The sequence below is a fragment of the Monodelphis domestica genome, chromosome 4 (assembly GCF_027887165.1).
Source record: "Monodelphis domestica isolate mMonDom1 chromosome 4, mMonDom1.pri, whole genome shotgun sequence".
NCBI classification, from domain to species: domain Eukaryota; kingdom Metazoa; phylum Chordata; class Mammalia; order Didelphimorphia; family Didelphidae; genus Monodelphis; species Monodelphis domestica.
The window spans coordinates 389,860,672-390,001,319 of NC_077230.1; the positions used below are offsets into that span (position 1 = coordinate 389,860,672).

The 140,648-nt window shown below is 48.4% G+C and overlaps 2 protein-coding genes and 2 long non-coding RNA genes across 5 annotated transcripts in view; 2 read left to right on the forward strand and 2 right to left on the reverse strand.

Annotated features, from left to right (window-relative positions):
* Nucleotides 1-39,451: 39,451 nt before the first annotated feature.
* Nucleotides 39,452-99,587, forward strand: IFFO2 (intermediate filament family orphan 2). Of its 2 annotated transcripts, XM_056795692.1 has the most exons (9): nt 39,452-40,413; nt 84,058-84,118; nt 84,709-84,804; nt 86,441-86,581; nt 90,413-90,555; nt 95,027-95,147; nt 96,407-96,499; nt 98,114-98,244; nt 99,165-99,587. In XM_056795692.1, the coding sequence occupies exons 1-9, from the start codon at nt 39,737-39,739 to the stop codon at nt 99,268-99,270; spliced, it is 1,569 nt and encodes a 522-aa protein (XP_056651670.1). In that variant the 5' UTR covers nt 39,452-39,736; the 3' UTR covers nt 99,271-99,587. The 2 variants fall into 2 exon arrangements, 1 of the variants encoding a protein (XP_056651670.1); XR_008911552.1 differs by lacking the exons at nt 39,452-40,413; nt 86,441-86,581; nt 90,413-90,555; ... (2 more) ...; nt 98,114-98,244; nt 99,165-99,587 and adding an exon at nt 71,556-76,760 and having other exon boundaries at nt 84,709-84,785.
* Nucleotides 63,720-67,304, reverse strand: LOC130453892 (uncharacterized). Its single transcript, XR_008911553.1, has 3 exons — nt 67,118-67,304; nt 65,868-65,980; nt 63,720-65,128 (listed from the first exon to the last, which is right to left on the reverse strand). It is a non-coding gene; the product is annotated as an uncharacterized LOC130453892 (long non-coding RNA).
* LOC130453893 (uncharacterized) lies at nt 87,434-90,504 on the reverse strand. The gene is made up of 2 exons (XR_008911554.1): nt 90,256-90,504; nt 87,434-87,568 (listed from the first exon to the last, which is right to left on the reverse strand). It is a non-coding gene; the product is annotated as an uncharacterized LOC130453893 (long non-coding RNA).
* Nucleotides 99,588-110,248: 10,661 nt separating the features above from the next.
* Nucleotides 110,249-140,648, forward strand: part of ALDH4A1 (aldehyde dehydrogenase 4 family member A1) — a 32,870-nt gene continuing 2,470 nt past the window's right edge. Inside the window, exons 1-14 of the mRNA XM_007506101.3 lie at nt 110,249-110,405; nt 118,433-118,526; nt 123,291-123,383; nt 124,289-124,336; nt 124,661-124,816; nt 129,141-129,290; nt 129,386-129,460; nt 131,524-131,711; nt 134,105-134,178; nt 136,355-136,551; nt 137,325-137,372; nt 138,049-138,201; nt 139,111-139,232; nt 139,723-139,841. Of these exons, the coding sequence (XP_007506163.2) occupies nt 110,347-110,405; nt 118,433-118,526; nt 123,291-123,383; nt 124,289-124,336; nt 124,661-124,816; nt 129,141-129,290; nt 129,386-129,460; nt 131,524-131,711; nt 134,105-134,178; nt 136,355-136,551; nt 137,325-137,372; nt 138,049-138,201; nt 139,111-139,232; nt 139,723-139,841 (1,576 nt within the window). The 5' untranslated portion in view covers nt 110,249-110,346. The remainder of the gene's footprint in view (nt 110,406-118,432; nt 118,527-123,290; nt 123,384-124,288; nt 124,337-124,660; nt 124,817-129,140; nt 129,291-129,385; nt 129,461-131,523; nt 131,712-134,104; nt 134,179-136,354; nt 136,552-137,324; nt 137,373-138,048; nt 138,202-139,110; nt 139,233-139,722; nt 139,842-140,648) is intronic.

Below are 140,648 nucleotides of genomic sequence, written 5' to 3' on the forward strand. Positions count from 1 at the left end.
GAGAGGGAGAGAGAGAGAGAGAGAGAGGGAGAGGGAGAGGGAGAGAGAGAGAGAGAGAGAGAGAGGGAGAGGGAGAGAGAGAGAGAGAGAGAGAGAGAGAGAGAGAGAGAGAGGGAGAGGGAGAGGGAGAGGGAGGGGGGGAGAGGGAGAGGGAGAGGGAGGGGGGGAGAGGGATAGATAGATGGATGGATGGATGGATAGATAGATGGGTAGGTAGATACATACATACATACTTAGACACACAGATAGATAGATAGATAGATAGATAGATAGATAGATAGATAGATAGATAGATAGATAGATAGATGGATGGATGGATAGATAGATATTTAGATGGATGAAAAGATATTTAGATGGATGGATGAATAGATAGATAGAAAGAAAGAATAATAGACTAATAAAATTATGGAATCATAGAATTTCAGAATCATAAGATTTTAGAATCATGGAATCTATTTTGCAGATAGCCCCTAAAATCTCATAAATCTATGCCATTGGTTAGAAGGAGGGAACAGTTGTGTGAGTGTAGATCCCTCAATTTACCCTATCTACATTCCTGAAAAAAAAATAGTTGAAATATGGACGCCCCAAATAGAGCCACCATCAGTAGAGAGAATTAATTCATAATTCATTGGGCAAAAGCTGGACAAATAACAGTACAGGTCTGATGTCTGACTCATATATTAGTTGTAGGACTCTGGGTCAGTCCTTAATCTTTCTGAGCTTCAGTTTCCTCAATGTAAAATGAAAGGGCTGGACTCGATGGTCTCTAAGGTCCTTTAATATTCTAAAATCTTAGATTTGCTTACAGTTTTCAATATATCTTCCTAAAAACAACCCCAAGAAATAGATTCCATGGTATTATTATCCCCTATTTTTCACAGATGAGGAAACTGAGTCTTAAGGAGATTTAGTGACTTACCATGGCTAATAAGAGGCAGAGCAGGAACCTTAACTCAGATCCTCTAGAGAGAGGTAGATGGCATTGCATATAAAGCAATATGACCTGAGTTCAAATTCAGATTCAGATATTTAGCTATCTGACCATAGGCAAATCATTTACTTTCTACTTGCTTTAGTTTCCTCAGCTGAGGAATGGGGGGAATAGCCCTATCTCTCAGGGTTGTTGTGAGGCTCAAATAAAATAATAGTTGTAAAGTGCATAGCAAAGCGCCTGGCACACATGGGCACTTAATAAAACCTTCCTTATTCTGGCTTCAAGCTTTCCACCAAACCTTGGTTTTATCTCTAAGGTTCCATGATTCTAAGTTTCTATGATTCTAAAATTCCATAATTCTAAGATTCCATGGTTCTGAGTTTACATGACTATGAAATGCTATGTTTCTGGGATTTTAAGAGTCCTTAGTTCCATTAATCGATGATTCTTTAAATGTGTGGATAAAGGGGTATTCTTGAAGTCAGGAAGACCTGAGTTCCAGTCCTGTCATTGACTCCCTACTTGTGTGACCTTTGATAAGTGACTTACCGTTTTGGTTCTTCATATAACTTTCTTCTTCTCCCCCTCTGTACCTTGACTGTAAACCTTTACCTTCTGTCTTATTATCAATTCTAAGAAGGGCAAGTGCTAGGTAATTGGAGTTAAGTGGCTTGCCCAAGGTCACACAGCTAGAAAGTATCTGAGGCCACATTTGAACCCAGGAGCTTCTGTCTACAGTTATGGCTGTCTATATACTGAGCTACCTAGTTACCCAACCCCATATAATTGTCTAAGACTATAAGTTCCATATGAGTTGTTCATGGAGGAAGTTTCCACACTAGAAATTCCCTACCCAAATGAAATCCTAGCTCTGGACTAAAAAAAAAAAAATCTTACTTTACATTTAATTTTTAATTTTTTTTCTCAATTACATGTAAACAAAAATGTTTAACATTAGTTTTTTTTTAATTTTGAGTTCCAAATTCTCTCTCTTCCCCTCCTCCTCATGAAGAAGGCAATTATAAAATGTTCTATATTATATATGTCATGCAAAAAAATTTCCACATTACCCATGTTTAAAAGAAAACACAGGGGGCAGCTGGGTAGCTCAGTGGATTGAGAGCCAGTCCTAGAGAAGGGAGGTCCTAGGTTCAAATCTGACCTCAGACACTTCCCAGCTGGGTGACCCTGGGCAAGTCACTTGACCCCCATTGCCTAGCCCTTACCACTCTTCTGCCTTGGAGCCAATACACAGCATTGATTTCAAGACCGAAGGTAAGGGTTTAAAAAAAAAAGAAAAAAAATTAAAAAGACAAAAAAGAAAACACAGACAAAAAACATTCAAGAATAATAAAGAATGTATAAAAAGTATGCTTCCCCCAAACTGGAAAACGAGGGGATGCCCATCAATTGGGGAATGGCTGAACAAACTGTGGTATATGTTGGTGATGGAGTACTATTGTGCTCAAAGGAATAATAAAGTGGAGAAGTTCCATGGAGACTGGAACAACCTCCAGGAAGTGATGCAGAGCGAGAGGAGCAGAACCAGGAGAACATTGTACACAGAGACTAATACACTGTGGTATAATCGAATGTAATGGACGTCTCCATTAGTGGCGGTGTAATGTCCCTGAAAAACTTGCAGGGATCCAGGAGAAAAAAACACCATTCATAAGCAAAGGATAAACTATGGGAGTGGAAACACCGAGAAAAAGCAACTGCCTGAATACAGAGGTTGAGGGGACATGACAGAGGATAGACTCTAAATGAACACTCTAATGCAAATACTATCAACAAAGCAATGGGTTCAAATCAAGAAAACATCTAATGCCCAGTGGACTTACGCGTCGGCTATGGGGGGTGGAGGGGAGGAAAAGAAAATGATCTATGTCTTTAACGAATAATGCTTGGAAATGATCAAATAAAATATATTTTAAAAAAATAAAAATAAAAAGTATGCTTCCATCTACCTTCAGACTCCATCATAAGTTCTTTGAAATTGTCTTGACTCGTATTACTGAGAATGGCGAAATCATTCCAGGTAATCACCATTCAATATTGTTGTTACTGTGTAGAATCTTCTAGTTTTAATCACTTCACTTTGCATCAGTTCATGTAAGTCTTCCCAGGTTTTTCTGAAACCGTCTCCCTCATCATTTCTAATAGCACATACTATTCCATCACAATTGTATACCACAACCTGTTCGGTCATTCCCCAACTGATGGGCGTCCCTTCAATTTCCAGATTTTTGCCTCTACAAAAAGAGCTGCTATATTGCTGTACATATAGTTCTTTTGCCTTTTCCTTTGGTCTCTTGGAGATATAGACCTAGTGGTGTTATTGTTAAGCCAAAGAGTATGTACAGTTTTAGCGCCCTTTGGGGTATAGTTCCAAATTGCTCTTCAGAATGGTTGGACCAATTCACAATTCCAACAATAGTGCATCAGTATCCCTATTTTTCCATATCTCCCCCCAACATTCCTCATTTCCCTTTTCTTTCGTATTAGCCAGTCTGACAGGTAGGAGGTGGCACCTCATAGTAGTTTTAATTCACCTTTCTCTAATTAATAGTGAATTAGAATATTTTTTCATATGATCCTGGGCAAGTCACTTAACTTCAATTGCCTCACCTTGTAAAGATTAGAATTTAGGGGAAGCTGAGGCAAGATAGAAATTAGTTTCTCTCTGCAAGGAGTATTATATTTTTATGAGATTTATTGAAGATTAAAATATAAAGAAAACACAAGTAAGAAAAACACGTGTCTAGGCCCAGAGCGCCTATTCACGACCACTCACATCTTGCCTGCTAGATGGAGAGCCGCGTGTGCTCCAAAGCGGAAGTAAAAAGAGGAAAAAAAGAGCCCCCATCTACGGCAGAGAGCCCTTAAATAATATTTTGCTCTCATCCCAGGTGAGAATTCAGTGAGATTACAAAGCATTCTGGGGGAGTGGAGCACGGACTTCTGGGGATTGCAGTCTTGGATTCGAGTCTATTTTTACAACCTTTAAAACTCTTCTATTTTGGAAACAACACACAGTATTGATTCTAAGATGGAAGGTGAGAATTTTTAAAAAATAAATAAATTCCTTATCTGGGAAGGAAACTATAGGCTTCACCAGACTGCCAAAGGAGTTCAGAACACAAAAATTTAAATGAAAAAAAATTCAATACTTCTAGGAATAATATTCTTGAATTATTTTTATATTGTATTATTTTTATAAACAAAGGACATTAGAAAAGAATGCAAAAAACGGGCTAAAGGGCTAATTTGGGGCATGCTGGAGAGGTTATGAGGATAGGTTGATATATGAAGAGAGATGGGACAGAGGCCAAAGGGAAAGGTGATAAAAGAAAGGAGCGGAACATCTTGGGTTGAGGAAATATTCAGAATTTGAAGATTATTTTCTAGAACCATTTCTAGAATTTTCTAGAATTATTTCCTATTTTCTGAGATTTAAGATCAATTTAACAATATCTATTTATTTTATATATATATATAGCTATAGCAATGTCCCAGACTCTTTGGGGGCCACAAACAGGAGTCAATTACCATTCTTTTTATTAAAAAAAAATTTTTTTTAAACCCTTACCTTGAATAATATGTATATATGTCAGATCTTTGGGGAAGGAAAGACTTTAAAACCAAGCAGGAGCTAGAAAAAAATCACAAAATGTAAAATCAATCATTTTGACTATATCAAATTAAAAAGGTTTTGTACAAACAAAACGAATGCATCCAAAATTAGAAGGGAAGCAACAAATTGGGAAACAATCTTCATAACAAAAACCTCTGACAAAGGCCTAATTACTCAAATTTATGAAGAACTAAACCAGTTGTACAAAAAATCAAGCCATTCTCCAATTGTTAAATGGGCAAGGGACATGAATAGGCAATTTTCAGTTAAAGAAATCAAAACTATCAACAAGCATATGAAAAAGTGTTCTAAATCTCTTTAAATCAAAGAGATGCAAATCAAAACAACTCTGAGGTATCACCTCACACCTAGCAGACTGGCTAACATGACAGCAAAGGAAAGTAATGAATGTTGGAGGAGATGTGGCAAAATAGGGACATTAATTAATTAATTGCTGGTGGAGTTGTGAACTGATCCAACCATTCTGGAGGGAAATTTGGAACTATGCCCAAAGGGCACTAAAAGACTGTCTGCCCTTTGATCCAGCCATAGCACTGCTGGGTCTGTACCCCAAAGAGATAATAAGGAAAAAGACTTGTACAAGAATATTCATAGCTGCGCTCTTTGTGGTGGCAAAAAATTGGAAAATGAGGGGATGCCCTTCAATTGGGGAATGGCTGAACAAATTGTGGTATATGTAGGTGATGGAATACTATTGTGCTAAAAGGAATAATGAACTGGAGGAATTCCATGGGAACTGGAACGACCTCCAGGAAGTGATGCAGAGTGAGAGGAGCAGAGCCAGGAGAACATTGTACACAGAGACTGTACACTGTGGTACAATCAAAAATAATGAACTTCTCTACTAGCAACAATGCAATGATCCAGGACAACCCGGAGGGATATAGGAGAAAAAACACTATCCACATTCAGAGGAAAAACTGTGGGAGTAGAAACACAGAAGAAAAACAACTGCTTGATCACATGGGTCGATGGGGATATGATTGGGGATGTAGACTCTAAATGAACATCCTAGTGCAAACATCAACAACATGGAAATAGGTTCTGATCAAGGACACAAGTAATACCCAATGAAATTGCCCAACGGCTGGGGGGGGGGGGGGAGGGGGTGAAGGGGAGGGAGAGAAATAATGTGATTATTGTAACCAAGGAATAATGTTCTAAATTGACCAAATAAATTCAAATAAAAAAAAATAAAATAAAACCCTTACCTTCCTTGGGTTCAATTACTATTCTTATCAAATTGGAGAGATAAAGCCCCTGGAAAAACCTAAGTTGTGTCCAGTGAGTCATGCAGATAAGCTGGCTGCAGGATTCCAGAGAAGATAATGATTTCTGTGGGCTGGAGGGTAATCAGAGAAGACTTCCTGGAGGAGGTGGACCTTGAGCAAGATCTAAAGATATGCAAGTTCTAGGTTAGTAGATAGAGGTAGGAGGGCATTCTAGGAAGGTAGAATGGCTCATCAGCATGAAGCATAACAGAGAGAAGACTGGTTTGGGAAGTAAAACTCAACAATTTTGGCCATTTGTCTAAGTCCTAAAAGTTTCCCTATTGTGCCCCATGTGTCCTACTTTTTGAACTGTGGTTCTTAGGATCATAGATCCGGAGCTCGGAGGAATTGTAGAGGCATTGGAGTCCCACTCACTTATTTTACAGATAAGGAAACTGAGTCATAGAGAGTTTAAGGGATTTGCCCAGGTCACACAGCTAATAAGATTCTGAGTCAGGCGTCTAGTCTTCCTGATTCCAGTTCCTGCCCTCTATTCATGCTGCCTCTCTTTGGGTAGTTATGGCAACCCCGACTGTCACTTCTGGAAGTTTCCCCAAAACCTTCGCTTCTACATTTTGAGCTGCATCTTCAGAGGCATCTGATGGGTTGCCTCAAAGTTTCCCTTTGGCAGTGACACAGACTGACCCATTTCCTCCACTTCACAGAACCCGGCATTAACTCTTCCAGTAAAGCCGATGGCTGCGGATGGCAAAGGATCATGGTCCAGCAGGAATTTCCCTTCCGTTTCCTGATGGCGGGGATCCAATGAGATCTTCTCCTTATCTTCATCCTGAGGGCGAAGTAGGTCACTAAAGTCATACACACACACATACACACCCCCATGGGCTGGATTCGGGATAGAGAGAAGCTTTGGGCCCCTTTGGGTCTTAACAGTGATTTCTGGAACCCAGGAAATGGAGAGAAAAACGACCCAACAACCTCGAGTCAAGTCAAAAAGCATTTATGAAGCTCTTTTGTCAGGCGCTGTGCTAAGCCCTGGAGCTACAAAAAAGGGCAAAAATATTTCTTGTCTCTGAGAAGCTCCTAGACCAACGAGGACCTGTACTGGTCAACTGGGGGGTGGTCTTAGAGAGAAGGTACTTAAGTCTAGGAGGATGAGGAGAGGTTTCTTTTAAAAAAAATAACAAATTCTTCCCTTCTGTCTTAGAATCAATACTAAGTATTAGGTCCAAGTCAAAAGAGGTGTCAGGGCTAGGTTATGTGACTTGCCCAGGGTCACACAGCTAGGAAGTGACTGAGACCAGATGTGAACCCAGGAACTCCTGACTGTAGCCCTCTGTGGCTCTCTGTCCATGGAGTCACCTCGCTGTCCCTGGGAGAGACTTCTTGCAGCTGTGACTTGAAGGAAGTCAAGGAAGCTAAGAAGTGGAGATGAGGAGGGAGAGTTCCAGGCACCGGAGAAAGGCAGTGAAAATGCCTAATCAGGACATGGAATGTTCTGTGAGAAATCCAGGAGGCCAGTGTCAGTGGATCTTGGAGTATGTCAAGGGGAGTAAGGTGTGAGAAGCCAGGAAATGTAGAAAGTAGTCAGGTTATAAAAGCTTTAAAAGCCAATCAGAGAGGGGCAGCAGCTAGGTGGTACAGGGGAAAGAGCACCAGTCTTGGAGTTGGGAGGTCCTGGGTTCAAATTTGACTTTGGATACCTTCTAGCTTCATGATCCTGGGCAAATCACTTAACCCGGTACCCTTGCCTAGCCCTATCACTCTTTTGCCTTGGAATCAATACACAGTACTGAGCCTAAGACCAAAGGTAAAGATTTTTTTTTAAAGAGAAGAAAAAAATGTTAAGAAGCCTCATATATTTTATATAAATTTTATACATATACAATTTATATAAATTATTTTATATAATGTTATGTATTTATATACATTCTATATAAAGTATTTTATATAATTTTGTATATTTATATAAATTATATATAAATTATTTTCTATGATTTATATAGTTATATATATTTTATATAAGCTGTTTTATATAAATTTTATATTTATAGTTTTATATAAATTTTATATATTTATATACATTTCTATAAACTATGCTATATAAATTTTATATATTTACATTCAATATAAACTATTTTGTATAATTTTTATATATTTATATACATTCAATATAAACTATTTTGTATAATTTTAATATATTTATATACATTTTATATAAACTATATAAAGTTTATGTATATATTAAAAATAAACTTATATAAATTTTACATATTTATATATTATATATAAGCTATTTTATATAAGTTATTAATGGACACAAAGTAATCATATAGTAGTAGTCTCTCGGTAACCGAGGATGACAATTGTCTTTGTGTGTTTTCATCTATGATAGATGAGTGTGCACAAAGACACACTTGTGCATGAAGATTTAAGTGGAAAAGTCGATGCACAGAGACAGTCCCACTCTCTCGGCGTTGGAAGCCTGGGTCCAGTGGCACGAAAAGTCGTTACACCTGGAGACTTCCTCAGCTGCATTGGATGGCCGTGTTGTCTTTTGTGCTCCAACATGCCCTAAGCACTCCACAGTGCCTTGCTGCGTCGCCATCTCAGCCGTTGAACCTTCTTATTGGTTTCTTTCGTCTGTTCAGCCGAAGCAGTCTTCACATGCTGGGTGAGCAAGGCCCTGGTTCACCAGGGGTCGATGACTCGATGGCTACTCTCACAAGGTTTAGCCGGCCTGTCGAAGCCGTTCCCCGGGGTGTGGCCGCTGCCACATGCTAGCAGCTACTGGGAGCCACAAGTGAGAGCTGGGTGTCAGGTGGGGGTCAGAGGCCAGAGAGCTGCCCTAGAAGGGCACGACAAGCCCTCCATACCAGAGATACTACTCCTCCCTGAACACCCCATATACCCCACAAAGTAATCATAAATAAATGTAAAAAGGCAGAAGTATTGAATGCATAATTTCTTTTTAAAATATTTAAATGAATATTTTTGTTTTTGTCATCACCTATATTATTATTATTTTTTTTTTTAAGAACCCTTACCTTCCATCTTGGAGTGAATACTGTGAATTGGCTCCAGGGCAGAAGAGTGGTAAGGGCTAGGCAATGGGGGTCAAGTGACTTGCCCAGGGTCACACAGCTGGGAAGTATCTGAGGCCAAATTTGAACCGAGGACCTCCCATCTCTAGGCCTGGCTCTCAATCCACTGAGCCACCCAGCTGCCCCCTATCACCTATATTTCTTATTTATTCTTCCCTCTCCCTATACTCCCAGAGAGCTATTCCTTATAATCAAAAATAAAAACTGAAGAAGAAAGACAAAAAAAATCCTGGAAAATTAAGCAACACATAAAAAGAGTCTGACACTATTTTTAATATTCCACAGTTCTGACATTTTAAAATATTCATGGATCCCTACTTCTGCAAAGGTACCTTCTTATATCTCTTCTTTGTCAAGTTTGATCATTACAATTTCTCAGGATTTAGTTTTGATTGTTTCATTGTTCTTTTCATTTACATTATTGTAGTTATTGTATATATTATTTTCCTGGTTCTACTTTTTATAATTTGCATCAGTTCATATAAGATTATCCTTCCACAAGTTTATATATTCTTCACTTTTGTCATTTCTTATTGCACCAATAATATTCCATCACATTCATGCACCACCATTTATTTAGCTATTCCTCAATGGACAGCTGCTTTGTTTCTTGCTCTTTTCTGTATATAGAGTTTGCTGTATATAGAGTATTTCTTTTTGTCTTTATTTTCTTTGGAATATAGGCCTTGCAGTGGAAGTTCTGGGCCAAAAGGTATAGGCATATTAGTCATTTTCTTAGCATAATTTCAAATTATTTTATAGAAAGGCTGTATCAATTCATAGCCCAACCAGCTGTACTTATACTTTGTTATGCCTGTTTTCCTCCAGCACCTCCAACATTGATTATCCCCATCTTTTTAAACACATTTTCAAGACCATAATGAAATAAATAATAATAAGTGTAAGGAACATGGTAAAATATATAGACCAAAATGAAGATTGAAGTTATGACATTCTGAATAGTGTATGGATCAAGTAATAAATTATGGAAAAATAATTACAAAAGAAAATTATAACAAAAAGGCAACATTTATGGGTTGCAACTAAAGCAACAGTCATAGGAAAAAGTATTATCTAAAAACATATTAACAAAAGAGAAAAAATCAATCAAAACGAGCATACAGTTTTTAAACATAAAAAATCAATAAATAACTGCCTGAAAACAAGCATAAAATAAGAAATCTTGAAAACTAAAATATGGCAAAAATGATAAACCAAATTAAGAGCTAAGCGAATAAAAATCAATAAAACATTGGATAACTTGGTGAAAAAGAGAAGAGAATCAAATTACTTAGAACAGATGTTGCGAATTTATAATAAATATAGAGGAAATAAAAGGAATCATCAGAAACTTCAGAGTATAACAGTATTCTAACAAATAAAAATGTAAAATATCCAAACTAACAAATTAGAGCAGCTAAACAATTCAGATTCTAGAAGGGAAATCAAGTAGACTATAAATTAGCTATCAAAAGCTGAGTTTGGAGGGTAGGTAGGGAACTTATTCAGATAGATTTACAAGTGAATTTTATCAAAAATTTAAATATAATTAGTGCCTATGTTAAAAAATAGTTGAACAAGAAATATATCATACCAAACTCTTTTCTGAGACAAATATGATCTTGATATTCAAACCAGGAAGTGCTAAAACAGAAAAAGAGAATTATAAATCATTTTAATGAATGAAAATCAATGTAAACATTTGAAATAAAACCTTGTCAAAAATAGCAATATATCTAAAGAACAATTGACTAATTAAATTGCCTATTTCCTGAATATACAAGGGTATTTTAACATTAGAAACAGTGACCATAATTAGCCAAATAACTAAACAACATGATTATTAAATTAAATACAGAAGAAACCTTCAGCAAAAATGCAGCACTCATTTCCTGAACCCCCTGGTTACTAGTTCCTCCCCTAGAAATTACCGTGTGTTTATTTTGTATGTAATGAAATTTATGCCAGTCATCTCTCCTGATAGAATATAAGCTCCTTGAAGATAGGGGCTATTTTATTTTTGCCTTTCCATCTGTAGCACAGTGATGGGCACTCAATAGTGACTGGTTGCTTAAATATTAAAATTTTTTGATGTATTCTTTTTTTTATTCAGATATTTTCTTTTCCCAATTACATGTCACAATAATTTTCAACATACATTTTCCAAAATTATAAGATCCAAACTGTCTCCCTCCCCCTACTTGGAGATGGTAAGCAATTTGATCTAAGCCATACATGTATTATGCAAAACACACTTCCATATTGATCATTGTTGTAAGGTTGCTTAAATATTAAGTTATTAATTACTATTAATTAATAATATCAATTTATTGAATATTTCGATTGCTTAACTTTTTAAAAAAGAATGCCCTAAAATCATAGATATGGTAGGAATCTTCTTTAGTATGACCAGATAGATGGCTGTATCGAAGATAAAGAATTAGCATTATATACAGCAATATTGACACACACAAGCAAGTACAGAGGGAAAGGAAGGATGACCCTTTCCCCATTATTATTAGACATAGTTCCAAAGATGTAGGCTATAGCAATAAGACAACAGGTAGAATTCTCCAATGGACAAATGGTCAAAGAAGATGAACGAGCAATTTTCAGATGAAGAAATCAAAGCTATCAGTAATCATATGAAAAAATGTTCTAAATCCCTCTTGATTAATGAAATGCAAATGAAAACAACACTGAGGTACTACCTCACACCTTTCAGATTGACCAATATGACAGTAATGGAAAGTGATAAATGCTGGAGAAGACGTGGCAAAATTGGGGCACTAATATGTTGTCAGTGGAGTTATGAACTAATTCGAACATTCTGGAGAGCAATTTGGAACTATGCTCAAAGGGCTATGAAACTGTGTATATCCTTTGATCCTATAATACCGCTGCTGGGTCTGTACCCCAAAGAGATCATTGAAAAGGGGAAAGGACCTACTTATACAAAAATATTTATAGCTGGTCTTTTTGTGGTGGCGAAAAATGGGAAATTGAGGGGATGTCCATCAATTAGGGAGTAGCTAAAGAAATTGTAGTATATGCTGGTGATGGAATACTTTTGTGCTATAAGAAATGATAAACAGGATGATTTCAGAAAAAGCTGGAAAGATCTGATGCAGAGAGAAATAAATGGAACCAGGAGAACCTTGTATGCAGTAAGCAATATTGTGGAATGATCAACTGAAAATTTGGCTACTCTCAGCAATGCAGTGATCTGCAACAATTCTGAAGGATATACGATGGGGAATGTGATCCACCTCCAGAGAAAGAATTGTTGGAATCACAGCATACCATCTTTCACATCAGTTTTGGTTTTGTCCAACAATGACCAATATGGGAGTGTGCTTTGCATGAAAATACACGTATGACCCAGATCAAATTGCTTACCATCTCCAAGTAGGGGGAGGGAGATGGTTTCGATCTTATAATTTTGGAAAATGTATGTTGAAAATTATTATGACATGTAATTGGGAACATCAAATATCTTTGAATTAAAAACAACAACAACAAAAAAGACAAGAGGCAGAAATGAAAGGAGTAAAACCTCAGTAAGAAAAGGCAAAATTATCCCTGTTTGTAGAAGACTGGATGATTTACTTGAGAAAAATCTCAGAGAATCAGTGAAGTAACTAATGGATAAATTTAATAATTTTAATGAAGTAGTAGTATATGAAATAAATTCATTAAACAATTAGCATTTCTACACAGTGATAACAAAACCCAGAATAAAACAATAGAGAAATTCCACTAAAAATAACTTGCAAGAATGCACACAATATTTGCAGGTTAACTCACCAGCTCATATTAAAACAAATTTAATTGGGGAATGGCTGAATAAATTGTGGTATGTGTTGGTGATGGGATACTATTGTGCTAAAAGGAATAATAAAGTGGAGGAATTCCATGGAGACTGGAACAACCTCCAGGAAGTGATGCAGAGCGAGAGGAGCAGAACCAGGAGAACATTGTACACAGAGACTAATACACTGTGGTACAGTCGAACGTAATGGACTTCTCCATTAGTGGCGGTGTAATGTCCCTGAACAACTTGCAGGGATCCAGGAGAAAAACAGGATCCACAAGCAGCGGACAAACTGTGGGAGTAAAAACACCCAAGGAAAAGCAACTGCTTGACTACAGCGGTTGAGGGGATATGACTGAGGAGAGACTCTAAATGAAACTCTAATGCAAATATTAACAACATGGCAATGGGTTCGAATCAAGAATACATGTGATACTCAGTGGGATCACACGTCGGCTATGGGGGGTGGGGGGGAAGAAAAGAAAATAATCTTTGTCTCTAATGAATAATGCTTAGAAATGATCAAATAAAATATTATTAAAAAAAAAAACAAATTCAAAACTCTCTTTCCAGAAATAAAGATAGAATGAAATAATCAGGAAAACATTCATTGTTCATAATCAAGACAAAATTAATTTAGAAATTTAGTACTTTAGCAATCAAATCATTGAGTTAGTTTATATAATTAGACCTAATGATAACAAATTCATTTAGAGAAATAAAATTTCATTTGGAGGAAACTCCAGGGGAAACGATGAATGAATAGAATATAACCTCGTTAGACCCCAATCTATATTATAAAGCAGTATTCATTGGAAGTATTTGGTACTCACGTAAGGAAGGGCGAAGAGAGAAGAAACAAGCATTTCTTAAGGGTTCACTATGTGCCATTCACTGCACTGTTGTTCATCCTTTGTTTTTGAAGATGACGAATGACATCACAGGGTGATGTCTTGACTTGTGCATGAAATGGTTTGAAGTGAGGCAGAATTGCAGTCTCCAGCCCAGCCACACTCTCTTCCTGAGTCATCCAAGTTCAGTGGCAAAACAAAAGTCAAGACACCCCGCAAGGACCCAGGATACCGCCGATGACCTTGGGGTCTTTGATGTCTGGCCAAACTTGAAGCACTCCACAGTGCTTGCTCCAACCACCTTTTCCACCAGAACAAAATGGCAACACTGTGTTACATATTCTCTCCAGTAGTTCAGATTTTTAACTTGCCCGTGCCTTCTCATTCTGTGCGACGCTGGTTCATGCCCTCTTGCAAGTTCATCTCTGGGAAATCAGTGAATGTACTAAGACCCTGACCTATTTTCTTTTTTTCTTTTTTTTTAAAATATATTTTATTTGATCATTTCCAAGCATTATTCGTTAAAGACATAGATCATTTTCTTTTCCTCCCCCCCCACCCCCCATAGCCGACGCGTAAATCCACTGGGCATTAGATGTTTTCTTGATTTGAACTCATTGCTTTGTTGATAGTATTTGCATTAGAGTGTTCATTTAGAGCCTGACCTATTTTCTTAGGATGTGGTGAAGATCCGGAAGGAGAATGGCAACTCTCTAAGGCCTGTGGATGCAGAGACGGTACTTATCTGCATGGGTAGAGTGTTTCTTCAGCTGAAGATTTCATATAACGATGAAATCACATTCTCATTGTCAAACCACCAATGGAACACATATGCTGCTTCTTGGTTATTCATTGGGATCTGCCTATCTTTTATTTGGCTCAGATAGTCACACAACGGCATCCTTTACTCTTGTTCTTCAGTGCAAATCTTTTTGGTACTGCTCAAAAATGAGAAAAAATGGAGATCTAATTGGTGGATCTAATTAGATAAGTGACACTCAGAAACACAGTAGCTTAGTGTTTGGAAATCACAAGAATGCAGACTACCATTTCAGAAAAGACTCTTATTTGACATTATTTGGGGGAAACTACAAAAGAATTTGTCAGAAAATCAGTTTAAGCAAGTTTCTTATGCCACTTATCCCAACTGACAAACAATCTTCAAATAAAAGATCACATCATAAGGAATTAGAGGACAATGGAAAGAAATGCCTTTTTGTACAACTCTTACAGTAAGAGTTCGTTATCAAAAATAAAAGACAATTTTGACTATATAAAACTTAAGTGCTTTGGTACAAATTAAATTAATGTCTCTAGAAAAAGGAGAAAAACTATCAATTGGGAGAAAAAGAAAACTTTTCCATCAGCTATCTCCTCTAAAAGTCTGTCTCCAAAGCATACATGCAATTTACATACATACATAAGACCAAAAGCCATTCCCCACTAGGTAAGGGGCCAAAGAATATAATACATCTCTCAAAGACTCATGTACTATTAACAACCATGCAAACTATTGCCCTAAATCTCTAACAATGTATACTATACCAGTGGAAACAACTCTGCCATTTCACCTTCATTTCAATGAATTAAATTAAATTATTTACATTTTAAAAATTAACTTTTTAATTTTTTTTTAAATTTTAAATTTAAATTTAAATTTTTTAAATTTTAAAAATTTAACTTTAAGTAATTGAAAATATTTAATGGTGGTGAGACTGTAGGAAGATAGGAACACGAACACATTTTGGGTGAATCTGTGAATTGATCCTACCACATTGAAGTTACATGATAAAAGGGACTGAACTTTTATCCAAAGAGCCCACTGCTGGATATGTCCCACAAAGAGATAAGAACCGAGAGAAATATCCCATATATTAAAAAATATTCAATAGAAAAATGGCCTGGGAGACAGGAAGACGTGAATTCAAGTTCAACTTGTATCATATCCTGCCTCTGTTTTCTAGCTGAATTGATTTTGTTCATGATGAAACTTTTAAATTTTATATAATTGAAATGGAAATTTATTGAAATTGAATTATGGAAGTGAAATATGACGGCCCCCACCCCTCTTTAATTAAAAATTATTCCCCCTAGGCCCATTCATTGAGGAATGACTGAACAAGCTATGGCATATGAAAGTGATGGAATACTATTGTGCTGTAAGAAATGATGAAGGCGATGATTTCAGAAAAACCTGAGAAGACTTAGATGAGCTGATGCAAAATGAAGTGAGCAGAATCAGAAGAAGAATCCACACAATAACAGCAATATCATAAAGAGGATCAACTGTGTAGGTCTTAGGAACTCTGATTAATACAAAGATCCACCCTAACTCCAAAGGACTCAGAATTAAAAATGCCCTCCCTCTCCAGGGAGAGAATTAGGGCTCTCTGGGTGCAGACTGAAGCATAGTTTTATATATGTTTATCTCCTTGCCTTTTTTTGAACACGGCTAATGCAGAAATATATTTTGCCTGGCTTCATACATATGAATATCGTATTTCTTGTCTTCTCAATGGGAAGGGGAGGTGGTAGAGGATAGGAGAGAATGTGAAAAATCAAATTAAAAAAATATATTGTCCCTCTAGCCATAGTTATGGAAGAGCCCTCGTGCTCCTGTCCTCTGCCACATAGTTGAGTGACTCTTAGAAAGTCACTCCATCTGTCAGTGTCCCAGCTAACTAAGATGCTAAGTTACAGAGACAATGAAGAACTTCAAATGGTGGTGCAATTCCCTGCCCCAATTAAATTAAATTCTGGCCAGAAAAAAAGAAAAAATGACAAATTGAAGGATTTCGGAGACTTGGATGACGTGGTATGTAGTGGAGTAAGTAGATTCAGGAGAATAATATTCATGATGACTACAAGAATGCAAATGAAAAGAATGATAAAACAAAGCCAGATGCGTTATGATTATAATGACCAATATTTGTCCCTAAAGAAGAAATGAGGAAATGCACCACCCTCCTTTCAATGGAGAGGTGGGAGACTCTTCCTATGGAATGTTGCTGGTTTATTAGACATGGTCACAGTGTTGGCTGCCTTTGCTTGCCTATTTTTCTTTGTTGTGAAGGAAGATTCACGATGGGGAGGAGCAGAGACACAGTATATCTTGAAATAACTGTGATTATAAAAATAAAAGACATCATCTAATCTTTTTTAAAAGAAGAAATTCAAACTGTTAACAACCACATGAAAAAAATGTTCCAATCATTATTTTAAAATATGTTGGAGCAAGGATGTGGCTCAATGAATAGAGAACCAGGCTTAGAGATGGGAGATCCTGGGTTCAAATCTGGCCTCAGACACTCCCTAGGTGTGTGACACGGAGCAAGTTGTTTAGCCCCTATTGCCTAGCCCTTGCTCGTGTGAGAATTAAAATTAACATATAATAAATCAAGTGTTATATTTATAAGATTTATGAATAACAACTTGGAATATAAAGCTAGAATAAAAACCTGCCTAACTTGACCGTTCTCTTGAGAAAGAAGAAGAGAGAGAGTGAGGAGTTTCAGAAAACTAATCACGTAACCACGCAAACGTGAGGACACAAGGAAAGGGATTCTGGGAGGTGAAAAAGAATTCTGCAGAGTAGTCCTGGGCTTCAAGATTTTCCAACTACACACTCTTCTTTTCTTTTTTTTTTTAAACCCTTACCTTCCGTCTTGGAGTCAATACTGTGTATCGGCTCCAAGGCAGAAGAGTGTTAAGGGCTAGGCAATGGGGGTCAAGTGACTTGCCCAGGATCACACAGCTAGGAAGTGTCTGAGGTCAGATTTGAACCTAGGACCTCCCATCTCTAGGCCTGGCTCTCAATCCACTGAGCCACCCGGCTGCCCCCCACACTCTTCTATCTTAAAGTTATTACTAAGGGGCAGCCGGGTGGCTCAGTGGATTGAGTGTCAAGCCTAGAGATGGGAGGTCCTGGGTTCAAATCTGGACTCAGATACTTCCCAGCTGTGTGACCCTGGGCAAGTCACTTAACCCCCATTGCCTAGCCCTTAACACTCTTCTGCCTTGGAACCGATACACAGTATTGACTCCAAGACGGAAGGTAAGGGTTTAAAATAAATAAATAAATGAGTAAATAAATAAATAAAATTAAGTTATTATTAAGACAGAAAGTAAGGGTTTAAAAAAAGGTTCCAAATCATTTTAAGAAAAATGCAAATTCCGCAGTTTTACTTTCTAGCCATCAAATTAGAAAGATGATGAGATGGAAATAGCCTAAATGGTAAGGATTATTGGGAGATAGACGTATTAATATAGCATTGATAGAACTGTGAATTGGTTCAACTATTATGGAAAACAATTTGAAACGGCTGAGAACAGCCATCACATTATTCATGCTCTTTGAGTTAGTGTTATCACTGGCAGGGACTTAGTCCAAAGAGGTTGAGGGCAGAGCAAAAGGCCTCAAACATGCCAAAATAGTTATAGGAGCACTTTTTGTTTTAGTAAAAAGTTGGGAAAAAATAGGTGCCCCTCGTTTGGAGAATAGTTGGATGAATTGTGAAATAGGAATACGTTGGCATCTCATTGCATTATAAGAAACAACGAATACAAAGATTTCAAAGAAAGCTAAAATAGTTCATATAAACTGATGCAAAATAAATTGGGCCAAAAGAAATTTTTTTTCAAAATTTGTTATTGTTCAGTCGTTTCAGTCATGCCTGGGGGTTTTCTTGGCAAAGATACTGGGGTGGTTGGTCATTTTCTTCTCCAGCTCATTTTACAGACAAAGAAATGGAGGCAAACGAGGTTAAGTGACTTGTCCAAGGTCACACAGCTAGAACCTATCCGAGGCTGGATTTGAACTCAGGTCTTCCTGACTCCAGGCCACAAAATAAATGGAACAAAAAGAATGATGACTTTCATCTTGTAAATGACACCACCTCTAAAAGCCAACTAGACTCAGATGAATCGTCTGGAACAATTGTGGTCCTGGAGAGCAGATGATGAAATATGATTTGTTCCCTTTGGTAGAGAGGGAAGACCTGTGCTACACTCAGTGTTTTGTTGACTGATTTTGTTTAACTGGTTCCTGTTGGCATGGAGGTGGCAGCTGCAGCAGTTAAAGAACAGAGCCTGAAATCTTCAAATCCAACCTCAGACACATGCTAGCTTATAGGACTCTGGGCAAGTCACGTAATCTTCTTTTTTTTTTGCCTCAGTTTCCCCATCTGTTAAAATGGAGATGATCATAGCACCAGTCTCCTAAGGTTGTTGTGAGGCTCAGATGAGATAATCATTACAAAGCACTTAGCACAGGGCTTGGCACATACGTAGCTCCATTTAAATATGAGCTATGACTATCAGGAAGGAGAGTTCAGTGTGGCGGAGGGCATGGATCGTGAAAAGCGATAAAGCAAAGCAAAAACTCCCAGAAGGCACCTTGGCACCAGGGGGTCGAGGACTGGGGAGGGAAGGGCTGGGAGGAGGACAGGAAGGAAGGGGGCAGGGACTTCCTCTCCGGCAGATATTGACTAGAAATCACAGCAGTAGGAGTGGCGGCTCAGCCTGGTGGACTGGTGCTTCCAGTGGCTCCACACATCCCCCCACGACTGAGCACCGCCTCCCTGCCTCAGTTTCCTTATTTGTAAAATGGGGATCAAATGAGAGTTTTGTGAACCCACTTAAAGTTCTGTACAAGGGCTAGCAATTGGTCTGACTAGAAGGGAGAAGAAACAGAGTTGGGAGCAGGATAGCCCAGACAGGAAGAGAAAGGCCCAGAACTAGGGGGCCTCTGTGTGCGTGGAAGTCAAAGGATGGGGGAATTGGTTCTACTGGTGGAGTAAGAGAGAGGGAAACAAACACGACCCAGAAGCTTTGAGCCCCCATCCCGGGGAAGATGAGCAGGAAAGAGGGAACCTGGGGGCGGGGCAGACTTCAAGTCAGGGTGTGGGGGAGGCGGGGAATGGGAGGTCCCAGAGGAGTGAGCGGAGTCCAGCATCCAATTACGCACCTCAGGCCTTTGTGTCTCCAAGTAGGGAATAATAGCGCCCACACCGGGATGAGTGAGTCACTGTTTGTTAAGTGCTTTGAGATCCTCTAATAACAAGTGGAAGGGGGGGAAGCGGTTATTACTGCTAATAAAATACCAATAATAATCATGATGATGAGCGCAGGTTTACGAGCCCTGCGCCCCAAGGTTTCTGCTCATCTTTTAAAGGTGTCCCTAAAATAGTAATTAGCATCGCATCAGGCTGAGTGGGTGGCTAGGACAGCTGGGTTCTGTTTGGGGAGCCTCCTCGCAGCGCCTCACTTTCCTGGCTCTGGGATCCAAAGCCCAGGCAAGCAGGAGAGGGACGGGGTCTCCTCGTTCACAATGTTCGTCCTTTCATCTAGTTCATGATTTCGGCCAAGACAATGACCTCTCTGGGCCTCGATGGCAATGTCTGTAAAATGGGGACAACGGATTCCAACGCCGTCCCCTGCCCTAGACTCCGGGACGCTCCCAGATCCTGCCCTGTCCCTTTGCCTTTCTTAACCCAGATTATCTCCTGGGATAGGGAAGAAGTCCTGTGACTCGATATTCACTTAGGTTTTCCCTAAATGTTATTTACCCACAACATGCCCATTACCAAAGACTGTAATGACAAGGTTGGAATATGTGGTGTGCGCCGATGTGGTGATAGGATGTGCTTTAAACCTTTGCCCACAGGTACCCCCCCACTCCTCCTCCTTCACGTCCTGGCCGGAGGGCTGCTGCCATGGCTGGGATTGCTTCCGGGCCCTTGGTCTTAACTTTGGCCCTCTCTACAGAGTCCCATTTCCTAGGTCTCTGCAGTGATTAGAGCATCCCTGAGGCCCTTGCTGCCCCGGGGCCATCTGGCCACCACCCAGGGCTAGGAGCTGGGGCAAAGATGGCCTTGTGGAGGAGGGAAGAGGGTGGAATCAACTGGGGTTGTGGTGGCCTGGCTCCCCAGATTGGCCCCTGTATCCCCGGAATGACCAGCAAAGCCTCCAGTTCTAGAACCAGATCTCCCCCAACCCCTCCTCCAAACCCGGCCCAGAAAAGAAAATCAAATCAAAATCCTAGTTGGGGCCTCCATCATTTCTGAGAAGGATGGGGTGATTTCAATTTATTTTAACCCTTTTCTTCCTTCTTAGGATCAATACTAAGAATTGCTTTCAACCAGAAGAGCAATAAGGGTTAAGTGACTTACCCAGGGTCACCTAGCTGGGAAGTGTCTGAGGCCAGATTTGAACCCAGGACCTCCCATCTCTGGGCCTGGTTCTCCATCCATTGAGCCACCCAGCTGCCCCATCTTTGCTCATTTTTGAGGGGTACATGTTCACACTTAAAATAGCTGGGTAGCTCAGTGCATGGAGAGTCAGGCCCAGAGAAGGAAGGTCCTGGGTTCCAATCTGGCCTCAGACACTTCCCAGCTGGGTGACCCTGGGCAAGTCACTTGACCCCCATGGCTTAGCCCTGACTACTCTTCTGCCCTGAAACCAATGCACAGTATTGACTCAAAGACAGAAGGTGATAAGGGTTTTTTAAGAAAAATAAAATAAAAGCTCTTTATTAACGTTTTATTTTTCCCAATTCCATGTAAAAACAATCTTTGGCATTCACTTTTCATCATTTTGAGTTCCTAGGAAATGCTTATTTTATTAATTTCTAGACTTAAGAAAGTGAGTGAGATGCATGCTATGGTCTGGCCAACTATATGGTTGCTCCACCTTTGGCCAGGCTGTTCCCCATGCCTGAAATGCCCTTCCTCCTCCTCCTGCTGCCTAGAATTCCTGCTTTCCTTCAAAGCTCGGCTCATGTGCTACTTTTCATTAAGGCTTCTGGTGGAGCCTTTCATAGTCACTCCTAGGCACTCGTGTCTCCTCCCCATTACCTGCTATGTTTAGACACATCTCTGTCTAACGGCCCATGCGGCCTTTCTGGAATACATTGAAAGCTCTTTCAGTATAGGGTTTGCTGCTGCTGCTTCTTTCTTTCTCTCTTTTTTTTTATGCTTTGTTTCCCCAGTGCATAGCACAAAGCTATCACTTAACAAAAGCTTATAGGTTGCTGACTGATTGATTGAGCCTAAAAAGCCTTCACTAGACTCTACCATTTCCTCAAGCCATCATTCTCTGTTTTCTCCCTTTCACAGCCAAACTCCCAGAAACTCCCGTCTACACTTATTACCTCCACTTCCTTACATTCTACCCCTTGGCCATCTGACTCCAGATTCCACCATTATGCTGAAACTTCTCTCTCTCTCCCTCTCCTTCTCTCTCTTTCTCTTCCTCTCTGTCTCTGTCTGTCTTTGTCTGTCTGTCTGTCTGTCTGTCTCCTTGCCTTCTGTCTTAGAAATAATACTGTGTGTTGATCCTAAAGCAGAAGAGTGGTAAGGGCCTGGCAATTGAGGTTAAATGACTTGCCCAGAACTTATGATAACAAATGCTCTCCACATCCAGAGAAAGAACTGTGGGAGCAGAAACACAGAAGGAAAACAACTGCTTGATCACATGGTTCCATGGGGATATGATAGGGGATGTAGACTAAACGATCACCCTGGTGCAATTATCAATAATATGGAAGTAGGTCTTGATCAATGACACATGTATAACCCAGTAGAATTGCCCATTGGCTACAGAAGGGGAGTGGGAAGAGGGGAGGGAAAGAACATGAATCATGGAACCATGGGAAAATATTCTAAATTAATTAATTAAATAAAAATTTCAAATTTACTTGCCCAGAGTCACACAATTAAGAAGTATCTGATTGAATTGTTTGCCAGCTCTGGAAGGGAGTAAGGGAGGGGTGAGGGGGAAGAAGAGAGACAGTTTAGATTATATAATTTTGGAAAACAAATGTGGAAATTTGTTATTAAAATTTTTTTAATTATAAATATCTGAAGCCAGATTTTCTGAGGCCAAATTTGAACCCCAAACTTCCCATCTCATGGTTTGACTCTATCCACTGAGTTACCTAATTATCCCAAGAATTACCATTTTATTTTTTTTACTCTTACCTTCTGTCTTAGAGTAGTAAAAATTAAAATGAGATCTCAATAATAAAAATGTTCTATTTTAAGGGATTTATTAATGCTTATTAGAAATCAAGGAATAAAAAGGATACAAAATAAAGCCCATGGCTGATTAGTCCATTTCAAAATCCCCACATTGAGCTTACCACCGCCACCATGCTGGCTGCAAGCCCAAGAAAAAGACCCAAGAGGACCGCCCACTCACTAATATCCTCTGTCTGCAGGAAGTATGGAATGACAGGAAGTCAGTGAGCTTTCAGGAAATGTAGTTTTTTAGGGTAACAGATTTTCAGTTACACAGAGTCAATGCTGTATATTGGTTCTAAGGCAGAAGAGCAGTAAGGGCTGGACAATGGGGGTTAAGTGACTTGTAAGTTAACTCTTAATGATTAAAATTCATTAACAGCATTTTTTAAATCCTTAGAATTCCCTGCTTTGGGTACAGTTTGGTCACCCTTTCTTCTGAGGTAATCTCTCCTCCCTGAATTTTTTTGTGACTCCTCCGGTTCTTCACCTTCCGGTCTGACCACTTGTCAGTCTCCCTTGATGGATCACCCTCCATGTCCTGACCCCTCTCTGAACCTTGGGATCCTGTCCAGGGTTCTCATCTCCTCTCTTTCAGGCATTTTCTTTCTGGTGATCTCCTTTCCTTCCACCAATTCAATTACTTTATCTATGCAGATGTCTCACAAATCTCATTTCTTTTCTGAACCCTGAGCCCCATCACCAGCTATCATTAGGTCAATATAGGCAAACTAGAGCTTACTCTCTTTCCCCTTAAACCCAGCCCTCTGAATTTTCCTGTTCTGCCAAGGGAACCATGCTCCTTCCGGTTACCCAGGTTTGCTCTACCATCCTTGAGACTTTACTCTCCCTTATTCCACATCTCCAATCAGTTGCCAACTCTCTCTCCTCTCTTGCGTCTGTCCTGTTCTCGCCCTTCACCCAGCCACCGCCCTCATTCAGGGCCTCACCGCCATAACCTGGACTATTGTATACTCTCATCGTCGGCCTTCCTTTCCCCAGGTTCTCCCTTCTCCATGCTGATTGATCCAAATTGGATTCTCCATCCAAATTGATATGCCTAAAATGTGGGCCTAAGTGAAAATCCTACAGATCTGAGGGACAGTTGGTGGTTCAGTGGATGGAGAGCCAAGCCTAGAGATCAGATCTGACCTCAGATACTTCCTAGCTGTGTCATTCTGGGCAAATCACTTGATCTCAATTGCTAATCCCTTACCACTCTTTTATCAATATATAGTATTGATTCTTTTTTTTTTTAAACCCTTACCTTCCATCTTAGAATCAATACTGTGTACTGGTTCTAGGGCAGAAGAGTGGTAAGGGCTAGGCAATGAGGGTTAAGTGACTTGTCCAGGGTCACACAGCTAGGAAGTATCTGAGGTCTTACTTGAACCCAGGACCTCCTGTCTCTAGGTTTGGATCTCAATCTACTGAGCTCCCCAGCTGCTCTCAGAGTATTAATTCTAAAAGAGAGGGTAAAAACTAAAAAGATAAAACAAACAAAAAAACACAACCCTTGTTCCAAGAAAATATAGCACGCACAATGACCACATTCCAATAAACTGGCTCAGCTATCTTACTATCAATTCTAAGACAGGAATATTGATAAAGCTAAGCAATCAGAGTTAAGAGACTTGCCTAGAGTCAAATGGCTAGTATGGGTCTGGGGTCAGATTTGAACTCGTCTTCTCTGACACCAGGTTCAGCACTCTATCCATTGTGTTACTGAGTTGCCTCCATAATAGGTGTTTATATGAATGATTGTTGTTTTTTAGTTGTTCAACTCTGACTTTCAAGAGTCAATTTCTGAATTCTATAGCTTATATATTCATTTTATATCTTATCACATCCCCCCCCCCCACCTAATTGTAAGTTTCTTTGGGGCAGAATGAGTGTCTTCTCATTAATCTATGAACTCCTTGAGAGCAGAGACTGTCTTCTAGTTTTCTTTTTATTCTCATCACTTTGCACAGAGCTACGCACATAGTAGGTGCTTAACAAATGCTAGTTGATTGACTCATATGCTGAAAGGGTTATAGAAAAGATTGTCAGAAAGAGGTTATGGGATGATGAAATGATTGGATCAAAAGATTATAGAGTGAAAAGGACACCTAAGAGATTCCAAGCCAATACCCTAATTTTACAGATTAGAAAACTGAGGCACAGATTGTGTTACATGATTTGTCCAGGAAGGTCATACAGGTAATTAGTGGCATAGTTGGTATTCAAAGTCAAATTTCCTGATTCTTATTTCTGAGCCCTGATCCTTATCCCAGGGAAACTCAATCTGCTTTCTTCCACCCCCACCCCCCCAGACTTCCCCATTTGACTCAATTCCCTTTTTATAATTAAAAAAAAAAAAGGCTCCGCATTGGAAGACATCTCAGAGTTTAACTCATATTTGAAGAAGAATTCCTTCTCTTGGTTATTTAACCTTTTCTCAAGGGCCTCTAATGAGAGGGATCTCACTAGTCACTCTGGCAGCCCATGCCACTTTGGAACCACTTTGATCATTGGGAAGATTTCCCTTACCTTGAGCTGAACTCTACTTTCCTCCAGATTTCCCCCTCTGGTTCCTATTTTTGACCTTTGAGCCAAGAGGATCAGAATTCATCCTTTTCCTACATAATACACCTTGAGATATTTGTACACAGCTGCCACAGCCCTCCTAAATCTTCTCCCTTCCATGGATGCTCTTATGGCATGCTCTAGACCAGTAATGGTGAACCTTTTAGAGACTGAGTACCTAAACTGCAACGCTCATCCTTCATATGGTCCCTCCCTTACCCCAGACAGGGGAGGGAGGAAGCATTCCCATTGGGCTGCTGGGCAGAGGGGCAAGTGATGTAAGAAATGTCAGAAACGGAAAAGAGGGGTAGGGAAGCAGCCCCATTTGGCAAGTGTCATAGGTTCACCAACACCACTCTAGAGTCTTCTCCCATCATCATCTTCGTTATTTTCCTATGGGTGATAGCATCTCTGCAGGTTAATAATGTCTAACATTTATCTAGCACTTATGGGTTGCAGAGCACTTTACAAATGAGAATTTGATCCTCCCAACAGTCCTATGAGGGAGGTGCTACTATTAACTTCATCTCACAGATGAAGAAACTCTTTGTCCCGACTCACTCAACAACTCAAGAGCTTGAGGCAAAATTCAAACTCAAGACTCTCCAACTCCAGTACTCATGGGATATCTCCTCCTGACTTCCTCTGCTTCCTTTGAGTCCCAGCTAAAATCCTACCTTCAGAGCTAATCAATTGTACAAAAAAAAAAAATCAAGCCATTTCCCAATTGATAATGGGCAAGGGACAGGAATAGGCAGTTTTCAGATGAAGAAATCAAAACTATCAATAAGCACATGAAAAAGTGGTCTAAATCTCTCATAATTAGAAAAATGCATATCAAAACAATGCTGAGGGGGGAAGCTGGGTAGCTCAGTGGATTGAGAGCCAGGCCTAGAGACGGGAGGTCCTAGGTTCAAATCTGGCCTCAGACACTTCCCAGCTGTGTGACCCTGGGCAAGTCACTTGACCCCCATTGCCTAGCCCTGACCACTCTTCTGCCTTGGAGCCAATACATAGTATTGACTCCAAGATGGAAGGTAAGGGTTTAAAAAACAAACAAACAATGCTGAGGTACCACCTCACACTGAGGAGATTGGGTAAAGTGACAGTAAAGGAAAATAATAATTGTTGAAGGGGATGTGGCAAAATTGGGACACTAATACACTGCTGGCAGAGCTGTAAATTGATCCTACCTTTCTGGAGGGCAATTTGGAACTATGCCCAAAGGGCACTAAAAGACTGCCTGCCCTTTGATCCAGCCATAGCACTGCTGGGTTTGTACCCCAAAGAGATCATAAGGAAAAAGACTTGTACAAAAATATTCATAGCTGTGCTCTTTGTGATGGCAAAAAACTGGAAAATGAGGGGGTGCCCTTCAATTGGGGAATGGCTGAACAAATTGTGGTATATGTGGTGATGGAATACTATTGTTCCCAAAGGAATAATGAATGAACTGGAGGGATTCCATGTGAACTCGAATGACTTCCAGGAACTGATGCAGAGTGAGAGGAGCAGAACCAGTAGAACATTGTACTCAGAGACTGATACATCATGGCACAATTGAAGGTAATGGACTTCTTTGCTAGCAGCAGTGCAATAATCCAGGACGATTCTGAGGGATTTATGGGAAAGAATGTTGTCCACATCCAGAGGAAGAACTGTGGGAGCGGAAACACAGAAGAAAAACATATGATTGATCACGTGGTTTGATAGGGATATGATTAGGGATGTAGACTCTAAATGATCACTCTAGCACAAATATTAATGATATGGAAATAGATTTTGAACAATGATACATGTTAAACCTGGTGGAATTTTTCATTGGTTCTGGGAGGGGGGAGCGAAGAAGGGAGGGAAAGAACATGAATCATGTAACCATGGAAAAATATTCTAAATTAATTAATCGATAAAAAATTTAAAATTTTTTAAAAATAAAATAAAATAAAATCCTACCTTTGGTGGAAAGTCTTTCCCAATGCCCCTTAAGGTTAGTTCCTTTCCTCTGTTGGTCATCTCCAATTTATATTTTACTGGGCTTGTTTATATATTATTTGTTTGCATGTTTTCTCCCCCCCCCCCCTTAGATTGTGAGCTCCTCCAGGGCAAGGACTGTCTTTTGTCTTTTTTTGTATCCCCAACACTTAGCACAGTTCTTGTTTATTGACCAACTGACTGGTAGGGTCAAAAAATTAGAACTGGAAGGGGACTTTAGAAGCCACCAAATCCAACTTCCCTCAATTTTACAGATGAGGAACCTGAGGTCCAATGAGTTGAAGTGATTTATCTAAATACTTACAATGAGTAATGTCTAAGGATGTGGTTTGAGTCCAGGTTTTCCTGATTCAAAGACCAGGCTACTATCCCCTATGCCATGCTTGCTAAGCTTATCAAAGTCCTTTTTAAATGTGGTACCAGGGGCAGCAAGGTGGCTCAGTGGCTAGAGAGCCAGCCTGGAGAGAGGAGGTCCTGGGTTCAAATCAGACCTCAAACACTTCCTAGGTGTATGACCCTGAGCAAGTCATTTAACCCTAAATGTCTAACCCTTGCAGCATTTCTGAGAATTATAGAACTGATACTAAGACAAAAGGTAAAGGTGAAAAAAGTAGTGCCCAGAACAAGGTGGGGGTAGAAAAGAAGGATCTGTCCACAGAGCACTGATTCATCCCTCCTCACAGCAGCGTCCTGGTGACCAATATTCAGATCACAGGAGGTGAGTGTCCATCTACACTGACATGCCCTGGGCCACCAGGAAGATTTCCTAACTCCAAAGGTGAGTCAAGTTGATTTAAGCCTTTGCTGACAGATGGAGAAGATGACAATGACCCAGTTGGGCTTCGCCAAGCCCTACGGATCCTCCTAGTCTACTGCCAGAGGACCAGCCAAGGGGAGGGAAGCGGTTCCAGGTAGAGCATGGAGTTCCGTAACTCATATGGGAGGGAGGAGGCATCTCACACTCTTCTGACAATCAGTGCACGTCCCCTGAGCAAAGTCAGAACTCCCATAAGACCTTGAATTGTGTGATCTAGAATCTCAGCCTTGGGGGTCTCATCCACTATTATGCTGAGTGGAGGAATCATAGTGTTTAGGATTTAGGATAGACGCGGAAGGGACCTTTGAGATCACCTAGGCAGCAGCCTCGTGGGCATAGTGGGCAGAGCACTGTAGCCAGTGAGCAGTTTTGGACATGCAGAATTTGAAATGTCTATGGGAAATCCAATCTGAAACGCCCCATAGACAATCGCTGATACTGGGACTGGATGTATAGATCTGAGTGTCCTTTGCATACAGATAAGAATTAAACCCCTGGGAGAGGAGATCCCTGAGAAAATAAGTATGCAAAGGCGAGAAGAGGGTGCAGGATGGAACCCTGAGCTACCGCCACAATTAGGGAGCAAAACATGCATGATGATTCCGATTGAGAAAGCCTGGCTAGACAAATGGTGGGTGGAGGAGAACCAAGGGAAATTGTTCTTTTGTGTCCAACCCTTCGTGACCTGCTTTGGGGTTTTCTTGGTAAAGATACTACTAGAGTGGTTTGCCCTTTTCTTCTCCAGCTCATTTTACAAATGGGGAAACTGAGTCAAAGTAAAGCATCTGGCCCAAAGTCAAAGGGGTAGCAAGTATCTGGGATTGAATTTGAACTCGGGTTTTCTTGCCTCCAGGCCCAGCTGCTCAACCAAGTGAAAGGAGTGTCACAAAAACTTAAGGAGAGAATATCCAGGAAGAGAGACTGGTCAGAAGTGTTAAATGCCACAGAGAGGTCAAGCAGGATGAGGACTGATAAAAAGCCATCAGATTTGGCGATTAAGAGATTATTGGTAACTTTGCAGAGGTTTCATGAGGAGGTCAGAATTGAGGTTGGAAAGACAAGTGAGTAGGAGGAGAGGGAGTGGAGGCCATGAATGTAAACAGCTTTTCCCAGGAGTTTGCCTGTGAAAGGGAAGGAAAGTTGTAGGATGATACTTTGAGGGACTGATAGGATCAAGTAAGTGTGTTTTTTTAAAGGTTGGGAGAGAACTGATCATGTTTGTAGATAGCAGAGAAGGAACCTGTGACAGGAAGAGATTGAAGATAAAAAATTTTTTTAATCTTTACCTTCTGACTTTTTTTTTTTAATTATAAAAGGGGAATTGGGTCAGATAGGGAACTTCTGGGAGGAAAAAAAGCAGGAAAGAGCCCCAAGATTGAATTTCCCTGGGATAAGGATCAGGGCTCAGAAATGAGAATCAGGAAGATCTGACTTTGAATACCAACTATGCCACTATTATCTTCTTTGTCATGATAGCTTTAAGACTGAGGACCAGGCAAACAGGGTTAAGTGACTTGCTCAGGGTCACACAATTAGGAAGTATCTGAGGCCCAATTTGAACCCAAGTTTTCTTGATTTTCAGCCTGGCACTCTATCTACTGTGCTACCTAGCTGCCCCTGGAGACATTGAAAATTAGAAGAAGGGAGATGATTGTGGGGGGCAATTGGCTAGAGAAAACAGAAGGGGATGGGATCAAGGAGAAGGAGCACCGCTGGCTGGTTGGGGATAAGTCTCTGAGACGTACAAGCTATGCAGTTCTGGGCAAGCCTCAACTCCCTCACGTATAAAGAGAAGGGGTTGGGCCAAATTGAGGCCATTTTTGCTTTGCCACATTAGCCTTTGTCAGGCGGAATCAAGGCACAGTGTTTGAATTGGCCAGGCAATCAAGACTCGTGTATCCGCAGATTCCGTAAGAACCGAAGTTTATCAAGTTCTTTTCAAGTTCAAGGTCTGACACGCATTGAGGTTAGTGTATACGTGTAACAGGCAGGCTTGTTTATTTTGCAAATACTGTAGTTATTAGGCTATGGATGCGAGGGAAGTAAACTTGATAGTAATGTCATTTACAAATTGTCTCTTATCTGGAAGAATTGATCTAAAATTTCAAGGAGACCCTAATGAAATGTATAGTATCCCACCATGCTGAGGTACACAAGCCAGGAATGGCAACTGGTGCAATGGTTTTATTTTGAAATAAATATTTTCATCCTATGGACTCTAACATCTTTGGGGATGAAAAAAAATGCCCTATATCAGCTGACAGCTTGGCCCTTTGAAGTACTTTTGAGTTCTCATTCTTCTAGTAATAAGAACTATTAGATCTAGACTAAGTGTTCCGTGGAACTCTCCATGTGTTCTTAAGCCTTTTGGGCATTTTATATCCCAAGAGTCCCATTTTGACATCCTAGGCTCTAAGGTCCCTTTTAGCTTCAATATTCTGCATGCTAAGCTTCCCTTCTAACTTTGTCATTCTCTGTTATAAGATCCCTTCCAGCTTGGACATTCTCTGCTCTTTTTTTTTAAACTTTTATTTAATTAATCAATTTAGAACATTATTCTTTGGTTATAAGAATCATATTCTTTCCCTCCCCTCCCTCCTCCCCCTCCTGTAACTGACTTACAATTCCACTGGGATTTACATGTGTCAAAAACTTTTTTCATGTTGTTGATGTTTACACTAGGATGATCATTTGAAGTCTACATTCCCAATTATATCCCCATCAGCCCATGAAATCAAGGACATTCTCTGTTCTAAGAGCCCTCCTAGTTCTGATCTTCCCTATGTTCTAAGCCCTTCCAGCTCTGACAGTCTGGGTTCTAAGGTCTCCCCCAGCTCTGACATTCTCTGTTCTAAGGTCTCTCCCAGCTCTGACATTCTCTGTTCTAAGGTCTCTCCCAGCTCTGACATTCTCTGTTCTAAGGTCTCTCCCAGCTCTGACATTCTCTGTTCTAAGGTCTCTCCCAGCTCTGACATTCTCTGTTCTAAGGTCTCTCCCAGCTCTGACATTCTCTGTTCCAAGGTCTCTCCCAGCTCTGACATTCTCTGTTCTAAGGTCTCTTCTAGTTCTGACATTCTCTGTTCTAAACTCTCTCCCAGCTCTGACATTCTCTGTTCTAAGATCTCTCCCAGCTCTGACATTCTCTGTTCTGAGGTCTCTCCCAGCTCTGACATTGTCTGTTCTAAGCTCTCTCCCAGCTCTGACATTCTCTGTTCTAAGGTCTCTCCCAGCTCTGACAGTCTCTGTTCTAAGAGCCCTCTTAGTTCAGATATTCTCTGTTCTAAGGTCTCTTCTAGTTCTGACATTCTCTGTTCTAAGGTCTCTCCCAGCTCTGACAGTCTCTGTTCTAAGAGCCCTCTTAGTTCAGATATTCTCTATGTTCTAAGCCCTTCCAGCTCTGACATTCTCTGTTCTAAGGTCTCTCCCAGCTCTGACATTCTCTGTTCTAAGGTCTCTCCCAGCTCTGACATTCTCTGTTCTAAGGTCTCTCCCAGCTCTGACAGTCTCTGTTCTAAGAGCCCTCTTAGTTCAGATATTCTCTATGTTCTAAGCCCTTCCAGCTCTGACATTCTCTGTTCTAAGGTCTCTCCCAGCTCTGACATTCTCTGTTCTAAGCTCTCTCCCAGCTCTGACATTCTCTGTTCTAAGATCTCTCCCAGCTCTGACATTCTCTGTTCTAAGGTCTCTCCCAGCTCTGACATCCTCTGTTCTAAGGTCTGTCCCAGCTCTGACATTCTCTGTTCTAAGGTCTCTCCCAGCTCTGACATTCTCTGTTCTAAGGTCTCTCCCAGCTCTGACATTCTCTGTTCTAAGAGCCCTCTTAGTTCAGATATTCTCTATGTTCTAAGCCCTTCCAGCTCTGACATTCTAGGTTCTAAGGTTTCTCCAAGCCCTAACATTCTGAGTTCTAAAGTCCTTCCTGACTTTAGTATTCTGCATGCTAAGCCTCCCACACAGCTCTGATATTCTGTGTTCTAAGACCCTTTCCAGTTCTGACGTTCTATGTTCTATAGTCCCTCCTAGCTCTGACACTGTTCTAAGGACCGTTCCTGGTCTGATATCCTATATTGCCACATTCTTCCCGGCTCTGCCATCCTGTGTTCTAAGGTTCCTCCCAGTTCTGACATCACAGATTGTGAAGTTCCTCCCATCTCTTATGTTCTCTGATCTCTTTATGAAACCTCAGGTGGCTTCTGCTGACTTAGTCATTTTAAAAGTTGTGTCAGTGACAATTCAGGGCTTGTCACCATCATGAGGAATGGAGATCATCTCAGGCAGATTCCTGCTTTTCACTCTGCTGAAAGGGACAATCCTCTAGATAGGAAATCCCCTTGACTCATGCACTCAATGGGGTTCCCTCCCAGGAGGCCATCCTCCCCTAGACTATTGGAAACACTGCCCCTGGGAGGGAGGTGAAATTCCTTACCTGGTTTTTGTCTGCCTTTTGCAGGCTCATGGCTAAGCTATTTGTAAATAGCAGAGAGGTGAAGTCAATCTTGCTTTGTACCTGAGAGATGGGCTAATGGCCTGGGGAAGAGTGTCTAGATGTGGGCAAGGAGGAAGAAGAATGCTCTTTGGAGCGTGAGCCCTAGCTGGAGCAGGGTACTCCTCCTACAAATCTCCCTGATCTTCTGCTACATTTATGCTTCCTCCATGGATGAAATGTGCCCACTCAATGTGGCTTGGTCATTCCTTCATGCCTCTGTTTAGGGCTTCTTCTCTCCTCTGCCATGGAGAGGTAAAAAATGGGCATGACTGTGTCCTTGTGTCTCTCTTAGACTAAACTCCCAGAAGAGAGGAATGGGCTTCTGGGTAAAGGGATTATTGGGCATGGATTATAGTAATGAGGAGTCTTGGCTCTCAGGCAGTTCTAGGCCAAGGGAAAGGAGAAGGGAGCTGGAGTCAAGAGAACTCATCAAAAATCCAGCTCTGGCTTGCTCTTAGGGGTGTTCGTGTTTGACCGTGGAGAAGTCATGCCCCTTCTCTATGCCTCGTTGTTCTCATCCGTAAAATTGCAGGAGCCAGACTTGCTGCTCTCCCTGGAATCAGGAATCTTTTGGTATTTATGTTATAGACAGCTTTGATTCCTCGCTCAGTTTGGGATCATTTCCTGAAATTCTACACTCACCGTCACAAAATCTCAGAGCTGGAAGGGGCCCAAGAGACCATCTAATCTGATCCTGTGCCAGTCCATTGCAGCTGTTTGGGGGCTTAGAGGCTTTTATAGAGGAGGCAGCCTGCTTAGTGGTACTGTCTTTTTTTAAAAATTAATTTACTAAAATCAGGCAGATTCATTTATTCATCAAATGTTTACTAAGTATCTACCAAGTGCATGGTGAGAGACAGAATCGTATAGACCATAAAGAATCTGTGTTGGGGGGCAGCTGGGTAGCTCAGTGGATTGAGAGCCAGGCCCAGAGACAGGAGGTCCTGGGTTCAAATGTGATCTCAGATACTTCCTAGCTGGGTGATCCTGAGCCAGTCATTTAACCTCCACTGCCTAGCCCTTACTGCTCTTCTGCTTTGGAACTGATATATAGTATTGATTTTAAGACAGAAGGTAAGTATTAAAAAAAAAAAGAATTCATCTTGGAGTCAAAATGACATATGTTTGAGTCTTACCTCTTTCATATATTGAAGGTGAGAGCCTGGGTAAATCACCTGAGTGCCCCAAGCATCTCTCTAAAATGAAACCACACTTAACAGATATCCCTTCCACATTGCAGGGGTTAGAGGTGTGGCTCTTCCACAGTCTGAAACATTGGCTTAAAAATTTATGACCCTCCCTTTGTACTAGGGAAGGAGTCTGAATTTTTTCTTTTTCTTTTATGGAGTGTTTACAGTACCTTCTATGCATTTGTGAATTCATAAACTTTTAAAGATATCTCTACATTTTGAGGCTTTGTGTGTTGTCTGCTGACTTCCACATTTCTTTCACAAACTTTAACTCTTTACTAACTTTAAAAAAGAAATTGTGTATGTAGTATTAAAAATAAAATATGCTGATTTTATACAATTTTATACATATATTTTATGCATTTCTGAGTTTTAAAGCTTTTTCTATGTTGTCTGTTGGCCTTTGTGTGTCATCTGAGGCTTTCATAAAACTCCCCCCCCCCCCAATGTCCACTTAAACTGTCTGCCCTTTGATCCAGTCATAGCACTGCTGGGTTTATACCACAAAGACATAATAGGGAAAAAGGCTTGTACAAAAATATTCTTTGGGGTGGCAAAAAATTGGAAAATGAGGGGATGCCCTCCAATTGGGGAATGGCTGAACAAATTGTGGTTTCTGTTGGTGATGGAATACTATTGTGCTCAAAGGAATAATAAAGTAGAGGAATTCCATGTGAACTGGAACAACCTCCAGGAACTGATGCAGAGTGAGAGAAGCAGAACCAGGAGAACATTGTACACAGAGACTGATACACTGTGGTACAATTGAATGTAATGGACTTCTCTAATAGCAGCAATGCAGTGATCCAGGACAATTCTGAGGGACTTGTGAGAAAGAACACTATCCATGTCCAGAGGAAGAACTGTGGGAGTAGAAACACAGAAGAAAAACAACTGCTTGATCACATGGTTGATGGGGCTATGACTGGGAAAGTAGACTCTAAATGATTACCCTAGTGCAAATATTAATAATGTAAATGGGTCTTGAAATGATACATGTTAAACCCAGTGGAATTGCGCATCATATACAGGAAGGGGGTGGGGGCAGGGAGGGAAAGAACATGAGTCTTGTAACCATGGAAAAATATTCTAAATCATCTCTAATTAAAGGAAGGAAGAGAAGGGAAGGAAGGAGGAACAAAGGAACAAAGAAATAAAGGAAGGAAGGAGGGAGGGAAGGAAGAGAAGGGAAGGAAGGAGGGAGGGAAGGAAGAGAAGGGAAGGAAGGAGGAAGAAAGGAACAAAGAAAGAAAGGAAGGAGGGAAGAAAGGAGGGTGGGAGGGAGAAAGAAAGGAAGGAACAAAAGAAGGGAGGGAGGGAAGGAAGGAGAAAGAAAAGAAAGAAGGAAGGAAAGAGAAGGGAAGGAAGGAAGAAGGAAAAAGGAAGAAGGGAAGGGTAAGGAGGGAAGGGAGGAAAGGGAGAAAGGGGAGAGAGAGGGGGTGGAGAAGGGAGAGAGAGAGAGAGAGAGAGAGAGAGAGAGAGAGAGAGAGATGGACTAGTTACATTGAAATCTTCCAAGGAAGGGACCATGAAGCCATAGATCCCCCCCCTGTTTTTAAGTATTTCCCTCCCAACAACCAATATTTCATGATAGGTGAGAAAACTGCCTCAGCAGGTGTATGAGTGGCCAGCCCTAGGTGGGTCAGTCACACAGCCAGTCAGCATCTCTCCCAGGTCTCCTGCGACCACATCCCCCATTCAGTCGCTTGCCACTGGATTTGTGGGGAGAATGGGCCACGCCCCGCCCAGGTTTCCGGGGAACACACGCCTATGAAAAGGAATGGGGAACCCACCCAGGATAATTGTTTAAGCAAGCTGGCTGACAGTAATCACTCAGGCTTTTTTCCTGGGGCTGCCTTGAGAGCACGAGGCCATCCAATGTGTTCCTTGCTGAGTGGAGTGAAGCCATTCTCTTGCCAAACTCTTTTTTGGGAGAGGGTGGAGGTAAGAAGGCAGGGAGTGAAGCATCTGCCCCTGCCTGGTACTCGGAAGATTACTTTTTAAGTCCAATTCTGAGAGGGCTTTGAAATAGGGCCCATCGCCCCTGGGCTGTCTTGTTGGGTTCTCCTTCCTTCCTCTCAGGCACCACTTAGTGAGTTGAATTGAGCTGAATCTGGACCTCTGTAACAGAATATTGCTGAAGCCTGGGGGGGGGGGGTCTGGGGGGAGGCAGCTGGCCAGCCTAGTGTGAATAGGTTCAAATGCTTGCTGGCTGGCCCAAGGCCGACTTTAGGAGTGGGTGAAACCAGGATTATTTACGTTCATTTTGCAGATGAGGGGCCGGTGCTCCAGAGATGGGGAGGCTTCCTCAGGGGGACACAGTCGGAAAGTGTACCTGAGTTCCTGTACATGATTCTTTCAGAAGAATACAGTGTCCACAAGACCACAGTTGAAAGTTTCTTGGTGGTCTTAGAACAGTTTTTTCAGTTGTTTCATATGTGTGTCTCTTGACTCTCCAATAAAATTGTAAATCCTTTTAGTGAGAGAAGACAATGTTTTCTCCTCAGTATAACTAAGGGCTCCTATGTGAGGATCTATATAGGACCAGCTCTACTATTCCATGATCCAAGTCTTGTCTTAGCTGAGAACATTCTGGTTCTGACATTCTGTGTTCTCAGACTCCTTCTTGCATCCCTCCCAACTCTGATATTCTGTGTCCTTTCACGTCTGCCATTCTAAGTTCTAAGGCTTTTCCCAACTCTGATATTCTCTGTTCTATGGCCCATTCTGGCTCTAACATCGTGTGTTCTGTTGTTCTTTCAGCTCTGCTATTCTAAGTTCTTTAGGGTCCCTTCCAGCTCTGATACTCCATGTTCTATGGCCCATTCTAATTCTGACATGCTTTATTGTCCTTTCCAGATCGTACATTCTAAGTTTTAAGGATTTTTCTAACTCTGACATTTTATATTATTTTTTAGTTGATATTCTATTTTTTCTTCTCTTCCTTTTTTTATTATTTTGACATTTTATATTATTTTAGTTGATATTCTATTTTTTTCTTCTCTTCCTTTTTTATTATTTTATTATTTTGACATTTTATATTATTTTTAGTTGATATTCTATTTTTTTCTTCTCTTCCTTTTTTATTATTTTATTATTTTGACATTTTATATTATTTTTAGTTGATATTCTATTTTTTTCTTCTCTTCCTTTTTTATTATTTTTTTATTTTGACATTTTATATTATAAGGGTCCTCCTAGCACTGAAATTCGGTGTTGTTAGGACTTTCAGCTCTAATAGGCACAGTAAACTCCTCCTTCTAGCTTTCCAGGTTCTCCAAAATTTGGCTCTATGCTCTTTTTCTATCCTTTTCTCTCCACCATGAACTTTCATTTCCAGCAAATTCTTCTCTAGACTGTGCTGCTGACTGCACTTAGAAAAAGAGAAGAAAGAATCCTGGGGCCTTAAGGAGGGTGTGGTGACAGGTGGACTTGAGCTGGGGAGGAAGGCTTAGAGAACTCAAGGCCAGATGGTCTTATGAAAAGGGGAGGGAGAAGTCAGTCATCTGTTGAGAGTCGGAGAGGTGGGGGTAGGGTGGGGTGGGTCTAGGACCCTGAGGAATTGGAAAAAGGTTGAGTAGAACTGCCTATGTGAGGAATGTGATAGGAAATTAGCAAGAGCCTTGCCTTGTCTCCTCCCCTTCATCACCCCTGAATTAGGTCTCAATTTCTCCATCCAAACACAGAGGGGATCTAATGTTGGGTTCTGAGTTCTTCTCTAGTCCCTACATTCCACATTCTAAGGTTCCTTCCTGTTTTGACATCCTATATTAAAACATTCTTTTAAAAAAAGATTTATTCATTTATTTTCAAATATTTTTCCATGGTTGTATGATTCATGTTCTCTCCCTCCCCTTTTCAGTCTCCCCTCCTGGAAATGACAAGCTATATTCTAACATTCTGCTTCCTAAAATCCCTCCACTTCCAGCAATCCCAGCCTTGGATTTTTTTCCTGCTCTGATATTCTATAAGCTCCCATTTTTAGGGTTGGAGCCCCTTCTGGTCTAAGGTTCCCTCCAATTCTAACCTTCTGCCTTCTAAAGTCTTTCCACTTCCAGCAATCCCAGCCTTGGATTTTTTTCCTGCTCTGATATTCTATAAGCTCCCATTTTTAGGGTTGGAGCCCCTTCTGGTCTAAGGTTTCCTCCAATTCTAACCTTCTGCCTTCTAAAGTCTTTCCACTTCCAGCAATCCCAGCCTTGGATTTTTTTTCCTGCTCTGATATCCTATAAACTCCTATTTCCGGGGTCCGAGCCCCTTCTGTTCCAGGGCTCTCTCCTCTTCTGGCATTCTATATTTTAACATTCTTCCTTCTAAAGTCCTTCCACCTCCTGCAATTTCTTTCTGCTCTGACATTCTATAGTCCCATTTCTAGGGTGGGAGCCCCTTCGAACTCTGACCATCGTCTCTTCAGCCACAAGATCCTCCACCCCGAGGCTCCTGGCAGCTCTGACAGCCGATGTTCTCCCGTCCTAGGTTTTGAAGACTCCCTTCCAGCTCCAACCCTCTATGGGCCTAGGGATTTAGTAAATGTTTATTGAATCGAACTGAATCAATGTTAAGCAACAGCCGGCTGAGGAGCTCCATCCACTCTCTCTTCGTGGGCCGGTATGTGTGCCAGGGCTGGCTGATTATTTAAGTCTTCAGCCCGAGCAGAGACGTGTTTCAGACACTGCCAGCCCCTGTCACCCCACGGGGAGGGGTGTTTGATTGAAGCCGCTGGATCCGAGGCCAGGCCCGCACTCTGCCCCCACTCCCGGGCCCCCGCCAGAGTTGGGCACTGGAAGGCAGGCTCTGCAAGGCTCCTGGCAGGCAACCGAGGCACCCGCTATCTTGGGCAGGCATCTCTGAGCCAGGTGGAGGGAGTGTCTGGGCTGTGCGCAGCCGGGGGTGGGACAGCACGAGCGGGCTTTTTAAGCCAAAAGGGAATGTGTGCGTGCGTGTGCATGCGTGTGCGTGTGTGCGCATGTAAGGGGGAGGAGGGACAGTGCAGATGGCCTTATTCTGCTTGCAGAAGAACAGTTGGGGGTGGGGGGGAAGCAGTGGCCTTGGCAGCTTGGTCAGAGAGGCATTGCAGAAGCAGGGCTGGTGGAAACTGTGTGAGGCTGCCGCAAGGCTCTGCACCCAGTAAGGCGCTTAATAAATAGCTGAAGAGTGAATGAATGAAAACACGTGCTAGACTTCCTGGGCAGAAACCTCGGCAGCAACAAGATTTTTTTCTCTCTTTTGCTTGGAGGAAGTGAGAGCTTTCCAATAGACCTAGGGACCCTGGGGAGAATTAAGTAGATCATCCGGTGATTTTTAGGTGGGCGGTCCCTTTAAGAGAGCCAAGCGGGCTGCCCCTGCGGCCGCCTAGGCGGGCCGGGTCCAAGACGCAGCCCGGCGGTCTGTGTCCCTGGGCAGAAAAACTGGAAGCCGGAGACTGGCCGGGAGAGCGGGCTGGAGGCGGAGCAAGGCCGGCGGGTGGGCGGGACTGACTCTGCGGACCGCCGCGGGAAGGGAGGGGTAGTGGGCGGAGCCATGTCCTGCGGGGTCCGTCATGGGGCGTGGCTTCGGGGCATTATTTAAACTAAAGGCGTGGCTTCTGGTCCTTGGGGCCGAGGAGCCGTGATCTAGGGCCGCGAGTGGGCGGGCGGAACAAGGAGCCCGAGAGAGCCGCAGCGGGAGGCGGAGAACGGGGCGGGGCATATATGAGAAGGGCGGGGCCTGAGTCTGCAGAGGGCGGGGCTCGCTGCGGGAGGGGGCGGGGCCTAGCTAAACCCCTTCCCGTGCGGCCGCGGCGGCGCCTCCACAGTGTCGGTGACAGCCCCAGGAGTGGCCCCCGCCCGAGCCGCAGTTCCTCTCCCTGCCCCCCTCGCATCAGCGGCGGTCGCAGCCCCGGGTATCCGGCCTCCGTCTTCGCTCGGCCACAGCTGGGGCCCGAGCATCTCGGCGCGCGCAGCCCCGCCTGGCCCTGGACCCGGCGTCCCCGCTAGCCCGGCCCCGCCGGGAACCCGCCGCAGAGCTGGAGCCGCACTTGGAACCGGCCCTGGAGCCGCGCCGCGGGGTCCCCGAGCCCCGCAGCCGTCGCATGATGAACTCGCTGCTGTTCGGCGAGATGGCGCTGGCCTTCGGCTGTCCCCCCGGCGGCGGCGGCGGCCCAGGCGGCGGCGGCCCGGGCGGCGGGGGTGGCGCGGGGCCCGGGCCATCGCCTGTGACCGCGGCGCTGCGGGACGACCTGGGCTCTAACATCCATCTCCTGAAGGGGCTCAATGTGCGCTTCCGCTGCTTCCTGGCCAAGGTGCACGAGCTGGAGCGGCGCAACCGGCTGCTGGAGAAGCAGCTGGAGCAGCAGCAGAGCGAGCGCGAGCGCCGGCTGCGCTACAAGACCTTCTCCCGCGAGCAGGCGGTGCAGACGGGCCCGGAGCTTACCCTCGCTCTGGCTCGGGCCGCCGGTTCTCTGCAGCCCCCCCAGCCCCCACCGCCGCTGCAGCCCCCGCCGCTGCCGCCCGGCGCCAACGGCAATGTGCCCCCGGGCGCCGGCGGCTCGCACCCGCAGCACTACAGCCGCCTGCCCGGCACCATCTGGAGCTACACGCAGGTCCGGCGCACGGGTGGCGGCGGAGTGGAGACCGTGCAGGGCCCCGGCGTGTCCTGGGTGCACCCGGACGGCGTGGGCGTGCAGATCGACACCATCACCCCCGAGATCCGGGCCCTCTACAACGTGCTGGCCAAGGTGAAGCGGGAGCGGGACGAGTACAAGAAGAAGTGAGTCACGTATCCCATGCCTCCCCTCCCCCTTATTGGGGGGTCCTTCCTTCCCCCATCCCAATCCGAGGGGGAGATAGGACCCTCCCACCTCCACCACCCTCAGCCCCGATCTCCTTGAGGGCTGAGTGAGACTCGCTTTTGCCTTTCTTTCTCACAGTCTCAGGCACACCGTGGGTGCCTATTAAGTGCTTTTGGTCTGCCCCCTCCCCAGTCAGTTGCTCCAGCTGTGACTTTAACTCTTCTGGGATACAAAGCTTGTATTGTTAAGCATTTACTATATTCCAAGCACTCTGAGCCCTGGACAAAGCAAACATCCCATAAAACAAGGGTCATGCTAGCAGGGTTAAAATCCAGGGGCTTAGCCCCTTACCCTCTGGCATCTCCCAGTTCTGGTGTGAGTCTCCTCGCACCCTGAGGCACCCTGCCGAGGGCTGGACCATATGGCTGTAGGGCTAGCTGAGTAGGCCTAAAAAGCCTCCTCGGCTAACAGTCGAGTATGGCCTTCGGAAACGTGGGACAGCTTTAAAGGCTCCCTTCAGACAAAGCTCTTGGAAGCTCCCCATTCACGTTCACTTTAGCCTTACACCCCCAACATTCAGTGAGGGCAGAAACTTACTCTGGCCATAGGGGGCCATGGGGGAGAAATGCTTTGGGGTCCCCTCTCTCCCCAGGAGCAGCACAGATTGACTGCAGAGAAGGGGTACCCCAGTTCTCCAGGCCTGTAGGCTACGCTGCCCGGCTACTGGCCTCTCTGGCCCATTTCATCCCCAGCTTGGGGTGGGGGAATGGAGGGGAGAATTGACATGACTTCCTGGTTGGTGCCCCAATTGACAGTTCTGTCTGGCTGCCTCTCTTTTCCTGTCGATAAAGATTTATCTGTCTGCTGCCTGAAAGCAGAGATTTCTCTCCTTTGTTCCCCACCCCCACCCCCTTCATCTTGCTGCTTCTTGCATTTTGGAGCCCCCCAGTCCACCCTGGGGAGAGTGAAGGAGAGAAGCTCTTGCTGGTCTTGGGTCCTAGTTAACTTAGTTATCACAGTGTTGAATGGCTTTGGGGGTGCTCTGACCAAAGACCTTCCCAGAGCCCCATCCCTTTTGGAAAAGCTCCCCAACTTGTCTGATTTATGTTAAAAAGATGTGGGCTATTTGGCCTAGGCCGGACACCCGGGTCTGCAAGAGAGGGAGCACCATTCTCCATCCTTTTCTGGTCCCTCTGGGGTGAGACTGCAGAAAGCCTCTCCTGATACTTCAAAGTATGTCATGGTTGGGCTGGGTTATTCCCCAGACCCTCAGTGGGCATCTTGAGGTCCTGGAACCTCATCCTGCAGTCTGGAGAGGGTGGGCTAAGTAAGCCAGGGACACCTGGGGCAGGGGGATTCCAGCCCCTCTTTCCTCTCTCTCCCTCCTGCCTTTCTTGCCCCCTCTCCCACCAAGGACTTGGAGAACTTGATATGGCCTGGACTCCCCAGCCCACTCTGCGCTAGTGGGGGGCTGGGCTAGGGGAAAACAGGCCCTGGACCTCATCAGGGAGGGAGGGAGGATGGGATTTGGTGGCAGCCTCCCACTGGGGACCAGGGCTTCGCTTGTAGGTGTCCTCATGCCACAGGCTTCTGTTGTGTTTGGGCTTTGTCGCATATATTTTCTTTGGACTTGGGTACTAAAGAGATAGAAGAAGCTGTGCCCAGTCTTACAAGGGCCATTGAGCAACACTATGACACACTTGCACCCAGGGAATGGGGATGATGTCAGCCTCTGGCATGAGCTAGGAATGCTTGAGACATGGGTGCTGCTGGGTGAGGAGAGGGTAGGGGGGAGCCTTCCTCATCTCTTGTCTTTTCCCTCCCCCCAAGTCTAAAACTATAATTGTGGGTATTGTTTATTTATTGGTTAATTGGAGGAATGACCTCCTTTTCACAGTAGTTTCCCTGTTGATGTCTCTGAAGCAGAAGGGTCAGCCAGATTGCTCGAGCCCTCCCAGGGGTATCAGTGAACATAATAGTCAAGGGATCCAGTCTGTTTTTGCCAAAAGTGCAAGGCCTGGGGCTAGGTGCTATGGGGGATACTGAGGCTTGGAAGGAGCTGTCAGGAGGGGTGGGTCAAGACTAATTTTTGTACCTTTTTCTGACCTCATGGCCTTGATCCTATTAAATCTAGCCCCTCAGGAACCACAGTTCCTGCCTCCTGATGCTAGAAGTGAGGTGTGAAGGTATCCCTGAATTCTGTGTTTATGTCAAAGTACTTCTCTGGGTGCCTCTGGCTGGGTCGTTTATGAGGACACGGAGCCTCTTCTTGGCTGTGTCCTTGTTTGGGGCCGCCTGTGTCTAGGTATTTGGGGGTCCTAGCTAGCTGAGAGTCCCCACCCCCGGGACTGGCATGCCGTTTGTGTGCTGTTGGCCCAACTCAACCCAATAAACATATGTTAAAAGCCCAATGTGGACAAGGCACTGTGTACAGGACCGGAGATAGGATAAGAAGTTATGCAGTTAAGGAGGGAGCTGACTTCCTCCCTGGACCTGTTTCCCTGTGAATGAAATGAGAGATTTAGACTAGACCATGTCTGAGGTCTTTTCAAGCTGGAGTATTCCATGGTCCAAGGTTTCTTACAGCACAGAATGAGAGGTCTGGCCTCCCTGTTCTGTCTCTGTGGCCTTTCTTTACAAGTTGGAACATTCTCCATTCTAAAGTTTCTTGCCGATCTAACATTATCGCTTCTCCCAATTCTGACACTCTCCATTCCAAGATCCCTCCTCTCGCTGACATTCTAGGTCCCAAGAGCTCTTCTAGCTCCGACACTCAGGGTCCAGAAAGCAGCTTCTAGAACCGTATGACTATGGGGCTCCTTTCTTACATTCTGACAGTCATTGCTTGGTGTTGGACCCTGGCGATTTTGCCGGGGTCGAGGGATGGATGGAAAGGGCAGTGATAGAGGGACAAACATTTCTAGGTCTCCAAAGATTTTTCTGGTGAACCCAGTTTGGGGATCACCCTTGAGGTTTCTTCCAAATCTTCTCCAGTTCTGTGATTCAGTAACTTTGGGGGAGGGGGAATTGTTCTTAGCTCTGAGGATGGAACCCTCAGCTCCTTGGTTTTCCCCTCTGGGGACTCTCTCAAATCAGGGCTGGGGCAGTTCTGCAAGAGGCATCTTTCTTTAAGAAACTGCCAGGAAAATGTGGTCATCAAAACCATAACATTGACAAGGTCGCCGAGCATAGATTTGGAAACCAAAACAAACATCTCCTGTACCCCCTGCCAGCTCAGAAAAAGAAACCTCCACCTCCTCACCCAAACTGGATTAAAAGAAGCCGGGGCTTTCCACTGGGAGGTTGGCAAAGGGTGTACTGTGAGCGAGATCAAATCGCAATGATTGTGCTGCTGATAATACTCGCTGCTGTCATTTGTACACTCCTTTAAGCTTTGCAAATGCCTTACGTCATTAACTCACTTGAACTTTATAGATATCAGCAATCAGTGTGCATTTATTAAGTGCTTCCTATATTCCTGGATGGGGATACTAAGATAAAAGTTCCTTACTTTCTAACTGTGGGAGGCGGCGGCATGCACCCATTTAGAGAGGGATCAAACATCTAGAAATCAAATACAAGACGGTCTTGCAGAGGAGGCGGATGGCAGGATTAGGGAGGAAAAGAAAAAATCAGTCCTGTTGGCCCTTAGCTTTTCTTTAGAAAGAGTCTTTAGCTGTGTGACCCAGGCCAAGTCACTTAACCCCAGTTGCCTAGCCCTTGCCACCTTTCTGTCTGAGAATTGATGCTAAGGCAGAACATAAAGGTGGAGTTTTTTTATTTTTTTTAAAGAAAGACAAAGGCGCTGGCCTTGGCTTCACCACTAATTTACTAGATGACTTTGGGCAAGTTGCTTCCCTCTGTAGGTCTCAGTTTCCTCATCTGTCAGCTGAGAAAGCTGGACTAGATTAGGCAATGGCCAGCACCTCCCCCCGCAGACTTTGTCTGACACTTGGTTTATTCTTGTCTACTGCAAGTGTAATTGTGTTATACTTGTTGTGCACGTTGGAGTTTGGGCTGTTTACGCTTCAATTCCTGCTAGATTATAAATCCCACCAGGGACAGGAGGTAGGGCCTGTCTTGGGATTTTTTAACTTCTCTGTCCGGAGCTCAGTCTTCTGTCCAGAGCTGGCACTTAGCACTTGTTTATTGCATTGTAAATCTTGGGATTGGACTAACCCTAGGAATGTCGCTACAGAGCAGACGGGAGAGGAATTCTCTGGAGCCAGCCTTGACCCAGCCAGAGAGGTGAGGACGGTGGCCAGCCGGACATTGACCTCCCGGAGAGGACTGGGCCCCAGACGGGCTCCGGCAGTGGCGTGTCCCTTAAACTTCCTCTGGGGGTTCTGCTCCCGTTGTCCCTCCTCACAGATTTTCGCGCTGGGTAGCTGGGGCAGGCTGGTGGGTGGCTGAGGAGCCGCAGGATCAAGAGCTACGAGCCATCCTAGATGTCACGTTGTAGCTAATTTTACAAAGGAGGGAACTGAGACCTGCCCTTAAAGGAAAAGTAACTCGCCCAGAGTTGTACAAGTAGTAACTAGCAAAAATTAGGCTCGAAACCCAGGACTTCTGACTCCAGAGAGTGGTGGCTTGATTGTTGGCCTTGGATCTGGGAAATCCCAACTTCAAGCTCTGCCTGATAGAAACCCTGAAAATCAGGTGACCTTGGGCAAGTCACTGAATTTTCCCCTGCTTCAGTTTCCTTTTCTGTAAAGCAGAGCAATTGTAGCATCCAACTCACAAGGTTGTTCACCTAGTCAAATGAGATAATCTATGCATGTAAACTATTTGGCATAAGACACTATATAGAAACATCATCATTATTATTATATCATAGCAGTATGGTATAATGGATAGTGAATGGGTCTCAAAGCCAAGAAAACCTGAGTTCAAGTCCTACTTCTGACACAGAACGGCTGTGTAACCTTGGTGTTACTTATTATGCCAGTGATATCACAGGCCCAAGCCCTAGCCCTCTTATTGTCGTTATAGCACTAAAAATCCTGTGTCCAGTTCCGCCACTGTTTTGTAGTGTGACCTTTAAACCCTCTTCTCCATGGGCCTCAGTTTCCCCTCTTTGCCAAACGGGGAGAGTGATTTTCCTCCTCCCTGGGTCACAAGGAGAGCTGGGAGGAAAGGTTCCCTCTGTTAACTACAGCCCCAGATGGAAGTGAGTGTTAGGGCTCCCTTGGCTGAGGTTGAAGGTGTCTTCGGGGACCAAGCTTCTTTTTTCCCATGCTTGTGGCTCTTCCTGCCTCCATCTCCTGCATCATCTTCCAGCCCCTGCTGCCGGTTCTCTGAGTCCCCGCCATCCACTTTTGGTTTTGCCCTTAAACAATTCAGGACCTCCCTGTCGTGCCCTGACAAACGAGGGGGGCTAGAGCGGATGGCCTCAAAGGCAGCCCTTCCACTTCGCCCTCCCACAGTGCCCGGGGCTCTGCTTCCCCTGTTCCGAGGCCCAGGGAAAGAAGAGGTCTTCCCAGAGTCCCCCAGGTTCCAAGCACTTCTGCCACTCTCTGGGCCTGCTGCGTTCCAGGTGTGGGAGGGAGAGTGGAGGGGAATGCATCATTTGTCAGCTTCAAAGAAGGGATCTTCCATCCCTCTCTACCCTCATCGGATGAACTGCGCCTCCTCCCCTTTCTAAATGCTTCAGCCAGTGGGCTCTGCTTTCCCTTGGGAACCCCTCTTAGCCTGCTTGGGGTTCTCTTCTGGGAAAGCATTCAGGAGGGTTTACAAAGGTCAAGCTGGAGGAAGAGGGGGAGGAGGGCGTCCAGTCCCAAAGAAGAGAAGGAAGCTGACGCTCGGATTCTTTGGGGTTGGAATGTGTGGCATTCACTAGTTTCTTTTCATCCTGATTGGAACAGCCAGACGAGCCTGGTGTTTACCTGACTTCTTTCCCTTTTTCTCAATGCCTTTAATGGGAAAATCAGAGAGTTATAGATTTAGAGGCAGAATGGACCTTGGAGGCCACTGAGTCCAAGCCCTGCCTTCTGGAGATGAGGGCTGTGGAGGACAAAGGACTTGCTCAAGGCCACAGAACTAGGAAGTGTCTGAAGGGGAGATTTGGATCCAGACCACCTTCCAGCCTCCAGAACCGCCTTTCAAGGCAATGGTCAGAAGGCAGGAAAGTAGATCCTTGACCCCCTCTAACCTCTGCATCGCCTGGACCCAGGGGGCTCAGCTCTGCCCCACAGGGGCCAGACTTTGGGCCTGAAATCTGTGGAATGGGGCAATAATTCGTGTACTAAACGCCGTGATAGAGCACTTTGTAAAGCGAGCCACAATATGGGTCTTTCCAAATTGGAATCCCAGGGATGATGGGGTGGATTGGGCGATGGGAAAGGAGAACTGAGAGCAGACCCTCTGCAGGCAGGAGCAATTCATCAGAGTCACAAAATATCCTAATAAAACTCCAGGCTCACAAAGGCCTTAGAGCAGATAAGGTCGGAGAGCTTCTAGCCTCGCCTCCTCATTTCACAGATAAGGACACTGAGGCCCAGAGGACACGGGGACGGACTGAAGGCGTCTTGGGTTACACAGCGAGTTAATGGCCAGGTTAGGGCTCGCACCCAGACCTCCTGACACCTGTGTGGTGACATGCTCCCCCCTGCTGGGTGCAGGCCTCTTCATTCTTGGCTTCCTGGGCAGGATGTGGTTTTTCTCTGTAGTTTCTCAAGTACAAATGGAGGGTAGATGGTTGTCATGAAACCATAAACAGTGAAGTTAACTCTCTCTGCTTCTTTTGGGTAATGGGGTTCCTCTGCGAACTCTGGGGGACTATCGACCCCTGGGCATTCTTTGGCTAATACCCCACTTGCCTTAGAAACCTGGAGCAAATGCCTCTTCTGCTTCCCAGCGGTGGTGCTCTTGTGACTCTACTTCTCTGGCCATGAATTCAAATAGGAGACAGCTGAGCTTGTCAGGGCACTTGGTGATAGCTAGACTCTGAGTAACAGTGGTGAGGCGTGCCGCTGACATCGACGAGGCCCCGAGCTCAGAACCCCAGTGTTAGGGCTGAGGAGACCTTTACCAGAGCCCTAGGGATTTAGCAGAGCAAGCATCATTGCCCCATTTCATGCAAGTGGAAACTGAGACCTAGAGTGGGAGAAGTCATTTTCTCAAGCCGTCCCACAGGTAGTAAATGGCAGAACTTGGACTAAGACTGGACTTATTGTCCAGTGCTATGTCCATTATGCAGCCAGCTCCCCATGAGAATGTTAGACGAGAGAACGTAAAATCTGGGATGGTTCTTAGAATCCAGAATGTCAGGCCTAGGAGAGTCTTTAGAACAGAGTCAGAGCTGGGAGGGAACGACAATCACAGAATGTCAGAGCTGGGAGAGACCTTAGAACAGAGAATGTCAGAGCTGGGAGAGACCTTAGAACAGAGAATGTCAGAGCTGGGAGAGACCTTAGAACAGAGAATGTCAGAGCTGGGAGAGACCTTAGAACAGAGAATGTCAGAGCTGGGAGAGACCTTAGAACAGAGAATGTCAGAGCTGGGAGAGACCTTAGAACAGAGAATGTCAGAGCTGGGAGAGACCTTAGAACAGAGAATGTCAGAGCTGGGAGAGACCTTAGAACAGAGAATGTCAGAGCTGGGAGAGATCTTAGAACAGAGGATGTCAGAGCTGGGAGAGAGCTTAGAACAGAGAATGTCAGAGCTGGGAGAGACCTTAGAACAGAGAATGTCAGAGCTGGGAGAGACCTTAGAACAGAGAATGTCAGAGCTGGGAGAGATCTTAGAACAGAGAATGTCAGAGCTGGGAGAGACCTTAGAACAGAGAATGTCAGAGCTGGGAGAGATCTTAGAACAGAGAATGTCAGAGCTGGGAGAGATCTTAGAACAGAGAATGTTAGAGCTGGGAGAGATCTTAGAACAGAGACTGTCAGAGCTGGGAGAGATCTTAGAACAGAGAATGTCAGAGCTGGGAGAGACCTTAGAACAGAGAATGTCAGGGCTGGGAGAGACCTTAGAACAGAGAATGTCAGAGCTGGGAGAGACCTTAGAACAGAGACTGTCAGAGCTGGGAGAGACCTTAGAACAGAGACTGTCAGAGCTGGGAGAGACCTTAGAACAGAGAATGTCAGAGCTGGGAGAGAGCTTAGAACAGAGAATGTCAGAGCTGGGAGAGACCTTAGAACAGAGAATGTCAGAGCTGGGAGAGATCTTAGAACAGAGAATGTCAGAGCTGGGAGAGATCTTAGAACAGAGAATGTCAGAGCTGGGAGAGATCTTAGAACAGAGAATGTCAGAGCTGGGAGAGATCTTAGAACAGAGACTGTCAGAGCTGGGAGAGACCTTAGAACATGGTGCCAGAAGAGTTCTGTTCCTTCTGCCCCTCTCCCAGGCCTTCCACCCCACCCCCACCCCCCGCTCTATTTATAGCCCTTGAGTTCCTTAAGGGACTTGCAGAGATTGCTCGGTAGCCAGGTACGAGGCTCATCTCACTGAGTTCAGGTCTAATTTGGAAGAGTTGAATGAATGCACAGAAACCCTTCAGACCACAATGGGCAGTTTCATAATCTGGGAGAAGAATAGCTTGGAAGACAAGGAAAACATAGCCAGTCACTGAGGTAATCTGCAAGTTGCTCCCAGCCCTCAGACAGAATCTGCCCCTTTGTTTTCAGTTACCTTTGCCAAGTTACAGGGTGGAAGTGCACGGCTAATTTGTACTTGTCATTGGGTAAATACAGAAGCAGTGGGTGTGCCATCAGCAGCCCTATTCTCCAAAGATTCAAGGTTCAATAGGATCACCCATGCGAGTGACCTTTTTCAGTTTCCTGGTCAGCTCTAAAGGCCCAGCTCACCCCTTCCGAGTCCTCCTGTCCATTTGACACCGCACGTGGCTGTACTCTGCCCCCCTAACTCTTCCCATCTGCTCCCGTGCACTCTAGGACCGCTCCCAGGGCCCTCCGTCCCGCGCCCCGAGTCCTGGGTCTCCTATGGACTGGCGTGATTTCAGCCCCGCTTCTGGAAGTGCAGGGATGACTCCCGCGTCTCCGGCCCTGAGTCGCAACCTAAATTTCTTTAAAGAGTAATGGCTAATAGTCGGTGGCCCTTTGAAGGTTTGCATCTCATCTGATTATCAGCCTGGGACGTGGCAGCTATCACTATCCCTATTTTATAGATAAGGAAAATGAGGCAAACAAGTTAAATGATTTGCTCAGGGTCAAGGCGTCTGAGATGGGGTTCGAACTCAGGGCCAGCCCTCCAGCCACTGTCCCTCCGAGCTGCCTTCATCGGACACCAGATGCCCACTGTCTATGCAGAGCCCTTCTCGGCTCTTTGGCTGCCGGCTTGGACGTTAAATGGCCTCTAAGGCGGCTGGGTCAGGTCTGAACTCTTGACTAGCAGTCGTCCCCCTTTCACTGCCAGCCCCGTGAGGACCGACGCCGAGTCCCTGTCCCAGGGATTCCTGTTCATCTCTTCGGCCTCTCTGAGCTCCTCGTAACGCTGTGCGCTGTGCCCGGTAGATGCTGATCAGGGCTTCTTGGCTTTAGTTCTGTAAAGCGGGGGCCGCGATGTTCTTGCTGCGCCGGACAACCCCTCCCTCGAGGCCTGAAGTTTTTCCTTTCGTTCTAAGAGTCCCTGCCACGGAGCCACAGACTCAGGATGGGAGGCAAGCGGAGGGCCTGGAACGCCGGCCCTAGGGAGGGCCTCAGAAGGACCCGCCGCCTGCCGTGTCCGCGCTGGGAGGGCTCTTGGGAAGGCAGTGAAAACGACCTTCTCTCTCTCTTCCTCTTCTCTGCCCCGACCCAATGGTGGCTTCCCAGAGACTGCATTTCTGTTTCTGTAACACCCTCACAAATTAGGGGTGTGGGTGTGTGAGTGTGTGTGAGTGTGTGTGCATGAGTGTGTGAGCACGTGTGTGTGCACGTGTGTGTGAGTGTGTGTGTGTACAAAAGAAAGCCTCTTTCCCTGTCGTCCCCCTCCCCTAGCTGTGGCAAACCCTAAAGGACTAGGAGGGAGACACCTGCGAAGGGCTGGGCCTGGTGGTTGTGGACAACACGCGTGGCTGCCCGGGATATCGTCCTTTCCCTTTCCGGATCTGCCTCCTTCCTCAGAGATGCTGCCATGAGGTCCTCCCCAGGTCATGGAGGTGTAAGAGAGAGGGTTTGGCGGAGGGCACCCAGCGAATGACTTAGCAGAGACAGGGTTTGATCGTGGGCTTTGCAGACTCCGGCTCCATCCCTCCCACAGCCCGCCGGCTCTCTCCAAACATCTGTGTGCCAGCTGCAGAGCACCTGCCGGGGGAGGCTTCGGGATCCACAGAAGGGCGGGGGCTGCTTCTGGAGAGGAGGGCGGGAGGGGGGACGGAGTGGGCCTCGAGGAATGGGCCCGCCGCTTCCTTAGCGCCTGGTCCAGGGCCCTCCTCCTTCAGAGTGCTGGCTCAGCGGTCTCCTCCCTCTAAAACCCGGGCCTGGCACGTGCTCAGACTTCTGATGTGCAAATGCAAGGAGCCCCTGCACCAGAGATGTTGCCTCCTGCTTTCTTCATTGGCAATTTTTATGACTTGGATTATTTAAGACCGGCTTTGGCACGGGGCCTCCTGCTTGCTTCCTTGGGGGAGGGAAGCCACTGAATTGGCCTTTTTCATTTTCCAGGCTGTTAGACAGACTCAGCTGGAGGAGTTTAGTTAGGCCTTTGGAATCTTCCCCCGGCCCTGGGAGCAGCGAGGCTTCCTGTCTTCCTCCAGGCTAGCCGGGGGCCTGGGGCCTTCAGAAACGGGAGGAACACAACCACTAATGCTTTCTGGGCAGGGATCTTAGGGAAGAGAAGCCCAGAGCCGTCGTGGAGGCTCCAGGGCAGTCCATCCCCAGGACGGTGGACACCACTCAAAGCGCAGGTCCCGATCGTGGGGTCCGTGCTGCAACTCTGGTTAAATCACAACCACCAGAAAATCCTCTAAGTTAGACCCAGGAGCAACTGTTTCCCCACCTCTGTGCTAAAGATAGAAGGGAACTAGAGCAGGAAAGTGGGAACCCAAATATTTATAGTCTGGGTTTATGTGTAACCACGAGGAAAGGAAGTCAAGCGTCCCTGAAATAAAAGGGATGAGGGCCCTCGTTAGTGCGGGGTGGCCTCACTCCTCTTCACCGTTCTTATTTCCTTTTTATTCTTACTTTTTCCTCCTCTATTTCTTCCTCCCTCTCTTTCTTCCTTTCCCCTTCTTTCCTCTCTCCCTTCCATTCTTCTCCCTCCCTCTGTTTCTCAGTGCATGGTTTGACTTGGACCAGTCAGTGGTGCGGGGGTGGCCTTGCCTCTTATAGCCTTCCCAGGTCCTCAGTTTCTTCATCTGTAAAATGAGGTCGTCAGCTGAGGTGGCTTCTGAATAGAAGAAGAGGGCCAGCGGTGACCTCAGGAGGTCATTTAGTCTCTCCCCCTGCTTTCAGGTGAAGAGCATCCCCTTAATAACAGTTCCCATGCCTCTAGCACTTTCCCTGTGCTTTATCCTAGGAGATGAGCAATTCCAGGATTATTATCTCCATTTTATTGATGAGGAAACTGAGGCTAAGGGAGAGGTTAAAGTGATTTGCTCTTCCTAGATAAGAGTACCGTTTCCCTTTTTCAAAAATCACCCTCTAAAACGTTTCCCTAAATTTTCTTTTTAATCCAGTTGCTCTTTTTTTCTCCTTTCAGAGGCTTTGTTTAAAGATTAGTCTTATCACAATGATAAGTTCTTGTGGAGGCTCAGAATTCCTTAAGATAGCCAATCTCATAGCAAAGCTGATAGAGGGGTTTTTGATCCTCATGTTAGAGGTGGGCCAACTGAGGCACTGAGGGGAAGTTTGCTTCTGGCCCCTTGGGCAAAGGGAGAGGACCTCAGACCCCCAGACTCACTGGGGAAAGCCTGTGGCCTGAATCCTTTATTTTGCAGATAATAAAACTCAGGCCCAAAGAGGGAGACCCGTTTGCCCAGGGACACACTGGGAGCCAGTGTGGAATTCTCACCTCGTCCCCTGACTTCCCTGCAGTGCTGCTGCCTGACCAGCCCCTAGACCGGCACAGAGCTTCCATGAATGTGGCCCTCTCTTTAGCTAAGGTTCTTCCTTTTTGGGGGCTGTTAGCCCTGGCATTGGGGGGTGGAAGTAGCCTCAAATGCACAAGGTCTTCAAGCCTCAGCCCATAAACTAGGGATTTTCAAAGAATGGAGCAGAGCCTGGCTCGGGCCTTATCGCCCGAGTGGTTGTTTGGTTTTCTGGAGTTTATCTCCTGGTTAGTCCCTGTGCTCATCTCCTAGCTGTGAATTCACTGAAGGCTGCCTACCCCTCTGGGGCCTGACCTTAGCCCTGGAATGTGGGGGGTGGGGAGGCAGTCACCACCAGCACCATCATCGTATTGACTCATATGTCTACCGTGCATTAAGGTCTACATAAGGTCTTTGAGGTCTCGTAGTTTTACTTTGGGGAGAAATGAGGCTCTGAGTGATGAAATGGGAACTTAGAACAAATTTGGGAGAGCCCTTCAAACCCAGAATGTCAGCGATGGAAAGGGATCTTAGAACCCGGAATGTCAGAGCTGGGAGAGACCTTAGAACAGAGCATGTCAGAGCTGGGAGAGAGCTTAGAACAGAGAATGTCAGAGCTGTGAGAGACCTTAGAACAGAGACTGTCAGAGCTGGGAGAGAGCTTAGAACAGAGAATGTCAGAGCTGGGAGAGACCTTAGAACAGAGAATGTCAGAGCTGGGAGAGACCTTAGAACAGAGAATGTCAGAGCTGGGAGAGAGCTTAGAACAGAGAATGTCAGAGCTGGGAGGGAGCTTAGAACAGAGAATGTCAGAGCTGGGAGAGAGCTTAGAACAGAGAATGTCAGAGCTGGGAGAGAGCTTAGAACAGAGAATGTCAGAGCTGGGAGAGAGCTTAGAACAGAGAATGTCAGAGCTGGGAGAGACCTTAGAACAGAGAATGTCAGAGCTGGGAGAGACCTTAGAACAGAGAATGTCAGAGCTGGGGGAGACCTTAGAACAGGGAATGTCAGAGCTGGGAGAGACCTTAGAACAGAGAATGTCAGAACTGGGAGAGACCTTAGAACAGAGAATGTCAGAGCTGGGGGAGACCTTAGAACAGAGAATGTCAGAGCTGGGAGAGAACTTAGAACAGAGAATGTCAGAGCTGGGAGAGACCTTAGAACAGAGAATGTCAGAGCTGGGAGAGAGCTTAGAATGGGGAATGTCAGAGCTGGGAGAGAGCTTAGAATGGGGAATGTCAGAGGAATCCTAGAACAGAGAATGTCAGAGCTGGGAGAGACCTTAGCAATTACCTCAGAATCTCTCAGAGAGATGGCAGGGTCAAATGAAAACAAAAGAAAAAAAAAACCAACCCTGACTAGGGTATTCTACAGCTGGCAAAGGTATTTAACTGCCCCAGGCCTCAGTCTCCCCCATCTGCCCAATGGGGTTCACACTTCTGAGAACCTCTAGAGCTGAACGAGATCTGCTGTGTTGCTGTTTGAAGGTCTCTCAGGAATCAGCACCATCTTAAAGCCGGGCATCTTAACATTGTTTTTCCTGAATTGCTGTACCGTCTAGGCCTGGTTTAATGTTTCGTCTGGGAGACAAAGGCGGGTTTGTGCCAGCAGCCGCCTTCCATCTGATTTGAGCCCAAGTGACTTAATCCCCCCAAGATGGGAAGTGGAGCTGTGAAGCGCCTGCAAACTGCAGCACCCAGCAGAGGGCTTTGGGGCTTGGGCCTCTCTCTTCTTTCGGAGAAGGAAGAAAGACTCCTGCCTCAGCCCTCAAGATTCCAAGTGGCTGCATAAATGAGCTTTCATAATATATTCTTAAAAGCAAGGCGTCCCAGGGTTATCCTGCTTGACAAGCTGTCATAAAATCTCTGAGCAACTAGGAATGCAGCCTCATTCCTACCAAAACAGGATTGTGACCACCACGGCGTGGAGGGAAAGAGCGTGGGCCTGGGAGTTAGAGCACTTGGGTTCAGATTCTGCCTCTAACTTTCTCCCTGTGACCCTGGGCACGTCGCTTCTCTTTTGAGCCTCAGTTTCCCCTTCTGTGAAATGAAGGCTTTGTCCGGGTGGTCCCGGAGGTCTGTGGGGCTCCGTTTCTCCATCATTTGGGGGACCGATTTCCCTTCCATTGAACCCCAGCCACCCTTTTCCCTCTGCTGAGGGTATAGCTAGGCCTGTATGCCCGCCTGCCTGGGTGTTGAAGGTGGCTTGGGGCAGGGCAGGGAGCACCCAGGAGGATGAGGGAGGCTGGTATTCTGGGACGAATGTGAGCTGAACTTTGCAAGGAGAAAGCCGGCGCTGGCCGTGATTCCGAGCCGCTCTGGGGAGAGAGGATGGTCCCCTGGCCGGGGGCAGAAGCCACATGAACTGGTTAGGCAGGTCTCGGGAACTGGGCTAAGGTTGGGGTTCGTTGCTTTCCTAGAATGTAGGGGGAAACTGAGGCTCGGGAAGGGAGATAAACATTCTTGGTAACCTGCTAGTTGTAAGGATAAGTTCCTCCCTCAGCCGTCCTTTGGGCCACCGTCTCTATCTGGATTGCAGACTGAGAGCTGGGAGAAGCCTCAGCAGTCGTCCAGGCCGGTCCCAGCCGTGTGACCGCCCTAAAGTGATGGGCCCCGGAGCCCTTGGGGGGCCTCCTCGGTGGCCCGGGCTTGCTAGCCCGCCTTAGGCACCCTGGGAACCCTCTGGGCGAGCGGCCCTGCGGAGTTCATCTTGTCTCTGTTTCTAGGTCGGCACCGTGATAGAACCATTGAAAAAGAGAAAAGAGTTGTTGAGAAATGCCGCCCAACTCCAGAGAGAACCCCAACTCTGCAGGCGGATGGAAGCATTCTTTTTCATTTATTGTCTTTTTCTTGCTTTTTTTTCAGCGTGGCTAAAATGAAAACCCGCTTTGCATGACTTCATGTGTCTAACTGCTCTCAGATTGCTTGCCTTACATGGACGGGGCGGCGGGGAGAGAAGTGGGGACTCCACGTTTCAAAGAGGGAATCTTAAGAGTAAACACACACTTTTAAAAAAGAGAAAAGAGAGCAAGTTGAGACGAGCTAGGACCCTCTCCGCTCCGCTGTTTACTAGTCAAGTCAAGAAGCGTCCTTTAAATGAATTTATTTTTAACCATCCAGCATTCTTTGTTTCCTCCCCCTCCCCCTCGCTCTCTGATGAGGGGAGAGGAGGAAGAAAGGAAAACAAGTCTTGTCACCACTATGCATCGTCAAGCAAAACGTTCGCCACCCCCAAAATGCTGCCTTGTCCTCCACCCTGAGCCCCCCATCTCTGGCTGGAGGAGGTGGGGAGCAGGTTTCATCATTGTCTTTCCAAAGATCACGCCAGAAAACCCAGGCTGGTGAGGTGCTAGAGCACAGCCCCTGCCTTCAGAGGCTCTGCATGTCATGGGGACCATCAAAGAGGACGCTGGGGGGGAGGAAAAGGGGGTCTCAGGCTTGCAGTTAGGGAAATTTGAGCACAATGTCCAAGTCTGGGAAGCCACAAGGCAAGGAGAGGAGGGAGAGATGCCGGGCATGGGGTGCAGCCAGGGCAAAGGGAGGGCGGTCAGAGATGGGGTGCCGTGTTTGAGGAGACCCCTCCTCTCTATGGGAATGGAGAATGTGGGCGATGAGGAAGCCCCGAGAGGTAAGAAGGGGCCAGGTGGGCCCACACAAGCTATAAAATCCCAGTCAGGAGGGAGCTCCGTTGAACAAGCCTCTGCTTGGAGGCCCCCAGAGGGGGCAGAGCCATACCCCAGACCCCTCCACTTTGGGATGGCTCCAACCGTTTTCCTTTTAGAAGGAGCAGTGGGAAGGAATAGAACTGTGTGGCAGTGGTCAGGTCCACTTCCTTCTCAAAGCCTCCCATCCCCCATCTGTAAAATGGAGTATAATTATGCTTGTCCTACCTACCTGGCAGGGCCGTTTGTGAGTCAAGTATTTTTTCCAGCTTTAACTATGTGCATACCTTAGTCACTCAACCTCTGGGCCTCCATTTCTCCTCATCTGTAAATGGGGATAGTCATCACCGGTCCTCCTCCCACTATCCCTTTGTAAACTGCCAAAGGCCCTCTCGAGGAGGGCTCCTTTTTTTCAGTCTCTACTCTTGGAAGGGCCGTCCTGTCTGGTGGCGGGGCTATTACTGCCTTCTGGGAGCTTCTCAGTCAGCCAGGAGGAGCTTCCTCATTTCTCCCCTCATTCTCTCACATTCTAGGGCCCCCCCCCATTTCTTCTGGTTTAGCCCCTGATGGAGAGGGAGCCTGGCTGAGCCTTGGGTACCTTCTTTAAACCCTCCCCTTCTGTCTTGGAACCAACGATTGATTCCAAGTCAGCAGAGCAGTAAGGCCTAGGCAGTGGGGGTCAAGCGACTTGCCCAGGGTCACAAGGGTCTCAGGAAGTCTACGAGGTCAGATTTGAACCCAGCATCTCTCATCTCTAGGCCTGGCTATCAATCCACCGAGCACTAGCTGCCCCCTCCGGTACCTTCGGAGAACTAGAACCGTTTATATGACTGAAGGTTCTTTGGGATCGCTTGCTGGTCCAAACCTTGCTCCTTTAGCTGCTTGTCCCTCCTCTCCCCAACTGCTTAACTTTGTCCAAAAGGAGCAGTTTCTTGCCCAAGGCTTTCTAGGGAGCAGGGGCTTTCTCCTTCCAGGTTCTTGCTTATTAGACTCCTGGATAATTTGGTTGGAACTAGGAAACCTGTATTCTGCTATTGTCTGACTCTGCCATTAGGGAGCCCTGGACCAGATTGGACTTCATCTTTCTCATCTGAAAAACATGGGGATTGGGCTAGGTCTCTACGGTCCCTTCTGTCTTTGACTTTGCACATTCTGAGGACCCTCCCAATTCTGGCAGTCTATGCTCCAGGGCCCTTCTATGCTCTAAAGCTCCCTTGACATTCTATGCTTGTCCTAAGAAGCCTTCAGCTCTGACATTCTGGGTTCTAAGGTCTCCCCCAGCTCTGACATTCCCTGTTCTAAGCTCTCTCCCAGCTCTGACATTCCCTGTTCTAAGGTCTCTCCCAGCTCTGACATTCTCTGTTCTAAGCTCTCTCCCAGCTCTGACATTCTCTGTTCTAAGGTCTCTCCCAGCTCTGACATTCTCTGTTCTAAGCTCTCTCCCAGCTCTGACATTCTCTGTTCTAAGGTCTCTCCCAGCTCTGACATTCCCTGTTCTAAGGTCTCTCCCAGCTCTGACATTCTATGTTCTAAGCTCTCTCCCAGCTCTGACATTCTCTGTTCTAAGCTCTCTCCCAGCTCTGACATTCTCTGTTCTAAGGTCTCTCCCAGCTCTGACATTCTCTGTTCTAAGGTCCCTCCCAACTCTGACATTCCCTGTTCTAAGCTCTCTCCCAGCTCTGACATTCTCTGTTCTAAGCTCTCTCCCAGCTCTGACATTCCCTGTTCTAAGCTCTCTCCCAGCTCTGACATTCCCTGTTCTAAGCTCTCTCCCAGCTCTGACATTCTCTGTTCTAAGCTCTCTCCCAGCTCTGACATTCCCTGTTCTAAGGTCTCTCCCAGCTCTGACATTCCCTGTTCTAAGGACTCTCCCAGCTCTGACATTCTCTGTTCTAAGGTCTCTCCCAGAGCTCTGACATTCTATGTTCTAAGCTCTCTCCCAGCTCTGACATTCTCTGTTCTAAGGTCTCTCCCAGCTCTGACATTCTCTGTTCTAAGGTCTCTCCCAGCTCTGACATTCTCTGTTCTAAGGTCCCTCCCAACTCTGACATTCCCTGTTCTAAGCTCTCTCCCAGCTCTGACATTCTCTGTTCTAAGCTCTCTCCCAGCTCTGACATTCCCTGTTCTAAGGTCTCTCCCAGCTCTGACATTCCCTGTTCTAAGGTCTCTCCCAGCTCTGACATTCTCTGTTCTAAGCTCTCTCCCAGCTCTGACATTCTCTGTTCTAAGGTCTCTCCCAGCTCTGACATTCTGTGTTCTAAGGGCCCTCCCAGCTCTGACATTCTGGGTTCTAAGGTCTCTCCCAGCTCTGACATTCCCTGTTCTAAGCTCTCTCCCAGTTCTGACATTCTCTGTTCTAAGCTCTCTCCCAGCTCTGACATTCCCTGTTCTAAGCTCTCTCCCAGCTCTGACATTCCCTGTTCTAAGCTCTCTCCCAGCTCTGACATTCTCTGTTCTAAGCTCTCTCCCAGCTCTGACATTCTCTGTTCTAAGGTCTCTCCCAGCTCTGACATTCTGTGTTCTAAGGGCCCTCCCAGCTCTGACATTCTGGGTTCTAAGCTCTCTCCCAGCTCTGACATTCTGGGTTCTAAGGGCCCTCCTAGCTCTGGCATTTGGTGGTGTGACGTGACTTCTAGCTCTGACATCCCATAGTTCTTTCCTGGGCTGAAGGCTCATTTTGGGGCTGGAATGTAATGGAAAAGGTGGCAGAATTGTGGTTCTCTGTCCCTTTGTGACCTTTCTTATAAGCGGAGAGGTGGAAAGGCCCAGTCCAGCCCATACAGAAAGGAGCCCCCACTATCACAGACGCAGCAAATGCCAGCTCTGCTCAGACCTCCAGCGAGCCTCAGCTCCCTCCCCGCCGCTGTCCCCTCCAGTGCGGGGTGGCTGTTATTGCTAGGATGTGTTTCCTGGGCCCAAATTGGATCTCTTTGATCCTGCCCTCTTGACTGGCCCCTTCTCAAACAGGTCTCTCAGGGAATGGCAGCAGCCAGCTCCCTGGTCGGCCCCATTCTTGGGCAGGTAACCTTTACCCTCCCTTTCATGCCTTGCTCCTGGGGGACACCGTGCTGCAGGCTGTCACACTCCTACAATCCAGGGCTGTTCCCAGAAGCAGAGGCTGAGGGGGCGCTCAGGACAGAGTCACCTTGTTCCAGGCATCCCAGACTTCTCAGCTCTGGAGTCTGCCCCATAACGGTCCCATTGCCTTTCCCATTCCCAACTAATTGGGGTGTTTTCCTCAGCCCACGCTGACTTTCCTGGGAGCTTGAGGGGGCCACGGGATAGACATTGAAGGCTTCAGGGGGAATGAAGGGATTGGGGAGAGGCATGGCATGTTGTGAAGGCAGGATTTGAATCCAGGTCCCCTGACTCCAGAGACAAATACTCTTTCCATTGTACCACACTGTCTCTACATTTTGGCTATTTCCCTCCTTTTAAAGTTTAGGAACTCAAAGTGGCAAGAATTTGTCCAAAGTCTCGCAGAGAATCCAGGGTGGTGGCATCGCGAGCCCAGAAGCAGTGCTCCTCAGTCCCCGAGGGCTTTCCCTCCATGCCACCGTGGCTGGGGCTTCCCTTCTCTGGATCAGGAATGGGACGGAGGGCCAATGGAGCCCTGCTCCATGATCTACAGCTTGGGGGGGGGGAGGGAGGGCCCTCGGGGGGAGCCCTTCATGCCGAGGCCCCGTCTGCCTTGGGACAGCCCGGTGCCATATGCTGGTGGGCATCCTCACGGTGATATTGAGCCTCTGGCATGGGGCCTGCGGTCCTAATGGGCGTCTAAGGACCCAGCACCTGCCCCTTGGCTCCCCCAGGGAAGCTTTGTCAGGGGATCCGGCAGGATCCATTCCCTCCTTCCTCCTTCTGAAGAGAAGTTGTACCAGAGCTCTGGGGCCCCTGCCATCTGGTGAGAGGGAGCTTAGAGAGAGGTGAAGGGAAAGGAACAAAAGGCCTCACGGAAGTCTTTTCTCCCTCATTTCCTCCTCCAAATTAAATAAAAATAGTGTAATGAGAGTTGCATTGCTCGCCTTGAAGGCTGATTATAAGAAAGTGCTTTTGAAACTTTTAAAATTGTTTTAAATGGTTAAAAGTGAGGGAAGAGGCAGGTCGGTAGCAAAAAGGACAGAGCACCAAGCCTGGAGTCTGGAGTTCCTGAGTTCAAATCTGGCTTCTCACACTGCCTAGCTGGGCAATTGCCCAGCCCTTTATGCAATTCTATCTTAGAGTTGTTAGTAGGCCAGAAGGTAAGAGTGTTTAAAAAAAGTAGTGAGGGAAGGCCTGGAATTGGAGTCAGAAGATCTGGGTGTGAATTCTGCTCCTTGTGTTTGGTCAAGTCACAACCTGGGCCTCCATTTCTCCATCTGTAAAATGAGTGTTCCTGTGATGCCTTTGGGGAGCTCCTTTCACTGATAGATGGAGGCCCCTCATCTTTGTGTATCACCAGGCCCAGACCCTAAGCCTTTCCAGGTGAGTGCAGGACCTGCTAGAGACAGCGGAAGCCTTGGAGGCAGGCAGAGAATGGTATCTTCCCTTCTGTCATGTTCCCTCCCTCACGAAAACCCGGGGAAGGTCGTCTTGTAATTGAGAACTTTTTTTTTTCCCTATTTTTTAGATAGATGGGTAACCACCTCTCACCCAGGGCTCTCTTCTGGCCCCTTTTCTCTTCTCATTCAATATTATGATCTCATTTTCTCCCATGGGCTTTTTCCTCTTTAAGCCCCTAGTCTTGTGGATCAGGATTCTCTCTAGCATTCATCCCTCCATTCCTAGAGTAAATCCTCATTCTTCCTTACCTAGCATATCCCTCGGTCTCCCCCTGCTTCCATTTTCTCCCCTTCTTCTTTCCTTCCATGTTACTCCCTCTCTTCCTCTGAAGAGAATGCACCTTCACTCTCCATCCAGTCTGGCTTCCAGTGGTCTCTCCTGGATTGGATGCCTCAGTCCACCCAGACTGCCCCCACTGTGCCATCTTCCAGCTCTGTCTCTGCCCCACTGGCGGCCGTGTAGCCCTGGGATGTACTCCTTCCTCTCCTCCATCTCTTAGACTCCAGGAAGCCTTTCCTGACCCTGCCCTGCCTCAATCCTCAGGCCATAGGTATATTGTACCCTTTGGGGTAGGGAGGGCTTTGTGGCCCTGGCACAAGTCTCTCCCGATGGCTGGCACATCCATAGACATTGCTTTGAATTAGTTGGACTAAGAAAGTGAGGGTTAGCACAGGGATCACTTGCTGCCCCCGGGGTCATTGGCAAGAGCCCTCCTTGGACTTGGGTTTGAGGTCTCTGACATGGTTCTGCTGTTCTCCTTAATGTCCCTGGGAGAGAGGCCCAGGCAGAGCAGAACCTGGAAGGCTCAGAATTTTGGGATATTTCAGGGAGGGCTCACCGGCCCCCTGGTTCTCTCCAGCTTGACCGTGATGGATTTGGGGCAGGAAGTGAGGCTGTCGACAGTGCTGGGGCATCGATAATAATGAGACCTAATTTAGATGCCTTCCCCAAGAGGCTGTTAGTCTGAGAAGGGGTTAAATGCCCCGGTGGAATGAGAAGGCCAGCCTCCCCAGCTGGGATCTGGTGTCCGAGCCCCTTCTGGCCCCAGAATGTGCTTGGGCCATCTGGTTCTGAGGCTGAGGACACCGGCTCCCATCTGTCCCAAGGAGAAGAGTTATTGAAGAGAAGTGATTGTGGGATTTTGGTGGGGAGGCAGGAGGGGAAAGGGCGAGGAGGGAGAAGGTTTCTAAAGCCAGCCAGTGACCTCTAGGGCAGGCAGCTGAGGCCAGAGGCACAATGCCTGGGCACTTGGAATCCTTAGCCCACTTTATAACAGGAGTCCATCTCTACATCATTAGTTCCTCAAGTGGGATTTGGGATTTGTCCATATACTCATCGATTCATCAAATCATTGATTTAGAGCTAAAATAGACCTTAGAGATCATGTAGGCCATTTTACAAAGAAGGAAAGTAAGGCCCAGAGGAGCTAAGTGACTTTGATAAAGGGCACACAGTGGGCAAAGCAGGATTGGAACTCAGGAATTGTGACTCCAAGTTCAGTGCTCCTTCAGCTGTCTTCTGACTGGTAGACAAATTCATTTCAATTTGACAACCTTGTACTAAGTGCCTACTTTGGGCAGGCCTTTTCTGCAATTTATAGTCTTGTCTAAAGCATTGTAAAGCTATGACTTGCCCAGGGTTATAGAGATGGGATTAGGTCTTCCTTGTTCCTGCTAGCTCTCGCTCCTGTACAACATGCTGACTCTCAATGAGAAAAATAATTATAAATAATAATAATTGCTGACAGTGAGGGAGGCAGTGAGGTGGCTCAGTCAATTGAGAGTCAGACCTATTAGGTTCTGGGTTCAATTCTGGCCTTGAATACTTTCTAGCTATGTGTCCCTGGGCAAGTCACTTAATCTTCATTGTCTAGCCCTTACCTCTCTTCAGTCTTTGAGAGATCAGAGGACCAGGTCTCAGGAGGAGGAAGAGAGAGTCCTAGAGCCCAAAAGAAAAACTATGTCTGTTCTTGGCTCATATCTGTTAGGCACATGCTTTTTTTGTTTTTTTCTTATCCTTATTCCTTTCCTTCACTCTTGCTGGATGAATTACTGGATCATAGGTTTAACAGTAGCTAGCATTTAGATAATGCTTTAAAGTTAAACATTATCTTGAAGCAAAATACTTTATAAATAATCTCTCATTTGATGGGCTAAAACAACCCTGGGAGATAGGTACTATTATCCCTGTTTTACAGATAAGGAAACTGAGGTTCAGAACTCAGTTGTGCTGGATCATAGTAGTGAGGATTTTCTCTCTCTTCTCCCCCTTCCCTCTCTCTTCTCTCTGTCTCTTTTTTTCCCTCTTCCTTCTCTCTCTTTTTCCCCTTTTCCTCTCCTTCCTTCCTTCCTTCCTTCCTTCCTTCCTTCCTTCCTTCCTTCCTTCCTTCCTTCCTTCCTTCCTTCCTTCCTTCCTTCCTTCCTTCCTTCCTTCCTTCCTTCCTTCCTTCCTTCCTTCCTTCCTTCCTTCCTTCCTTCCTTCCTTCCTTCCTTCCTTCCTTCCTTCCTTCCTTCCTTCCTTCCTTCCTTCCTTCCTTCCTTCCTTCCTTCCTTCCTTCCTTCCTTCCTTCCTTCCTTCCTTCCTTCCTTCCTTCCTTCCTTCCTTCCTTCCTTCCTTCCTTCCTTCCTTCCTTCCTTCCTTCCTTCCTTCCTTCCTTCCTTCCTTCCTTCCTTCCTTCCTTCCTTCCTTCCTTCCTTCCTTCCTTCCTTCCTTCCTTCCTTCCTTCCTTCCTTCCTTCCTTCCTTCCTTCCTTCCTTCCTTCCTTCCTTCCTTCCTTCCTTCCTTCCTTCCTTCCTCATTTTCTCTCTCTTTTTCTCTCTCTCTCCTCATTGAAAAGAGATCTTCACCCTTCTAGAAGGTAGACTTGGAGTATTGTTGTTACATAAAAATTCACCCTGTAGCCAGCCAACTTGGGGACAAGCATCCCTGATGATTGAACTAGGCTGATCCTCACGTGCCAATCTCTCCCTGTCTCCCAGTAGAACTGGGCAGACCCCTTGCCCCATGGAAGCCACCCACGTGTCCCAGTGGGGCCCTGGAAGATGGCTTTGGTAGAGAACCTCCCAAATAAGGAAGCTCAAGGTCAGCGTAGCCAAAGGACTCATGGAGGATGTGGAGCCAGGCAGCAGCAGGACCAGCTCTCAGGCCAGCCTTCCGATCCCTGGCCCTGTGGTCTTCCCTCTCCTCCCTGCCTGGATGAGGGGCTTTGTCCCTTTCCTGCTCCAGCTGGGCAGCCACGTGCCCGGGTTCCCTTTGCCTCGGTCCCTCAGGCAGGCCGGGAGCAGCCAGGCCGCAGCAGGGAGGCCGGGAGGGGAGACGACCTCACCACTTTTTCATGTAAAGTTTAGGGTTTTGCCTCTGCCACAACATGAGGCTGATATTAAATAATGAGTCTGTTCCCTTGAGCAGTATTTAGTCAGCTAATCCCCTCCGCTTGGAACAGGCGATTACCAGTCTAATTACCTGTTCCGGGGAGCCAGGAGTCTGGTGTATTTCACCTCCAGTTATGACAATTACAGCGTAACACACAAGGGCGGGCGGGCGGGCGGGCGGGCAGGCCAGCGGGATGGGGCTTCCCGAGCCAGAGCCAGCCGCCTGCTCTTTTATAAACCGCCTTCCCTGGTGTTTTCCTTCCTTTGTCCTCCCTTCCTCCTCCATCGGGAGCAGAGACTGTTCCACAAGGGGGCCTCTTCACCCCAAGAAAATGGAGGTGCACCCCCTTTTGTGGGAGGGACAGAGGCTGGGGTCCAGGCAGCGCAGGACGATTGAAGGCAGGAAGGCCTCTCTAGAGTTAAATGGCGCAGTCCAGACCCCTCAGTCTACCCTGGGGAAACTCGGAATTCCAATCCATGCTCCGCCGCCAGTCACTTCACCTTGATGACTCTCAGTTTGCGCTTCTGTCAGGTGCCTGCCTTCTCAGGGTCATGGGGAAGATCAGAGGAGATGCAAAGCACTTCCCTCCCCGGGTCTTAGCTTCCTCATCTGTAAAATGGGCTGGTCACGATGGAAATGAGAGTGGTGATGAGCCACCCGAGGGAGGCCCGGGAGTGTGGGGGGTTGTGGGAGACAGGCTCCATGATGGGCGGGGGGAGTTCCTGATGAACCAGCATGGTGGCTTGTGGGTGCCAAGGTTTGGGAGACCATCCCAGGGGTGCTGACTCACCCCATTGTCTTGCACCACCATTGTACTCCCCCACTTCTGGACTGGAGAGGTTGGGGAGGCCAGGTTCCCTGGAGGAGCGCTGGAGGGGCTGAGTCATGGAAGATGTAGGACCTGCCTTGTGCAAACAAAGTCCGGGAGGCAGCAGACGCTTCACTAGGATTCAGCATGGTGTCATGGGCAGGGAGCCAGCCTCGAGGTCGGATGAGAAGAACCGAGTTCTAGTTTTGCTTCTTGCACAGACCGGCTGTGGGACTGTAGCTGAGTTACTTCACTTCTCAGTGATGTGGGCACACTATTAGTGGCAGAGAAGATGCCAGGCTGGATTAGTGGAGGGAGTTTCTTCACCTAGAGTTCTCCCTACCAGGGAAATCAGAGATCAGGTCCCACATCCATATTTCATTTCATTTTATTTATATATTGATTAATATATTAACAGAGTATATTATTCCATTTTGTTTTTTGACAGTTACCTATAGTCTTAGTTTCAGTTCTAAGACAGAAGGGTGGCAAGGGCGAGGCAATGGGGTTAAGTGATTTGCCCAGGATCACACAGCTAGGTTTGAACCTGAGTCATCCCGACTCCAGACGTGGCTCTCAGTCCACTATGCTACCTCCGTAGCACTTTCAGATTTACCGAGTTCTTTCCTCCCAATGGCTCTGGGAAGTTAGTCATCAATGTATTATCACCCCCTTTTATAGATGAGAAAACTGAGGCTCAGAAAGGCGGAGTGATTTGCTGGAGGTCACACAGCTAGAATGGTGCTGCTGGTGAGAGTCAGGATAAGCTTCCTAGAGATGGAGTTTGAGTCGGGTTCTAGAGTACATAGCTGAATTAAGGAAAAGGGAGTAGGAAACAGCATGAGCAAAGACTTGGAGGTAGGAAAGTATGGGGCACGGTCAGGAGGTCAGAGAGCGTCCTAGTTTGGCCAAACTATAGAGTAATCTGGGAACAGTATATACGATATGGCTAGAAAGCTAGAACTAGGTTGGAGTGGGCCTTAAATGCTAGTCAAAAATGAAACACTTTTTATGTTATCTCATTCAGTCTTCAACAAGCTGGTGCTGAAGGTCCTACAGGGATTATTCCATGTCTTACCTTAGTGACCTTGGACAAGTCCCTTTCCTTGGGCCTGTTTCCTCATGGAAAATAGGAGGAGGTTGGAGTAGAAGACCTTCAAGGCAACTTCCAGACCTAAATCTCAATGGGTCCTGTGGTGAAGAAACTGAGATTGAGTGGTTCAATGTTTTGCCTGTGGTTGTACAACTTATTAAAATATTAGAGGCAGAATTTGAATCTAGACCCCATTCTGACCCTGAGCCTCTCAGTCTTTGCACTACAGCAGGCTGCCTCCCAAAGAACATGACTTTTCCTTGTCAGGCAGTAGTGAATGCTTGAGAAGAGAAGAGATTGAGTGCATTGCTACATATAAGGAAGTTTAGGCTGGCAGCTAGGTCAAAGGCGGATTGGATGGGGAGCAAGTAGAAGCAGGAAGGCCAATTGAGACTCTACTAATTGGGACAGCTGGGTGGCTCTGTGGATAGAATGCCAGGCCTGGAGATGGGAGGTCCTGGGTTCAAATTTGACCTCAGACAGTTCCTAATAGCATGACCCTGGGCAAGTCACTTAACCCCCATTGCCCACTGTTTTACTGCTTTGGAACTGATACTTAGCACTGATTCTGTGACAGAAGATAAGAGTTCTGAGAGAGAAAAGCGGACAGACAAAGCTAGACAGAGTGGAGCAAAGAGAGAACGAGAGACAGACAGAGAAAGGAAAGAGAGAGGGGGAGAAAAGGGAGAGGGAGAGCGAAGGAGGAGAGAGGACAGAGAGAGAAAGGGAAGGAGGGAGGGAGAGGCAGGCTGGTGAGGTACCATGGTGGGGTAGTGTCTTTGGGAACCCACGGTTCTCCCAGAGCGAAGGAACCTGCCCAGAGGGAGGTCACAGTGGAAGGATTAGCCTCAGTGCTCCCAATTGCAGGGTGCCTTTGTTTACCTGGACGTGGAATCACAGGCAGCAGTCATAAACAACCCAGGGGACCCAACCTGCCCATTAGTGTCCAAAATAGGCCCTGGAGTGGAGGAGGCTCCTTTTCCCCAAAGCTCTCTGTAAACACAGTGACGAGGCTGGGGGGAGCCATTGGTGCCTCGCAAATGAGAGAGAAAAAAGGGACACACTGAAAACCTGGAGGGCTGGGAGGGATCGGGCTGATTTTGTGCCTTTTCTTTCCTTTTTTTGTAAAAAGGAAACATCTTCCTGATGCTTTTTGTCTGTTACATCAGTCGCTCCCTGGCCCGCTCCAGATTGACTCCTCCCTTGTGACAAGAAAAAAAAATTTAAGCAGAAACCTCCACTAGAGTGACCTCATCTGACAATGTATGCAATATTCAGTCCTAGGAGTGGCCTGCCTCTGCTGGGAGCTGCGAGCTCTGTCGCTTCTCTCCTTGGTTTTTCAGTTCTTCAGCGTTCAATTTCCTTTCAGATCTAGGGCAGCCATGAAAATACTGACAGGAAGGCACTGAGGATGACTGTCATTACCAGAGCCCCCCCTTTACAAATGGCACTGCCCCAAGGGTCTATTGTGAGCTGTTCATGTTGTCATAATGTCTCAGGCTACCTACGGCCCCATGGTGGAGGGACGGTCAGGAAGATTATCTCCATTTGACAGCCGGGAAACTGAGGCTCATGGAGCAGAGGAGGAGCTTAGGAACAAACCCAAGGTACAGACCCCCTAAGAAGGATTGAGACATCTCATTGCTCATTCTTGGGGATCATTTGACCATTGCTTCCAGGTTTCCAAGACTTAATAAGCCTGTTAAATTAGAATCATGAAACTGGAAGATGCAGGTTCAAGCCCTGGACAGCTACTTATTATCTGATCAACCCCCTTTCCCTCTCTGAGCCTTAGATGATTGCTCTAATGATCCTTAATGTCCCCTTTAATTCTGACATTCTGGGTTCTAAAAATCCTCTTCACTCTTTCATTCAGGGTTCCAAAGTCTCTCCAGGTTCTGACATTTTTAAGTTCTAATCCAGTCTAATCCAAACTGATTTTCCATTTTCTAATGTCCCTTCCAGTTCTGACATTCTCTTTTCTAAGATCTCTCCCATATCTGACTTTCTGAGTTCTAAGCTCCCTCCAAACTCTGACATTCTCTGTTCTAAGCTCCCTCCAAACTCTGACATTCCCTGTTCTAAGCTCCCTCCCAGCTCTGACATTCTCTGTTCTAAGGTCTCTCCCAGCTCTGACATTCTCTGTTCTAAGGTCTCTCCCAGCTCTGACATTCTCTGTTCTAAGCTCTCTCCCAGCTCTGGCATTCTCTGTTCTAAGGTCTCTCCCAGCTCTGACATTCTCTGTTCTAAGGTCTCTCCCAGCTCTGACAATCTCTGTCCTAAGATCTCTCCCAGCTCTGACATTCCCTGTTCTAAGCTCCCTCCCAGCTCTGACATTCTCTGTTCTAAGGTCTCTCCCAGCTCTGACATTCTCTATTCTAAGGTCTCTCCCAGCTCTGACATTCTCTGTTCTAAGCTCTCTCCCAGCTCTGACAGTCTCTGTTCTAAGGTCTCTCCCAGCTCTGACATTCTCTGTCCTAAGGTCTCTCCCAGCTCTGACATTCTCTGTTCTAAGGTCTCTCCCAGCTCTGACATTCTCTGTTCTAAGCTCCCTCCCAGCTCTGACATTCTCTGTTCTAAGGTCTCTCCCAGCTCTGACATTCCCTGTTCTAAGGTCTCTCCCAGCTCTGACATTCTCTGTTCTAAGGACTCTCCCAGCTCTGACATTCTCTGTTCTAAGGTCTCTCCCAGCTCTGACATTCTCTGTTCTAAGGACTCTCCCAGCTCTGACATTCTCTGTTCTAAGGTCTCTCCCAGCTCTGACATTCTGGGTTCCAAGCTCTCTCCCAGCTCTGACATTCTCTGTTCTAAGGTCTCTCCCAGCTCTGACATTCTCTGTTCTAAGGTCTCTCCCAGCTCTGACAGTCTCTGTTCTAAGGTCTCTCCCAGCTCTGACATTCCCTGTTCTAAGGTCTCTCCCAGCTCTGACATTCCCTGTTCTAAGGTCTCTCCCAGCTCTGACATTCCCTGTTCTAAGCTCCCTCCCAGCTCTGACACTCTCTGTTCTAAGCTCTCTCCCAGCTCTGACATTCTCTGTTCTAAGCTCCCTCCCAGCTCTGACACTCTCTGTTCTAAGCTCTCTCCCAGCTCTGACATTCTCTGTTCTAAGGTCTCTCCCACCTCTGACCTCCTCTAGAACCTCAGGGACCAAGATTCCTGCTTGCCAGGCCAGCTGTTAGAACATTTAGCCTTTGTTGCTTAGACCTTGGCTTCTGAAGGGGCGGGAGGTGGGGGCTTTGAGCCAGCTTCCTCCCGCCAGCTCGCTGATAAGAACCGGAGGTTAAGCGTGTCTGGGGGTGACTCTCCAGTCTCCCATTCACGGATGGAGGCGAGTTAAGAGGAAGAAAGCTTCCTGAACTCTGGGGGGAGGGGAAGGAGTAACTAACCGTCTGGCCTGCTTTGTTCTCTGGCCTTTCTCTTCTGAGTAATGAGGCAGTGTGGTTCAGAGTTCTGAGAACTGCGTGGATGTGTGCCTGGAGGAGGGAGGAAGAACAGCATCCACATCACAGATATCACAGATGGGGGGGGGGGGGTGCCTGTCGGCCGCACAGTCCCTGCTTTCAGGGAGCTCCTCCACTGGAGAGCAATCACAAAAGTGTAGAGTTAGAACCTAGAGGTCATCTAGTCCAACTCCTGCTCCCCATTTTAGAGAAGAGGAAACTGAGGCAGAGAGGGCGTTCCTATTCCAAAGCTATTATGCCCTTCCCCTGCCCTGGGAGGAAAGGAGGAAGGCTCTGCCAGGCAGGATAAGATCCCTGCCTCGGGGGCCCACTCAGGCTCAGAGGGGAGCCCCACAGAAGGCAGATAAAAGCCATTCCAGCCACTCGGAGAGGTTTCCCTCCAGCGCTGAGGGAGGTGACTCTAAATACCCCACCCCAGTGCCTTGCTGCAGCCTTGAATGCTGGTTAACCTCAGCTGGGAAATAGCAAGGGCCGAGAGTTCCTGGGGCTTCCCTTCTGGGTCCCAAAGCCCTTTGGAGGCTCCGTGCCTGATTAAGCCAGGCCCCTCTCTCCTTTTGACAGAAAATGAAACTGAGCTCCACAGAGGGGACGGGTTTTGCTCTGAAACACCGGGACAGCAAGAATTACCAGCGCTGGGATTTGAATTCAGGTCTCTCCTTTGTCTGTGCCATTGACCCCGTTTGCAGTGGGCAGGGCCCGCGTGGGTGTAGGCTCGGTGCCCCCGGGCTCCCCGGGAGGGAGCCTGCCTAATGATGGGTGTCCCCGGATTCAGCGCTTCCTCCAAGGGTGTCACCAGGAGTGTGAGCGCTCCCCAAGCCCTTGACAAGTGTTAAGTGCCGGGTAATTGCTTGTTAATGAGGGCATCAAAAGAAGACTGTTTAGCCAGGGTTTATGAGGCAGCCCTCCCTGTCCGAGCTAGAGCGGAGGGCAGTGGAGGAGCCGGGGGAGCCCCTGGGAGAGGCGGCAGCACCCACAATGCTAGGGCTGGCTGGGGCTTGAGAGGGGAACCCCGGGGCAAGCCCGGCTTCGAGGCCTGCTCATCCGGCACCCCAGCGCCCCGGGAAAGCCGCCACGCAGGCAGGAGCTCCGGACCCGTGGAGGGCTCTGGGGCCTTTTCGAGGGCGGCATCTGGCTCCTCCAGCGGGCTAAGTGCCCACTTCTAGAGCCCGAGAAAGCCTCCTGTCCACCCTCCCTCCCCGGCTACAAAGGCTTCTAATGAGTCCCGGTGGGAGTCGGTTTGGGGTGGCTGGTGTGTGGGTTCTTAAAGGCCTCACTGTTCCCCATTAAAGCCTGCTGCTGAGCTTCTCCCACAAACAGCTTTGAACTTCTCCAACCAGGGGGAGGCCCTTGGCATCGGGTGGCGGAGGCGGCCGGGGACCTGGGCTGCTTGATGTGGTCCCACTCCCTTTCATAAGCGATCTCAAAGCACCACTCAGTGCCCACTCATCCGTGGAGCTCTCTGCATTCCCCCGCAGTGGAGAGGGAGGATGGCCTCCAAGATGCCCCGGCCTCGCCCCTCTCTTCCTAGCCCGTCGTCCTCTCTTTGCCCAGCTCCCTGTCTGCTACGTTCAGCTTAAGTTTGGGCCTGGCATCCCATTTGTCTTTGTACAGCTGTGTGTGTCCAGTGCTGATGGCAACTTAGAGTGGCCACGATTCCAGGGAGCCATGGGTGGGAGGGCCCTGGGAGCCCAGGGTGGCAGAGCTGGGGGAGAGCTTAGAACAGGGAATGGCAGAGCTGGGAGGGACCTTAGAACAGAGAATGTCAGAGCTGGGAGAGAGCTTAGAACAGAGACTGTCAGAGCTGGGAGGGACCTTAGAACAGAGACTGTCAGAGCTGGGAGAGACCTTAGAACACAGAATGTCAGAGCTGGGAGGGACCTTAGAACAGAGACTGTCAGAGCTGGGAGAGACCTTAGAACAGAGAATGTCAGAGCTGGGAGGGACCTTAGAACAGAGAATGTCAGAGCTGGGAGGGACCTTAGAACAGAGAATGTCAGAGCTGGGAGAGAGCTTAGAACAGAGAATGTCAGAGCTGGGAGAGACCTTAGAACACAGAATGTCAGAGCTGGGAGGGACCTTAGAACAGAGACTGTCAGAGCTGGGAGAGACCTTAGAACAGAGAATGTCAGGGCTGGGAGAGAGCTTAGAACAGAGAATGTCAGAGCTGGGAGAGACCTTAGAACAGAGAATGTCAGAGCTGGGAGGGACCTTAGAACAGAGAATGTCAGAGCTGGGAGAGAGCTTAGAACAGAGAATGTCAGAGCTGGGAGAGACCTTAGAACAGAGAATGTCAGAGCTGGGAGAGACCTTAGAACAGAGAATGTCAGAGCTGGGAGGGACCTTAGAATAGAGACTGTCAGAGCTGGGAGAGACCTTAGAACAGAGAATGTCAGAGCTGGGAGAGAGCTTAGAAGAGAGAATGTCAGAGCTGGGAGAGACCTTAGAACAGAGAATGTCAGAGCTGGGAGGGAGCTTAGAACAGAGACTGTCAGAGCTGGGAAAGAGCTTAGAACAGGGAATGGCAGAGCTGGGAGAGAGCTTAGAACAGGGAATGTCAGGACTGGGAAGGAGCTTAGAACCCAGAAGGTCAGAGCTGCACAGGGAAGGCAGAACCTAGAACGTTAGAAGGGAGCTGAAATGGAGGCGACCCTGCCGAGGAGGCCTCTCGGTGCCTGCGTGGTGGGGGCTGTTCCCCAGTCACCCGCCCTCTGTGGTTACCGTCGTGGCTGCTGGTGAGCGAGCCTGCTTGTTGTTCCATTAGGGCTGGCTGTAATGGAATCGGCTGCCCTGGTTGAGCATTTGTATTAAATTAATATCGCCTCCACAGAGACAATCAGTTGGCATTTAATTTTCCTTTCCTTCAGAGAGTGGCTCGAGCAGCCAGGTGTAGCAGGCTGGGCAGCGGGTCAGGGCCTTGGGCAGGCTGGGCAGTGGGGAGAGGAGGCTTTGGGGTGGGGTGGTTTTGAGCGATTTCTACAAAGGCAGTGGAGTGGGTTTCTGGTCTGGTCGGGGAGGCCCGACGTAGGGGCACCTTAGAGAAGAATCCCCTCCGCTCTGCGGCATCGGCCCTGGCGGAGGTCGAGGAAGAGGGGGCGGCTGCCCCTCGGGCCCCCTTGCAGTCCTGAGGGCCCTCCCAGGAGCTCTATTTAGAAGGCACTTGGGAAAACTCGAGCGGCTCCAGAGACATGCTGGCAGAAGAGTGCCCTGATCAGGGCAGAATTAGTTAATCAAAGATTTGGAGGAGACCTCAAAGGCCGACCCAGGGAGGGGCATCCAAGGCCCATGTTAGCCAATTCCGGATTAGGAGGCAGATGAAATGGCAGAGGAGGGGGGGGGGGGGATTAGACTGAGTAATCTGCGAGTCCCGGCGATGGGCTCCAACATGCCGTCAGGCCCACTCCCACTCTCCTGAGCCCTGGCACACCTAGCCTGTGGAGCCCAGCAGGGGAATGAGCTCCCCGAAACCAGAAAAGGGTGCGCTCTGAAGAGGCTGCCAGGAGAAAAATCAGGGAGCCAAATCACCAGCATGCCAGCTCCTCTGCCTCCTCACCCCCACCCCTTCCCTCCAGCACCCTTTCTATCCCCAGACACCCCCAAATCAGGCTCTGAGGCACAATTTTTCTAATATTTGTTTGGCAGCTTCAGTAGGTCTAAGGACCCCACTCTTTGGGGTCTTCCTCCCCTCGGAGAGGATGCCAGGCTGGTATAAGGCTTGTAGAGGAAAGGCCCTTCATTTGGGGGTTTCTCAGGAGTTCTGGGTTCTATTCCTGCCTCTCCTGCTAAAGCATCAGAAACTTCGTCTTCCTCTTTGACTTAAGTATTCATTCTCATCTGTACTGTGATGACCTCCTACCTGCTTCCCAGCTCTGACAGTCTGAGTTTGAGACTTCCTCCCAGCTCTGACATTCCCTGTTCTAAACTCTCTCCCAGCTCTGACATTCTCTGTTCTAAGGTCTCTCCCAGCTCTGACATTCTCTGTTCTAAGGTTCTCCCAGCTCTGACATTCTCTGTTCTAAGGTCTCTCCCAGCTCTGACATTCTCTGTTCTAAGGTCTCTCCCAGCTCTGACAGTTTCTGTTCTAAGGTCTCTCCCAGCTCTGGCATTCTCTGTTCTAAGGTCTCTCCCAGCTCTGACAGTCTCTGTTCTAAGCTCTCTCCCAGCTGTGACATTCTCTGTTCTAAGGTCCCTCCCAGCTGTGACATTCTCTGTTCTAAGGTCTCTCCCAGCTCTGACCTTCTCTGTTCTAAGCTCTCTCCCAGCTCTGACATTCTTGGTTCTAAGCTCTCTCCCAGCTCTGACAGTCTCTGTTCTAAGGTCTCTCCCAGCTTTGACAGTCTCTGTTCTAAGCTCTCTCCCAGCTGTGACATTCTCTGTTCTAAGGTCTCTCCCAGCTCTGACATTCTCTGTTCTAAGGTCTCTCCCAGCTCTGACAGTCTCTGTTCTAAGGTCTCTCCCAGCTCTGACATTCCCTGTTCTAAGGTCTCTCCCAGCCCTGACATTCTCTGTTCTAAGGTCTCTCCCAGCTCTGACATTCTCTGTTCTAAGCTCTCTCCCAGCTCTGACATTCTCTGTTCTAAGGTCTCTCCCAGCTCTGACATTCTCTGTTCTAAGGTCTCTCCCAGCTCTGACATTCTCTGTTCTAAGGTCTCTCCCAGCTCTGACATTCTCTGTTCTAAGCTCTCTCCCAGCTCTGACATTCTCTGTTCTAAGCTCTCTCCCAGCTCTGACATTCTCTGTTCTAAGGTCTCTCCCAGCTCTGACCTTCTCTGTTCTAAGCTCTCTCCCAGCTCTGACATTCTTGGTTCTAAGCTCTCTCCCAGCTCTGACAGTCTCTGTTCTAAGGTCTCTCCCAGCTTTGACAGTCTCTGTTCTAAGCTCTCTCCCAGCTGTGACATTCTCTGTTCTAAGGTCTCTCCCAGTTCTGACATTCCCTGTTCTAAGGTCTCTCCCAGCTCTGACATTCTCTGTTCTAAGGTCTCTCCCAGCTCTGACATTCTCCGTTCTAAGGGCTCTCCCAGCTCTGACATTCTCTGTTCTAAGGTCTCTCCCAGCTCTGACATTCCCTGTTCTAAGCTGTCTCCCAGCTCTGACATTCTGGGTTCCGATGACTTGGTCTCCAGCCCCATGTCTGCCTGCAAGAATTCACAATGCTCAGGAGTCTGGACAGACTAGACCCGGGTGGCTTTGAATTCTGGCCCTGTGCCCACTGCTGTGTTGTGGAACATAGACTTAGCTTTACGGTACACGGAGTGCTAGCCTTGGATTTAGGAAGACTGATTTAAAATGTGGCTCTGACCTTTACTAAGCCCTGTGACTTTGAGCAAGTCTTTTAACTTCTGTCTGCCTCAGTTCCCTCATCTGTAAAAGGGGGATAATATTGGCATCAGCCTCTCAGGATTGTCATAAGATCAAGGGAGATATTGTTTGTAAAGCACTTAGAACAGTGTGTGGCACATAGTGAGTGCTAGAGAAATACTGGTATTAGATTGAATTGCTTGTCAGCTCTGGGAGTCGTAGGGAGGGAGACAATTTGGATTATATAAGTTCAGAAAACTCACATGGATATTTGTTATTACATGTAATTGGTAAAATATCTTTATAATGAAACCTAAATTAAAAAAGAAATAGTGGTATCCCTTCTGCATCCCAGAGGAGGGGGAGCAGCGTATTTCTGCTTCCCTGACCTGGAAAATTCGGGTAAAAGTTTTTAACTTTCCCTTCATACCAGAGAAGAAATTAGATTTCTTTCTTTTTCTTTTATGGGGCATTTACAGTAAAATAAATTTATAGGGGGCAGCTAGTGGATGGAGAACCAGGCCTAGAGACGGGAGGTCCTGGGTTCAAATTTGACCTCAGACACTTACTAGCTGTGTGACCCTGGGCAAGTCACTTGACCCCCATTGCCTAGCCCTGACCACTCTTCTGCCTTGGAGCCAATACACAGTACTGATTCCAAGACCGAAGGTGAGGGTTAAAAAAAAAAAGAAAGAAATTGTATATATCTAAGGTATTCAAAGCCTGAATCAAAATGTTTATCAGAAGATAAAATGTGTTGATATTATATAATAGCATACATATAGTTTATGTATTTCTGAATTTCTCATTTTTGTGTGTGTGTCATCTGTGGCTTCTGACAATCTCCCTCCCAATTCCCACTTATTTTCTTGTGCTGCCCCGCCATGGGGAAAGTCCCTGCCTGGAAGAGATATGTGTCCTAGCTTTCGTTATTATGATTGTGGCTACAAGGGAGCCTTCCTCCGACTTCAGTAGCCAAAGGTCATCCCTGGTCCGTGGAGGAGAGAAGTGGCCGCTCCCTCGAGAGCTCTGTCATTGGGTTGGAGGGGAGTTTGGGCCTCCCCTGGGGAATTGCTAAAAGAGCGCCATGTATATAGTCCAAGCTACCTCCCAGAGAGTGTAGGAGCTGAGAGGGTTGGACCTTGGGAGAAGCTTCAGCCTGAGCCCCGTCGCAAACTTGGGGTGAATAGGAAGAGAGAATGGAGGCAGCGGAGGCCCCCAGGTCTGGCAGGGGCCTTTGGGGGGGCAGCTGTCATGGGCTGGATCTTGGAGTCCAGCCTGGAGAAGTCTGAATAATAGAAGAGAAGGCTGAAGGGGTGGCTTTGGCCTAGAGGAGCCAGAGGAGGAGGAGCTGCTTTGTCTTCCCCAGCACCCTGGCGAGAGATCACTTTGCAGCCCTGTTTGCTTGGCTTTGAAGCTCTAAGGTGGGGGCTCTGAGGGGAGGGAAGCAGAAAATTTGTGCCTCTGAACAGGAAATTCCAGCCTTTCAGATTCTTGCCTGGGCTAAAAGGGAGACTGTGGGTTCCCCAAAGAATAGAATATACTTAAGAAAGTTAGAACAGAGGGTGTCAGCGCTGGGAGGGACTGTAGAATCCAAGGTGTCAGGCGCCGGGGTCCCTCCAGATGTGCCACAGGCCCCCTCGACTGGCTTGTGAAATCCACTATACTGATTCTAAGACAAAAGGTGAGAGTTTTAAAAATCCGTGGATCCCACCGTATGATCTGAGCTAGTCTCTCCCACCTTGAAGCCCGAGGGAATAAAATGACTTGTCTAAGGTCAGCCAAACAGTAGCAGCGATGAGATTAGAATTTAAATGTTGGGACCCCAAATCCAGTCTTTCTGCTGTTACAGAGATGGTTCTGATTCCCAACTGAAAGCCTTTGGGGGCTGGGCCCAATTGAGGGCTCTATAACAATCTTCTGGCCTGGCCTCCATATTTCTCTTGACCTAGGGTCCCTGGAATTCTTTTAAGGGCAGGATGTGAAAAATGCATGAGTCAACTGCGATGACTTCAGCATGGATTTCCTGGCTTCTGCAGGCTCTGCTTTGTCAGCCTCTTCTCTCCAGACCCATGTCTCATAGAGCCCCACAAGGTTGTCTTTTGGAGGGGAAGAGGCATGTGTGAGTATGAGCACCTTGCGTTATCAGCCCCTGCCTGGTGTGATGACACACAGGGTTTGGAATGCTAGAAAGTGAGAGAGGGAAGGAGAAGAGAGGGATGGTGGGGAAGAAAGAAAGAAAGAAAGAAAGAAAGAAAGAAAGAAAGAAAGAAAGAAAGAAAGAAAGAAAGAAAGAAAGAAAGAAAGAAAGAAAGAAAGAAAGAAAGAAAGAAAGAAAGAAAGAAAGAAAGAAAGAAAGAAAGAAAGAAAGAAAGAAAGAAAGAAAGAAAGAAAGAGAAGGAAGGAAGGGAAAGAGAAAGGAGAGAGAAAGAAAAGAGAGAATAAAAGAAAAGAGAGAGGAGAGGGGGGGAGAGAGAGAGAGAGAGAGAGAGAGAGAGAGAGAGAGAGAGAGAGAGAGAGAGAGAGAGAGAGAGAGAAAGATCCCAAACAGTCAGCCAGCAGCAAAGACTGCATCCACAGTCCAGCCAAGCCCAGCTGGCTTCAGGGGCTCAGGCCCAGCCAGCCTTGCACAGTCATTTCCCCACTGCATTATTGACCTCGACATTCCTGCTGGCTCCCAGCTCCCTTTACTTCCCCTCCCCCTGGCTCAGGGAGTTGTGGGAAGTGTGGAGAGAAGATTTCTCCATCCCCCCCTTCTTCCAGCTTCCAGCCTTTCTGAGGAGCGGGAGAGGGGGGATAGAAGGAGGTTAAGAAGCTGCTGGCTTCTTTTGATCTCTGGCCTTTCTCCCCAGAGGAGTTCTTAGCCAGGATCCTGGGAGGAGCTTCTTCCAGACCCAGGCCCAGGGTGTTGTTTTTTTTTTCTAAGGCTATTTGAGGCTAGGTGGGAAATGGTATTAGAAATCGTAAAATTATAAAATGCTGGAATTGGCGGGGAACTTGGAACATAGACCCTCAGAGCCAGGATAAACGTGTAACGTTGGATCTGAAGGAGCCTGAGGAGGGAGCCGAGGCGTTAGGACCGACCATAGGGCTTAGAACATTGGAAGTAGAAGGGACTTTCCTCCCTGGCTTCCACAGCGGAGCTGAACTCCGAGGAAGCGTGCATGGGCCACGGCCTCTCTACTGAGACTCTTCTCTCTCAGACATCCCCCAGGCACCGTTCGCAGAGCCCCTATTCCCTGGGGGAGCCGCTGCTCCATTTATTCCCTGGCATCCCCAGAACCATGCCTGGGAGACTATTATTGTTAATAAATTAGTGGCAGAAAGACTTTTCGGAGCACTAAAAGAGCAGCATGGCTTCCGGGGAGCTCTGCAGCCCACTTTCCTCCTACTTTGCTGGGTGTGAATCACAGAAAACAGAAGAGCTTCCAAGGATTCACGGCTGTGGGGGCTGTGGAGTGGGCAGCACCATGCTTTCAATGACAAAGAAAGTGGACTGGTCATCGTGTAGAAGAACAAAAGAAGGCAGCTGGACAGCCGGGGGGATAGACAGACATCCAGAGAGGAGTCACAACGTGCTTTGGGAGGAGATGGAAAGGCATGGGCATAAGGAAGGTGAGAATCAATATGGCGCAGTGGAAAGAGCCAAGGCAGAATTCATCCCGGCTGCTTCCTCCTTGTGGACCACGGCTTCTGGCCTTCATTTCCTCGTTATAAAATCTAGGGACCAGACTCGAGGATTTTGAAATTCTCTTCTAAAAAAATCCTTGGATTCTCTAAAATGGAGTTTGAAAGGCTGGAGATTTGGAATCCTGGGAGAGCCTTAAGGGATTGAGTCAGGCATTGAATCCAGAGGACCTTCAGGACACCCTGGCCCTGCCGACGGCTGACATGACTGGGCAAGAGTTTGGGCAGGCCTGCAAGCCTGAGCAGCCATTAGACTAATGCAGCTCTTGGCCGAAGCGGAGGAGAACAAGCCAAATTTGGATCGGAACTTGGCCTGGACACCCCTTCTCTTTCCTTCTCTCTCTGGAATGGGATGAGCGCTGGCCTCTTCAGGGAGGCTTGGTTTGGGAAGGAAAAACCAAACATCCTAAGGGTCCTGGGAACGGAGGAAGAGTTGCTGGATCTTAGCCTTGAGCTGAAACGAGGCGTAGGGAAAGAACAGCAGTGATATGCTCAAAAGTTTTGTGATGCCCTGACTTGGAAGCCATCTCCAGGATTCTGGGTCTAAACTTGACCCTACGGGGGCAGCTAGCTGACTCAGCGGATGGAGAGCCAGGTCCAGAGATGGGAGGTCCTGGGTTCAAATCTGGCCTCAGGCACTTCCCAGCTGTGTGACCCTGGGCAAGTCACTTAACCCCCATTGCCAGCCTTGGAACCCATACACATATTGATTCCATGACGGAAGGTGAGGGTTAAAAATAAATAAATAAATAAACTTGACCCCAGACTTGAGGGTCCAGAGAAAGAGCACCAACCTAAGCTAATTGGTTGGACCCCCTCCTCCTGCCTCATTGCCCCATCTATGAAATGAAATGATTAAATTCTCATCGTGCACTGAGGATATTGGAAAGGATGGAGGCGATTTATTTCATTGATGACTTGGGGAGAAAGGCGCTATTTGGCTGGATATGAATATAAGAGGAGGACAAACACATTAAACATTCTTCTTTAGACCTCACTTCCCCCATCCCCTTGCTTTCTGATGCCGTGACTTCAGGGGCCCTGTTGGACAAGAGAGCCTGGGTGCCTCCCAGCTCATCCTGGGTTCTACTCTGAATATTTCCTTTTGCCGTTCTCCATCAGAACAGGAAGGGCCCTCAGGGCAGGAACTGTCCCAGTGTGAGGGGCCTTAGAAGAGTGTCAGGCCTGAGAGCGCCTCAGGAAGGATCAGAGGATGGTAGATCCAGTTGGAAAGGGGCCTTAGAAGTCACAGAATCCAAACCCTTGAAAGAGCCAGAGAGAGCAAGTGACTTGTCCAAGGAGTGCTCGGTGCAGGGTTTGAAGCCACGTTTTCCTGATTCTAAGGGCTCGCATCCTCGCCATTATGCCATGTTTCTTGTCTGAACATAGCTTGTCAGAGCTGGGAGACATTTTAGGACAGAGAATGCCAGAACCAGGAGGGAGCTCAGAGTACAAAATGTTGGAAATGGGAAACCTTAGAGGCCATTTAAGCTCAGTAATCCCCAGCCATAACTACACGAGGTGCTTGTTCTGGCCTCGCTTCCCCATGTTGGAGATCACTTTGGAGAGAGGAAGGAGGCAGGAACCTGCAGCCTCCAAGCCATTCTGCATCTTTTCAGACTGGTGGATGGTGGTAGTAGTAGGCCCCAATACTGACAGTGGGAAAAGCCCTCACTTCACAGGAGGGGCACCAGACACTTAGAGCTGCGAAGCCTTCTGTGCAACATCTCCCATTTGGGGGCTGAGCTGGGACTTGAACTCGGGTCCCCCGGCTCCCCATCCAAAGCACGTTTCCTCTCCCTGGCTTGCAGCCGTCTGGCACTCGGGCTCTGAAGGGGAGCCCCTTCTTGTGATGTAAAGGAATCGTGTCTTAGCTGGGGTGCTCTGGGGGGCACACCCGGCCAGTTTTCTAATGCCGGTCTCGAGGCAGCGGTTTCTTTGCTGCCGCCGCCTGCAATAATGAAGCTAGGAATTCCCTTGGACTCTCGAGGGGTGGGGCGGCCAGCGAGGTCTCCCCAAGCCAGCAAGTTTATCCTGTAAAGCTGCTTTGACAAGAAGAAGGAGAGGGGGTAAGCTGTCACCCGGCCTGGATGGAGAACCGAACACGCCTGTGGCTGTCCCTCTGCCGATCGGCCGTCCTGAGGTGCAGGAAAAGCCCGGTGCATTCTGGGACGGGCCTGGCGAGGGCATCCGGGCGCCTGGGACCTCACTCGCTGTGGGCCCGTCCCCCGGCTCAGCGTCCTCATTTCTTCCCAGTCCCCCCAGCGCTGACCTGGGGCATTGTGGGCTCCGACGTCCGTCCCTCCCGGCTCATAGAGTCCATCTTCCCAGGTCTCTTCCCTCCTTGAAGACTCTGGGATGTTGGCGGATTCCGCTCTAGAGCCGAGATGATCGGGCCTCCCTTCTTATCTTTCCCGCTCCGTACCCCAGCCGGGCACGACGTGGGCTCGAGGCCCTCCGAGGCCCTTCTGTGCTCCCTCCTTGACAGAGAGAATTCGTCCGCTTTGGTGGGGCCGCTCAGAAGCGCGGAGAGACCCCGAATTAGTGGGCACCAGCCTGCTTTCTAGACCTGGAGCTGCCACTGTCTCATAGCCCCTCCCCCGGGTCTTCTTTGCCTTCTGCTCCAGGCGGGCCGGGTTAGGGTAGGCCCAGGGGCTCTCTGAGCTCTCTGCTTGTCTCCAGATCCCACTAGCTCCTGGCCCGAGCCTTCTCGGGAGGGCTGAGGTCCCTTCTCTCCCGCCCACGCGCCATCTCCGAATCCTCTGCCCAACTCTCACGTTCTGTGTTCTGAGGCGCCTCAGGACAGCGCGGCTGCCAGCTGCTCTTCCAGGCCCCGTCAGGCTCACTCCCAGACAGCTCCCTCCTGGCCAGGCCAGATACAGATAGGGACACGCTGGCCTGCCTCCCTGGCTCTGGCTCCCTCCACTGGGGGAGGAAAGGAGGAATGTTCCTCCTTCTGTGTGTGTGTGCAAATACTTGTTTCCAAAAAGCCGATGACGTGACCGAATCTTCCCAGGCTTGTCCATTCCTTTCCTTTGTCCTATTTTTAACCCTCCCCAGTGACGACTTTAAAAGAGAGAAAAAAGGGGGTGGGGGTAGGAAGTGAGGGAGAGGGAGGGGGGAGGGATGGGAAAGAGAGATGGGGGGAGGGAGAGAGAGAGAGAGGGAGGGGGAGAGAGGGGGAGAGAGAGAGGGAGGGAGAGAGAGGGGGGAGAGAGAGAGGGAGGGGGAGAGAGGGGGAGAGAGAGAGGGAGGGAGAGAGAGAGAGGGAGAGAGAGAGAGAGAGGGAGGGGGAGAGGGGGGAGAGAGAGAGGGAGGGGGAGAGAGGGGGAGAGAGAGAGGGAGGGAGAGAGAGAGAGGGAGAGAGAGAGAGAGAGGGAGGGGGAGAGGGGGGAGAGAGGGAGGGGGAGAGGGGGGAGAGAGAGGGAGGGGGAGAGAGGGGGGAGGGAGGGAGAGAGAGAGGGAGGGAGAGGGAGAGAGGGAGAGAGGGAGGGGGAGAGAGAGAGACACAAGGGGGGCAGAGAGGGAGAGAGAGGGAGGGAGAGAGAGGGAGGGGGAGGGGGGGAGAGAGAGGGAGAGAGAAAAGAGGGGGAGAGAGAGAGGGAGAGAGAGAGACATGAGGGGGGCAGAGAGGGAGAGAGAGGGAGGGAGAGAGGGAGAGAGAGGGAGGGGGAGAGAGGGGAGAGAGAGAGAGGGAGGGAGAGACATGAGGGGGAGAGAGAGGGGGGAGAGAAAGAGACAAGAGGGGGAGAGAGAGGGAGGGAGAAAGAGGGGGGAGAGAAAGAGACAAGAGGGGGAGAGAGAGAGGGAGAGAGAGGGAGGGAGAAAGAGGGGGGCAGAGAGAGAGTAATAGTGGGGGGAAATGTAGACTGGCTGTGTTGTTTTGCTCCCTCACTAGGCATAGTTGGGGGGTGCTGGTATATTAGCAAAAGCCAGACCCGAGGATCAGGCTCCTTCAGTGAGGCTGGGCCCCTGGTAGCCACTCCAGTTTGGGGCAGCCCCATAGAGAGTCCTGGCTTGGAGCCCCTCAGAACTCTCCCATCCCAGGCTCTGCAGAGGAGAGCTCAAGGAGGGGAGTGAAGGCGTTTCTCCTCCAAGAGAGGCCTGCAGGGGCTGGACTCTGCCCATGTAATTGTACCCCTTGGGTTTCTGGCTTCTTCCTGAAGTCCATAATAGCAGCTCCAGCTTCTACGTGGGCTCTGGCTCACAAACACTGCCCTCACACACTTGGGAGTGCCACTGGGCTAAGCCCTTTATATCCCTAAAGGGGCTGCTTCTCTGAGAAGCTGAGTGGTTGCCTGAGGTCACCCTGCTGGGAACCGACCCAGATCCAGGCTTCCGGACCTGGATTCAGTTCTTTCCACTAAGCACAGAAGAGGGGGCAGCCCGTCCCAAAGTCCGGAGGTCCTGGGTTCCAATGTGGCCTCCAATGCTTCCTGGCTGGTGACCCTGGGCAAATCTCTTAAGGCTGATTGCCTAGCCTTTGCCACTCTAGTCTTGAACAGAGATGAGATTTCCAGCCTGGCCCCACCACGTATCTGGGAGGGCTGGAGGTCAGCCCTTTTCAGTGTTGGCTCTATTCCTTTAGAGTCTGGGATGGAGAGTCCCATCCACCTTCAGTCTGAGACGCTGCCTGTCCCCAGGCTTATCTCCTCCTCCTCCTCCTGGTAAAAATAATAATGGGGATGATGATGATAAGGCTCAAGGTAAGGGTTAAAAAAGAAGAGCAGAAGAGCCCTCAAATCTGGCACTTTAAAACTGTACATTCAGACAAGTCACTGAGCCTCTGGGCTTCCGTTTGCCCATTCGTAAAATGGGGGCAATGGTACTAATACTCTGTACCTCCCAGGCTTGTTCAGGCGAGTTACAATGATTAAATCAGAGAAACCAGGGGTGCTTCCGTCTGTCCCCCCGTCTGCCCCCGGACAGCGGAGAGTCAGGGCCTCTCGCCAAGCCAGGAATCTGAGCCTGAGGGCTGGAAGGGCCCCTAGAAGGCATCGAGTTTAACCCCTTCGTGTTACCCAGAGGGGCCAAGTCTCCTGTCCGAGGTCACACGGGGAAGCCTTTGGGCCCCAAATCCAGGCCTCCGCTGGAGAGCTCTCGTCTGATCTAACTTCCAACCGCTCTTGTGATCTGTTGTTTATAACAACAACCTTCATCAGTTAATCAGTGAACAAATGTATCTCAAGTGCCAACCGCATGCCAGGCCGCGGGTGAAGTGCTGGCGACACGAGGGCCCTTCCTTCCAGAGAGAGTCCCTCCGCGAGTGTTTGGCAGGATGCTGTCCTCGCCCTGCCCCGTGATGGAGGCCCTGCAGGCGCAGCGATCCTCCCTGCTTTAGAGCTAGGAAATCGGGGCCCAGAGAGGCAGCAAGAGTCGATGCTGTCATACGATGAATGAGAGATAGAAATAAGATTTTTTTTCTCTTTATTTTCAGTAAAAGGTACTTTTTTGGTAAAAGTTTTTATTTTTAGTAAAAAAAAAAATTTACTAAAAGTAAAAATACTAGATTTGTGACATGATTTGTGTTCTCTCCCTCCCCTTCTACCTCCCGCTCCCAGAGCGGACCAGAGATTCCTGGATTTCCAGGGCTGCCCCACCACCTCTCTGAGAGGGCCCTGTGGGGTGTCCGCTTTGTTCCCTTAGTCAGAAGTGGGGATTCCCATCCACCTTTGACCCCATAATAGCGATAGTGACCCTGGTAACCCAGCGCTGTTCCTTGTCTCTTTCAGATGGGAGGAGGAGCTCACTAAACGCATGAACCTAGAGACCATGGTGGAGACGCTCCAAGAGGTAAGACTTGCCCCATGAAGCACCCCCAAGCGACCGGGCAAGGAGGAACGGGCACAGGAGCTGCACCCCCTCGTTAGTCGGCTTTCCCAGTCTAGGCTTCTTTTGCTGGATCCCCATTCCTGGTTTATTTTGTTCTGGGGGACCCGGGAAGGGTTCCACCTCGCTCGCTTCATTCACACATTCGAATGGCCAGAAAGCCCATGGCACCAGCCTTAAGCCAGTGGCTTCCCCTCTCTGGCCCTTGGTGTCCTCCTCCGTCAAGAGGCCGGGCCATTCCGGCTCAGGGAGCCAATCCAGGAGACCTTGTTTAAGGGGCCCCCGTTAAAAAGCGGCCGGGCCTGGCTGTCCAGGAGCACGGGACAGGATGGCCCTCTCTGGCGATCCTCGTGCTTCTTCCCTTGCCGGCCCTTGTAGGATTGCAGAGCTATTCCTACCATTGCCACACCTGTGGGTCCGGGCCGACGCCGGAGGGGCTCGTTCCCCAAACCCAGGGCCGGGGGGCGGTTCGCGTTCCTTCCCGCCGGCTCTGCTCCTCCTTAATTGTCGCCTTCTCCTTCCCCTTTCCCTCGCCACCCCCGACTGGATCCCAGGCGGCCCAAGAAGCAGAGGCTATCCAGGAGGAGATGAACGAGAAGATTGAGCGGCTGAAGGCTGAGCTGGTGGTGTTTAAGGGGCTGATGAGTGACGTAAGTGCTCTCCTCTCCACCCCCTCCGTCCGGGGCGGCATGACCTCCCTCCCCCATCGTGCAGGCGGCTTCATTCACCACCAGGGTCAGACTGTCCATGCGTCCGGCCCGGTCGTGGCCGCTGCTTCGTAGTTAGCTCCCTGGCTGCGTTTGACATGAGACGATGCACCGAGGCCATTCGTTGGCCCTGCCCTCCCCTCCTGCCCCGTCCTCCCTCCCTGGCTCCCTCCCTCCCTCCCTGGCTCCCTTTCCTCTTGGTCTGTGTAGAGATGCATTCATCTGCTGCTTCACCATGGCCTCCAGGGCTCCTTTGGACAGTGGTGGATGGGCCGAGGGCCTTCCTTGTCTTGCAGGCCCTCCTGGGCCTGGGCTGTGAGCCCGTCTGCCCCTTTAGACACGTGGGCAAGAACTTTCTTTGGCTGGAACTCTGACGTGAGTCCCCTGAAAGGCACAAGGGGTGGAGAGTTCTTTCCGGATGGACCTTCCTCTCCCAGGCCCAGAGGCTCTTTTTCTGCCCCCTGACCTCAGGCTGGGTCTAGGTAGGACACAGGCGTCCTTCTCTAGTCCCTTCCCTCCCAGCGCTGCCCGCCAAGAAGACTAAGCCAGCGAGAGAGCCTTAGAGGAGGCCTCGAGGGCACGGAAACCGCCGCGGGAGTGGAGGCCTTCCTGACCACGAAGGCTCTGCAGGGCTGGCATGTGCATTGGACTTTAGAGGATGGCAGAAAACCAGAAAGACAAGCATTGGGAGGGCAGGCGTAGGGGGGCAGGATGAGCAAAGGCATAGGGGCCCTGCTGTGGAGGAGAAGCCCGAGATCCTTCTCCGCCGCCCAGGGAGCGGGGCGTCCATTGCCCCCTCCGCGCTTCTTGCTTCTCCTTCTGGAGAACCTTCTGAGTCAGCGGAAACCCCTTTCTGTCCTGCTCCTAAGCACAGTGTCGAGGTTCCCCTCCTGCTAGGCTCCCGGATTCCTGTAGGGGAGAGCCGGGCCCACCGAAGCCCGTGAAGCGGGCAGCCCAAGAAGCCAGGGCGAATGGGCGCTGCTCCGCCGAGTGGACAGGGACACCGAGGCAGGCCTCCGGGCAGGGCTGGAGCCCGGGCTTCGGGCTCTCTCCCAACGTGCCTTCTCTGCCTCTCTTGGACGAATCCCCCACGGATGGGGCAGAGCCTGGGCCTGTGGATTCGGTCCTGTCTGTCTGCAGTTCCTCCTCCTCCTCCTGGGGCCAGCCGGGGTGGGTGGGAAGAGTGGCCGTCTTTCAGCAGGCGTGGATTCTTCTGCTTCTCTTTTCACAGCTCAGTCTGGGTAGCTTCCGAGAGATACGAAGCCTACCAGGCTTTAGCAAGGCCTGCAGGCCGCCTTGGGAGAGGGCGGGAGGACGGAAGCCAGTGATACCCGCAGGCCAGGCCGCAGGACAGGGTTTCCAGGGACTCTTGTGAAGGCTCGCCCCTCCCCTCCCTCTTTGGAAGACTTGAGGTTTCCCCCCAGGTTCTGGGGGGGGCCATCTTGCCCGGGTCCTAAGGACCTCCCTCCTCCTCTTCACCCACCCGCGAGGCTGGGACAGGGGTTCTGTGAGGCGCCCTGCCATTGTCTGGTGCTGCCCCCCCCCAACTCATGTAACCCCCATACTGTCCTCCCTGCAGCCCATGACTGACCTGGACACAAAGATCCAAGAGAAGGCCATGAAGGTGGACATGGATATCTGCCGGCGAATCGATATCACGGCCAAGCTGTGCGATGTCGCACAGCAGCGGAACTCAGAAGACGTGTCCAAGATATTCCAGGTGAACAGGGCCTCCCCGCCTCGCCACTCACCCCTCACTCGCCCCTGCCACCTCCCAGCCCTGGCCCAGCCCAGCTCCTGAAGGGGACGTAGGACCCCAGAGCCAGAGCTGGCAGCAATGTAGAGGCCATTTGAGCTGACCCTCCTCATTTTACTGCTGAGGAAACTGAGTCCCAGAGAGAGGAGGTGACTTAGGACCCTAGAGCCAGAGTTGGCAGGAACCTTAGGCTGTCTGAGCTGACCCTCCTCATTTTACTGCTGAGGAAACTGAGTCCCAGAGAGAGGAAAAGTGACTTAGGAACCTCAGAGGCCATCTGCACGGACCCTCCTCATTTTACTGCTGAGGAAACTGAGTCCCAGAGAGAGGAGGTGACTTAGGACCCCAGAGCCGGAGTTGGCAGGAACCTTAGGCTGTCTGTGCTGACATTTCTCATTTTACTGCTGAGGAAACTGAGTCCCAGAGAGAGGGGAAGTGACTTAGGACCCCAGAGCCGGAGTTGGCAGGAACCTTAGGCTGTCTGTGCTGACCCTCCTCATTTTACTGCTGAGGAAACTGAGTCCCAGAGAGAGGGGAAGTGACTTAGGACCCTAGAGCCAGAGTTGGCAGGAACCTTAGGCTGTCTGTGCTGACATTTCTCATTTTACTGCTGAGGAAACTGAGTTCCAGAGAGAGGGGAAGTGACTTAGGACCCTAGAACCAGAGTTGGCAGGAACCTTAGGCTGTCTGTGCTGACCCTCCTCATTTTACTGCTGAGGAAACTGAGTCCCAGAGAGAGGGGAAGTGACTTAGGAACCTCAGAGGCCATCTGCACGGACCCTCCTCATTTTACAGATGAGGAAACTGAGTCCCAGAGAGAGGAGAACAATTCATTAGAGGGGAAAAAATGATCCTAGATGGCTCAGTGGCAAATCTGGGTCTTGACTTGAAGCTCTCAGAATCACAATAAAGTCGTAGAACTGGAAGAGACCTCAGGACATCTTGGCCAGTCTGTGGAAGAACAAAAATCCCCCCTTTAATTCTTGGGGCCCTTTACTCTTCTCCCCCTCCCCCTGAGAGGAGGTAGTGTTCCAGTATTCTTAAGTCTCCTCCGGTGTTTCTTTGCCTCCAGGGGAACACAGTCCCCGTCACAAATTTTGTTGTTTTTCCAAGCCCAGCCTCCTCTGGTGAAGAGGGATGCTTTCAGATGATAGAATCAGAGATTTAAGCTGGAAGGGACTATGGTGGTCATCTAGTCTGAGCCAATGATTTTCCTGAGGCCTGGAGAGGGGAAATGACTGAAGATCATTGGTAGGGACCTTGCGGGTCATCTAGTCCAATGCTCTCATTTTATAGAGGAGTAAACTGAGGCCCAAGATGGAGAAGTGACTTAGGACCATAGATTAAGAGCAGGAAGGAGCCTCAGGCAAGTGACCCTTCCTTTAATTGATAAGGAAACTGAAGCCTAGTGACTTGCCCGTGGTCACAAGGATCGAAGCTTCCTTTGCTGTGTCCCGCTGTTTCAAGGCTGTGTGGTTAGTAGCAAGGCTGGGACCAGAACCAGGGCTCCTGACTTCAGTTTACGCTGGGCTTCCTGATTCCGATTAGTTTTCTTTGCTGCCTGATCACTGAGCCGCTGTGGCTGGTTTCCAAAGCTGGGTCCTTGTCCTGCCACTCAGGGACTTTGACCCCAAAGGGCCAGGGCCAGGCATGGGTGAGCTAGTGGGAAAAACTCCAGCTGGAAAGAAGAATCTTTTGTCTTTCATCCCGTTTTTCCCCTCCCTGACCAAGAGTAACTCCAACACTAATACTTGTATATGTATGTGTGTGCCTGAGACAGAGACAGAGAGAGAAAGAGAAGGAGGGAGGGGGGAGAGAGAGAGAAAGGGAGAGAGAGACAGGGAAAGAGGGAGAGAGGAAGGAGGGAGAGAGAGACAGACAGAGAGAGGGAGAGAGAGAGAGGGAGAGACAGAGAGAGAGAGACAGAGAGAGAGAGACGGAAAGAGGGAGAGAGGAAGGAGGGAGAGAGAGACAGACAGAGAGAGAGAGACAGGGAAAGAGGGAGAGAGAGACAGACAGAGAGAGACAGGGAAAGAGGGAGAGAGAGACAGGGAAAGAGGGGGAGAGGAAGGAGGGAGAGAGAGACAGACAGAGAGAGGGAGAGAGACAGAGAGAGAGAGAGAGACAGGGAAAGGGGGAGAGGAAGGAGGGAGAGAGAGACAGACAGAGAGAGGGAGAGAGACAGAGAGAGAGAGAGACAGGGAAAGGGGGAGAGGAAGGAGGGAGAGAGAGACAGAGGGAGAGAGAGACAGACAGAGAGAGAGAGAGGGAGAGAGGAAGGAGGGAGAGAGAGACAGACAGAGAGAGGGAGAGAGAGACAGACAGAGAGAGAGAGACAGGGAAAGAGGGAGAGAGGAAGGAGGGAGAGAGAGACAGACAGAGAGAGGGAGAGAGACAGAGAGAGAGAGAGACAGGGAAAGAGGGGGAGAGGAAGGAGGGAGAGAGAGACAGAGAGAGGGAGAGAGAGACAGAGGGAGAGAGAGACAGGGAAAGAGGGGGAGAGGAAGGAGGGAGAGAGGAAGGAGGGAGAGAGAGACAGACAGAGAGAGGGAGAGAGACAGAGAGAGAGAGAGACAGGGAAAGAGGGGGAGAGGAAGGAGGGAGAGAGAGACAGAGAGAGGGAGAGAGAGACAGAGGGAGAGAGAGACAGGGAAAGAGGGGGAGAGGAAGGAGGGAGAGAGGAAGGAGGGAGAGAGAGACAGAGAGAGGGAGAGAGAGACAGAGGGAGAGAGAAACAGACAGACAGAGAGAGAGACAGACAGATAGAGAGAAGGAGGGAGGGAGAGAGACAGGGAAAGAGGGAGAGAGGAAGGAGGGAGAGAGAGACAGACAGAGAGACAGGGAGTCAGAGAGGGGGAAGAGGGGAGAGAGACAGACAGAGAGACAGGGAAAGAGGGAGAGAGGAAGGAGGGAGGGAGAGAGACAGACAGACAGAGAGAAGGAGGGAGGGAGAGAGACAGACAGACAGAGAGAAGGAGGGAGGGAGAGAGACAGGGAAAGAGGGAGAGAGGAAGGAGGGAGACAGACAGACAGAGAAGGAGGGAGGGAGAGAGAGAAACAGAGACAGAGACAGAGGGGGGAGGAGGGAGAGAGAGAGAAAAGACAGAGAGGAAGGCGGATGGCTTTTGGGCCATCCCAGGCTGCTGGACAGCCTGCGTCCTTCTCACAGCTTGCTGCCCTTTGGGAGAAGCTGCTCTTTTTGGTGTGGGGAATCTTAGTCTGGCTTCTGCAGGGGGGAAAAGGGTGTACAGTTGCTTAAAGGTGTGACTGAAGAAGCTTATTCCCCTCCCCCAGTCCAGTGGGGGGGGGGAGGGGGGAGAGGAATCTGAAGGAGTTCCTGCCCCCGCTTGGTGTGCGAGCTCTGGGTTTGTGCGTGCTTGTGGGAGGCCCCCGGAAACACGGAGTGGCTTTTCTCTGTGGGTTCTGGTTCTGGTTGTCTCCTGGCCTGGCTTTCACCTGGCGTCTCCCCTGCTGTTCCCCGAGAGGAAGGTAGCCTCAGGTCCCCGCCAAAGAGAGCTCTCCTGTGCTCCTCAGGGAGAGGGGAGGTCGGAGGCTCTGGGTGGACCCTTCTGCCATGGTGGCCCTCCTGCCCCTCACGCTGTTTGCTAACGTCCGCCCGCTTTGTAGTGAGCTCTTACCGCTTGGCCCGGCCGTGGCTGGCCTCAACCGCTTTCCATCCATTGCCCCGTAGTGGGAGCAGCCCCCTCCCCCCCTCCTGGTCTTCCTGGGCCCTTCCCTGGACTCAGGCAGAGCCTCCCAGTCATCCGGCTCCTGTCGCTTCCTCCCCTGCCTCAGGTGGCATCCAAGAAGAAGGACCGCAAGATGGCCCCGGACGACGACGTGTCTGAGCAGGACGGGGGGGAGGTCACCAGGTTGTCAGACGACGAGGTCAGCTCCATGAACATCACGGACGAGATGAAGCGAATGTTCAACCAGCTGTGAGTATTGGTGGGAGGCCCTTGGGGCACACTGCAAAGGATCTTGGCTCTGGAGTTAGGACCTGGGTTCAAAGTCCACCTCGGATGCTTCCTCCAGTGTGACCTTGATTGGATTCTTTCATTTCCCTGGGACTCGGTGTCCTCATTTGCCAAGCGAGGGCACAGGGCCAGGCGATCCCTAACAGCTCCAAAAACCTGTGCTCCCCTGAAATCCCAAGGCCATTGCTTCTGAGCTGCCTAATCAGCAGCAGATCACGGAGCCTTTGCTTCCTCATCCCTAAAATGGGGGATGTTATGCTTCAGGTGTCTCCTGCCTCCACTGCTGTGAAGGAGGGGAAGCCTTTTGGGGACCTTAAAAACCATAGAAATGTGAACTCCAGGATTGCTGTTTGCTTGTTAGGGAAGTGCCGGGGTGTGCTGGTTTTCAGGTTAAGAGGACTCTGTCACTTACTAACGGCCCCAAGCCTCCGTTTCCTCCTCTGTAAAATGAGAGATTTGGAATAGATCAGGGCGATCTTAACGTTCTTTCGTGTCCTGAACTTCCCTGGCAGGGTCGGGTGAAGCTTGTGGACCCCTTCTCTGAAGTATATTTTTAGATGACTAAAGTAAAATACAGAACATTACAAAGGAAGGCCCTAATGCTGAAATAGCATTTAAATGAAATATTTTTATAATTAATTAAATTATATAGCATTCAAGACAGTTTATGGACCTCCAGGGAAAGAATATCTGGACCAGATGGTCTCTGAAGTCTCTACATCTAAGATCCTGTGAGAAAAAAATATGTAGAAAGCAATGGAAGGAGGGAAGGACAGGGAAATTCCTAAGCAAGTGAGGAGTTCCAGAAAGGCGTTTGTAGGCTTGAAGAGTGCTAGAGAAAGACAGACAGACGGGGGACAAAGAGGGATAGAGAGAGACAGAGGGAGGGAAAGGCAGAGTCAGAGGGGGTGGTGGTGTGAGGAGAGACAGACAGAGAGAGGGGAAAGAATCATAGAGAAGGAAGAGAGGGAGAGAGAGAGAGGAAGAATGAGAGAGAGAAGAGACAGACAGAGACAGAGAGAAAGAATGAGAGAGAAGAGAGAGGCAGAGAAGAGAGGGAGAGGGAGAGAGGAGAGAGAGACAGAGAGGAAGAATGAGAGAGAGTGGGAGAGAGGAGAAAGAGAGAAGAGAGGGAGAGAGGAGAGAGAGACAGAGAGAAAGAATGAGAGAGAGAGAGAGTGGGAGAGAGGAGAAAGAGAAGAGAGGGAGAGAAGAGAGGGAGAGAGGGGAGAGAGACAGAGAGAAAGAATGAGAGAGAGTGGGAGAGAGGAGAAAGAGAGAAGAGAGGGAGAGGGGGGAGGGAGAGAAGAGAGGGAGAGAGAGATAGACAGAGACAGAGAGAAAGAATGAGAGAGAGAGAGTGGGAGAGAGGAGAAAGAAGAGAGGGAGAGAAGAGAGGGAGAGAGAGATAGACAGAGACAGAGAAAGAATGAGAGAGAGAAGAGGAGAGAGATGGAGAAGAGAGGGGGAGAGAGAGGGAGAGAGAGGGAGAAGAGGGGGAGAGACAAAGAGAGAAAGAATAAGAGAATGAGAGAGAGAGAAGAGAGGCAGAGAAGAGAGGAGAGAGAGTGGGAGAGAGGAGAAAGAGAGAAGAGAGGGAGAGGGGGGAGGGAGATAAGAGAGGGAGAGAGAGAAGAGAGGCAGAGAAGAGGAGAGAGAGTGGGAGAGAGGAGAAAGAGAGAGAGAGTGGGAGAGAGGAGAAAGAGAGAAGAGAGGGAGAGGGGGGAGGGAGAGAAGAGAGGAGAGAGAGACAGAGAGGAAGAATGAGAGAGAGAAGAGGAGAGAGATGGAGGAGAGAGAGAGAGAGAGAGAGAGAGAGAGAGAGAGAGAGAGAGAGAGAGAGAGAGGAAGGGAGAGAGATGGAGAGAGAGGAAGGGAAGGACAAAGCGGGGAGGCAGGGGAAAGAAAGAATCAGAGAGAAGGGGGGAGACAGACAGAGAGTCCCTTTCTCTCTTGTCCGCATCACCTCATGATTGACACCAAGGGGCCTGGCTTTTTTCTCTTGGTATGACGGTTCATCTTTTCTTTCTCTGGGACGTTCATGATTCAGAGTGGTCATTATGATGGCGGCTCTCCAGCTCTTTCCCTGCCCTGGAATCTCGGGGAAAGGAAGTGGACAGTCTGGAAGGGGGGAGAGGAAGTGCTTGTGCCCCAGGGGAGAGGAGTGTTTTCCGGCCTGGCCCTGGGATTGTCCAGAGAAGACAGTTTCTGATGACTTAATGCATCCCCCAAAAGGCTGGATTGTTCAAGAGCAGGCGAGGGCTTCTGAGGGCAAAGATGGTGACCCCAGTGGGTATTTATGGGCTGTCCTGGCCTTTGGAGCAGACCCCCCTGTGCCATCTGTGTAGTGGGAGCCACTGTCCCAGTGGGGTGAGTGAAAGGGGGTCCACCTCCCCCCCCCGCCTGTATGACTGACCAGGGCTAGAGGCAAAGGGGGAGCAGAAGTGGCACGTTCAGAGACGGGGCCATGACCCATCTCCCCCTTTCTCCTCCCTGCCTCCAGTTCCTTTCCAGCCAGGGTCCCACCTGCTCCCTCTTCCATCCACACAGCTGCGTGTGGCATTTCGGTCTGGATCTACTGTGTGCTTCTACACTGGTCTCCCTCTCTTCCCCTTCCCACGGAGCAGGGTGGAGGAAGGCTCCTGCGGGGCTCTGGGTGACTCAATGCCAATTCCAAGTCGAGTGCTCTATCCTCTGTAGCACCTAGCTGCCCCAGAGTCAGGAAGACCTGAGTTCAAATCCAGCCTCAGACACTTATTTACCGGTGGTGGGGCCCTGAGCAAGCCATTTCACTTCTGTCGGCCTTAGTTTCCCCAACTATAAAATGGGAATGAGAGCAGCACCTGCCTCCCACAGTGGTTGTGGGATCAAATGGGGTAATAGTAGTAAAATGCGGACACACAGTAGGTGCTTCATGCTGGTTTCTATCCTTCCCTAAGTGATTAGTAATGACCCAGGAAGGATTTGAACGCAGGGACTGCCAGGCTCGGAGGCCGCTACTTTCTCCCCCCCCCATCTTGCTTCTCCAGTTTTCTGGCCCTTGAGGTTACCTTCAGCTCTGTTCTAGACAGCAGACCTTCATGCTGATGTCGTCATTCGAGGCTCTCTGCACCGGCTCTCAGAGCTGGAGGCCTCTTTTACAGACCCCTCCTCAGCAGGGCCAAGACCCATCCTGGCTGGGTCTGAGCCGCCATGCGCATTATCCTGCTGGGCTCCTTGGCTGGCTTTCCTGCTCCTTGGGGGGGGGGGGCAGCCAAACTTCCTATAAACCATGGGGGGCCCCCGTGGCTCCGGGTCGTGGCCCTCCATGCCGGGGCCAGCTGGGCCGCCCAGTGCCCACAGCCACCTCCAGCGCCATCTCACCATCGGAAGCCCCTCAGGCCAAGTTCCGGCCCGGTGCCGGGCTCCCAGTACCCAGCAGAGCACTTGTTGTCCTGCTTAAATCTGTGGGTTTGGTTCCTGGCCCAGACACTGTCTATGTGGGAAAGGGCCGGGCTTGGGATCCCCGGAAATGGGGGAGGAGGCTGTCCCCGGCCCCCTGCCTGGGTCCTTGAACTCCCCTTCCCAGCCCTGGTTTCACTGAGTGCAGAGACACCCAGAGAGGAGGGCAGGGACCCCCCGGCTCCCTCGGGCCCCCTTCTCCAGGCACGGCTGGCAGCGGCTCTTGACCCATCCTGGAGCCTGGGCCCGTAGCGGGGGGAGCCGTTCTCCCCAGCATCCCAGGGGCCGGGGCAAGGAGGCCTGCCCTGTCCTGGAGCTCGTGCCGGCGGAATCTCTCATGGTACTCTTTGGGAGGGAGCCCGAGATGTAGCCCTGGCTCTGCCGCCACTTTCTGGGGTGCTTATGTCTTTTTAAGCAAAGCTTTGGAGTCCTGCCTCATGCAAAAGGTGGCCTTCCCGAGCCCCGGGGGTTCACCTTAAGCCCCCCCCAACTCTTAGGAGAGTCATGGATTCCACTTTCCTTCCCTGCCAAGTGGAAGGGCTGGATTAGACCATCTCAGGGGTCTCTCCCTGCTCTGACACTGCTCTAAGGTCTCTTTCTGCTCGGACGTTCCTGGTTCTAGAGCCTCTTCTAGCGCCCATGTTCTCTGCCAGCAATGAGGTGAAATTCTGTGATTCTGTGAAGGGAAGGGGACAAGCATGGATTAGCATAAGTACCGGGCTCGTGCTAAGTACTTTTACGAATATTATCTCATTTGATCCCCATTTTACAGTGAAGTAACTGAGGTAAAGTGACTTGCCCAGGTCACATAGCTAGTGTCTAAAGTTAGATTTGAACTCAGATCTTTCTGATTCCAGGTCTGGTATTCTCAGAAGGATTAAGGCTGGGGAGAATACCATTAGTGCCTGATCCCAAGCTGTGGTGTGTCTCCTCGCTCACCCCTTCTCCTTCCGGTCTTGTTCCCACTCCTGCTTCCCCCTCCCCACCACAGGAGAGAGACCTTTGACATTGATGATGACTGTGACAGCCTGACGTGGGAAGAGAACGAAGACACCTTGCTGCTCTGGGAGGACTTTACGAACTGTAACCCATCCATTGACCTGCAGGGAGAGGTGAGCAAGGGCCTGGGCCATCGCCGTCTTTGGAGCTCGCCAGCATCCTCCCTCAACCCAATCCCACCCTCCCCTTCATCCACTGCTATGTGAAGGCCCAGGCCCTGGGGGATTCCTTCCAGGGAGCCAGATTGCATGATCTCTGAGGGCCCTGCCAGCTCTGAAAGTCTGCTCTGATGTTCCCTCTCAGCGCTGACATTCTCTGTTCTAAGGACTCTCCCAGCTCTGACATTCCCTGTTCTAAGGTCTCTCCCAGCTCTGACATTCTCTGTTCTAAGCTCTCTCCCAGCTCTGACATTCCCTGTTCTAAGCTCCCTCCCAGCTCTGACATTCTCTGTTCTAAGGTCTCTCCCAGCTCTGACATTCTCTGTTCTAAGGTCTCTCCCAGCTCTGACATTCCCTGTTCTAAGGTCTCTCCCAGCTCTGACATTCCCTGTTCTAAGGTCTCTCCCAGCTCTGACATTCTCTGTTCTAAGCTCTCTCCCAGCTCTGACATTCTCCGTTCTAAGGTCTCTCCCAGCTCTGACATTCTCTGTTCTAAGCTCTCTCCCAGCTCTGACATTCTCCGTTCTAAGCTCTCTCCCAGCTCTGACATTCCCTGTTCTAAGGTCTCTCCCAGCTCTGACATTCTCCGTTCTAAGGTCTCTCCCAGCTCTGACATTCTCTGTTCTAAGCTCTCTCCCAGCTCTGACATTCTCCGTTCTAAGGTCTCTCCCAGCTCTGACATTCTCTGTTCTAAGGTCTCTCCCAGCTCTGACATTCTCTGTTCTAAGCTCTCTCCCAGCTCTGACATTCTCTGTTCTAAGCTCTCTCCCAGCTCTGACATTCCCTGTTCTAAGGTCTCTCCCAGCTCTGACATTCTCCGTTCTAAGGTCTCTCCCAGCTCTGACATTCTCTGTTCTAAGCTCTCTCCCAGCTCTGACATTCTCCGTTCTAAGGTCTCTCCCAGCTCTGACATTCTGTGTTCTAAGCTCCCTTCTAGTCCTGCCATCCTGTGTTCTAAGCCCTCTTCTAGTTCTGCCATCCTGTGTTCTAAGCCCCTCTCAGCTCTGACATCCTCTTTTCTAGAGACTCTCCCAGCTTGGACATTCTGGTTTTTTTGAGGTCCCTTCTATCTCTCATAATTACTCTATGTTCTAAGTTTCCTCCTAATTCTCATGCTTTGTCTCATCGCATGAATCACTACTCTGAGACCTCACAGATCCCCAAGATCTGCTCCCCTACAGAGCTAATCCAGCCTCTTGATTTTGTCTTCCCAGCAAGAAGAAAATTTGGGCAACTTGATTCATGAAACTGAATCCTTCTTCAAGACAAGAGACAAGGAGTACCAAGAGACGATAGGCCAGATTGAGGTGAGGATTGGCAGAGAGCCCCAGGAAGAACTGTTTTGCCCCACTTTCCCCAGTGTGGGTGTATCATGATGAGAGGCCTTGTCCACTTGGGATCTGTTGTTGGCAGAGTTGCTGAAGAAAGAGAAGGCTCAGGATCTGCCCTGGCGGGGCTAATAATCTATCCAGGGGGTGAGATGGGAGAGGCAAAATTAAAAAGACTCAGAGATGCCTACAGCAGCACATAATTGGGGTGAGCTGAGCCCACAAATACCTGAGAGAATGTAGAGTGGTGTGCTGAGTGAAGCTGGCTCAAGTTAGGCAGGGAAAGCTTCCTTGATAGAGGTGATAATTCATAATGACGACAATAATCATTTATATGAGATCACAGGCCCAAAGCCGAGGAAGACGACTTCAGTTCAGGTCCTACCTCTGCCACCCTATCTGGCTGTGTGACCCTGACTTCTCAAGACCCCCCATAACCCCCTAAGACAATAAGCGAAAAATGAGTTGCTCATTGCATTGGTAGAAGATATTTTCACACTAGGAACCTCCCCAAATGGGAGATGGAACCTTTAAAGTTTCATGATACTGTGGGAGAAGGACTGGAGTGGGACTCCCAAAACGTGGGTTCAAGTTTCAGTATTCCTCATCTGTCCCTTCAACTCTCATTTTACAAATTGGGATGAATGAATTGGTCATCTGGAGGCAGCTAGGTGATTTGGTAGACAGAGAGTTCTACAGACGGGAGGTCCTAGGTTCAAATCTGGTCTCAGACACTCCTTGGCTTTGTGACCCTGTTCAAGTCACTTAATCCCAGCTGTCTAGCCCTTACTGCTCTTCTGCCTTGGAACTGATACTTGGTACTGATTCTAAGATGGAAGGCAAGGGCTTAAAGATAAACAAACAAATAAAAAACAGACCGGTCGTCTGCTTTGCAGGTTGTTGGGAGAAAGCATTTGATAAACTGTATGTGGACTTGGAGTTAAGAGACCTGGGTTTGGATCTTACCTCAGACCCTTTCGGGTTGTTAGATCACAGATTTATGTAGAGATCACAGAACTCTATAAAGTGGGAAGAATAATAATTGTAAATCATATTGGCCCTGCCTATTTCACAGGGCTGTGAGAAAGTACTCAGGAAACCTTAGGGTGCTCTAATAAAATGTGACTGTTGAAAGGCTCCTTTCTTGTGCACAGTCTTCTTTGAGCCTCCCAACAATCTCTATCTTGAGGCTTCAGGGACATTTGGAAGGAAAGGAGGCGCATGGATGGGCAGAGATGATAGGGGAAGACTTCTAATTAGGGCAGTTGTTGTCGCTAGTAGGGCTGGGTAGAATTAAATGCGGTCCTGAGTGGCATCCTTAGCGTTGCTAAGCAACAGCCTCCCCTTCCCTCCCTGCTCCATTACACAGGCAGCATCCAGAGAGCAGAATGATGGAGGCATTGGCAGAGGGAGGTGTACTGAGAGCAGGCGGGCTTTGGAGGTGCCGGGGGGGGGGGGGTGACGTCCAGGCACTTGGCCTTTGGTGTTAGTATTTCTAAGGACAGAGAGAAGGGAGGAGGTGGTGTCAGAGGTCTCCCCTCTGCCCCCCCCCAAAAGAAAAGGAAAATCAAATGTGTATATGTTTAATTCTAGCTGGAGCTGGCTACAGCCAAGAGTGACATGAACCGCCACTTACATGAGTACATGGAGATGTGTAGTATGAAGAGAGGCCTGGATGTTCAGATGGAGACCTGCCGACGGCTCATCAAGGGCTCTGCGGACAGGTACTAGAGTGGGGCCATTCTGGGGACCCCACCAGCCACACAGACGCCCCTCCTCCTTCTGAGGCGCTGCCTCCCTTTCTCACCTTGGCATCATCCCCTTCACCAGGCTGGAGGGAGACCCTGTGTAAGGAGGGATCACCTTGCAGCCAGAGCTAGCCAGAAATGGGGCTTCAGGCTGCAAGGGAGTGAGCTCCTCGTCCACTGGGGGTCTTCATAGAGCTGATGGCCACTTATAGCTATTCTAGGTGGTGACTCCCAGAGCTTGGTCCCAGATGAGGGATGCTCAGGGCAGAGGACAATGAGATCATTGCCTCCATGTACTGTGTAGCCTCAGAGGATTGAACCGGGATAGTGGATGAAAGTGACAAAGCAGGAAATTTAGTGACTTCCAACCCAGTGAGATCTGTCCCAAAGTGGCATGGGCTCTTTTAAGAGGTGGGAGCTCCTGGGGCATTGGGGTGGCTCAGGGGATTGAGAATCAGGTCTAGAGTCAGGAGGTCCTGGGTTCAAATGTGGCCTCAGACACTTCCTAACTGTGTGACCCTGAGCAAGTCACTGAACCTCTATTGCCTAGTCCTTATTGCTCTTTGGCTTTGGAATCATTTCACAATATTGATTCTACAAAGGTAGGGGTTTAAAAAAAACAAAAAAGGGAAGTGGTGGCTCCCCTTTCCATGGGAGGTCTAGGCAGATGCTGGAAGGCCAGTTTGGGGGCATTACATGGGGGGCAGCCCTCCAATTCCATGTGATTGTTAGGATCCTCTAGCTAAAATGTGGACATGTTAGAGGTGTGACTGCCTGCTCGTCCACCTGTGGGACCTTAGCTTCCTCTGAGCTTTAAATAGTGTGAGCCCAAGGCCGGCCCCTCTCCCCGGGCCCCAGACTGCAGCCTGACTCTCACTCTCTCCCTTCTGTCCCAGGAACTCTCCATCCCCCAGCTCCATGGCCAGCAGTGACTCAGGAAGCACAGATGAAATCCAGGACGACTTTGAGAGAGAAACTGACGTAGAGCCGATGGTCAGCTGATGAACCTTGGGGAGAGGGTGCCTGGAGAGCTGGGGGGAGAGCAGGACCTCCTCCCCACCCCAGGAGAGCTGGGGGAACTGGGACCAGGGAAAGGACTTCTGACACTCTCCCACCCTGGGGCTTCTGCAGGACTGCTGCTTCCCACCGCCACCCACCACCCACTGCCCGCCACCCTCCTCCACTCACCCACTCACCCACCCACGTGAGGATTGGTGCTGTCAATTTCTATTCTACACTACAAATGCGAACTCTGTCCAGAGATACGGTGTTAATTGTGCCTTTCCCCTTAAGCTGAGCCGCTTAAAGAACTCTTCCAAGCTGGTTTTTATATTCAGTTATCAGATGGGGCAGAAGCCCCTGAATGGTAGAGATGGAGTTTTATACCCTCCCACTTGCTGCACCGATTGGCAGTACTCCTTGCCTGCAGTGTCCTGCCCTGCCCTGCCCTGCCCTGCCCTGCCCAATGGTCCCTGACCTCTCTGGGAGGAAGGGAGACAGGGAATCTCCCAGAATGCTGCCAATGTTGGGGGGGGGGGGAGAAGAGAGGGAAGGATGCCTTCACTCCTTAATTTTTTTCTCAGCCCAAATAATAAATGAAAAGTCAAGGCATGGGGGGAGGGGGGAGGGGAAGGATTGACACTGTGTTCAAACTACTATGCAAAAAAAGAGCTCGCCTTATTTATATATGAAATATATAAATATTCCCTGCCACCCCTACCCCTACCTTGGGTTTTTCCCTGGACTGGAGAGAGAGGCTGAGGGCAACCTCTCCAACCACTCCAAAGGTTAGCTGTGACTTTGCTTTCAGGGATGCTGAATTTAGCTGTGTGACCTTGGGCGAGTCCTTACCCTTCCCTGGACCTCAGTTTGCTACCCAGGAAAATAAGGCGCTAGGGAGGTGGTGAATTCGGCCATGTTGAAAGTCCCTTCTAGTTCTAGGATTGCACAACTGAAAAGAATTGAGACACTGAGGATTGTGGGATGGTGTCCCTGGGGTCAGGGCAGAGTAAAACATGGACTGTGGTTGACAGCAGGGTTCTGGCTTTATTGAGGCTGAGCCTCTCCCAAAGAGTATTGTGGGTGGGAATGACAGAATTGCCCTTCCTCCTGCTGGGGTCAGTGGTGTCACCTGGGTACATTTCCTGGATCTCTGTTGTCCCCTTGGGACTAGAATCACATTTCCTGGTCATTTGCCATTGAGATCTCTTCACCCTGACAAAGAGCATAGTGCCATCTTGCTTGGCTGCCCCTGGGTTGGTGGTAGCCACAGACAGAAGATATCAGCAGTGAAGGTTGTCAAAGGGGAGGTCAGTGAGGCACGTGAGGGCCTTGGTGTGGCTGGTGATGGAGAAGCTATTTGGGGAACGTCTCTTGCATGTTTAGCCCACCGCCATTTGTACTATGTAGTCTCTGCACTATGATATTGACTGACTGACTCACGGACTGATGCGGGTCATTGATATGAGCCAATGAGACAGCATCTCCCTGATAGCCGGGGGTTGGGAGTTGTACTGAGATGTATTGGCCCCCCAGCCCCTTGCCAGGCCCCCAAGTCGACTTAAAGTGTCTAGTACCATTGGGAGTGGACTTTTCTTTTGACTCTCGAGCTCCCTCTGGAGGACCTAGGACCATGGCACCCTGGGCCTAGCCTAGCAGGCTTCAAGGTGGTGAGGGATGGTGGAGGGGGCACAGTTCCCCTCCTCCTTGTCCCAAGGTAGGAGGCCAGACCTCGCTCTAACTGAGTTAGCTGTTCTAACACGTCTTGCAAGGTTGCAGCCACCGGGCCATGTTCCTCCTCTCGGGGACCAGAGAGAACCCTTTGGAAACCACCTCATTCCCCAGAGGGGCTTTTTTTATTCTTTCTAGTTATTTTTTGTTGTGGTTTACCTGTATATAATATACATATTCTTAGATGAGAGAGAGAAAGTGTGTGTGACTATTTCTAATTTATCAGACCTCAGTGGCCTTTGTTATCTATTCTGTTGTTGGGGAGACATGGGGCAGTTGGCTTCCCTGGGTTTCAGTTGGCCAAGAGGTGCCAAGGCTCCTCCCAAGCCCCGCCCCGCCCTTCTGCCTAGCCAAAGCCATCCCTGGCCACAAACCTGCAGGAACATCAGCTTGGCAGGGGAGGGGCGAGCCGGACCCTCCTCATCTCCACTCACTCTCTCTCTTTGTTTTTAGGCAACAGGGTTCAAACACATCCTAGATGGAGCCATCCATTCTCTTTTCATTTTAACCAAAGGGTAACAAAGCCCTGTGGGCTTCAACCTCAGCTGCTATGAAGAACTTTCCATTCCCCCTTGTCTGGAAGCTGTCCGGTCTCTTCCTGTGTACCATCCCCCACCCAGGTTTATGTATCCCCAAGACCGGTGGGATCCTTCAGAGGGTCTCTCCCAGCTTCCCTTTCCCTTCTCCTTGCCCTTACCATTGGGTAAGCAAAGAGAGTCAGGCAGGGTGACCGCTGTCCATTCCCATGGGCTATAAAAATGGCCTCCTCTCTGGGCATTCTGTTCTGGGTGATGGGAACATGACGTATTGTTAGAGGTACGACTGATAGGATAAGTGTTGGAGAGTAGCTCGTTGCCATGGTGACTGGTGTCGGGTTGTATTTTTTTGGCTTTTCTTAGCCCCAGGTGGTTTCTTTCTGTGGGTCCTGTGGGGTGGAGTAATTGGGTTAAGGGGAGCCTCCTTGCCAGGCCATCTTTGCCCACACTGACTTCTGGTCGGAAGGCAGGCAGGAGGACCAGAGATGTCCCTTGAGTGGCAGGCAGGGGACCCTCTGGGAGTGGGGGGACTGGCGTCTGGGTCTTGGCCTGACTGAAGAATCGCTTGGAATGGTTGCTAGCTGGTAGCTTTCCAGGAATTGCCCTCCCACCCCCACCCCCAACCCACCACTGTTTGGGCCAACACTAGGACTGCCTAGTCCTTCCTTTGTAAAATTGTAAATACTTTCTTGTTTTTCTATTTCTAGGCACAGTGTCATATTGATACTGATATTTTAGAGGGGTTCCTACACACACCTCTTTCCCTCCCTCACTTTTTTGGGGTTTTGGTGGCAGGGGTGGTGGGAAGAGAGAAAGTTGGGTGTTGGGGGTTTTTGTTTGTTTGTTTTTTGGCTTCATGGCCAAACATATTTATACACACATACTGAAGTAGTTGGGGTGCAGGGCAGGCCTGCTGGGGGGAAGGGAAGCCAGCCGGGCAGAATTCTCGTGGGGAAAATCCTTATGTTTTCTATTGGCCACTCTTTCACCCAAAGTGTTCAGAGATGCATCCAGGCAGGGGACTCCCTGCATGAGAGTGTCTGTGTTCTTCCATGAGCTCACAAGCTCAATGAATGGGAAGTAGTGAACCAGGGTGGTTGGAGGTGGGCGGTGGGGGGAAGGCAAAGAAAAATGAGGGTGCAACTTCACTTAAATATAATCTATTTATGAAACAAGAGACCTACTCGTCTACTTTTACAAAGGGAGAGGCTCTGAATGGGTGGGTTAGCGCCGAGCTCTGGTTTGTGCAGGGCCGTCTGAAGGGAGAATGGTGTGTGTTTGCTGGTTTTCCTCTTCTCTGGGCTCCCTTGTGTCTCCCAGTCCTCTCCCTCCCCTGGGCCAATGAGGGAACATCCAGAATAGGGGATGTTGGCCTGGGAGCCAGGAATCCCTTGTCCAAGGCAGTCTAGGTCTCCTTTTCTCCGTATAATGATAATGTGCAGGGCCAGATGAGGTGAGATATCTTGAGGGCCTCTTGCCTCTTCTTAGGCCTAGGATTCAGTGATTCCCATCTGGCCTCCTAAGGATAAGTCAGATGGCAAGGACAAGCCCCTCCTGAAAGAGCTGTCCCATGGGCAGCTGGGTGGCTCAGTGGATGGAGTCAGGCCTAGAGACAGGAGGTCTTCCCAGGTCAAATCTGGCCTCAGACACTTCCTTACTATGTGATCCTGGCCAAGTCACTTGACCCCCCATGGCCTAGCCCTTACTGCTCTTCTGCCTTGGAACCAATACATAGTATTGATTTTAAGGTGGAAGGTAAGGGTTGAAAAACAATTTCTCCCAACTAGGGGGCTATCGAGATCCATTTCCAAATCAGTCATTTTTTAGAAAGATCAGCTTTGTCTCCAGAGTCCCCACTGATCCCTCCTTCTACCCCCCAGCTCCCGAGCTCGACAGCCTTAGGGAGAGGTCCTACCCCAAACCTTTTACTTCTTCAGAATTCCTGGCTAGGCAAAGCGCAAGGCAGTGGCCGTGCCTTGTTCCCTAGAGCATCCCCTTCCCAGCCTGCCTCTGGGTCAGGCCTGAAGGTTGGCTTGTCTCCATTTTAAGGAGGGTGGTGGGGAGTAGGAAGGTGGGCAGCCGTCGACCAGCTTCCTCTAGCCTGAAGAAGAGGGCCTCTGGCCCAAGCAGAGAAGCATTGTGGAAGGCTGGGAGAAAGAGTATAGGAAGGGCCTGGGTTATTAAAGGCAGATCCAAGTTTGAAAAGAATAAAACTCAGGCAAGGAATTTTCCATAGTGGGGCAATTGGGCTCAGGTTCTCAGAAGAGCAAGCCCAGGGCCTGGGTCTGTGTGTGTTTGCTATCTTCCTCCTCGAGAACAGAGCCTGAACAGGTAAGGAGATTCTCGCACCTTCTGGCCCCTCAAAAAGGAGACGAATAGGATTGATCCCCCTGCTCCTGTCCCTGTGTGGTCTGTAGTGTTGGAAGCCACTGGTGTTTAACTATAGCTCTGAACCATAGCCCCAGAGGAATATTTATTTAAAGAGACACGGTTGGGGGGGACTTGGGGTTTCCCTCCAATTCCCTCCCGCCACAGCCGTCCTTCCCCCATGGGGTCCTAGAGTGTCCTGGTTTGTTTTTATTTTATTTTCTATCCATTCAAACAGACTACTGACCCCATTGAAAACCAGCCTGTTTATTGTTGTAAATAATTGTGCCCTTTATATTCTGTATATTAGCTTCTTTTAAATAAAGTGAAATGTCTTAGAACTGGTGCTGTCCTTTGGTTGTTTTGGCCTAGAGGCCTGCTGGGAAGGGCTGGCCATACCTGTCCCTACCTTATTCGGTTCAATCTAATAAATCCAGCAGTCAATAAACACTTTTTTTTTAAACCCTTGCAGTCTGTCTTAGAATTGATACCGAGTATCAGTTCCAAGGGAGAAGAGTGGTCAGGGCTAGGCAATGGGGTCTATTCAGCTAGGAATCATCGGAGGCCAGATTTGAACCCAGGACTTCCTGTGTTCAGGTTTGGTTCTCTCTCTCCACTGAATCTCGATGCCCCTCCATAAACATTAAGCACTCACTGTGCCAGGCACTGGGCGAATCACTGGGGGTAACAGAAAAGCCCCAAGCAAGAATCTCACACAGCTTAATGGGGCAGACAACACGTACCAACAAGATACATGGGGGAAGAAGGAGTGAAGGGGGAACAAGCATTTGTTAAGCACCTACTATGCGCCCCAGCTCTCAAGGAGCTCTGAGGCGTGCAGGTGGATGGGCCAGGGGCTAGCATAGCCCTTGGGTACCCAGAGCTAAATGAAGCAATGCTGGTGGGCCCAAAGAGCTCACATCTCTGTGCAGCCAGAGGCAGCGTGTGATAATGAATCTGGGCTAGGAGGACTGTGGCTTCCTAGGGTCGGCCACAGGGCCTGCCTGGCCTGCTGGAGCCTTCTGAAAGTCTGGTCCCAGGCAGAGCTTGGATTCAAACCCTCTCTGGCACGAGAAGGGCTGTGGGACCCTGAGCCAGCCACTGCCTGGGGCAGCCACCAAAGTCTTCCCTCCAAGGTCTCACCTAACCACCCAACTATGGTCTCCCTCCACCAAAGCCTAATTTTAAATATTGTATTACCAGTTACATGTAAAAACAAATTTCTCCATAAGTTTCCCCACTTTATAGGATATCTTCTTCCTCTGTTAGGAGCTTCCTGAGGGCAGCTAGATTGCAAAGTGGATAGAGCGATGGACCCCGGGGGGGGGGGGGGGGAAGATTCCTCTTCCTGACTCCAAATCTCGCCTCAGACATTTACTAGCTGTGTGACCCTGGGCAAGGCATTGAATCCTCTTTGCCTCAGTTTCCTCATCTGTAAAAAAAATAAGCTGGAGAAGGAAATGGCAAACTGAAAAATGTCTCTCATTTAATGTGTATCTCTCCCCACCCCCCTCTCTTTCTCTGTGTTCCTTTCCATCTCCATCTCTCCCCTTCTTCTCTCTCTGAATCCCTTTCTCTCTGTTGTCTTGTGTGTGTGTGTGCCTGCGTACACATGTCTTTATGTGTCTCCCTGCCTTCTTTCCTCCTCTTCTATCCCTAGAACATAGAAAGTGCTGAATTTGGAGCCAGAACCTGTGTTCAAATCCCATTTTTGTTGCAAGCCACTTAGCCTCACTGGGCCTCAGTGTGAAATAAGAGGGTTGGCCTCCATGGTCTTTCTGCCTCCGAAAGCACCAGATTATGCCACCTTTAAGATCCTGAAATTCCCTGTTTTGATCCTGTCATAGGATCATAGATCTGCAGCTGGTAGGGATGATCTTGAGAGGTCAAGTCCAACCCACTCATTTTACAGATGAGGAAACTGAGGCCAAGTGATGTGCCTAGTGTCAAGCAGCAAGTACCTGAGGCAGAGTTTGAACCTGGATATTTCTGCCTCCAAATCTCATGACCTAACCATTATACAGTATTGCTTATTCTTTGTTCTTTTTTTTTTCTTAAATAAAAACCCTCACCTTCCATCTTGGAGTCAATACTGGGTATGGGTTCCAAGGCAGAAGAGTGGTCAGGGCTAGGCTATGGGGGTTATGTGACTTGCCCAGGGTCACCCAGCCAGGAAGTGTCTGAGGCCAGATTTGAACCTAGGCCTCTCCACCCACTGAGCTACTCAGCTGCCCCACTTCTTTCCTTTGCTCTTAATGTGACTCCCCCCAAGTTACACTGCTTCCTTACACATCCTTCAGGTACTCACTGCTCTCCCAGTCTATCACCCTAGCTCTGGCCTCATTTTCCTTCCTTCATAGTCTTGAATGACTCAATAAGTCACTGTCTTCCCCACTCTAATGTTCTCCCTTTCATCTTTCTATTAGCCACATTCATCCTGCTAATCCTCAGTCCTGGATCCACTCTCCTCTTCCTCATGGCCTCAATTCCCTTCCATCTCCCTTCTCAACTTCTAAGTCAGAGTGTTACTGGAGAAAGTTATACAAGACCCACCACCATGCTGATGTCACCTAAGACAAATCCTTATCTCCTCTCCTCAGTCAGGTTCTCTGGGCTGTGTGGAAAACCTTTTATTTATCTGTTTGATTCCTAAGTAAACCACCCAAGGGAGCTCTTTAAACCTTTGCCTCTCTCTAGCCCACACTCCTACTTCAACCTCTCCTCCAAGTACATGAACCCATTCCCTACTTGGTCGAGAAGGTCAAGGCCAACCACCTTGACTTCCTTCTTTTTCCTTCCTCAATCCAAGTCTTTCCACCTCCTCTCTTTCTTGGATCCAGTTTCTGAGGAATAAGTGGCCATCCTCTTTGTATGGCTAACTCTGCTACTCTCATCTCTTCCTGTCTCAGGAATTTGCCTGGTTAGTGTGATTCATTCTCTTTCCCATCTCCCCCTTTTCTCCCTCTCTTCCCTCCTCATCCCTTTCTTCTTCCTTCTTTCCTTTCTTCAATTTTTCTTTCTCCTCTCTTCTTTTTCTCCCCACACTCTTTTTCTCCACTTCCAAACATTCTCAGATCTCTTCTACCCTTAAAAACACCTCCCCAAAACCTTCTTTTAACCCTATTTTCTCCTTAAAATCCTGTATCTCAGAAGCAGCTAGGTGGTTCAGTAGATGGAGAGCCAGGTCTAGAGATGGGAGGTCTTGGGTTCAAATCAGATCTCAGATACTTCCTAGCTATATGACTCTGGACAAGTCACTTAACCCTTATTGCCTAGCCTTTATCACTCTTCTGCCTTGGAACCAATACACAGTATTGATTCTAGACAGAATGTAAGAGTTAAAAAAAATCCGGTCTCTACTCTTTCTCCTCTAACGCTTGTAGAAAGGATCTTTTTGCTACCTGCACAGATCACCATCTCTTCTTCCTCACCACGTAGGTATATCAATGAAGCTGTGATTTCATGTGGGGTAGTCCCTCCAACCTATCCATGCCTGACAACCTACTCTGTTATTCACACCCACGTTTTCCCTTCATCTAAGCATGGGTATCCTTCTCCTAAGCTCTGTCAGGAGCCCCCTTCTCTCTCGGTGACCTTAATCTGATTCCATGAATGTGATTATCTTCTCATAACTACAGACTGCTAAACCTTTACCGGTAGCCTTCATCTCTTCCCCTGAACTCCACTGCTGTATCTTCCAAATGCCCTCTGGACATTTCTCCTGGACTCCTCTGTTAGAACCACATACTCAACTTTTCTAGAATGGAACTAACTCATCCTATCTTTCCAAGCTTGCTTCCTCCTCTGTAAAACAAGGGGGCTGACTACAGAATGAAGTGAGGAGAACATTCTACATAATAATTATTCCAATGAAAAGGAAAAAAAGCTCACTAAAGGGAAGTTGAACTCTAGAGTAATAGAAAAACCAATGAAGGTACCGGAGAAGAGTTGGCAAACATACAGCCTCCCTCATGGTAGGAAGGTGGAGCCTACTAGGATGGAATATTATATGAAATAACTCTAGCCATTGTTTGTGCTTAACTGCTTTTTCTTTGTCACAAGGGAGGATAGCATTGAAGGTGCAATGAGACATGGTGGTAAAGACATGTAACAACAAAATGATTATAAAAATAAATGATGGTGTTGGCCAAGATGACTTTTAAGGTCCCTTCTCATTTTATCTATCAATCAACAAACATTCATTTTTTAAAAACCTTTACCTTCTGTCTTAGTATCAATTCCAAGAGGGAAGATCAGCAAGGACTAGGCAATCAGGGTTAATTGACTTGCTCAGGGTCACAGAACTAGGAAGTATCTGAGGCCCCATTTGAACCCAGGTCTTCAAACCTGGTGCCCTATCCATCATCATTTATTGAGCTTTTTCTATGTGCCAGGCACAGTCTGGGGCTTGAGATACAAAGACAAAACATTCTCTGCCTGCTCCCAAAGTACTTATATTTATTTGTCTTACTGGGGGTAATATAATATATAGTTCACAATAATATAGTAACATAATATAGTTCCAGAAATTCACAGCAAATGCAAGACATTTACAAAACCAAAAAACACACACAGAGTAAAGGGGAATAGAGGGGTACTGACAATCCAGGGAATCAGGAAGGAGGCTTTTTGTTTTGAGCCTTGGAGGGATCTAGGTGATTTCAGAGGCAAATGTGAAGAATATGCATTTCAGATATGAGTGATAGTCTGTGCAAAGGCATGGAGTTAGTCAGTCAGCATTTAAACACCTACTATGTGCTGGGCAGTGGGCTTAAGCACTGGGGATACAACCAGGCAAATGACAGTTCCTGTTTTCAAAGAGCTCATAGTTTAATCCTAACTGCTGTGTACTCTAAGTAAAAACAAGATATGGATAAAATAAAATTGGAAATTGAGGCAGAAGATGAAATGTTGTGTACAAAGAATGGCAAAATCTACCATCTCCTTCTGCCCATGGCACCACTATCCTCCCAGACCCTCCTAGGCTTAATACTTCAAGCATCACCTTTCATATTTTCCTCTTTTTAACCCCAATACCCAATTGCTAAAATTTGTGAATTCTCTGTTTATGGCATCCTTTGTACCCATCCCCTTCTCTCTTCTGGCCACCATCTATAGACTCTTTCCTTTTCCCAATCCCACAAACAAACAAAAAAAACCTGCCTTCTGGACACAGGTGGGGGCAGGTTTCTTGATCTAAAGTCTTCAGAGGTTTCTTAATACCAACAGATTAAAATGGCCAGGCTTCCCTAAGGACAGATGCTAAAGTCCTTGAATATTTTTAGGGGAAGAGGCCTTAAAGATATAGCCAGGATTTGGATAAAGGAGGTATTTAATATTTGTTTTAGCTGACTAGGGCAGTCAATTACACTGGGAATTGGGAATGGTCATCGGCTAGATCTATCTAGACCCTTAAGTCTGGGTTGTAACCCTACTCATTCAGGCAAAGCTCACAGAGTGAGAGGGAACTATGTGTCTTAAAGGAAATATGAGGCAGGTAAGTGGCAAGGTAGATATAGAGTGCCGGGTCTGAAGTCAGGAAGAGTCATCTTTCTGGGTTCAAATCTAGCCTCAGCCACTTACTAGCTACTGGGCAAGTATTAACCCTGTTTCCCTCATCTGTAAAAGAAGCTGGAGAATGAAACGGCAAATCACCCAAATGGCGCCATGAAGGGTCGGACACGATGGAAATGACCGAACTACAAGGGAAATGGGCGAGGGGGTCGGAAGGGACTGGTCGGGAGGCAGGGGGATGGTCACAATGCCTTTTAGGGGAGGGTCAAAGTCCTTGCTAATCCCAAGATTTTTCCAAGCCACACCTCAAGGGCTGGATCTCTTGGCACATCAAGGGCCGAGCAAGGATTAACAACGTCTAGAATCTTCCTCCAGCCTAGGCCCCAAGCACCTCCGCACCCCAGCTCGGTTCCAGGCTCCAGACTCGCTTCCTCTCTCGCACGTGGGAATCCCCAGCCTTCCCATTGGCCTTCATTGCCCTCCTCCCCGACCCAGGCAGCGGCCCCACAAATGGGGCTTCTGATTGGTTCGAAGGCTCCACATATCGTTTTGATTGGGCAGCAGTGTTCACGCCTTCTCATCGCTCTGCTCCCACTCTCGAGGTGGGGCTGAACCATGAGAAATACTGGGAGGGGTGTAGCACAGGGTTTTGAGGAGTTCTTTTGAGTGTAGCTATGTTATTGGGAACCACAGAGGCAAAATCCGAGCTATTCCGTGTTTTTCTTCACTTCTAGATCAGATTTCCAGGGAATACTTGTAGACCGATAGAATGGAGCGAATGATTGGAATGGCCGGATTCTCCTCCCTCTTATTCTCTGTGGTATGGGCCAGGCGGGGCTGCGCGGTGCTCTAAGCGCAGGGGCTTTAGGAGCATCTCGCTTCTGATTCTGCTCTCTCGCTTCCTCCGTCGGTACTTCGCTGTGAACTCGAGATGTTACCCCTCTTATCTCCGCTCCGCCGCACCTTGCTCTCCGGCCCCCGGCTGGCGGGGTGAGTGTCTGGCCAGGGGCAGCCCAGGGTCTATTCTCTATGCTTGGGGTCTCCCCCTCCTCCCAAGGACCCCCCTGGAGCCTCAGTACCCATTTCCCCTTTTCTTGTTTAGGAACTCTTCCCCCACTGGAGCCCCAGGACCCTCTCCCCTTTTTCTGGCTTTAGGAATTCTTTCCCCGTTGAAGCCCTAGGATCCCTCTCCCCCAATTGGAGCTTCAGGACCTCCCTCTTCTGTTGAATCTCTCCTCCAGGTGTCCCCTTCCCCCCCACCTCCCCCATTGCTTTCCCTTTAAGGAGCAGTTCCCTTCTTCCATCCATTGGATCCTTTATGGTCACCCTACAGTATATCAGGGACTTCCCCCAGTTGGATCCCAGAGAACCCCTTCCCTCTAAAAGATTTTGCCAGGGACTTTTTCCCCTTTCCCCTCCCCTCATATTTCTCTCTCCACCTAATGGATCCTTTAGGACAGGGGCTCCTAATCTGGGTATTGCAAACTTTTTTTTTTTTTTAAGTAAAGGCTAGGTGAATGCAGTTAAGTGACTTACTCAGGGTCACACAGCTAGGGCGTGTCTGAGGTTAGATTTGACCTCCCGTCTCCAGGTCTGCTGCTCTGTGCTCTAAAGCACCTAGCTGCCCCAAACTTTGTTTTAAAAACTATTTTGGTAGCTATTTCCACGTAATTTGTTTTCTTTGTAATCCTGTGTATTTGATGTTGTGCATTTAAAAACATGTTTTGGTTAAACATTCTTGAGCTTTAGGTGGGCTCTTCCTCATCTTTAGGACATTTCTCCTAGGCTGTTTTTCTTTAGGGACTGATTCTCCTTTTCTGTACCCACTGGATTCTTTGGGGTCACCCCTTTGTAACCCTAGGATTGACACTTTCCATTTTGCCCCTCAGATATCTCCCAAGTCATTTGCTTATTTGGGGGTGACCCATTTCCTCCACTGTATCCTTTAGGGTTACCCTCCTTTCTCAGATCTCTCAGAATCTTCCCTCACTCTTTACCACACAAGAGATTATTTAATCTTTAGGGAGCCTTCCTCCAGAAAGTCTTTTAAGTCTCTTCTGGTGATAGAGGCCATCTCTGCACATGTACCCAAACCCCAAGATTGAATCTTCTTTCCCCAGTGGGTCCTGTACTCTGAGCCTTTGTAAGTAATTCCTCAGACCTTGAGAATCTTCTGCTACAGCACCCTGTCTCCTACCCTACATCCTAGAATAGGAAGGGACCTTTGATCATACAATGCAGGAGCCTGGGGGGCAGCTGGGTGGCTCAGTGGATTAAGAGCCAGGCCTAGAGAGGGAGGTCCTGGGTTCAAATGTGGCTTCAGATACTTCCTAACTGTGTTATCCTGGGCAAGTCACTTCACCCTCATTGCCTAGCCTGACCACTCTTCTGCCTTGGAACCAATACAGAGTATTGATTCCAAGATGGAAGGTAAAAAAAAAAAAGGCAGTCTTCTGCTCCTTCCCCCAGAGGCTGCTGAAGCCTAGACAATGGAAGTAACCTCAAGATCAGATAGTGGCAGAAAAGAGGCTAGAATCCATGGCCCCTGACTCCCAATTTAGGAATAGAATTCTCTGATTGATTCTAAAAGCTCTCCCCTTCTAAAACCTTACTAATAAACCTCTCTTCCTACAACTCTTAAAGTTCTATGAAATTATGATCCACCTTCGTTGGAACCTGCCTGAGGTCTCCAGGATTCTCTAGCTGAGAAATCTAATTAATTACCACTTGTTTCTCTTTCTTTCACTTGCTACCTAGCTGCTATCATTTAGTCATTCTGATTTATGATGCGATGGACTATACTGGCCATGGGGTTTTCTTGGCCAAGATATTAAAGTGGCTTGCCATTTCTCCCTCCAGTAGATTAAGACAAGGAGAGGTTAATTGACTTCCCCCCAGGGTCACGCAGCTAGTAAGCGTCTGAGGCAGGATTTGAACTCAGGCCTACTAGACTCCAGGTTTAGTGCTTTGTCCACTGAACCGTCTAGCGGCTTCTTGCTCATCTATCTACTGGCCCATACATTTTAGAGCCAGCCCCTTTCCCTACCCTCTACTTCAGCTTTCTCTCTCATCTTCCTTCCCCTCTTCTTTGAACTTTGTTCTCCTCCAGGTCAGTTGCCTAGAATGCTGGGGCTGTGCCCTGTCGGTTATCCTGTCCCAAATGCCACAGTGCTAAGCTCTACCCTCAGAGTTAATCAGTGTTTCTGCCTGGTATGTGAACCAAAGCAGCTGCTTCCAGGCCCGCTCTCCCTCACTGGACCCGGTTTTCTGTATCTGTAAAACGAGAGTTCATAGAATTTAAGAGCTGGAAGGGACAACAACTCCCTTATTTTACAGATTTCAGGTCCAGTGAGATAAGTGAGTTGCCTACTCAGGCAGTATGGCGAAGAGCTAGGATTTGAACACGCTCATATACAGGCCTTGTGCTCTCTCCATGACCCCAAGGGCTGGGAGGATAGCAATAATAATAGAGCTACCATTTCTATAGCTGCTGTCCCATATGATACACCAGACACATACACAGGTTATCTCATTTGATCCTTACCATGGTTGGTTGGTGTCCTGCTACTGGAAGAGGACCAATGACGTCACGCTGTCAGGGTCAATGTACAGCGTGCCCAGCTATGGCTGATCAGAGCAGGTTCTACCATAAGTCAGGCACAAACGGGAGGGAGACGTCTTTAAATTTGTAATCTCATGTTTCTCACCATAACACGAGGAGGCAGGTGCTCTTATTATCCCCATTTTACAGATGAGGAACCCGAGGCAGAGAGAGAGAGGCTGTAAGGACTTTCCAGCTCAAATATTTTCTGTTCTATGCCTTTTGGAGTAGAAGAAACGCTGATCGGGGTCCGGCTTGATTTCTGGGTGGGATACTAATAGCCAGATCTAAAGCAAGTTACATAATCTCAAACCCACAGTGATTCCCCATCACCATTGACATTCTACTTTTGAAGGCCCTTTCTAGCTCTCACGTTCTATGGCAGGAGGATGGACAAGCTATGGGCCTGTGGGCCAAATCAGACCCACTCGGAATGGGTTCAAACAAACACACAGACTCTTCTAGTCCGATTTGCCCTCCCCTAAACTGTAATGACTTTCGCAGTTCTAATAGTCCATAATAATAATGATGATGATGATGACTCATACTTCTATAGCACCTACTGTGTGCTTGGTACTGTTCTAAGTGTTTTGCAAGTTATTATCTCATTTGATCCTTAGAGCAATTGTGGCAGGTAGGTGCTATTATTGTCCCCATTTTACAATGGAGGAAACTGAGGCAGGCAGCAGTTAAGTGACTTGCGTAGGGTTGCACAGCTAGTGTGTGAGGCTGGATTTGGAGTCAGAACTGAGTGCCCTATCCGCTGTGCTCCATGCTCAGAGGCCCTGCCATCTTTTATCTTCCTTGGTCACAACATAGTAACTGGGGTTAGTGGTTCTGGTGAAATTTTCCTTCGTGGTAGAAATGAGAAATTGCAATTAGTTGCATCCACAAGGGATGCTCCGCCGGAAAGGCTCCAAGGAAGGAGCCAAACTCCGAGCTTCTGATTCCAAGTCTGACATTTTCTTTGTTCACTGTTATGGTTCATTCACTCCAGTTATCTGGTGCCTCTCCAGACTCTTCTTAAGTAGAGCTTGATGCAGTAAGAGGGGCCGGAAGTAGCTGTTGGGACACCTTAGTGGGAGAGCCTTGGCTCTCGTAGGATGCCTGGCCTCAGTTTCCTCATCTCCAAAGTGGGGTGGTGGCATCTGTATTCTCAGAGGCTTGTGCAGATCTGGTTCCAAGGCAGTGCCATGCACATTGCTGAATCCAGCTGAAAGGGGATGCCTGTGAAAGGGCCTCACTTCTGCCTGCCTTTGTTATGCTAGGTTTAAACTACCCTCTGCCAAGTGTGGGGTTGATGATTCATTCGCTCTGCACTTTCCCCTTCTTTCCCTAGAGTGCCAGACACTGCTATCTGCTTTCTGTTATCTCCCTGATAAGGGCAGCTTTACTTTATCCCGGGCCTTAGATAGCAGCTAGGAAGCCTCTTGGATGGCAGAGCCCAGGAGGGTTGAGGCCAGGTAAAAGCTGCCAACAGAGCTCTCCTCACCCTCAAATGAGCTGCTGTCTTGGAGGTGTTCCTGCAGGGGCTGGGTGACCCCTTGAGAGCTGTGTTGTGAGCATTCGTGTTCAGGTTTAGGATTAAATGATCTTTGCTCTGGAAGTCTAGGATATGTGGCTGAACAGGCACCCCCCTGGTCCCCCCAAGCTTTCAATTGCCTCTCCAACCTGTTTTTGCCCCCATGCTGCTCACTTTGGCTTGGAGGATGGAAGACAGGCGCTATTTCTGTGGTGGCTTCTTTTTTTTTGTTCCCCACCTGAGCCAAACACCTTCACTGTCTGGACTTGGAAGGGACTGAGTTTTATTTATATTTATTATATATCAACATATATTTATATTTATTTATAGGGACAGTAATTGTTCTTGAACATCTTAGATGTCATAGAGTGCCAGGGCCGAAAAGGACCTTAGATTTCAGGACGTCAGAGGTGGGAGAGAGCTTAAAATATACTGTCAAGGTGTAGAGCATGGAATGTTAGAGCTTAACAGTTCAGCTTTGAAAAGTCCCTCACACTGCATCTAGTCCAACCTGTGTTTGACCAATAGTCCCCACTAAAAAGGTTAGTGCTAGAAGGAAACTTAGAAGAGAGAATGTGGAGAAGCTAGGTGGCTCAGTGGATAGAGAGCCAAACCTGAGGGAGGAGGACCTGGGTTCAAAATATGGCCTCAAACACTTCTAGTTTTGTCACTCTGGACAAGTCACTTAACTCCCATTGCCTAGCCTTTACCACTCTTCTAGCTTAGAACCAATACTTAGTATTGATTCTAAGAAGGTAAGGGTTTTTTTAAAAAAAAGATAAAGAATATGAAATTCCTAGAGTATGGCAAGGGCCAACTCTGGTTTCCCAGCTCTGATGCCCTTTATATGCCATGCTGCCTTTCGGGGACTCCAGTGGGCACTGCCATGTTGTTCTTCCTGAAGTTGGCATCTTTCTTGCCTAAATGCTCTCTGTGGCCATTGAGGATGTTAGCAGGCACTGGTGTACACGTCTCATTGGGTGACAGGCTGTGTGGTTTAGTGGTCAGTCTGACCTTAGGATAGGATGGGCATGGCACTCAGGTTGGGGAGCTTGAGTTTGAAATACCAGCTTTGTTGCTACATGATCTTGAGCAGGTCCCAATTGTCTGCTGTATACACTGATGTGGATCATCTCAAAGGTCCTGATTCTTGAGCCTTTGCTTCATTATTTGGAGAGGCCTTTTGCTAGAGAGGGGACTCCACGGCTCGGATTCCTTTACCCTCTCGATTTGCTGGAATAGCTCTCTTGTTCTCTTTGTGCCCTTGTGTATCTCTCGGGCAAAGGTCCTTCACCTGTGGAAGAGATAGATTAAAAAAAATAAACTAACATTTTCTTTGCCTGACTGAAATTTGCTGTAGTCTCTATTGTCTAGTGCTTCCTACATGTGTATTCTGTGATTCTTGGGCTAAGGGAGCCCAGGAAGAGAGATGGAATTAATAAAATTTGTCCACATTTCTGTAGGACTTATGGTTTGTTGGGAGTACAGGCTCTAGAACAATCCCAAGAATCATAAATCATAGATTTAAACTGGAAAAGAACTGAGAAGCAATTTGGTCCAACCTCCTCATTTTATAGAATAAGGAACAGGGCTGGAGATTTACCTACATAAATAAAAAGTGGCAATCAGCACTTGAACCCAGGTCCTTGGACTCCAAACCCAAACACTCTCTGTCTGTAGAAGAACTGAGGTTGGAGAAGGGTGGTCCCTGGACTAGAAGGTGCAGCCACGAAGTGGCAAGTTGGATTCTGACCTAGATCCCCTGTGTCCAAATACAGTGCCATGGTGCTGCCTCCCAGACTCTTTCATCACTACCCAAAGAGTGATCATCCTTAGGCTGCAGTGGGGATTGGACCATGTCAAGGGCTCTCAATCCTGGATGCTCTTCTCTCAGTGTTCCCCATGGAGGTGTGTGGGGAATCATCGCTTTCTGAAATGGCTGAAGACTTCTGGGGTCTGGGCCAAGATCATTGCAGGAGGCCTGACAAGGACACCCTTTGCTCCCATAGGCCCCTCTGAGCCAGGCTTCTCTCCCTGCTTCCCTTACTCTTTGAACACTTTTGCTGGCCTGTTTCCCAGAGTGTTTAGACCCTCTCTCCCATCTAATCTGCTGTCATGCTGAGCTGGCCCTTTTTCTTAAGCAGTAAGCTTCCTCTTCTCACTGTTTGGGGACCCTGGGCTAGTCACCTTCTCTCCTAGGCTCAAGTTCTTCATCTGTAAAATGAGGATAATCATAGTACCTCCTTTTCAGGATTGTTGGGAGAGTTACAGGAGACTAATGCTTGGAAAGCACTATAGAGATGTGAGCCATTATCATTGTTATTGTTTTGGGTATGTGATTGTGGGCAAATTGCTTCTCTCTGGGATGTTGGTCTAAGTTTGGGCTAAGATCTCTTTCCCCTTTAAATGTCTTGTGGGCTCTGCCACCAGCTCCCCGTGTGTTTAGGGGCTCTCTGAGCCTTTTATGCCTCATGTACAAGACAAAGGAGTTGGATTTGATGAGCCCTATTAGTTCCACAGTTCTTTGTTCTAAAGGAGCCTCTGCTTTGTTCCTCTCAGCTCTGAGATTTTCTGTTCAGTTTCTTATTTTCTTGGGAAACCAGTTCTAGTCCTTCCTCTGCTGATTGCCTGGCCTTGGGGTAGGGTGTGGGGATAGGCGGCTCCTGTGGTTGGAATCTCTTAGACCTCTGGCTAATGAGACTATCCAGACTCACCCAGGATCCTCTGATACTTGCTGTTCTAGCAGTTTTCCTCAAGTTGGAGGAGCCCTTTCTGGGGTCCCTGTAACAGGTCTCTTCAGTTCTCTTGAAGACTTTCCCTATCAGCCAGACCTCTGAGGATCTTTCCAGCTCTTCAATCCATGGTCATTAGAAACACTTAACCCAAAGCCGACTTCCCTAGTGAGCCTTTTGGGATTTTACACCCCTCTTCTCCTTGCACTCCTCAACTGCGTCCTGCTTTTTACCTTCGTCCCTCAGCATTTCTTCGGCTCCAGGACGGGCAAATAATTGCTTCTTCTGGGTCACTAGTATTTCCCTGATTCCCCCTAAGTTGCCGTCTCTCAGAGGTCTGACGTTCTGTATTCTAAGGTCTCTTGGCACACTGGGGTTCACTCTTCTGTTCTGCTCTTCCAGGATTTGCCAGCATTCTATGATCATAAAGCCACATTCCTGACCCAAACAAAGCCTGAACTTACCACCATTTAACACTGAATACAGTGTTAGCTCTGTACTTGTCACTCTAGCTTCCTTATCTGTCATAAAGTCCACCCTGCCCTCCCCCTCTGGTGATCCAGGGAGCTGGTCAGGGCAGAGGATGTCAGGAGAAAAGGTGGGTTCTCTGGGGCTACAGGCTGTGCTGACTCCTGAGCCCTCCGAGGGATCACCCCTTGTTCTCAGCTGAGACAGAGGAACGGAGCCCTTTAGAACAAAGAACATCTTTCTTAGGGGCCGGAGCCCATTGAATATCAGACCTGGAAGAAGGGATCTTAGCATGGAGAATGTCAGAGCTGGAAGGGAATGGGCATCTTTGGACAGAGAATGTCAGAGCTGGGGTGATCCTTAGAAGTCCTCCCATCCAACCCTCCCCTTTATCGATGAGGAAATCGAGGTGCCCAGTGTTGAAGAGGCTGGACAGCAAGCTACCAGCAGAGCGACGATCAGGATCCAGGCATCCTTCAGCTGTGCTGCCCTTCTACGTCATTTCACAAAAGGTTTGGATAAGTGCCTGGAGAGTGGCTCCAGACCAATCACTGTAGGACGATAAGGCCTTTGAGAGGTTGTTGGTGGCGAGTTATCTTGGCTTCCTTCAATGGACCCTCAGCGTCCCTGTCTGATGGGTCCTGGGCCGGCCCAGAGCACTCCCATTGATCTGTCTTCTGTCCTTTTGTCCTAGGCTTCGATGGCTGCATGCTGCCTCAGTGAAGGTGGCCAATGAACCTGTCTTGGCATTCAATCCAGGCAGCCCTGAGCGATCGGCCTTGCAGCAGGTAGGTGGTGGAGACCGGATAGAAAAAGAGAGCAGAGGAAGAGGAGTACAGGCACCCCTTAAGGCCCAATCCCCCCTGCATTGCAGAAGGCAGCACATTGGGGCAGTAAAAAGGGCCCTGGGCCCGAACCAAGTCTGCTGTAACTGACACCAGCTAGCCACATGACCCCACTGAAGTCACTTCCCTTCTGAGGCTGTTTCTCAATTTGCCAAAGGGGGTTAATACGGTGGGCGTTTCCTACCTCACAGGTCAGAGATTGAGAACTAGAAGGAAACTCACATCTTCTGATCCAACCCCAACCCCTCCCCCACTTTTACTGGTGAAGGCAATCGAAGGAGCCCGACGGGGTCAAATGCCTTGACCAAGGTAATATGACTGGAGTAAGTTGCAGAGATGGAATTTAAATTCCTATTCTCTGACTTCAAACCAAATACTCAACTCTACAACATTCTAATTTGCAAGAATATTGATTGGGAGAAGGCAAAAGAGGAAGAGGCAATCCAACAGACAACTCAGGCACACATAGTAACATGGGTAGCTCACGTAAGGGCATCTTTGCATTGAGGAGCACAGAGACACAAGTTCATTCACCAGAAAGGGGGAGCTCCAGGAGGCAGTACGCTTCTGGGAATGAGGCTCTTATGATTTTGAGTAGCCTTCCTGGAGCTGACCAAATTGTGTATCAGGGGTCAAGGCAAAATACTGTTTTGGCGAGTTTATTATGACGGATAAAAATAAGCTGGCAATTGACAAAAATAATATTTTGTGGGTTTGTGGATCATGGAGAAAAACAATCTTGTAGTTGACAAAATATTATTTAGGAGATACAGCTGTACCAGCCTTCAAAAATATTGTCAACATTTTTCATGAATATGTTTTATAAACCTACAGCCTCCCTTACTTAAAGGGAAATTGTTAAAATGACTTCAAAACAGTCAGGTCTAATTTCATAAGAGTGGTTTCTATCCATAGATTCTATAAACTACAGCCTCCCTTAAGGGAAAACTATCATGGTGGTCTCAAAACCATCAGGCCTAATCTTATAACATTCCCAAACTAATTTACACTTTTAATGTTATATCAAACAAATTACCAAGGGAATACGTCATGGAACCTGATAAAATAATAACAAAATTAGTTTGGGAAAAAATAAAAGATCTAGAATATCAAGGGAAATGTTGAAAAGAAGGACAAAAGGGGAATAGTACTTACAGACCTCAAACTAGATTATAAAGTCATTAAAACATCTGGTATTGGTTAAAGGATAGAGAGAGAGATTCATGGAACAGACTAAGCACGAGAGAATCAAAAACAATGGAACTTAATAGCCCAGTGGTTGATAAAATGGAAAACATAAATTATCTAAGAAAAAACCCCTTATTTAATAAAAACTGCTGGGAAATTACTCTGGCAGAAATTAGGCTTAGCCCAACACCTCATACCATATTCTACAATACATTATTCTACAGGGTATTCTGAATGGTTACATGATCTTAATAATCAGACTAGAAAAAAATTAGAAGAGAAGCAGATCATTTACTCCTCACAGCTATGGGGAGGAGATGTATTATTAACCAAAGGATAGAGGCAATTACAGAAGATAAAATAGATAACTTGGATTACATGAAACTGAAAAGCTTCTGCAGAGACATAATGCATCTAGGATAAGAAGGGAAGCAGTTGAGTGGGGGGAAAAAAAAACTTAATAGCCATTCTCTAATAAATAAGTGGCCAAAGGATATGCATAAGCAGTTCTCAAAAGAGCAGCTCCAAAATATTTACAACCACATGAAAAGAATGCTTCAAATTTCTGATAAGAAAACTACAAATCAAACAACTTGAAGGTTTCAATTCAGACTCTGCAAATCGACAAATGACCAAAACTGACAACAGTTGGTGTTGGAGGGGTTGTGGAAAGATAGGTACACTAATACATTGTTGATGGAGTCCTGAAAAGGTTCATCTGGTTTGGAAAGCAGTCTGGAATTATGCAGTTATGTAAAGTGACTAAAATGGTCTTATTCTTTAGATCAGACTTCTATTATTGGGTTATATCCCAAGGATGCTATTGAGAAGAAAAAGTCTCTGTACATTCCAAAATATTTATATCAGCACTTTTAGCAGTTGCTAAGAATGGGAAACAACGTAGATGTCCATCAGTTGGGGAATGGCTAAAAACAATTGTGGCATATGAATGTGATGGATATTACTGTGATATAGAAATGATATATGTGATGAATATAGAGAAACGTGGAAAGATTTTTAGGAATTAATATTGAGTGAAGTGAGCAGAGCTAGGAAAACAGTCTGATATAAATGAGAAGACCCCCCCCCCCCCCCCAAGTGAATGTAACAGAATTATAATGGCCACTTGGGACTTGAATGGAGAGAAGATGTTTCCACCCTGTTGCTCCATGGAGGGAGGAGTGGCAACTCTGCCCAAGTTTTCTGGCATTTTCAGTGTACCAGACAGTTGTGCTGTTTTTTCCTCTTTAAAAAATACTGTTTATTTTATGGGATGGCTTTCTGGAAGGGGCAGGAGGAGAGATATGTAGGATACTATGGAAACAAGGAACAAAATACCAATGAAGGACTTATAAGTAAAATAAAATGGCATTTTCCACTTTAAAAAAAAGAATCAACAAGCATTTATTAGGGACTTGTTATGTGTCACTGTCCGAGGTGATTCTATGAGTGTTAGTTGCACGGAAGGCCTTGACCTGTAGTGGGAGAAGTAATTTCTTTCTGGGGAGCTCAGAACACTGATGAAATCCCAGTTCTCCTCTGATGGGAGAGAACAAGAGTTAAAAACAAAGAGGATCCAGCTCCTGCTGCTGACATGAGAGGCTTATCTACTCTCTAGGGAAAACAACAGAACACCTGGATTGAATGTTTGCCAAGTGACTATTGCTTTAATGCACTCCAGGGAGACACAGAGGGAGCTTTGGGGGGTTAGGAGGGATACACTGTGTGAAGAGAGGGCTGAGGCAGGACCTGGGTTCATATCCTGACTTTTCTACCTAGAACCTGAGTGACCTTGGGCATATCACTTCCCCTTTAGGGGCCTCTATTTCTCTTCTGTAAAATAAGGAAGGCCTTATTTCTAAATTCACTTCTAGCTCTAAATCCTATAACTTTCTGAACTCCTGTCAGTCACTGTGGCCCTGGGCCTTCCAGGATGGAAATTGGCCCTTTTCCTCCCTCCTTAACCAAAATGGCCTATGTTCTTAGAGCCCAGAGCTTGGCACAGTGGCCTCGGAGGACCCCTCTAAATCTAAATCTTTGATCTTATAAATAGAAACAAAAGAAAATCAAAGATCAGCAGAGCTAACCAATCCAATGTTCCATACTGATGGTCCTTCGTCTCCTCAAAGAGAGGAAGAAGATTCATTTTCTCTTCTATGGGATCAAGTTTTAGAGCAATTAGCTTTTGTTAGGCTTTATAAAAGTTTTGTGTCTTAATTGCCCTGGCACAGTGCTTAGTACATAGTGGAGATGTAATAGAATCTTGCTGGTTAATTATGGGCAGGTGTGGGAACCTGAAGGCCCAAGGCCATTATTAACATGGGCAAATGCATCCTGGTCACCATTGCTGTATCTCACAGTGAAAACTTTGTGTCCCTGGGGCCTGCTACAGGGCTTGGCACAGAGGTCGGCTTTTTTTTTTTAAACCCTTACCTTCTCAAAATCAATATTAAGTATTGGTTCTGAGGCAGAAGAGCAGTAAGGACTAGGCAGTGGGGTTAAATGATTTGCCCAGGGTCACACAGCTGGGAAGAGGCCACATTTGAAACCAGCACTTCCCATCAGGCCTGGCTTTTTATCCACTAAGCCACTTAGCTGCCCCAGAATAAGCTTTTGATAAATGCTTGCTGATGGATTGATTTTGTAAGTCAGTCAAGAGGTGACTTTGGAAGCATCATAAGCTTTAAGAATGCTCCCCAAATGCCGGTTATTCTTTTCAGCCCTCACAGATGTAAGCCGCCTCCTTCTAATTCTATAATTCCATTGTTGGGAGTGGGCTGCCGGGAGGTCACCTCGTCTTCCGTGTAGGATCCTGTCCAAGCCGCGGGGTTGCCCGCTGACCTTGAATCTCAGGATCTCTGGTTTCCCTCTTGTGATAAGTCACTTTTTTTGGTGAGAAGTACTTTCTGTGACTTCATCCACTTAGATGCTCCCTTCAGTGCTGCTGACTACAGCCTTCCTTTCAGTTCAGCCCCTGGCACCTTTGTCCTCCCCGAAGTGCTGCAGTTACACTACCCAATGTTCTTGGAGGCTTGCTTTACTCTCCTTTATCTAGCTTTTACTATAGTATTCTGAGGTTCTCTAAAGTCACAATGGACCCTTTTTACCCTTTCTCCCCGGCCCATTGGAAGGGAAGTTTGGGGCCGGAGGCTCTGCTCCTGGCCCAGCAGCTAACTCCATGTGACCATTGATCTTCTCTTGGGTTCAGTTTCTTCGTTTGGAAAATGAAAAAGGTTGAACTCGATGGTGTCTAAAGTTCCTTACAACTCTGACCTTGTTTTAGCCTTGACGTCCTGCCTTCTGAGGGGCCTCCCTCCACCAGTATTCTGTTTAACGTTCTATCTTGGGGGGGGCAGTCTCTTCCCCAGGGAGCTTTGTTTGCCCCTGGCCAAAGCTACTCACGGCCCACGGTTGGATATGCAACTCTGAGAGTTTCCTGTGATTGTGGGGGGGGGCAGGAAGGTCCCTGTGCCTGGCATAGGGAAGACATTTCATTTGTGATACTTGCCTCTCTCCTAGGCCTTGAAGGACCTGAAGGACAAGACGGAAGCTGTTCCGTGTGTTGTTGGCGATGAAGAGGTGTGGACCTCAGATGTGCACTACCAAGTGTCGGTGAGTGCCCCCGGGCAGGGTCTCTAAGGGGCAGGATGCCTGCGGTCAGTCAATGCAAAGGCACACAGGTGGGAGTCAAGGAACAGCGAGGAGGCATACCGTGGTGTGTTTGTGAAAGGGAGGCGAAGGGCAGAGGTAACAGGGAGCCACTGGTGTGGGTGGAGTGACAAGATTCATGCCTTCACTTCAGAAGATCACTTGGGCAACTGAGGGGAAGGTGGGGGGGGACTTGAGGTGGGGAGGTCAATGAGGAGGCTGGTGAGAGGGGTTGTGGGTGTGTGAGAAAGAGGAGACAGAGATGTGCTAGAACCAGAAATGACAAGGGCTGGCACCTGAATGGAGGTGTGGAGACGGTGTGGAGTTAAACAAGACGTTCAGTTTTTGAACCTGCTCCTCATGGGCCCAGGAGGAGCCAAGACTCAGCCTGGGGATGCCTAGATTACATCTGATGGAGGTCTGGGGAAAGGGAGCGTCTGGGAGGTGATGAGTGAGGTGGGAAAGATTTTCCTCAGAAGGCTGGGGGGCAGAAGATGGGGAGGAGGAAGGAACTGGAAGGTTGCAGAGCAAGCCCTTCTCTGCTGCTCTCTCCCTGTCAGTTAAAGCTGGTATAGAAGGGTGGCTTTGAGGTGACATGAGCTCAGTGGGTTCCTTCTAGCTCTAAATTCTGTGTCTCTGACCCTAATCTTTGTTCCTCCTTCCCCAGGGGTGCCTGTCTGGTGTTTTTCCCTCCCCTGCACCCCCTTTATCAGCCATTGTCCCCCATATGAAGTTAGGAAAGCCATTGGGAAGGATATGAACATCAGAAGTGTTGGTGATGAAGACAGTAGGATTAAATAAGTGAAATCCTCATAACAATGCTGATCCTGAGGGTTGTTGGTGATTTGGCTTGTTCTTTTTCTTTCTAGCCATTTAACCATAAGCACAAAGTGGCCAAATATTGCTATGCTGACAAGGTGAGTCTCTCCCCATAACCTTTTTCTCTTTTCCTCCCTGCTTTCTCCTTTATTCCCTCTCCCCAAACCCCAAAACTTCTGGAGCTGACTCGGGGTGTTAGAGCTGAAGGGTATGGACCAACCTTTCTACTTCCTTATCTGGTGGGATCCCTGGGTGCAAAGGTAGACCCTGGGGTGTGTGTTTGTGTGTGAAGAGATACTGCCTCACCTTAGATGAGAGCCCTCCCCACTATTTCAGCTCTAACCCCAAAGGACTTGTGGTTCCTGGGTGAGGGCCCCCAAGCCCAGAAGGAAGTGTCATCTAATCGTCTCCTCCTTTCCCAGGATCTAATCAACAAAGCCATTGAGGCTGCCCTGGCTGCCCAGAAGGAATGGGACCTGAAGCCCATGTCAGATCGGGCCCAGATCTTTCTGAAAGCTGCAGACCTATTGAGTGGCCCCCGAAGGGCAGAGATCCTCGCCAAGACTATGATTGGGCAGGTGAGAAATGGGCATTTGGGTCTTGAGTGTATTGCAGATGTATGTGGTCCCTGATCTTAGGGATGGATATCTGGTTCAAGGAAAGAGAAAATACTTTTCCCATCTCTTTAATTTTTGTTGATAATCCCTCATTTTAAAATTACTTTCATTTCTCTACATATTCCTCTTCCCTCCTCTGTCTAGTGAATCATCTTTTGTAGAAAAGATTTAAAAAGCAAGGGGGAAAAAAGGGGGCAGCTAAATGGACTGAGAGCCAGGCCTGCAGGTGGGAGCTCCTGGGTTCATATCTGGCCTCAGACACTTCCCAGCTGTGTGACCTTGGGCAAGTCACTTAACCCCCATGGCCTAGCCCTGACCACTCTTCTGCCTTGGAACCAATGCACAGTATTGATTCTAAGATGGAAGGTGAGGATTTTGGAATGGGGGGTGGGAAAGGGAAAAAGGCTCAGCAAAGCCAGCCACCAGGTCAGGCTGACGCCATGTGCAATGCATAGACCTTAATCTGTGCAAAGAAGGGAGCAAGCTGCCCTTTCTCATTGTTTCTCTGAGGCCACACTTAATGGGGCAGATACTTGGTCAACACTTGTGCACACACGTCTGGCATCCCAACTCCCTGTGCTTGGAGGCTGTGGTGTTTCTGCCTCAGACAGTAGAGGAGACTTAGGAGGCTCAGCTCCTGTCACCCTGAGGGGGCACATAGGAGGTGATTAATAAATGCTTGTCGATTAACAGATAGATCATAGTGTCAGGACCAGAAGGCACCTCCAAGACCACTGAGTCCTACTTGTACATGAAATTGGAATCCCCCCAACAAATGGTGGTCCAGTTGCTTCCAGGAGGAGGCACCCCCTCCGGTAGTCCAGGCTCCTTTTGTGCAGCTCTAACATTGTTCTCCTAACAAGCCAATATTTGCCTGATTCTGCCCCCTGGGACCAAGCAGAACCAGGTTAATCATTCTTCCACTTGATAGGACACTCCCCAGCCTCCCAAGCCCATCTTCTCTCCTTCTGCCCTAACACTCCCAATTCCTTCAGGGGACCATAGATAGGCCTTAGAGATAGGCTTGATCTTAGAGATTCTCCTCCTACGGGCCTGGCTACTTGGTGGATGACCTTAAATGTGGAGCCTAGAGGGAAAACCCTTGCCTCAGACCTTCCTGCATACCACAAGCAGGCCCTCTGGGCCTCAGGAGATGCTTTTGTGTGAGCCACAGTGGCAGGACAGGATCCTAGCCCAGAGGCCGCCTTCCTTCCGGTGGGGGGTCCTCAGGTGACCCTGGGCCCCATCCAAAGCTTTGTGCCCCTGCCCAACCTTCAAGGCCCAATGGCCCTTTCATGCCTAGAGCTGTCAGAGAAGAACTTTAAAAGAGAACTACTATAATCACTCTCGTTATTGGGGCAGGAGGGAAATTGAGGGCATAGTGGATAGAGGTATAGGCTTGGAGTCAGGAAGATCCCCATTCAAATCCAGTCTGACACTTTTACTGGGTAGGTCGTTTAACCTCTCTCCCGACACAGTTTTCTCAACTGTAAAATGGGGATAAAAATAGCACCTTCCTCCCAGGGTTGTTATGAGGATCAATTGAGATACATTTGTGAAACAGCACAGTGCCTGGTGCTTACTAAATGCTCATTCCCTCCCCTTCAGGTGATTAAACACCAAAGCTATTGGAACCCTTTCCCAAGGATTAGCTACCTTGCAGCGACCTTCAGCACTTCTCTATGTGTGGTTCAGGAACCTTCCTGAAAAGGACTGCAGTGCCAAAACCACCTTCTTGAAAAATGGCCCCTGGTGACCAGACTTTGTGGGCTCAGCCTCATTATCAGCTGTTTTTCTTGAAAACAAAATAAGACCATTTTTAAAATTAAATTTTACTGTTAAAAATTTATTTAAATTTATTTATTTATTTACATTAAAAATGATTTAGTCCATTTAGAACATTATTCAGATTTTACTTTTTTTTAAATTTTGATTTAAAATGTATATTTCCCTAATTACATGTCAGATTTTTCAATATTCATCTCAAAAAATTTCAAGTTCCCTCCTCTTTCCTCTCATTGAGAAGGCAAAAGCATTTACACAGGTTTGTTGCCTACTCTTCTTAGTTTGTTATTCCATCTTCCCCAACCACCCCTTCTGTGTCAGTAAAGCCTGACCTAGTATGCAGTGGCCCACTCCAGAGGCCCCCATCTCTCCTCTAGGCTCTTCTTGGGGCCAGGCTTAGTCATTTGAATTCCCCTGATTGTTTCCTTTCTGGGGTCTAGCCCTTGGCTTGTGTTCTCCTGCCTCTGCTTCCTTCACTCTGAAGTAGTCTATGCAGATCTCTCCCTGCTTCTCTGCATGGATCACCTTCATTGTTTCTTAGAAATCAGCAGTCAGTCAAGGGCTGAGTTTAGCATTGATCCCTCAGGCCATGGCCTCTTCTTTAGCCCAGGCCTTGGGCACTCCTGACTGCTGATTGCTAGCTGGACTTGGGAGGCACTAGCCGACCAAGTCACTAACCCTTTATGGGCCTTGCTTTCCTTGTCTGTAAAATGGGGATCATGCTGGCACGCCCCACCTCACTGAGGTTGTTTTTGCTAAATATATAGTTATATATCATTTAGTTAGGGTTATATAGTATACTATAATACTATTTAAAATAAGAGTTCTTATCTCTCTGACTCTGAGATATTCAGAGCTTTTTCTTTGCTACACCCCTGGGAGAGAGGGATCATGAGTATTGTTTTTAATTTAATTTTTATAATATAGCATTTTATTTTTCCAAATTACTTGCAGCAAGTTTTTAATTCATTTCCCAAAATTTTGAGTTGCTTCTCCTTTCCTCTCCCCCCTCCCTAAGATGGCAAGCAATTTGATTTCGGGTATATCTGTACATATTGGTAATGTAGAAGACTTGTGCATGCATGTGTGTGTGTGCATGTGGCGACATGGAATCTAGAAACCCCAAACTTGTAGCTTAGTAAGATCTGACGAATCCCAAGTTTTAGGACTAGCTTGTAAGTTGGAGACCCCAAAGTTTGTACTTGTTCCCTGTTCCCATAAGAATCCACCCTGAAGGGAATCTAATAAATCTGACTAGCAGTTTCAGCTAAGCATAAGCTTTTTGTCTTAGGTAGTCATCCCCATTGTATCAGAGACCCTTTCCCAAGAAGCCCCACACGTGGGCAAGGATCACCCTTTTAGTATACATTGTTGGTAGCCCCTTTCCCTACCCTTTAGCTATGATCCCTTTTCCAAGCTTGATTGCATACTGGCATATAGTGTGAACCCTCCCATTTCCTTGTAGCTATGGTAATGTCAATCATCTTTCCCTGCCCCTGGGTCCCCCAAATGGTATACAGGTTCCCCAAATTCTTTTGTTCCTTGGAGTACTCCCAGGGATAATGTCCTCAGAGTCCAGGGTGTAAACCCTGTAAAAGTTGTGGCGCCAGACTCTGAGTAAAGGGCCAAATGTTGGGCTTATCCCTTTCCTGATTAAACAGTGGTTGTTCTGACTACTTTGGTAGTTCTGTATTATTTCCAAGTTAACACGTGCATGCAAAAACCCAACAAAGAAAATAAATCAAGGAAAGGAGTCAAAGAAAATAGTCTGCTTTGATCTACATTTGGACTCCATCAGTTCTTCCTCTGGAGGTGGAGAGCATTTTTCATCATGAATCTTTTGGAATGATCTTGGATCACTGTCACCCAGAGTAGCTAAGTCATTCACAGTTGATTATTGTAGTTTTGCTGTTCTGCGTACAGTGTTCTCCTGGTTCTGCTCACTCCATTTTGCATCAGTTCATATAAGTCTTTCCAGGTTTTTCTGAAATTGGAGGACAATTATTGTTATACCCGTTAGGTAGAGAGAGGAAGTGACTCTGCGGTCATTAAGCTAACAATTATGGGGCCTCGATTAGAATCGAGGGCTCTTGGCTTAGCTTCCAATGTCTTTTGGTGATTATATCACAGACCTCCTGGGATCATAGGATTTGAGCTAGAAAGCAACTTTGAGGCCATTAAATGCCATCCCCTCATTTTACAGATAAGGAAACTGAGGCCTAGGTAGGTAAGTGACTTGCCCAGAGTTGTACAGGTTTTGTGTCAGGTAGGATTCAAACTCAGACCTTCTAGCCATTTTACAAATTACCTTGTAACTTTAGAGTATTTGATGTAGCAACTAATTAGAGTAATAAATTGTATCCATGAACATCTTGATGAAGTTCTGTTTCGGTAGGAACTGGCATCTAAAGTGAGAGCTATGCTCAGGGTGAACATCTGATTACACAGAGTGTGTACTTAGTACCTATTTGTTATCCAGCATTGTTTTCACTCCTTCCAGGGCAAAACGGTGATCCAGGCAGAGGTTGACGCCGCCGCCGAGCTCATTGACTTCTTCAGATTCAATGCCCAATTTGCCATGGAGCTGGAGAACAAGCAGCCTATCAGCGTCCCGCCCAGCACCAACCGGGTGGTCTACCGAGGCCTGGAGGTAGCTCAAGCGGGTTTTATGGGAGGGGTGGGGAGGGGGCTCCAGGGAGTCCCCAGGCAGAGCTGGGCTTGACCTCCCTGCCTGCTCTCTCACAGGGCTTTGTGGCAGCTGTCTCTCCCTTTAACTTCACAGCGATTGGAGGCAACCTGGCAGGGAGTCCGGCCTTGATGGTGAGTGTCAAGAGGGCTGGGAGGGTGATGTCTCCTCTGCAAAAAGATGACCAGGGAGGAAGCAGGGGGAGTGGAGGAGCCTCCTCACACCCTCTCTCAGTGACCAGGTTTGGTCATCATCATTTCATTAGAATCACTTCCGAATCTTCTCTTTTCTTTTTTTAAACCCTTAACCTTTTGTCTGAGAGTCCCTACTCTATGTTGGTTCCAAGGCAGAGTAATAGTAAGGGCTAAGCAGTGGAGGGTTAAGTGACTTGTTCAGGGTCACACAGCAGCTAGAAAGGGTCTGAGGTCAGATTTGAACCCAGGACATCCTTTCTCTAGGCCTGGCTCTCTGTCCCCTGAGCTACCTGGCTGCCCTAGTTCTGATTATCTTCAACAAGCATTTACTGAGCGACCATGATGTGTCAGGTGTTGGTCTGGGAATACAATGAAAGGCAGAAGCCAGTCCCTGCCCTCCAGGAGCCTTGAGTCTAATAGGGAGACAACATGGAAATAACTGGGCACATACCATGTGCCTATAGGAAAGACACAAGGAACCCCAGAAGAGAAGGCACTAGCAGGGTAAAGAGGGGCTACAGAATGTGGGCACTGAGCTAGGGCTTGAAGGAAAACAAGGGGATGAAGATGCACAGGGAGGGGAGTTTTAGGTTTTATTTCTCTTTCCTACCCCCTCCTAATTTGAAAGAAGAAAGGAAAAACCAAACCCTTGTAACTGATATGCATGGTGAAGCCAAACCCATTTCCCCTTTGTCCATGTTTAGTAATGTGGGGAGGTGAGGAAAGCACCTTGGAAGCCACAGAGAGCGAGACACATGAGAGCTGCCATTGCTTTTAGTACCAGATGTTCAGGTGATTCACTGGGCCTGGAGTCAAAAAGGCCTGCATTCAAATCCAGCCTCAGACACTTATTAGCTGTGTAAAGTCACTTAATCTCTGCCAGCCTCAGTTTCCTCATCTGTAAAGTGGGGATAATAACAGCACCTATCTCAGGAGGTTGTCGTGGGGATCTCCTTTGCACAGTTCTTGGCATGTAGAAGGTTCTATATAAACACTTATTGGGGGCAGCTGGGTGGTTCAGTGGTTGGAGAGCCAGACCTAGAGATGGGAGGTCCTAGGTTCAAATCTGGCCTCAGACACTTCCCAGCAGCTGTGTGACCCTGGGCAAGTCAGATTTGAACCCCACTGCCTAGCCCTGACCACTCTTCTGCCTTGGCGCCAATACACAGTACTGACTCCAAGATGGAAGGTGAGGGTTTTAAATTAAAATAAATAAATAAATAAATAAATGCTTATTTCCTCCCCCTCTCTTTCCTCTCCAAATGGAAACAAAGTTAGTGGCAATTGGAATGAGTTATTGAATAAGAATTTGCCTGGTGCCATTTTAGGGTCTATGTGCTAGGTACCAGCAGCACAAAGACAGAACTGAACCACTCCCTGCCCTCAAGGAACTTGCTTCCTAATGAGGGAAACCATGCCTACAGAGAGAAGATGGCATCAGGTGGATGGGAAGGGTCAAAGAACTCCAGCGCTGGGGCTGGAAGGGCCCTTAGAGATCCACCTACAGAGGAAGAACCTGCGTCCCTGGGTGGTCATGGGCTTACCCCAGAATTTTGAGTGCTTCCTTGCCACAGAAGACCCTGAGCTAGGTCCTTGGGGGTGAGGAGCAGGGATCGAAGGACTTTAGTGAATGTATGAAGGCAGGAAAGAGTGAAGGGACGTGTCTGGCTATTCTGGAAAGTGTGGTGGTGGGATCGTCTTTGTCACAGCAACAATAGTAATAACTGACATTTATATAGCAGCCACTATGTGCTGGCCTAAGCATTGTACGGGCATTCTCATTTGTCTTAGAACAGCTCTGGGCGATAGGGATTATTATCCCTATCGTACAGATGAGGGCCCTGAGGCAGGCAGCAATGAAGTGGCTTGTCTGAGGCTGGATTTAAACTCGGGGCCTCCTGACTCTGGGCCCAGTGCCCCGTCCACTCTGGCACCATCTAGTTGGTATAGGTATAAGAACGCTGTTTCAGGCATTGCTGCTCACATACTCCCTCCTGCCCCAGGGCAACGTAGTGATATGGAAGCCCAGCGACACAGCTATTCTGGCCAACTACGCTGTGTACAAAGTCCTCCGAGAGGCGGGACTTCCCCCAAACATCATCCAGTTTGTTCCGGCCAGTGGGCCCGTCTTTGGAGACACGGTCACCAGCTCGGAGCACCTCTCTGGCCTCAATTTCACTGGCAGCGTGCCGTAAGTCTGAAGGGGTCTGGGGATGTGCAGCCAGGGAAGCGCGGGCCTTGTGGGGAGCCTCCTCAGGGTGGAGGCTCGCTAAAACCTGAAAGACCGGCTCCTGGAAGTTGGGGGGAAAGGGTCATTGTCCAGAATGGGCAGGTGACAGTCCCCTGGCCTTTTCCCCAGCCAGGCCGTGCCTAAAATACCATGTCCAGGTCTCAGTGCCACAGGAACAATAGCAACCAGCTGGACAGCGTCCAGAGCAGGCCCGTCAGAGCAAACCAGACCAGGATCTGTTGAAGGCATTGAGGGAGTGTTTGGTTTAAATTAGAGAGCTGTCTTCAGGTATCTGAAAGGAAGTGCTTGGCCACAGAAGGCAGGACTAGAAGAATGTAGAGAAGCTGATGAGAGGCAGATTTAGGGCTGGCGTTAGGAAAGACGCTTAATGAGAGCTTTCTAGAAGTAATAGTTTGTTTACCTTGAAGGTAATGAACTTGCCTTTGTTAGGGATCTCCTAGTAGAGGCTGAGTGACCACTCCTCTCTGTTATTGTAGAGGCCATTCTTGTTCAAGGATGGGTTGGACTCTGTGACTGCTGAGGTTTTTGCTAGCTCTGAGACTGCTTCTGTGCTTATGCATGCTCCTTTGATTGGGAAAGGGCCAGCCATTCTACTGTAGGACCGTTGTCCTAGTTATGGCTTTCCCCTTGTGTTTAGCCCATTTCCTTGCACTCTCCATTCCCATGATGCACTTGTCTCAGAATCCTGTTTGGTGGGGCAGCAGTGTTGGACCCTGTGCCTGGTTGGGGCCCACACACCTCCAGGATGCTGTGATTTGAGGGAGCCCTGCTCTGGGGCACTGAAGGCCAGGATGAGGCTCTGAGCAGCAATCTGTCCCAGGGCTTTATGGCCGATCTTCTCCCGGCCAGAGGAGAACAGCTAATATTGACCCAGCTCTGCAAAGTTTGCCGAATGCACTTATCTTGTTTGAAGAGGAGCTCTCATTTCTCTAGTGATTTAAAGTTTCAAAGCACTTTTCCTGGGAGATAGGGAGCATAGTTATCATCCCCATTTTGTAAAGGAAGAAACTGAGGTTCAGAGACATGGCCTGAACTTCTTGGGGCTCCACTGCATGGAATCTTCAGTTCAGGACTCTGAATGCCCAGGCCTCTGCCTCTCAGCCTTTCCCTTTCCTTTTTGATGTTGCTGTTCTTTAGACTCCCTAGACTTCTGTCCAGGGAGATTTCTTAGCTGAGATACTGGAGTGGTTTGCCATTTCCATTTCCAGTGGCAAACAGGTTAAGGGATTTGGGGTCTTCCTGACTCTAGGCCCTAGACTTTGTCCACTGTGCTACTGAGCTACCTCTTTTTCTACTTTCTGTTTAAGGCCTCCCATTTCCACATTGCTCATGCCCCTTTTCAGGCCACCAGAGCCTATGCCTGGGAGCAAGGAGCCTTCCCTCTTCCCTCTTTGTCCTTTGGTCTGGAGACAGCTAACAAAAAGAGCCTGAAGCTCGAAATTAGGGGACCTGGATTCAAGGCCCAACCCTGCCACTCTATACCTTTGTGGCCATGGGCAAGCCATGTCCTTTGAGCCTCAGCTGCCTGGTCTGTAAAATGGGAGATTAAATGATCTCCAAGGCCCCTCCCAATTCTGAATGTGTATTCTAAGGCCCCTTTCTAGACTGACATTTCAACATTCTTGGATCCCTTCTAGTTCTCACATTTCTGTGTCCTGGGGGTCCTTCCAGGACTGGCAGTCTTTGTTCTGAGACCCTCTTGAAGCATGGACATTCTGGGAATGTGCTTCAGAGACCTCTGGGTCCCTGGCATGCCCTCTACTCTGCTGGCCCCCTTGCCTGGGGGAGAATGTGCTGTACTCCCACAGGCAGAAGTGCTGAAAAGGGTGGTTTTCCAGAAGTCCCCGCTTTCCCCAGAGTAGAGCTTCTGTCCCCATAGGCACCAGCCTATTAAAAAGGGGAGCGGGCAAGGCTGGCTTCTGCCATGCTTTGATGAGAGTCGGGGCGCCAAGGTAGAAAAGCCATAAATTAGTATTAGGCACTGTGTCGCCTGTGAGGAGACGATTAGCATTTTTATTGTTTGGTGCCACTGGGGTTGGTCACACTGCAAGCCCAGGGGAGGAGGTGCCGGAGACCTTGTGGATGGCACAAAGGAGACCCAGGGCTCTACCCTAGATCCCCAGAGGCCCAGGATGCTCAGCCCTTTTCTGCTAAACTCTGTAACTTCCTCCCAGTCAGGGGCCCCCAGCCTGCCTCTCTGAGTAGTTTTCTGGCTTTAGGCATCAAGAGCAAGGAGCCAGATCAGCTGCCAGAATTTCACTGTTATCCCTAAAGTGATGACAGGGCCTTCCTTTCCTGGCCTGCCACTTTCTGCCCTCATGCTTTTCTTTTAGGACTTTTAAACGCCTATGGAAACAGGTGGCTGACAACTTGGATCGATATCGCACCTTTCCACGTTTGGCAGGAGGTAAGGCCTCCAAGCTCTGCCATTCCCTGTTCTCAGTCCCCTCCCAGCTCTGACATTCTGTGTTCTAAGGTCTCTCCCAGCTCTGACATTCTGTGTTCTAAACTCTCTCCTAGCTCTGACATCCTCTGTTCTAAGGTCTCTCCCAGCTCTGACATTCTCTGTTCTAAGGTCTCTCCCGGCTCTGACATTCTCTGTTCTAAGCTCTCTCCCAGCTCTGACATTCTCTGTTCTAAGATCTCTCCCAGCTCTGACATTCTCTGCTCTAAGAGCCCTCTTAGTTCAGACATTCTCTATTCTAAGGTCTCTCCCATCTCTGACGTTCTCTGTTCTAAGGTCTCTCCCAGCTCTGACATTCTCTGTTCTAAGATCTCTCCCAGCTCTGACATTCTCTGTTTTAAGGTCTCTCCCAGTTCTAACATTCTCTATTCTAAGCTCCCTCAAAGCTCTGACAATTCTGGCTTCTAAGAACCCTCCCAGCTCTGACATTCTCTGTTCTAAGGTCTCTCCCAGCTCTGACAGTCTCTGTTCTAAGGTTTCTTCCAGCTCTCTGTTCTAAGGTCTCTCCCAGCTCTGACATTCTCTGTTCTAAGATCTCTCCCACCTCTGACATTCTCTGTTTTAAGGTCTCTCCCAGTTCTAACATTCTCTATTATAAGCTTCCTCAAAGCTCTGACAATTCTGGCTTCTAAGAACCCTCCCAGCTCTGACATTCTCTGTTCTAAGGTCTCTCCCAGCTCTGACATTCCCTGTTCTTAGATCTCTCCCAGCTCTGACATTCTCTGTTCTAAAGTCTCTCCCAGCTCTGACATTCTCTGTTCTAAGATCGCTCCCAGCTCTGACATTCTCTGTTCTAAGGTCTCTCCCAGTTCTGACATTCTCTGTTCTAAGGGCTCTCCCAGCTCTGACATTCTCTGTTCTAAGGGCTCTCCCAGCTCTGACAGTCTGTTCTGAGGTCTCTCCCAGCTCTGACATTCTCTGTTCTAAAGTCTCTCCCAGCTCTGACATTCTCTGTTCTAAGGTCTCTCCCAGCTCTGACAGTCTCTGTTCTAAGGTCTATCCCAGCTCTGACATTCTCTGTTCTAAGGTCTCTCCCAGCTCTGACATTCTCTGTTCTTAGATCTCTCCCAGCTCTGACATTTCCTGTTCTAAGCTCTCTCCCAGCTCTGACATTCTCTGTTCTAAGCTCTCTCCCAGCTCTGACATTCTCTGTTCTAAGGTCTCTCCCAGCTCTGACATTCTCTGTTCTAAGGGCTCTCCCAGCTCTGACAGTCTCTGTTCTGAGGTCTCTCCCAGCTCTGACATTCTCTGTTCTAAGGGCTCTCCCAGCTCTGACATTCTCTGTTCTAAGGTCTCTCCCAGCTCTGCCATTCTCTGTTCTAAGGTCTCTCCCAGCTCTGACATTCTCTGTTCTAAGCTCTCTCCCAGCTCTGACAGTCTCTGTTCTAAGGTCTATCCCAGCTCTGACAGTCTCTGTTCTAAGCTCTCTCCCAGCTCTGACATTCCCTGTTCTAAGGTCTCTCCGAGCTCTGACATTCTCTGTTCTTAGATCTCTCCCAGCTCTGACATTTCCTGTTCTAAGGTCTCTCCCAGCTCTGACAGTCTCTGTTCTAAGGTCTCTCCCAGCTCTGACATTCTCTGTTCTAAGGTCTCTCCCAGCTCTGACATTCTCTGTTCTAAAGTCTCTCCCAGCTCTGACAGTGTCTGTTCTAAGGTCTCTCCCAGCTCTGACATTCTCTGTTCTAAGGTCTCTCCCAGCTCTGACATTCTCTGTTCTAAGGTCTCTCCCAGCTCTGACATTCTGGGTTCTAAGGCCTCTTTCATTTCTTCTCTAACAATGATGGCTGTACATTTCTTCAGAACTGTAAGCTAAAAGTGCTTTCCACATAGCCCGTAAATGTCCCAGGTCCCAGAGGCCCTCATGTAACATAGTGGATTCAGATTCCAGCTCTCATTCTGGGTGTGGGCTCAGTTTTCTCACCAGTGCAATGAAAGGGCTGGCCTTGATATTGCCTCTTCTACCCTAAAATCCTCTGGTCCTTCCTCACTTTCTAATCTCAGGCAGGACTTTGCATCTCCTGGTGGCAGCAGGGACCCTGAGCCGCTCCCCTTGCTGAGGCTGTGTGGCCAGGGTCCCTGGGGCCCTTCCCTCATCTTTCCTTCTCCCTCCTCTCCCCAGAGTGTGGCGGGAAGAACTTCCATTTCGTCCACAGCTCGGCAGATGTGGCCAGTGTGGTGAGCGGGACTCTACGCTCTGCCTTTGAGTTTGGGGGCCAGAAGTGTTCAGCCTGCTCTCGACTCTATGTCCCCGACTCGCTGTGGCCCAAGATCAAAGCCCAGCTCCTGGAGGAGCACAGCCAGATTCGAGTGGGAGATGTGAGCAGCCCTTCCGCCGGGGGGCTCCTGGGACAGAGCTAGTGATGTATTGGAGCGCTTCTGGGGAGGCTTGTTCGCTCTGGGCCAGGGAAGTGTGTTCTCACCCTGGCTCTGCCCCTTCCTCCCTGTGTGACCTCTGGCGGGTCCCTTCACCTCTCTGGTTATCTTACCTACAGAATGGTCTTGGAGGTCCCTGCCAGCTCCAAGCCCATACTTAGAGTTACAACTAAAGGCCCTGTCAGGGGAGCATGAGGCTTTGAACAGGCCCAGGGTGAGGACTTGGGCCTGTTTTCCAAGGACCAGCCCGGCCAGATTTGGAGGGCTTCATCCCCAGGCTAAGGGGCCACAGCATCCTTCATGACCATTCCCCGAGGAATAGAGGTCTTGCAACCTATCTCTGTGGAGGGATGAACCACTCTGTAGAAACCATAGCTTTGACATGGTGGCCTTTGCTTTCCTCATCATAACCCCGAGGGAGGAAATGCAATGAGATTTAGCCTTATTTTTTCACAAGAAAAAGTAGAAGCTCCTGACTTGAGGAGGGCAAGAGAAAGGCCTTCTCTCTGGCACAGGCATTGTTTTTGTTTGCTCCATGTCTGGGCCTATGTTTTCCCCCAAGACTGCAGGGTCCCTGTGGGAAGTTTCATTTCCCACGTCCTGTGACCAAGGAGGGGCATAGGGGGTGGATGTGGGGGGCTGGGAGGGCTTTTTCTGACCGTGGGCTCTCAGTCACTGAGACTTGTTTCCTCTGCTTTCCCTTGACCCACCTGTAGCCTGTGGAAGATTTTGGAATATTCTTCTCTGCTGTCATTGATGCCAACGTAAGGAGCTCTGTTTGCTTAGGCAGGAATCTGGGATCCTGATCAGAGAGATTGCATCCTGTCCCTGGCCTCGGGAAGCTTTCCTTTGGGGGTGGTGTGTGGAGACAGGGGTCTGCCCCAGGGCAGCTTCCAGTCCTTTGTCCTTTGGGGGCTGGGCGGAACACCCCTGGAATGGATGAATTTCAGAAATGTGTGTGGCCTGAGTACAGATAGAAAACAGAGAGAGCCCTGCCCTCAAGGAGCTCCTCGTCTTTCATGGAAGGGCAGCCCCATGTGCCGCTGGCTGGCCAGGCCTGAAAGGCCTCAGGGTTTAGCAATGGCCAGTGTCAGGCGCCCCCCCCCCCCCCCGGGCTTCCCCCTCCCTGGCAGGGATGTTGTGTGTGACCCCCCGCCTGTCCACCCAGCGTGAGCAGACAGATCTCCAGACAGCCCATGGTAGAAGGGGCACCTTAGGCCTCGCCTCCCTCCTTAGTGTGAAAAATAGGCACAAACTGTCCTTCAAATGGCCAGCCTCCAGAATTGCTACCAGTCAGGACGTCCCTGCCGTGCGCTCCTGTGGCGGCTCTCTGGAGGTGGGGGGGAGGGCAGAGGTCGGACCGCCTCCATGGGCCCCGACCCCACTCCTGCCTGGCAGGGCAGCTCCTCAAGCCCTCATCTCTGTCCTGGCTCTTTCCAGTCTTTTGGGCGCATCAAGAAGTGGCTGGAACACATCCGCGCCTCCCCCAACCTCAGCATCCTGGCCGGGGGCCAGTGCGATGACTCTGTGGGCTACTTTGTCCAGCCCTGCATTGTGGAAAGCAAGGACCCGCGAGACCGCATCATGAACGAGGTGGGAGCTGGGGGCAGGCAGGTGGAGCGCGAGCCCCAGGGATGCCCCAGGGAGGCAGGCAGCAGCCGCTTAGGCCTGAGGCTGGGACCACGGCCCCCATTTCTCTTCGTGCTAACGTTTCTGCAAACGGGGGAAACGGAGGTCTTGAGTGGTCATAGAGTGATAGCGTTTAGAACTGGAGAACCCCGCGGGGAGCGTGTAGTGTGAACCCCTCACTTTTACGTCGTCGGCGTTTTAGCCACGTCTCTCGCTGTCTGCTACCGCAGAGGAGCCTGCCCGAAGAGCCTGAGGGAGGGAGGAAGCTGCCACTCAGTCATTTCTCAGGCCTGCAGCCCTTGGGGGGAGGGGAGAGACAGTGGGAAAGAGCGTTCTTGTCCAGCCCCATAGCAGGTACCTACCAAGGCCCAGGCGTCCAGAACTGAAAACCGTCAGGGCTGGGAGGAACCTCCGAATAGTGTTGGGACCACGGAATGCTGGGGCTGGGAAGGCCTTTGGCTCAGTCTCCTCTCCAGCAGTGGAAGTGAGGACCAGACAAAGGAAGGCCACTTGCCCGGTCACTGTCTCCTGATGCCTAGTGTGCCCCATGGCGAGAGAAAAGGCTTCAGGGGTGCCCCTCTCCCCGCTAGTTTGGGGCCACCCGACCAAAGGGGCAGGAGAATGCCTTTCTAGGGCCAGATGCAGCGTGGAGGCCAGGGTCCCCTTTCTGACTTCCGCGCCACCCACGCACCACCAGGGCCCAGTGAAGAAGCCCTTTAGTGCTGGCCATGGATGGAGCTGCGGGTGGTGAAAGGCTCTGTGATGGCATTCAGAGCCTCTGCCAGCTGGTGAGGGAAGGCTCCCTGTGAGCCAGGGGTTCACAGGAGCTCTGCGCTCCCTCACCCAGAGCCCTGTCTGCCCCTTCGTTTGCAGGAGATCTTCGGCCCCATCCTGACCGTCTATGTGTATCCAGAAGGCCAGTACAGGGAGATTCTGCAGCTCGTGGACAGCACCTCCCCCTATGGCCTCACGGGGGCAGTGTTTGCCCAGGATAAGTGAGTGGCGGGCTGGGCAGGCTCAGGACAGTGCTGCAGGGCCAGAGCTGGTCCTCCTTGCTCCCACGAGACGTGCCACATCCCATCTGTCCATCCATCCTCTTATGAGATTCTGGCTCAGCTTTCTGCATGTTCTTGGCCCTGTTTCTGTCCATGGAAGCCTTGAATGTCAGAGCCAGGAGGGACCTAAGGACAGGGAATGTCAGAATCAGAAGGTGGGGGCATTAGGACAAAGAACTTCAGAGCTCAGTAGAGCCTTGGAGACCCTCTAGTCCAATTTCCTGACCCCTTCATACCTCCACCCCTTTGACTCCACGGCTGAAGAAACAGCCACTACGTATCTTTTCATTGAGGGGGTGCCTGGATGGGGAGAGGCAACCAGGGAGTAGAAAGGAAGCTCAAGAATTGGGAGTGGGGCTTCCCCCCATTTCTGCAGCAAGCGGGTGACTGTTTCCTCCTTTCTCCCTCCTCCCTTTCTGCTCCCTGGAAGGAATGTGATTGATGAGGCCACAAAGATACTGAGGAACGCAGCCGGCAACTTCTACATCAATGACAAATCCACTGGCTCAGTGGTGGCTCAGCAGCCCTTTGGGGGCTCCCGTGCATCAGGTGAGCCCCTGCCACCCAAGGGGGAGGAGAGGGGCGGGCCTTACAGAGGACCCTTAGAACAGAATGTCAGAGCTGGGAGAGAGCTTAGAACAGAGAATGTCAGAGCTGGGAGGGAGCTTAGAACAGAGAATGTCAGAGCTGGGAGAGAGCTCAGAACAGAGAATGTCAGAGCTGGGAGAGACCTTAGAACACAGGATGTGAGAGCTGGGAGAGAGCTTAGAACAGAGAATGCCAGAGCTGGGAGAGAGCTTAGAACACAGAATGTCAGATCTGGGAGAGACCTTAGAACAGAGAATGTCAGAGCTGGGAGAGAGCTTAGAACAGAGAATGCCAGAGCTGGGGGAGACCTTAGAACACAGAATGTCAGAGCTGGGAGAGACCTTAGAACACAGAATGTCAGAGCTGGGAGAGAGCTTAGAACACAGAATGTCAGAGCTGGGAGAGACCTTAGAACAGAGAATGTCAGAGCTGGGAGAGACCTTAGAACACAGAATGTCAGAGCTGGGAGAGACCTTAGAACAGAGAATGTCAGAGCTGGGAGAGAGCTTAGAACAGAGAATGTCAGAGCTGGGAGAGAGCTTAGAACACAGAATGTCAGGGCTGGGAAAGACCTTAGAAAAGAGAATGTCAGAGCTGAGAGAGACCTTAGAACAGAGAATGTCAGAGCTGGGAGAGACCTTAGAACAGAGAATGTCAGAGCTGGGAGAGACCTTAGAACACAGAATGTCAGAGCTGGGAGAGACCTTAGAACACAGAATGTCAGGGCTGGGAAAGACCTTAGAAAAGAGAATATCAGAGCTGGGAGAG

Coding starts and splice junctions, on each gene's coding strand:
- IFFO2 (XM_056795692.1), top strand. CDS start 39,737: ATGATGAACTCGCTGCTGTTCGGCGAGATGGCGCTGGCCTTCGGCTGT. Junction 95,148..96,406: donor CCATTGACCTGCAGGGAGAG/GTGAGCAAGGGC, acceptor TTGTCTTCCCAG/CAAGAAGAAAATTTGGGCAA. Junction 96,500..98,113: donor AGACGATAGGCCAGATTGAG/GTGAGGATTGGC, acceptor GTTTAATTCTAG/CTGGAGCTGGCTACAGCCAA.